This window comes from Rousettus aegyptiacus, unplaced genomic scaffold (genome assembly GCF_014176215.1).
Source record: "Rousettus aegyptiacus isolate mRouAeg1 unplaced genomic scaffold, mRouAeg1.p scaffold_m13_p_13, whole genome shotgun sequence".
Taxonomy (NCBI): domain Eukaryota; kingdom Metazoa; phylum Chordata; class Mammalia; order Chiroptera; family Pteropodidae; genus Rousettus; species Rousettus aegyptiacus.
The window spans coordinates 65,687,716-65,831,894 of NW_023416288.1; the positions used below are offsets into that span (position 1 = coordinate 65,687,716).

At 32.9% G+C, this 144,179-nt stretch overlaps 1 protein-coding gene and 2 pseudogenes across 22 annotated transcripts; all 3 read left to right on the forward strand.

Annotated features, from left to right (window-relative positions):
- The window catches only part of LOC107500198, an 886-nt pseudogene extending 520 nt beyond the window's left edge, over positions 1-366 (forward strand).
- A 45,727-nt stretch (positions 367-46,093) lies between these two features.
- On the forward strand, positions 46,094-116,807 carry POT1 (protection of telomeres 1). 22 transcript variants are annotated; one of them, XM_036230976.1, is made up of 21 exons: positions 46,095-46,388; positions 47,006-47,138; positions 49,699-49,771; positions 57,813-57,834; positions 59,286-59,364; positions 63,173-63,286; positions 64,015-64,062; positions 65,978-66,092; positions 75,611-75,741; positions 83,359-83,649; positions 88,183-88,338; positions 92,897-93,066; positions 94,190-94,272; positions 98,100-98,156; positions 100,210-100,366; positions 101,898-102,103; positions 105,274-105,409; positions 110,267-110,355; positions 112,626-112,717; positions 114,102-114,207; positions 115,652-116,807. In XM_036230976.1, the coding sequence occupies exons 1-21, from the start codon at positions 46,279-46,281 to the stop codon at positions 115,762-115,764; spliced, it is 2,481 nt and encodes an 826-aa protein (XP_036086869.1). In that variant the 5' UTR covers positions 46,095-46,278; the 3' UTR covers positions 115,765-116,807. The 22 variants fall into 22 exon arrangements, with proteins under 22 accessions (XP_036086855.1, XP_036086869.1, XP_036086849.1 ...); XM_036230966.1 differs by lacking the exons at positions 46,095-46,388; positions 57,813-57,834 and adding exons at positions 48,603-48,785; positions 50,570-50,658 and having other exon boundaries at positions 47,025-47,138; XM_036230962.1 differs by lacking the exons at positions 57,813-57,834; positions 59,286-59,364 and adding an exon at positions 50,570-50,658 and having other exon boundaries at positions 46,094-46,161; positions 46,966-47,138.
- LOC118611077 lies at positions 57,979-58,097 on the forward strand (annotated as a pseudogene).
- Positions 116,808-144,179: the final 27,372 nt, after the last annotated feature.

The following is a 144,179-nucleotide window of genomic DNA, read 5'->3' on the forward strand; positions in this document are numbered from 1 at the left end:
GACGACCTCATTGAGGTATCTATGTGCTAAATTATATTGAGCAGATCTCCCTAATGGAATTGGATATAATCTATAAGGTGCCTCACTATTTACCCATTTCTGTCCGTCACTGCTGGAAATTTGAAGACTAGTTGGAAAAGATCTAGGACTATCTGAAACTAGGGAGGATTTACACCTAATCCACAGGCCGGTTTCCGGATTACACATACCCAATGGTGCTGCCTTATCCTAGGACCATTATAGAAGATTTCTGCATGAAGATTCGCAAAATTCCCTTCAAAAAAATTTTAATATGCTCTGGTCTGGTGTTTCTCTGTGAAACACAATTCTCAAAAAGTGGGAATTTTTCAGATTGTGAAAAAGTGAAACCTTTCCCTTTCCTCATCTGCCAAGACAACCTCAGCAGCTTTTCCTAAGACCAGGCACCCTACGTCAAACCCTTTTTGACTTTGGCAGCCACTGGATCAGAATTCAAGGGAGCGAGATAGAGGCATCCAAACTGGAATTTCACTTGTCATATCTCAGTGTCACCTTGTATACCGAGCTATGTAAAAGACCTGGTAGGAGAAAAAAAAAAACCAGTTACATTAGGTAAAGATTTCACAAATATCCATTTGGAAACTTATAATTAAGGTGGTCATAGGATCATAAACATTTTCAAAATCTTGTTTAGGGCATGTGTATGCAAATCTGCAAATATGTAAACAAGGACACCTTTACCTAAGGTGATGCTAATGAATGTTTAATGAATTCTTGAGTGACATAACTTTTCAGTGATGGTGTTCTCTCTGATTTTAATGCTTGCATATAGGACACACATTAATTAATTATTTAAATTTTTATATTTCATCTATTAATAGAGAAAAAAGACAAATCTGAATATATTCCATTACTGAAGAAAATGACAAAATATTATAACTACCAAAGTGAAAAATATTTGCAAAAGCTCATATAAGGCCAACTTCGTTGACTTCTAAAATACCTATATTTACAAAAATATATTAAATATAAGCTTGATGGCAACCCAAATATTCATGTTTGATTTATGAATACGATGGATAGGAACTGCTACAAAATAGAAGAAAAGAACATCCTTAAAATAGTCAAGTCTGACTTGTGTCCATGACCTTTTGTGCCCTGTGCCACACAATGAGTTATTCATAGAACATTGATAACAATGTGATATACAGTCTATACATAGTGGATCAAATTGTTGAGCTGGATAATGAAAGATTGTAATTCTCATTTGGCTCTGTGACCCTGTCCAATTCATTCATTCACTCAACAGAATTTTAAGAAACTTCTGCCATGTGCTACGTGTTCTATCAAGCAACGGGATATAGCAATTAAAATGTCCCCGACCACATAAAGCTTAAAGTCCAGTCATTTCATTTCTATTTAAGTCATTTACTTTCTAGTCAAGATACAGCATATTTTTAGTCTCAAGTTTTCTCATTTATGAAATGTAAGAATTGGATATTTAAAACATCCTATCTAAGACTCTTGAGTCTTCATCAATAAAATATGCTTTCACTCATGTTTTCTGATTATAGGTTGTTCTGAGTTATACATACCATGTTACATGTTGTGACCACTAGCATCAATTCGTTGAGCCAACTGGCATTGTTGCCATATGGTATGTCAACAACTATCACAATACTTACTGAACAATGCAGGTGTCCATCCCATAACCATGACATTTTTAAGTTCTATTCCATATCTCAGAGAATCCCAACCAGTGTGAACGGGCTATGGGGGTATGAGAAGATAGCAATTTTCTTCAGCTTCAGAATGGTCTTATAAGGATATGATAGGCTAGAGTAGCTGGCTTGTGGTCTCCTAAAGCAGGGGTCCCCAACCCCTGGGCCACAGACCAGTGCCAGTCTGTGGTCTATTAGGATCTGGGCCACACAGCAGGAGATCAGCAGCAGGTGAGCAAGCAAAGCTTCATCTGCATTTGCAGCCGCTCCCTAGCACTAGCATCACTGCCTCAGCTCCATCCCAGATCGTCAGGTATTAGATTCTCATAGGAGCATTTTCCCTGGTGCCAAAAATGTTGGGGACCACTGTCCTAAAGCAAGAAGTCTTATCTATTGCCTTTCATAAACTGTGTACATATACCGTTTTCTAGGTATGCCATGATGTAAAAGAAACTAGGAAGTATTATTCTAACCAAACAAATGATAAAATTAAAACTGTATGGTGATGGAAGACAATTTAAATGGATGATGAATACACAATGCAATATACATACAACATTATTGAACTAGATACTTGAAACTTATATAATTTTATTAACCAATATTATCCCCAATAAATTTAATTAATAAATAGATAATTAAAATAAACATAAATGCATGTATTGACACATACATATACAGTTTGAGTAATAAAAGACAAAATCCATAGTATAGAAGTATTGAAACCTTGGCATAGTAAACTCATGAACAGTCCATTAGTTACATTTTTTAAAAACTATAAATATTATAATGTAGGTAAAGAAATAAAGTATATTAAAGATCAGAATAAAATTAGTAAAAGGTTACTGTCAAGTTCTAAAAAATCTTTTAGAGCACCAAATACTATCTATAAAACTGGAAGTAATTTTCAGAAACTATATTACACTGTTTCAGACTACTTCAGAAAGTGTAAAACCATATGAATATGATTTTTCCTTCACTTTGAATCTAAAGTGAAGGAATAAATAGGCATCTTTTGTCAAAAGTCTCAATGAAAAGTATAAATTCATCATTTCAGTTTATGAGACAGTATCTCCTTCCCCTTTATTTAATATGTTTATAAATATTATTCACTAAAGGTGCCATAAATGGTCTCCATTTATGTAAAGTTAATATATATTGCCAGATCTAAATTCCACTGATTACGTCCATAGAATTATAAGGGATAATTATTTTTAAAGATTTCTTTTCTTCAATATATGGAAATAAGTTAGATCAAAGCCTTGATTTATATAAGAAGTCCTGTTGATCCTACCAACCTTCAAGGTACTCAGATCTGTCCACCTCCTTATTAATGCTACAACTGCCTTAAGAATAGCTTTCAGTCTGTCACCCAGTCCACTTCCCTATTATTTGCAGAATGCTCCTCTGTGCTGTGCAAGATATTTTAAAGAGTCTGCTTTGTCTATATGAACAATTCCTACAGAAAAAAGAATGCACAAACTACTATAATCTCAAATTGTTTTAAGAGGGATTTAAGCATTTTTCTAGTGCATTTTCCTTAAAAATAAGTAACACTGGAGAGTTAAATAAAGTCAAATTTCTTTAATATGACACACAAGGTCCTTTTTGATATGGACTCAATATTTCTCTTTAGTCTCATCTCTTACCACCCCTCTTTCAAATAATTCTAAATTGTTTACAGTACCCCCACCAAATACTGGTACATCAAATATTGGTACATTTAAATATGCCTTTCTTTTGCCTATAATGTACTCCATTTCCACTTGTCACATCCTTCAATTTCACTTCTCTGATCTTCACAGATAAAATTAGCTATTCTCTCCATGTTTTATATCTGCTGCACTCACAACACAGTTAAAAGTATGCTTATGTTTATCTTATCTACTAAACAGGAACTTTGGTTAAGATATTGTGGGTTATATCTTATTCAACTAGAATAAGGCCCAGAATATATTAGGTACACAATAAATATTTACTAAATTAAAGGACAGTTTTTCCTATAAAGGCTTTCATAATATCCTTTGAAGTTTTAGAAGTAAATTATATAAGGAATCTTATAAGATAATATGTTAACCATGAAAAAATATTTTTATTTATTTATTTATTTATTTTTAGCCTAGGTGGTCTCCCATCCAAGTACTAACCAGGCTTGACCCTGCTTAGCTTCTGAGAGCAAATGAAATCCAATGTGTTCAGGGTGGCATGGCCATAGGCTAAAAAAGTATTTTGAACTCCTTGTAATATTAATAGCATTTTAGTTCCATGTAGTGAAGGATTTGAAGTTACAATGCCTATATGCAAAATTTCTTTTTTATTTTAGCAATAATTATGAAACAGACAGTATGCTAGGATTGAAAGTACTGAGAATTGAAAAATAAATAAGAAAGGGTCAGTAGAAACTTCAATTTCAAATGTAAATGGTTACGTATATTCATAAAGCCTACCCAAACTTCACTCAAATACTCATGAAAATAAAGGGGAAAATAATGTTTTGGATATCATCAATTGCTAAGACTAATATAAATCAATACCAGTATCTGGAAGGAAGTGAATGTGAACTGGTAAATTTCCAAGATTTTAGTTAATGATGTAGTTTGCCTTTGTTTCACAAAATAAAAGCCTGCAATGACATAGTATATGGTAAGAAAAATTATTTTAGACCTAAATTTTATACCTAGCTATAATAGGGAAGCCATTTCCAAAGGAAGATCCTGGCAATGCTAGCTTGTATCATCTTTTAAAAAAGAAAATGAGGTGGGGGATAGAGGAGGTAGATGAGGTAAAGGTGGTCAAATACGTGGTGAAAGAAAGAAATCTAATTATGGGAGGTGAACACAGTATAAATATATATATATATATATATATATATATATATGCCTTGCTGTTTAAAGTGTACAGTTGAAACTTATTGGATTTCGTTAACCAATGCCACCGTAGAAAAATAAATAAATAAAACGGTTTAAAAATAATAAATAAATAAATAAATAAATAAATAGATAGAAAACAATATAAAGAGAGCTTCTCATTCTCAATATTTCCGGGAAAAACAAGTGTCTGTATTGCTTCTGATTACACTAGCATGGGTTATCATGCCAATTTCTGAATAAAAATGACCAAGAGAGTTAAGTGTTTTAATTGACCTGATTTAGGTTATATCAATATGCCTGGAGAGAAAGCAGTAGGGCAAGAGGTCATCCTCACCTGAGCCACATGGACTGAGAGTTTTCTTCCATGTATAATCAAATCACAGGTATAAGAAGAATAAGAAAAAGATGCTGAAGATCAAAACAGCACATTGTAGGGTTACAAGGAAGAAAATCTCCAAATCATTATTAGTCTATGCTTTCCCTTCAGCATTATTCTTCACTAAGAATATGAAGACTTGTGTACCAGGTACTGTAAACGAGGCAGATAATGTCTTACAATTATGAAAACAGGTTTGACTTCACAGACTCCATGATAAGGCCTTGGAAGCCCCTAGGAGTCCATGAACCATATTCGAAAGCCTCTGCTATAAATTATACTTGTCAAATTTTTATGTCTATGTTAATCACTTTGGGATGTTGATAAAATGTAGGTTGTGAAGAGGAAGAGGAACTGAAAGTCTTCATTTTTACCAAGCTTCCAGGCAACACTAACACAGCTGGTCCATGGGTCACTCTCGGAGTTTCAAAACTTAAAAGAGTAAGGACAAATCGATTCACATAATGGAAATCCAGAGGCACACCTCCATGAATTTTTGATTCTGAGGGAGAAAGGGAAATGAAAAAGGTAAAGGTCAGTGGTTTATACCAGCTATACTTATACCTGTATAAAAAAAAAAAATGTTTAGTACTTTTAAAGAAGTGATACCTGGCCAATTTGCCTAGAGATTGGTAAGGAAAGCAGGAGACGGGAGCTAAATGTAGGTAGGGGCAATGATGTGTTCTTCTGCCTGATATCTGAATTGTCTCTGAGAGAGAAATATATAAATTTTTTACACAGTTTACAAAGAATAATAACAGATAAAATATTTTTTACTATAAATGTCAAATAGCCAATTTTTTCTCACAGAACAAATTTGTTGATTTTTGCTGAATTCTTATGTCCATAGCTGGTCTATGTTTGCATTTAACGAACAAGCATAACTTCGACATTAATGTTGATTGATATTTTCATTTCCATTAATAAGTAAGATGAAAGTAAAACAATAAAGATATATCTCTGAATCTTACTTTTTGGTCAGTAACATAAGGGGTTTTTTGTTGAATCACATAATAGTTTTCCAAACCTAGAAGAACATTTATTTAATTTGCCATGATACTTACAATGTAACGACTACATACATGATACTTTTCAAGTTTAATCTGTATTATTAACATTTTCTCTATCATTTTCTTAAGTTTGTATAGTCACCAAAACAGTCAAGTTCTGATTAATCTTGATTTCTAGCATTTGCCAATTTCTGTAATGTAATACTCCCACCATGGCAAATGTGACATTGCTAAACACTGGGTTGAGAAGAGCTACACAGTAACACTTCATTACATGTTCTTTCAATGATGCAAACACAATAGGTGTAAGATAAGAGTAAACCTCAAGATACTAGTAAAATAATTAGGGAGTGACAAGTTTTATATATTTATTACCTTTGTTTCAAATCTAATGTATTTAATCTTAAATTTATATAATAATGTCTGTAAGTTTTAAAATAATGTTTGGATTTAACAACCAGCACACAAAATTCCTGAAGGTTTAGCTCTTACAAGCTGGTATAACCCAACTCCTTCACACCATTACGTAGAAGCCATATGATACAGTGCCTCACAGGCCATGTTAACAATGTTTGATATCAAACCAAGTGCAAAGGGAAACCATCATGTGTTTTAAACATTTAAAAGTGAGGTAGTGGGAGCTATTAGACCCACAGAAATACAACTAGTTTATTCAATAAAGTCTTGTTGGTTGCTTGGTACCTCAACAAAATAAGGGAATTTAAAACCATGGTTCGATGGCAGTTGGGAAGAGTTTCATTGAAATATGCCACAACTGATTGGAACTAAATGATTTTTAAAATTTTTTCCAGCTTAGTTTTTCTGTGGTTCTCCATGACTACACCAGCTGTTGAGAATATAAAATATAGGGCCCACAGCTGACACTCTATAAGAGACGTCTTGGATAACTGATGCTTCATGCCCAGTATGTTTCAGTAGAAAGCATGCTAATCTCAATTCTGGTAAGTTGTTTTGTAAGATTCGAAATCTTCTGATAAATCTAGAACAATTATAAAATGAGTAATGCTAAAAATAACATGGCACCCTGGGGTTCCAGTACTAAACTAGAAATATATGGGTGGCACGTATAATGGAAGGTGAAATGGGATTTAGTTTTATTGTTATAAAGCTAATGAAAAAGTAGTTTAGAGAAGAAAATGAGGTCATCATAATATATGCTATATATGCTAATACTTGCCATCCCTAAAAAGAAAATGTTTAAAAGAAGTGATGAAATCACTCCACAATCCAAAGGTAGCCTGAACAAACCTGAAACTTTGATAAATCTTTAGGAAAACCAAAATTAAACTGCAGAATTAAAAGATGTGATTTCTACACATGTGATTCTAGCAAACTGGACGTTTTCAATGTAGCTCTAAAAAGTAGTTTGATGGGAGCCAAAGTGTCTTTTGGCTCATGACCCTAAATGATGAACTGCCCAGCCAGCATGTTTTCCCTCTCCAAGCCCACAGAAGCTTTCCATTTTGTTGTCAGTGACAGTTGGTTAATACGACTAGATAATCAAACTAAAAACTACTCATTAAAAGTTTAGAGCTTTATCGAAATTCTTGAGATAACTTGAAAAAATATACTTTGCAGTGAAATATTATACACCGCAAAATGTTACTGTGGGTCCAAGACCTAAAAAATGTTTTAATTAGAGAAGTGTGATGATTAACATTGAAATCTCAAGAGAATTGATTGAAAACTTATTTTGCTCTCTTTCAAATTATTGTAAAAAGTGATCATTTCTTTTGCAATTGTGAATAAATGATACTCTTGAGAATATAGTTAACTTACCTAGTTTTCATAATTTTATTTGAAAATAACTCTATATATTTAAGAATATTATTTATTGACTCTATTTTACATTCTTTATCAATTCATGTATAGGAAGGACAGCATACTTAAGTTATGCTTATTAAAACATTATTATTGCTTTAAGAAAACCATTAATAAGTATTATTCATTGACAAGCATAGATATGTAACACACTAACACAAAGGAATAAAAGACCTAACTAGAAGCATAAAAATTAAAATAGAATGAATTGATTTGCACAAAATGATTTAATATTGAAACACCATATTTCCAGAATTCCTTCTCTGTCTAATCTTGTATCACTAGTTAAAAAGAATTATAACTAATGTTACGTAATTCATTACAAAAAAGTTTGTTTTTACATAGTCTTAAAGATTTGATGTACTACATATATCACCCACATATAACAATATATAGCATAACTAGTTTTCACTATAAGAACTTCTTTACCATCTCCAAATTCCCTTCTATATAGTAATCTTTTATTTGGTGGAAGAATTAATTCTCATCAATTTTCTTCGGAAATCAGTTTTGTTTTTCAAGTGTCTGATTTGGAGAAAGAATGGCTTCATGCACAGTTTCTTAATGAGTACATGGCTATGAATTATCCATCTGGCTTAGTGATAATAGCCAGAGAGGATGGTAGTGATAAGAATGGTAGTAATTACTTGTATTCACAGTTTGACTTGAAAGAAGGTTCTTGTCATAGGTTCATGAGTAACTTGGTAGGGCAGTCTTCTGGTTCAAGGCACAGAGAATATTAATGGCATTAAGTTATGGCTTTCAAAATCAGCTCTCATAAAAGATGAGGACATGTACTGCTCACATGATTAAATACATAAAAAATATAAAGAAATATTAAAATCTTACTTACAGTCCTCCAAATCAGTAAGTTATGCATAATAATAGTAAACACTAAGGCTTCTGCTGTACCAAATAAATTTTTTTTTTAATGCATGTAATGTGAGCTATGCTGAACCAGTAGTAAATGTTCAAGAATGAGAACTCTGATGAGAAGGTGGGTCATGAAGTCATCTCAAATGTCTTACCATACTGAAGTCTTTAAAAGTATCTCTTAGGAATATATTGTATACCTCTTGACCCAGCAATTTCCACTTTCAGAAGTTTTTCCTAAAAAACATAATTAGAAAAAAAGTGTACATATATATGTTAAGATTTACATGTAATGATTTTTATAAAAGTTAATTAGAATAAGATAGTGTTAGCAACCTAAGTCTTAAACAGAAAAGTTATGATTAAATCAATCGTGATTCGTCAATAAAATAAGATACCATACAACTATTATAAACGATGTTATAGAATAGTTTTGAACAGCAGGGTAAATTTTTCATAGTATATTGTCAAATGGTAAAATTTGAACATCTGAGATGATTTAGCTATGTTTTGAATACATATAAATAATGCATACTTGATATTATTTATATTTCAAAATTTGCGTGTGAATTATATACACGTATACACATAATGGAAAACTATGTAAATCTAAAATGAACAACTGTATCTGGGTTGTGATTATTTGTATCTTTTGTTCTTTTATTTCCATTTTTTTCTTTTCTGCATATTTCCAGTTTTCTATGTGACCATGCTTTATTTTCATAATGTTAACAGTGATTGAATGATCTACTAAAGGAATTTTTCTAGACACTAATAAGACTAGGAAAGGCATTTAGCAATTACATTGATTTAATTTGATTAGAAATTTGAGGTTTTAAAGAATCTTTGAATTGTAAATCAGAATAATAGCCAATGCTGGGATGAATGCTGAAATGAATGACTAGGAATCTACAGAGTCGATTTTAAGTATCTTCATAAGCCACAATCTAATAATAACCCACAGAGTCTTCACAAAGTTTTGGACCCTAGTTCACTAAATCAAGCAGGTACTTCTTTGACAGGTTCATATTAAGATGATCTCAGTGATTGCTAATGCCTTAAAATCTGTATTTAAAGAATGTGGCCCTCTCTCCACGTCCTGAAAAACTGAAGAGAAAGCTAATGCAAAGAAGTGGGGGAATGGGATGAGAATTCAAGAGGCAGATGGCTCTGGTGGTCTTCGGCAGGTGCTCATTTACATATTTTAGCCATAACTTCCCTTGCATTTTGCCTAGCATGCCAATATGCTCTGGCTTGAATACACATTTTGACCAAAAGCTTTATGATCTAGCAAAAAATGTACTGAATGTAGAGTCCTAGGTTTGATTTATGATCCAAGCTTTTATGCACATGCACGGCGCGTGCACAGTCCTAAACATGCCCCTTAAATTTCATGGATTTTCCTTATCTCAACCACATGTCCTGGTCATAATACTCACATGGAGGTTAAAGAGAACTAATGGAAAATTGTATTGGAGAGGACTTGCATTTTACCATAAGTTACCAATATTTTAAGGGCCCAAAGTTTGGGAAGAAATAGAATGTGTAGGGGGTAAAGCCACAAAAATTAGAGATCGAGAGATTATGATCCTCTCCCTGTTAATAGTCATAATGCTAACTTCAATACATACATAATTTCATCCATCCTCAATTTACCTATGTGCAAAATGCAGGTAAAAGAAAAAGAAGATAGGAGTTAAGCTGAACTGTGTTTAAGATCTTATTAAAGTATATAGTGCTTTAATTATGTTATATGAAGTGAGTTATCTGATAGAATTCTTTCAGAAAAGTATATTTATTCTGAAATTTTAAGTGACTATCATACATTAATGGGAATATATAATAGAACATCAGTGAAATAAAAGTCACGTAAAAAAGAATATCACTGAAACAAAAGGGTACGTAATAGGATAAAATATTGAACAAATACTTTGCCAACACATTTATTTATGAATATGAAATAATTAATATATCCTTTAGGAGTATATTTTTCTCTTTTATAGTAGCTAAATATGGGCTCTTTCTTACATATAATATCATTAATGTCAGAAACTTCTATCATTATGATTCTTTCAGATAGCAGAAATATTGCCTAATGTAGTCTTTAGAGTACCAGTGATTTTTTTAAATAGTAAATTAAATAAAATTAAAATTGTAAAGAAACTGTTCAAACTAGTTTTAAACATGTTTGGTGGAACATGACTAGTTTTTTTTTTTTTTTTTTTTTTAATATTCACTGCTATTTATTTAACACATTTTAAGTATGGTCTCTTCATAATCTGTGTCTCCTAAAATCAAATTGATTATGGAAAAATTCTCAGCAAATCATCTGGACAGTTGATGATGTAATAAAATGTGTTAATGTTACATTAGATCAACTAAAGTTAAAAAAATTAAAAGTAAAATTTTATTCAAAGTTTATTCATTTGTTAAACAAGCTTTAATTTACTGTCTGATATGTATACAGCACTACTGTAGGCATTAAGGTCTTTAAATAACATTAGGTGAATATATGACAGGAAAGTCATTGTAATCTCAGTTTCTTTGTAATGTGCTTTAGTCTTTATGACATGCTGATCTTTCTACTTATAATGGCTTCTTTTTATCTCATGAGAACTTTCAGGTATTTGGAGCTTTAAAAAAATATAAATAGAAAAACTTTGTATCTAAAGATCAACTTGAATAGCATTAGAGATCACAAAGAATTCCACGAACCTAATTACTTTTATTCTAGGATACAGAAAAATGAGAGGGCTTCAAACACAATACAGGTATATAATTTTGAGAATGAATTATGTCATCTCCTAAAAGGATAATATCTCTTGTGTTGAATTTTCATAGGGTTTAGAGAGATGACAATGAATCATACTCAAAGGTGTCAAACTTCTTACCATAGATTTTTTGCTGATAGAAATGCATTTCCATCCCTGAGGGAAAATAGTGATGAAATTCTGAAATCTGAACACATTATCAAGTTTTCAAACAAGTATAATACAATAAAATAAAAATACTTCTGGGAAAAGAAGTGCTCAAAAAATCTTGTGAACAATCCATTTCCTTTGTGATAGTTGCTTCAACTCCAAAGAAAATCAAGAGCTTCCTTGTTACTGAGCATTAAATATTTTTTGCAATGGACTCTCCAAATAGCGATTGAGTTGGTTTTTAAGTTTTCTAACACTGACAGTGGGAAAGATAGGCCAAATCTGTCAGAAGTGGAATCATTTTTTAATAGTGATGTAGAAATCAATCACATTACTTCAGATAAGTGAACTCAATAAGTTTATGCGTAAATGTAATGAGAAAGAAGTAATTTGATTATACAGAAAAGTAAAGTGTTTGCCATTAGTTCTATTAAAAAGCTAGAATGAAATTAATGCGTAAATAATTACATTAAAGATTGTGAATCAATTTCCAGTGGTCACCCACCATTCAGTTAAACTAAATGATCACTTTTGACAACCTTTTACTCTTGTGACATTTTATGTGTTCTTGTTTATTTCTTTCTTACTAGTTATTAAATCAATCCTGACAGGTAACCAGTTTTAAAATACTTCTTTCTCTAATGGAAAAACTTGCAAAAAATTATTTAAAATAATAATAGTTAAGAATAAAAATTTGTATAGAATTATGTAACCGAAAAATAATTTTACATTGATCATTTTACTATCAAATATCCCTTTAAAGTCCTTATCAATATATCATAACCTATTTTGTTTCTTAACGCTAGGTTGATATGCATGTAGAATAGAACTTAAGCAAAATTGTTTCTATGATAGTAAGACTTGAGATATATTTAGTTTATTGGTGAATCTGCCATTTTTCATGCATATTCAAGGAGTGAAATAAGCCTTTTATCAATAAAATTCAGATTAATATGTTTATATATACATATGTCCCCAAATTGGATATTTCATGAAAGTAAGAATTTTTTTAATCATTCTCAAAAATAAGAGAGAGAGAGAGAAAGCAATTTTCTTTAGTTAGAAATCGGTTAGATTTCATGTTGTCCCAAAGGAACAAAAATACAGTATGGGACACTTGACTTTGACAGAGCTAATATCTTAAAAACAAAGGCAAAGTGTGACAAGTATTTTAACAAGTGTGAACAAGAACTCTGTTTAATTTGGAGCTGCACAATGACTCATGTGCAAGAACTTAAAACTGAAGGAAAGAACAGATAGGCTGTTTTCTCAATAAATATCTACCCAATAACTTTTAGAAATAATGCTCTTTTCTATAAACTTTATCTTGTACATCAGCATCATATTCTTAATGACGAATGGCAAATTCCACAAGGAAAGTTTAGGAGCTGAACAAGAGAATACAGATAAAAGTGAAGTAAAATCCTCTAAAGTTTTATTGCAAAGCTATGGGAAACAAACAAGAAATAGATGCCAAACTTTAAACTTTCTCTTTATTGCTTAATCCATTAGATATGTCACCTTTCAGAATGTGTTGAGTTGAGCAATTCTTACTCTCAACACTAGAAACAAATGGAAAAACACTGATTCAGTTTCAAGCCTGAATGGGTGTGAACCGACAGTTAGTTTGATTCAGGTAGTCATATGATGATTCTTTATAAGAAAATGCTTGACAAGCTGTCAAAACTCTTTTGGAGAAAAAAATAGTGAATAGAGTTGCTCTAAGGAATACATGTCAATTCAGTTATCTTATTCCTACATCATATTTTGATAGTAGATGAGTTATTTCTGTGGATCTCATGCTAAAAATCAGGTTAAAGTGACTCAGGTTGATTTTAAAGCATTCAGTTGATGTTATTAGAACAGTAAAGACAATCATGCCAAAATTTTACCACTAACTTGTCTTGTTTTTACCAAAATTTAAAATAAATATTGACAATACTCAAATACAAGTTTATGGCTTAATCAAATAATCAGAACAAATACTGGAGTTCAGAGATTCATGTAACAAATGTCAAAAATTAGAATCTGAAGAGAAAAGCTATGAGTGAATAGGGAAAGAAGGGTAATTTTCTGGAAGCTGACTGAAGCCTGCAAGGTATCATCAGGATAATGAAATCAAAAAACAGTTGTAGAGCAGACATGTTGAGTAGAACATGATTTTTTTTAAAAAACCATCTATCACACACGTAACATTTTTTTTTTATGACTTTGTGTTTCTTAAGGAATATCATCCAACTACTTTAACTTTGGCATTCTAGACTGTCTGTGCTTTAAATATCATGTGTCTCTCCAGCCTTGTCTCCTTGTTCCCTATATCCCAGCCACACCAGACCACTTACCTGTTCACATTAACTGTCTGCAAGTTTTCACTGCTACTCTCTTTTCCTGAATTCCTTGCTCTCTCCTTCTACCTACTGAAACCTTATCTAACGCTTAAGCTAAGATTAATTACTCAAATTCCATATACCTTTCAGGAAAACCTCTAGTGACAATTTTCTAGTGACAATTATACTTTCTTGTGTACATATAGATCTTGATTCAACTCTGTATTTGACTCAACACATTCTGCTATAAATTATAGTTGATTTAACACATCTGTCTCATATATATGTGGTCCTATATTACAGAAATTATATTAGTTATTTTGTATCCCATTTATACTTGACAGATTTATGAAATTTAACTAGATAAATTAGGAAGCAGAGTAGGAAATCATGGAGAATGTTATGTTTAAATATCCTTTATGAAAAACAAACAAAACCTTAGAAGGTCTTTGCAGAACTTGATATTCCATTTTATAAAAATGGAGAAAATATACTCTGGGGTTTTCTGCCACATGTTTACTTTGCCATTTGACCACCCAAGTATTATTCTAGTGCAGTAACATATGTCTAAAAAATTCATCTTAGACTTACTCTCTCTTTGTTTTTCTCCTGGTATTTAATGATATCATCATGTACAATAAACCCCATTATAACCCTGGAATACATTTCATTTTGTTTGTTTGTTTATTTATTTATTTATTTATAAATTAATTTATTTATTTAATTGAAGAAATTATTTAGACTTTTCTCCATCTACCTCCCCACTTTGCCTTATGAGGGATACATTTTAAAACCCCCAGTGGATGCCTGAAATTGTTGATAGTACCTGACCCTACATATACTATGTTTTTTTTCCTGTACGTATATACCCATAGTAAAGTTTAATGTATAAAAAAGGCACAGTTAGAGATTATCAACAATAATTAATAATAAAATAGAAGAATTATAATGATATACTGTAATAAAAGTTATGTAAATGTGGTCTCTCTTTCTCTCTCAAAAAATCTTATTGTACTGTTACTCATCTTTCCTGTGATGATGTGAGATGATAAAATGCCTTACTAAGTCAAGAACTTCCACATTTTCTCTTAAAGGAAGCAATTTATGCCTTCTCTTTGGCATATCCAGTATTACTACTCTTGTATTTTGGGGCTATTATTAAGTAAAATAACAAACATTTAATACAAACATTGTGGTACCACAACAATGGATCTACTAACTAAGATAGCTGCTAGGTGACTAATAGACAAGGAGCATAGACAGCATCAAGATGCTGAACAAAGGGATGATTCACATCCCAGGTAGGACCATACTGGATGGCTTAAGATTTCATCACATTACTCGGGTCACATGCAATTTAAAATTGTTTATTTCTGGAATTTTCCATTCAATATTTGTTGACCGTGGGTAACTGAAACTGCAGATAAGGAGAGAAAACTACTGTATTTAAGCCCAAAAGCACTACACATTTTCTTCTCATTTGGGAGTACAATAGCCTCTTGGCAAAACATCACACTAACTGTGCTCTGAATGCTGAAAATTAAAGTTAGAGGCATGAGATATTGACAATAACTGTTATACACTTTTGCATATACATGGAGTTTCAGATGCTAGACTAAAACGAGAAGTATTTCTTTACTGTGCAGTAACTGCAGGGTGTGCCACAATAACATTCTAAATTTTCCTACATAGTGAAAAAGAAAAGTGTCTTTCTGTTTACTGATTTAAAAGAAAAGAATCATGTTGGAGTTATAGTCCAACATGAACTCAGATCTCACCAGAGGCTCTCAGCAGTTAACATTTTCTAACCAAGCCATATAATGTTAATATTTTATGAAGAGACTAGCTTAAATGATCAGTGTAAGAACTACCTCTGCCAGAAAATTGTGTCTGCACCCTGCTCTGGCAAGTTAACAGTAGTCAGCTATTTGTTTTTGAGATTCTAATACCTGTAGGCATCCAGGCAAGAGTTGCTCAGGACTGAACTTATCTGTGTGAGAGAAAAATAAAGGAATCTGCCTGGGGCGTGGGGCAACAAACAGCTTCAGCCTCAGGATTTTTCCTTTTCTCTTCTACTCTGGCTCTGCATCACTGTTCTCAAGTTACATTGCCTTTTCTCTTCTGATTGATGAAGATTTTTGATTCGTCAGTGTTTTAACCAATCCATCTCCTAATGCTGCTTCCACTTTTTCAGATCACCTTGTTGTTGATTACTTAAAAGAGCCCGAATTCCTACCCTGCTCTGCCTCTTTTATCTGCTTACCCAGCATTGGATACTTCTCTAACCCAGACATCCCGCCCCTATCTGTGTTTTGCCTCCCTCATTATAGTTCTTTAAGAGGCTTCTCTATCCACTACCTGAAGAAGCAATTACAAATAATAGTATTTCCCCTCTCAACTTTTCCCAAATATCAATTGTCACTCCGATTATTAAAAGCATCATATTTAAAAATTTTGCTGTGAAAAAATGGATAAGGAATCAAAATGGTATATTAGTTCTCCAGGGCTTCGTAACAAGTTACCACAAACTGCAACAAACCTATATACAAATAAAGTCACATTCTAAATTACTGGGGATTAGAATGTCAACGTATCTTTGGAGAATACAATTAAAGCTATAACAAATAGTTGTATGTTAGCCAAAATTAAGGACTATTCAAAATTATTAGAATTTTTGACTTCATATAAACACACCCCTCTTTTGCAGATATGGTTATGGTGGCTTTCTCTGCCTTTGTTTCTCATCGAAGAAAATTTCTCAAAGTCTTAGGTCTTCTGTATATTAACAGAATTTAGTTGTTTTGTTTGTTCGTTTGCCATAACCGCCAATAGTTTCACATTTGTTCCATAAACAGCTTTACATTTTATTTGATAAATATTTACATTTCTTTTAATTATAAGATTCTGTTTCAGGAGCAACAGGGGTTTATAAAAATATACAAGAGCAGCTCATTCTTTCAGGAAACTTTTAATTTAGAAGAAGACTAAATTGTAAGGTGCTGCCAAACTAAATTACTTAGAAAAAAAAAGGTACAGATGAAGCATTAAAGATTCTGAAAGAGATGAAAATGACATCAGCTGAAGAAATGAAGAAAGGCCTCCCAGAAAAATATAGTTTTAAGTTTAAACCTTAAAAAAAATACGTAGAAAAGCAATGAACACTGGATTAGGCAGAAGGTTGTAATCTTGTCTCCCTCCCTCAAATTCTAAAATTCTACAATTTCATCTTCTCAAAATATAAAAAATAGATAATAGGCAACATTCCGGGCAGAAGAAAATTAACTTATAGGTAATTAAAGGAGAGCAAGGAGAGTGTATCTTGATACAGTTGGATTAAGGCTTAGAGAACCAGTTGGAGCTGAGATCGAAAAAGTGGCACAGTGTTTGGTCCAGGTTAGCGCCCAACAGCCTCAGCCAACCTCCTGCTCTCAGGACCAGTCCTGATGAGAAAAAAATAGACATATAAACAATTCCCACCCAATAGTCTTGGGTTGAGTTTCAAGTCACCTTTACTGCAAGTTTTATCTGGTCCCCAAGGCCCCATCATGTCATTTGTGTCTGAGTCTATAAAAATCTAAAATAGAGCTGTGGGGCATGGGTAGTCCTATGCATTACTAGTAGACATTGAATTATAACATTTCTAATTGTAACATTTGCAGAGCAATCTTACAACATCTATTAGAAACGAAAATATATAAATTACCTACTCTGGAATTCACCTCTGAAAATCTATCCTAAAAGGTATAAAAGCTAGTAGAAAAGAATCTAGGTACAAGGATAATTATGGTAGCACTGTTTATGATGGCAAAAAAGGAAAAAAAGAAAGAAAAATGTTGGTGAATAACAACCACCAATAGAGGATAATTAAGTGAAACAAAATTCATTCATGTAGTAAGCTGCTATTTAATTCATTCACGTTGATCTGATTTTATTTGTTCCATTTCTAGAGGATAAGTCTATCACTATAAACAATATTGTTCTTTCTTAATTTTCCTTTATAAAATAGTGAAGTACATATATTTAATCATTACTTTTAAGTATCTTGACTAAAATCATGAAAACCATTCTTTTCCTTCTTAAAAAATTCATATATTATAGAAGAAATATGTATTATAAAAAATATAAAAAATTATATAAGTAAAATTAAAAAATGACTCATGAATGAATACTATACACTTTTCAGTATATGTTGTCCTAGTATTTTTTCCTGTTAAAAATATTGTTCACCAAAATAGTATCATATTGAATGAAATGAGATGTCAGGTGGTGAATTCATTTCCTATTGCTGCTGTAACAAGTTGTCACAAACTTAATGCTTAAAACGTGACAAATTTATAATTTCACAGCTCTGGGAGTCAAAAGACTCAAATAGATTTTCCTGGGTTGATGCCAGAGCCATGCTCCCTCTAGAGGCTCTCGGGAAGAATCCATTTCCTCGCCTTTTCCGGCTTTCAGAGGCAGTCTGATTTCTTTGGCTTGTTGTACCTTCCTCTGTCTTCGAAGCCAGCAGATAAGCATTTACAAATCTCTCTGACTTTGACCTCTGATTTTTGTTTTGTTTTGTTTTTGTCTTACCTCCTCCTCTGATTCTGATACTCCTCCTTCCTTTTAATAAGGGCCCTTGTGATTAAATTGGGCCCACTGAATTATCTTCTCAAGATCTTTAACTTAACCACATCTGCAAAGTCCCTTTTGCCATGTAAGGTAACATAGTCACAGGTTTCTGAGATTGTAACATGGACATCTCTGTGGTGTGTGTGTGTGTATGTGGAGGGGTTGGGGCAGGTATTCTACCACAGATGGATTCTCAAGAAGCAGATATTGAGATGGAGTTGGATACAAGATGCTTTTCAGAATATAACCTATGAAAGGGAAGGGGAAAACAATTTTGGGTAGAAGAAGTTCAAACTTTGCCAGATCTGACAAAGCCTCAGCCAATGAATGCAAGGAGAATCTCTAGGACAAGTATTAACCTTTCATTCTGTTTTATGTCAGATCCCTTATAACCTGACCTGCATCAATCACTATGGGCTGCCCTAGGAAGGGAGTGAGGCCAGGCAAAACAGCTCTTTGAAGCTGGGGCTGACCGTAAAGGAAGTTACAGCTGGAGGCTGTCTGCTAACCATACTCCTTGTGGCTGAGCAATAAATCTATCCTCGGAGGAGGAATCTACATAGCACATCTCCATGTCACCTACTTAATGTATTTAAGACAAATCTATGTATTACTCTTTTATAACTTGATTTTTTTCACATAATATATTATGAACATTTTCTAAAGAATTACATATTTCTTAATTCTAACTAATACCCTTGGTATCTGTTAACAGATTCTTTGTAGCTGAACATTTGAGTTATTTCCATTTTTTATGTTCTTATGAACAATTAGGCCATAAACTATGAACATTGGAAATATTGAATAATATTCACCTTAGATTTGCTCTTTCCTACCGGCCCAAGGTGGTAATGACACTTTTTCCCCATCCTCAGTAACAATCAGATCATATTGTAATAAAATGTGATAAACCATTCAAACCTGAAACTCTGCAATTTATCTTTCAAAAGTTATATTTTAGGACGACATGTACTTTTTCTGGCATTAATATTGAAGATTTTCCTTATAAATATACTTTTACCCTATTGTATGCTGAGATATAGTAAATCTTGCCAAAATTTGTAAAAGTTAAACGTTAATTCTAAAAATAAAAATCCATAGTAAATCTGAAGTTTTTCATTCATGGCCAAACTGCCTCCCCATTTTAGGTGCCCTTAATGCTCCTCACCTCTCACCAACTTTATCCTGTCAATCTTGTTAACATGATTTTTTCCTTTATTCCCGTGAGACACAAAGGACGGCTCTCTCAGTCCTTGAGATTTAACCCTAGACCAGAGGTAATATCCTAAAACCATGCAGACCAGAGAGACTTCTACATCCCGCTTACATTAGGCCAGTCCTGAGTGCACATTTATATTAGCCAAGGAGAGCCAAGAATTCTACAAACACGAAGATTGGTTGGAAAATTAATAAACATCGTTCCTCTCTGGACCAAAAAATTAGTCACTTTAGGAGTCTTGTCTGTTTATCTTCTTGGCAAATGTCTTTATCTGGATGCATTGAGAGAATTAGGACACATTTGGGAACAAATTCATACTAGAAAGAGAAAATTTAGATAATACTTTAAATGTGAATTTCTTTTTACATAGACAGATAACATTAATAATCCTGCCAGTGCTTGGAAGTAAAATTGCATTCACAAAAATAACTCTCTGCCTCTCTGCATTCTTAAAAACATCCCACACATAATTGCTCAGTGCCGAACGCGCCTCCCATGCTTGTTTCTTTTACTCGTAGAAGAACACCAATTTTCAAAATTCAATTGGCTACTAAATTGTCATGTCACAGATTATATAGCCACCTTTAATTTTTAAATATCATATAAAGAATAGTTAGAATTAATATTTATAACATTAAATGCTCAGTGAAAATGTATTTAAAATAATTTTATGTTTGTATTGAAATAAAATCCCGTGTACCGATACTGTCTTCCTTCATTTAGAAAGTCAAATGAAATATCCTTGAAGACATATAAAAAGTCGTATAATAAAAACTTGTTTATGAAATAATTCATTAGTAAAAAAGGTGCAATTTTGGGGATAGAATTTATTGGCAAATTGGTATTTACATGTCTTTTATGCGTAGAGTTTTTTCTCTTTTTATCTTCCAAGGTAAGGAATACTACACCTGAATACAGAGCAGTCATGATAACAAATTATTAATGAAAACAAACCATAAGCTGTTGTTCACTTTTATGGAAAGGTGTTGGGTAGAGATGAAATTAATTGAATTAAATATAATCTGACAGTAGTATGATAGTACTGAACTAATTAGTGTAACACTAAATGAAAGGAAGGGATAATTGGATGCAAAACGAAGCTAAACACATTTTAAACAGACTCTACTGCTCCCTTTTAAAGTTTGTGAAGAAAAACGACAATCTCCAAATTTATTTCTTACCTACACCGTAAATTAAGACACTAACAGTAAAGAGGGTAAAAAAGCATCAGTGAGATTGTGGACCATTTAGCATTTCTACTTAAATAGCCATTTTTTCTCTCATTGTAAGGCCATTTTTTTAAATAACGGTTAAGATAGCAATACCTGGAAACACGATAATTCTTGTTACAACCTACCAACTCTTTTGTCAAAGCATCTATCAATGGAAATTGCTTAATATAGGGTCAAGGTAGAGGCCCACACAGGGTACAGGTGAAAGATGATCATTCTTGGTTCTAAAGCAGATATTTATGGCAGCAGGAAGATAAAACCTTATATATTGTGTACGCTAACTCCCCATTTTCAGTTGTTGAGACATAAATGTTGGGTGGACTTCACAGAGGGCTGGGCTTAACAAGAAAGAATGGAGAAAGCACAGATCTACAGTAATGGAGCCTTCTTGTGGTAAAGACTGCGTAGGGTCATTATCTCTACAATCTTTGTAGGACCAGGAGCTATGCTTCAAGTTTATAGCTATATCAGTTAGTGACAAAGTTTTGCTGGGTTTCTATCCACCCTGGACCTTTGTCTGAGGCTGACACACTTCCATATTTGCATGCAATGAGGGTGAGCTTTGGTTGTTTCATCCCTGTTTTGGGTAAGATATTTGGACCATCTTTTCTTGCTCTGATTTTTTTTTCATCTTCTTTTCTTTCTTCTTCTTCTTCTTGCTCCCCTCTTCCTCCTCTTCCTCTTCCCTCTGACATAACCTCACCTCTCTGTAGAAATCTTCTTTACTTTATTTTGCTTTTCTAGCTCCTACATGTGTTACCCTAAAAGTTATAGAAGGTCTTGCTTTCTGGTTTGTTATTCATCACTTACTCTCTGACTCCCTTTACTTTAGGCCACACCAGGAAAAGAACAGAAATCAGAATCAAGGAAAAAGTGCTGGCAGGAAAATAGTGTTAAATAACAAGTCTGACAAAGCAATAAATAAACAGGGAAAAGGATGTGAAGTCAAAAGGGTGAAAGATTAGAAAAAAGTTAGAATGTGGTGGATGTAATGTTAAAGTTTACTCTTTAAGACGGTTACCAAAAAAAAATGCAGAGAAGTTGGTGACCACTAATGTGATGTGCCAACTATGTGTTGTAGAAGGGAGCTAGACAACTTAAATGGAACATCCTTGTCCACTGCCACCCCATCTGCTTGAACAATTTCTCTTTGCTACTCTACTCTCTCAAATTGTCTCTCTTATATGATCTGCTTATTTCTTTGATAACATTTGCCACCATCTGTAATTAGCATATTTTATTTATTTATGAAGATGTTTATCGTCTGTCTTTCCTAGTAGAGTATATACTACATGAAGTTAGGGGCCTCTTTTTCCTTTTTACAATTTTAAGTCAGCACTCAGCACAATGCCTGCCAAAAATTATTGCTTAATAATTTTGATAAATGCATGCATAAATGAATGAATTTAAAATCTAACTTCTGACTTATTTCTTGTTATAATGATGGAATTTTCTATACACGATTGCATTGTATTCCATTTTAATTAATTAATTCATTTACTTGTGAATTCTAACGGAATGTGAATCCCTTAAAGATTAGGAATCTCTTTAGAACTCCAGACCACTTAGTATGTAGTTTTGTGAATAGATAAACATTTTTTGAGAAAATATTATCAGGTTCTCAGAACTATTTTGACCACAGGAAAAAATTTACATGTTATAAATCATCAAATATGAAAAATAGACACCTTTATAATTCAGGTAACAGAAATTTATGTTATTCACTTATAGAAATATATCTTATTTTAACCACATATTTTCTCTTTACCTGTAAATTCCACAGTATATTTAAATTATTTCCTTTGCTAAAAAATTAGCTGTTCAATATAAGCAAATTCAAAGCTATGACACATTTTTGAGATATCCTTTTTTATTAAATATTCTTTTTTAAATATTCTTTTAAAGAATTAGTGACTGGTTTCATAACTCTTTCAAGTTCTTCAACTTATCAGATGTTGTAATGCCTGAAAACAATTGTGCATTTTTCTAGGATGCTTAATCAAAAGTTCAGAAATACCAGAGACTTCTCAATGACAGATATTATTAATTTAAGGGAAAAGTTATCTTGCAAATTTTTTCACTTCATATGATGCTCTATATTCAATCAAATTAGAAAGACATTTAGGCTACAAAAGTGTAGACATTTTATTTTTTTAACAATAGAGAACTCTAAGGAAAATAAATACTTTTTCCATTATGTATATTAACTTTTGATCTTTTGCCTAAAACTTTGCTTTGATAACATAGTCAATAAAAGGTGTAAGATATATGTGCTTTGGATTTCTTAACAGGAGAGCGGTATTATTGGGCAACGAACTATTCCAGTTTGCCTGGGAGTGAAGTGCTTCCTGGGATACAGGACTATTAGTGCTAAAAATCAAGCAAACCAGGATGATTGTTCACTCTAAACTGACACAGCATTATTTTTTTCTTTTTAACTTAAATAATTTACTTGAAAGAGTTTCTAGAATTTTACAAGAATGCATCTCTAAGGTATAGTTAAAGAGAGGAAGGTAACTCATTTTTGTTTGAAAGGTTGACACTTTTATGTTTTATTTTTATCCCAAGATGACTATTATTATTTATTTATTATAGTTGTAAGGATACATGGCACTTACAAACACATAAAAGACAAAGTTCCTGTGAGGTTTCCTATCAAACTCAATATACAATACACCTTATAAGAGCAAAAAAGGAGGTAGAAAAGGGTTGGAAAAAATCAATACTGTAAGGCTTGGCGAAAGAAAAGTTTCCTAAACTTTCAAGGAAATGTCAAGGAATTAAAGAAAAAAAAAAGTTTGCTAAGGTAGGACTAAGCTAGTTTTAACCTTTAGAGAATTATACATGCATAAATGCTAGGAAAATGGATTTCTGTATCTTTTTAGTATATCTTCCTAATGGTTACTTTTTTTTATCATAACCCTCTTTAAACTTAATGTTTTCTGCCTTAAACTGTTTTCTCTGAGAGTGATGAAGCTACACCAGCTTATTTTGATTAATATATGTCAGATGTCATTTTTCTTCCGTCTTCAAATTTACCATATCATTATGTTTTAGATGTGTCTTTTAAAATAGTTTATAGCTAGAGATTTATAACCCACTCATAGAATTTCCTTCTTTTCTTTAAAAAAAAATTATTATTAGTTTCAAGTATACCTTCTTCTAATGGTCATTTATTATCTTTCCCCTTCCTGTGTTTCTTAGGATTTTATTTCTGCCACTTTACTTTGTGCTTTTGTGTTCTTTTTCCTTCTTTATTGTCTTAAATTGGATTGAACAGTGTCTTTATTCTATTTTTCCACTCTAAATTATTGGAAGTTGTAGATTATTTTTCTGTTATTTTAGTGGTTTCCCTTAAATCTTTAATACATATAACCTAACTAGACAATGTCTAATATTAATCGGTATTTTTATACTCCCCATTGCTCATTGAATTGTCTTGACACCTATGATGGTTAATTTTATGTGTAGACTTGACTGGGCCATAGTGCCCAGATATTTGGTCAAACATTATTCTGGACTTTTCTTTGAAGCAGTTTTTTGGATAAAAATTAATCTTGAAATCAGTGGACTTTGAGTAAAGCAGATGACTCTCCATAATGTGAGTTGACCTTATTGAATTAGTTTAAGGTTTGAATAGGACAAAAACGATCTGCTCCCTAGCAAGAAAGCATTCTGCTGCCAAACTGTCATTGGACTAGAACTGCAACTTTTCCCTGGTTCTTCAGCATGCAGGCATGCTTTGAAGATTTTGGACTTGCCAAGCTTCCACAATTGTTTGAATGAATTTCTTAAAATTTCTCTCTCTCTCTCTCTCTCTCTCTCTCTCTCTCTCTCTCTCTCTCTCTCTTTTCTCTCCCTCTCTCTCTCTCTCTCTCTCTCTCTCTCTCTCTCTCTCTCTCTCTCTCTCTCCCCCTCTCTCTCTGCATATATAAATATATGTATATATAAATATATGTATTTTTTCTCTCTCTCCTTATGATTGTGTATATACACACACATACACATACACACATATCTTATTAATTCTTCTCTGGAGAACCCTAATACAGCACTATTGTCAAAAATTAATTGGCTTTAATTGTAAGGGTTTATTTCTGGACTTTTGATTCTATTCCTTTTATTTCATTTATCTACTTGTCTAGCCTTATAACACAAGTATCAATATTGATACTTATGTTTCTATTTCAAAATTCACACATATAAACAAGTAGCTTAGGATCAGGCTTCAAATCCATGTATGAGATATATTTGTTTTTAAATTCTCGTGAAACATTTCTATTTCCTACCCAGAAAACTGAGAAGACACATGACAACTTGATTCATTTGAAGTCACTGGAAGCATTTTTTAACCCCCTTTTCCCCAAAGATGAAAAATCAGAGGACCCCAGATTTGTGCAGGTACCTTAGTTCCAACCCATGTCTTATTTACCCCCCAAAGCCCTCACCTTCTGTCTGTGCATGGACATTGAAACTTGAGTCCTTGGATAGTTAGCCCATCTCTGAATTTGATGATCACTTCCTACATATACAGCATCATCTTGTGTTCTTAAATGATCTTTCTCTTTATTTTTGATGCTTTTAAGATTTTCTTTTGTTCATTTAAAACATATCTCTCTATATAGAGAAATATATAGGTATGTTTACATATGTATTAATTTGAGTTACAACGTATCCATCTTTTCTAAGTATTTATGAGGATGGATATATTTTGGCCACAATTTTTGCTAGAAGCGAAATTCAAATATATTGATTTCATTTGACACTTTCAAAGGTCTGGATTAAAAATTAAAATGCAGTTAAAAAAATTCAAATGTGCAATATATTCTTCTCTTCTAGAAACAGGAACATAAGTGTTCTAAATTCTATTAATGTGAATACACTAAACTTTTATATTATTTTATATCTGTATATTAAATGTACAAAGCTATTACCAGAAATAAATGAGAATGTCCAAATATATTAATAATTAGAATAAGTTAATAGCTACTTAATAATTGAAATTATTATATTGATTTTGTTATTATTCATTTATACATTGGATTATATGTGTATATGATCTACCTTGGAAGTTATATAATACTCACCATAGTATATCTTTCTCATAAGAAAAAATACTTCGTGACTAATTTGTAAATAACTAATTTACAAATAGATTTTGAAATTTTAAAAAATTGTGTCATCATTAAATATAACATTCTATTTACTTGAAGGCAAAACCATTCACTCAAATATAAAGGCAGGATATGTTGTAATGAAGAATCCAATTTCTAAATGCTTTCCCTCACTGCCATGAAACATTCATGCAGATACATGATTTGAATAAATGACTTTTTAGGGTCTCAGAAAAAAGCTTCCAGAAAAAATGTTAACTATTTTACTGCAAAAAAAACTAGCTATAGGGAATGTCCCAAATTCAATTATTAATTCATAGATATGATGCAATAAACCACAACAATCTTGAGAATAATTATCTCTTAATTCTTGCGTTGGATCATCCATCTTTCATTTTCTAATGAAGAGGCAATAAACATTTAATTTTAATATTTTTATTTTAAAACATTTAAAATTGATTTTATTCAGAGTGATGATTTTGTCATTTTAAAAGTTCAGCTATGAAATATGTTTTTAAATAAAAATTTTAAAGATTAAAATTTTACTTGTCAAAATGTCTGTTTCTGAAAAACTTTTTCTGTGTTGTATGTTGTTCAATATATTTTTTAAGCATAATAGCTTTATTGAAATATAATTATATACCATAAAATTCACTTATTTAAATAGTACGCAATGCGATGGTGTCTAATAGATTCACAGAGTTGTACAATCATCCCCACAGTTTAATTTTGGAATATTTTTATCACCCCTAAAAGAAACCCCATAGCCATTAACAATCATTCCCTATTCTCCTTCCATAAAACTCCAACTATCTCTAATTAACTTTCTGTCTCTATGAATTTGCCTATGCTGGACATTTCATATAAACTGAGCAGGTCCTCTTTCTAAAGTGTTTTAAGCAGTAAGGGGGGAGGTCGTAGTTTCCTTCTCAGTCTTTTGTTTCTTAAAAATAACAGTTTAAAATATTATCGCAAAGAGGCATATTTTGGGTGGCGAACTATTCCCTTTCAGCATAATTCTATAGGTTTGATATTACAGAGTGAACCTTTAAACAGATGGTTTCTCAACAAGATCACCAGCTGATGTAGTCTGCCTTAGCTGTGCGAGCTTAATTCATAAAGAATTGTTTTGCTCCATTGCAGTCCTATATTGATGTCAGACTTATTTTCTCATAATTTAACCTTTTAAGATCTTTAGAAGTGATGTTTTATTATTACAGTAATTAACCTCTAAAGAACATTTTTTTCCTTTAGAAATAATCCACTCATTTTCACAGTGAGGTTGAAAGTGTAAGATTTTTATTTTTAGAATATCTGTTTCTGTAGCTCATTTGCTTCTATATCATTCATTATTTAAAAATTTCCTTTGAGTTATTTGATATCAAATAACAATGATGCCATTAAATAACTATAAGGGATTTCATTAAAGATATATAACATACAATAGTATCTTAATTAGTTATAATAAATAAAAAATGTTATTCTCCCCAAAATAATAGGCCAAACCTCAGAACTTTATCTGTTAATGTAAAGGAAAAGGTATGACTGCCTGTATTTCTCGTATTTGAGGTAGAATTCAAAGTTAATATTCTAGCCTATCCCAATAGAAATTTTGAAAGTGAATGCAATTTCCTAGACATCAAGAATGCAAATTAGTCCTAAAATAACCCTTCAATATTTTTGAATAAATTAGTAGAACTACAATAATAATGTAAAGTATGAATGCAATGTATGAGTTTTTGTCACTTGTTATATTTGAATTTTCTGTACAGATTCTCTTTGGTATTGTAGTTTACCTAGCAGCTTTCCTAAAATATGTGCATTCACAGAAAAAAATTGAAGATCAATATGAGGTAATGGTTGAACATAAGGATCGAGAATAAATAGGACTATTTTCATTTTAAAACATCTTCAATTTTTTAGCTGATTTACTTTAAATTTCATATGAACTCTGTTATGAACAAGAGATTGTGAGCATATAGTCTTCTCACTATAGATTTTGCTATGTTTTCACAATCCAAGATTCCAGTTAGCAACTAATAAAACAGCTAGCCTCTCTGGTTGCAGAGATAGCCTTCATGCTATAAATAAATGCACTAGCTTCTTGTAAACTGCTTTGAATCCAGACAGCCTGGAATAATTTAACACCAAGAGAGGTGTGAATTTCTTCCATTTATCTTAATAAAGTGTTAACTTCAAAATATTTAAGTGCTTCCAGTTCTATTTCAAAATTCCAGTTATAGAAACTTAAATAACTTTTCATTTCTCAGTGTTTTAGGTTCTGTCTGATATTTAACTACTATATTTTTTTTTTGAAAAAAAAAGGTTCTCTAGAATTAATTAAAATAATTAGTAAAATAAATATCTGTGTATAAACTCAAAAATCATTTTACTATGCTGAAAAAAATTTCAGCGATAACAATAACATTGAATTTGTCTATTATTTAATAAAACTGCAATTTACTACAGAGTTATACATTGGCATAGAACAGGATTGGGCTCAGTTATAAAGCTCTGAGTCTGGAGTGAGATTTTCTGACTTGAGGTATTGTCTCTACTATTTACTACCTAAGACAGTCTTTGGGTAACCATGCTGTACCTTACTTACTTACTTACCGGTAAATGGAGTGATAATGGTACCACTTCATAGAGCTGCAATAAGGCTAACTGCATTGATATTTCTATTTAAAATAGTGCCCGGCACATATAAATACTTATTAAAAGATAAACTGAGACATATTAACATTTTAAGAGTTTATTTGAGCAAAAATCAATTCTAATTAGTTGGCACCCCATCTAGCAGATACAAAGGAGCTCTGAGGAACTGTACAAAATGAAACATTTTTATAAGCAGAAGGGAAAAGAAACAAGGAAGTTATACTAGCGGGGGAAAAAAGTGACTTGGTTATTGCAGTTACTTTCCTTTAGGGGACAGCAGAGGTCCGTCAGGCCTATTACCTAAGTACAGCTGATCAGGTGATTCCTGACAGACTGAGTGAAGAATCCACTGCTGAAAGAGTTGAAACCATAATTAAGTCTGGGTTTGGTGATGTGGGACTTAGCATAAGCAACTCCATTTTTGGCCCATTGTCTTGTTTTTAATGTATACTATATACCAGTTCAAGAAAATACTTGATCTAATAATGTATTATTATATCATGTGTTGCATGAAAACCATTTTTCAATTGTGTGATTTCTACTATACTTTTCAAAATTGGATTGTTCTAGAGAATAACACAAGTCAATCTCTCACTCAAAGGAAAAATAAAAGACATTTATCAAATTTGTTAATAACCTAGCAATGAGAGCATAACAAATGCTTTGAATATCTACATCTTTGTAAAGAACTGCTAGGAAAAAAAATGAGCTGATTCTGTTACTGAACTTGAAAAACTTGCATCTCAATGTTATAGAAATGAACCTTGAACTCAGAATAAATTTGAGCTAATAAAGTTTTTGAGAGAGAGTGTCTCGTGCACAAGAAAACATAAGGAAAAAACCATGTTCCCTGAAGGCTTTTTTGCGACAATACTGTATAGGCCATCAAAACATGGGAAGGAATTCAGGAATGAGAATGTGGTTCCTGGTCTTATGATGCCTGCCACACAGTCTTCGGTTTCATGGTAGACCCCCGTAGGATGTTTTTTACAGGATTAATGGTCCCCTGCCAAGGTCCTGCAAAGCAAAGGCTTACTCAAACATGTTGGTTAGCCTTTGTGTTTTTAAATGACCAATCCTAAATTGCAAATTAAGACACTATCATTTTTTTTCCTGAGAAGTTATGGGCACTGAGTTATACCTGAATTGGAATATCAAGAAAGAGAGAAGGGGTCAGACCAGTTAAAAATAAGGTCTCAGTATTAGATAAGATGGAGTCTCCCTTCTTCTAGCTATTTCATCTAGCTCAATTCTAACCCAGATTAAAATGAATCAGGAAAAATAAAGTTCTACGTTTAGATTTTTTAAATCAAAATGCTAAGTCTAACATGGGGTGTCAGTGCTGAGCTGATGGAGAAGGGAAAATTTCTGTGGTGAGATGCCAAGTTGGAAGAACGTATGAGGGGCCGACATGAGAATGAAAAGGCAGGGACCAATTTGATTGTGGGAAGTACAATTCTATTGCGGGGAGTGCAGTTCTTTGCGGGGAGCATGCTTCTACTTCTGCTCTTCTCCTGCGCCTCTTTCTTGTGCTCCCCTTCTGCTCCCAGGCCACCACATGGCTCCACACATATTGAAGTACAATAGTGGCATTCGGCCACACATGGGTGATACAATAAGCTGAAGTATGTTTACATATTCTAGGCGCAGGCTCCCTACTACACTAATGTAACATTCTAAATCCGGGGTCCTGTTCCTAGCCACAAACCTGGATCACAGCCAGACCTGGGACCCACCAGGCCTGGGACCCACATGGAGAAATTTGGTTTACCAGATGTTCTAGGTGCTAGTGTTAAAGAGTGAAGTTCAGCTGAGTAAATTTGAAGGACTAATTGGCTTTATTAACCAATTTATGAGTCAGATGGCATCCCTAGGAGGACTCTGAAGGGCTGTACCAAAAGGAAAGTTTTTATAGGAAGAAGGGTGTGGCAGGGGAGCTATTAACAAAAGAAAAAGATTTATTTTTAGGCCAGAACAGTTGTCTTTCGTGGGGAAACAGCAAAGGTTTTTATCATGCAGATTGCCTCTTCTTTCTCTGGGGGTGAGGGATGGAGGAGGCCAGGTGACAAATCACTCACTCTACTGTTGCTTGACCACAAAACTTCAGACTGGTTGACTAAAATTATGTTTCTGGAAGAGGTCCAAACACTCATTAGTTCAGATTTTACACCTAAGTTTGTTATCATGGGCTTTAGCACACGTGATAGCATTTTGGACTCTGGTTTTCTTTTTAATACCAGTAAATAGCAGGTTTAAAATTAACCAACCGTGTTAGAGTCGCCCAAAATAACTATTAAATTTTAGACTTAATAATATATAGTGTCCATCATAAAAAAGGGAAATGTTACACTGTAATCTAGACAGGTCTAAGTATATTTATTACAATCTGGTAACCCAAAGGTGGGCATTAACTAGCCAAAGTATGTTTGGAAGAAGTAAGGACAATTAGAGAATGGAAGCCTCAGTAAAGATGGAACAATTGAAATAAATAAGGTGGTTTAATCTAAAAAGGAGAATACAAAAGTACATCGCAGCTGTCTTTAATATCTTAAGCTCTATAAAATTCTTATAATTAGACCTCAATTTTGTTGCTCTTTAAAACAGAAATTGTTTCAAAAGGCTTAACCACCTACTGTTTTAACAAAGTTTTTCTCTACTTGAATTTTGTCGCCTGTGAAGTAAAACAGAATTTGTCATCTCAAAACAAGGATTATCTGGAACTGATTATCTTTAAGAAACAGCAGACACAAGAGAAGCTCTGTAAACCCAAGGAGAAGTTACCTTTTATAAGAGAAATTTAAATTTAAATTTATAATAAAAATTTTCCTCTGTAAGGGTATCTCCCTCTCTGTACCAGGAAGAGGTGGATGACTCTAAATCTCTAGAAAGAAACTCTTACAATGAAAAAGGCAGTGACCTAAATCTGCACAATAACCATGCCCCCTTTTATTGTGCCTCTCCTAGCTACCTCCCATAATTGGCCTTCCTTTGCAAACCAATACAGCTTGTGTCTTCAGCTGGAGATGGCATTTAAGGTGATAGCTTCAGAGGCGGTTCAGAGAGTTATTCAAGCTGTCCTGGCCTTTCCCATGTATACAGGAGATATACATGTTATTAAACTTTTGTTTGTTTTTTTTTTCCCCCTGTTAATCTGTCTTTTATTACAAAGGGTGTCTCAGCCAAGAAACTAGAAGGGTAGAAGGGAAATTCTTTTTTCCCCTATACTTGTCATATCCAGTGACAGATTTCTCAATTTTTATTCCCATCCTTATATCACTTAAACTCCTGTTTTAAGGCCCTCTCTTGCCTTTTTCCCACTACCCTGCACCTTCATGTTTTCTTCTTTCATTTTCCAGATTAGGAGTCCAGAAGATTCTGTTTTCTCTCTATGGTACTCTCTCAACCATAGCTACGCTCTCTCTACGTGTGTAAATATACAACTGGAACTGTACTTTAGTTTCTCCCACTCATTCTCGAGCATCATCTGTCAATTCTTTTTGAACAATTACCCCATTTATTTTCTTCACTCCTGTCTATAGGTGTAACCTGGTTATCCAAAGTTTCTGGCATAACCTAAGTCATCTAGGAACACCATTTCAGGTAAAGGTAATAATGAGATCACAAAAAACAAAATCTCCTCCCAACCCACAAAACCTTTCCACAAAGGTAGAGGAGAAAGAAAACAGTTTTATTACTGAATAAACATTATCAGAGTGTGACGTGCATCACAAGCATTCCACTGAGAGATTGCAAAGACAGAAAGGAATCTCACCATTTTTACACACATACAGAAACAATCCATTACATACATGTTCTCGAGATAAACAATAATTAGTCCCAAGAAAAGGAACTTAGTACCAATTATCACGCAGTTCATTCTAAATTTACCTGATAATTGTCATGACTGTCTGTAGTTGGCTATATCCAAAGGAAAAACAAACTTCTCATATATTTTGCAACTTAAAGGGAGGCATCCACCCAAGTAAATCTTCACCCACCCACAGAGACGGAGAGATAGGGATGCTACCTTCCGTGGTGATTAGAATAGGAAAGAGGCATAAAAATTGCACAAACCAATAAATATTAAACCAAATGGAATTCAGAATCTACTAGATACTGTTAGACTCCAACCTGGATAATCAGACATATGGTCAGATCACAGGAAACCTATAGAACAAAGGAAGATTCTTTCTGAGATTACTAACAACTGCTTACCTATGCCTATAATGCTCATACCATGAAAGAAAAGCAGGAAAATGAAGAATTTAAGCTGTACCCTGCACAGGTTGATGATAATTAAAGATACATTCAACCACTCATTCCATTCTTTACTCCCTCTAATCAATAATTTTTAATAGAAACTTAAAAAACATACATAAACTCAGCTCTTTAGACACTCGGGATCTCATTTCTGACTTTGAGAGGAGACCGTGCTCTGTGGAGTGTTATTTCTTTCCTAATAAACTTTGTCTCTAACTCTGGCTCCCACTGGAATTCTTTTCTCCAGGAAGCAAAGAACACTCTCTGGGGGTGGAAGAGAGGGGCCCATCAGGCTCGAGTCCCCACTGAGGGTAGGGATTCACCCAGTCCTGCGTTTATTACATCTAAAAGTGTCAATGTAAGAAATGGCCAAACCTGAAGAGAATTTTAATGATTTATTTGAGCCAAACTGACAACAAATACCTGAAAGCAAAATCTGAAGAGATTAAGAAATGCTCCGGAGAAAGGTAGTTTGCTGCTTATTTTATACATTAGAGTCAAAGGAAGAGATGTAAGGAGGGTTCACTGGTGGTAGATTAAGGGAGAGGGAGAAAGTAAAGTGGGGAAATCTCTGGGATTGTATAAAAAGTAAAATGGAGGGACAAATACTTATTTCACATTGGTGGGTAGAGGAGAGTTAATAATTAACATTTATAGCACATAGAGATCACATGGAGGGGACCAAGTAACCACAAGGGTTTTGTCTCATGCTTCTGTGCAGTGGGTTATGCCCCGAGTGGTCTGGTAAGAGGGGATTACTCTGACATTCCAAGGGTATGTTATCTTAGATGCGAAAAGACAAAAAATAGGCTTACTTAAGGTAAAGATGATGACCTTTATCAAGAAAGCTACAGGCCCAGGACAGGACTACCAGCTGTGACCGGCTTTTAGTCAGAAATTTTTATGTTTAGACCATCCTAAGAGGTTATTTTCCATCTCTGAGTTTGTAGGGTCTGCCATGCTGGCCACTCTTGAGCTTGTCAGGGTAAGTGTGTGGCCTTTAGTTTGTCCACAAAAGAGATGGCTCCCAGGTCCTTGAGAGAGACATACTTATGTCATAAAGCTTATTTAACTTCTAAAAAGATGTACGTTCTTTTCAAAGAGACAGAGGAAGAACTTACAAGTTTTCTAAAGTAAATTCTCTAAGAAAAGGAGTGAAGGGGAATGTTTTCATTTATTTTCAATTTGGAGAATTAAGTCTCTTATTTTTAATTTATATTTGCCCTTATAATAGAAGAAGGAATTTATAAATGAAAAGTGGAAAAGCAAAGAGAGAGGTCTCATATACTATCAAACTTAATATGCAGAAAATACAAGTGGCTAAAGAGAGAAATCAAGGATATTTGTTTTTTAATTACAAGCATACCTTGTTTTACTGCATTTTGCAGATTTTTTTTTTTTTTACAAGTTGAGGGCAAGACCTTCTACAAACAAAAAGATCACCACTCTCTGAAGGCTTGGATAACAGCATTTTTTTTTTTTAGCAGTAAAGTATTTTTAAATTAAGATACATACATTGGTTTTTTTTGGACATAATGATATTGCATACTTAGTAGACTATGGCATAGTATAAACATAACTTTAAAATGCACTGGAAACCCCCCAAAAAACTGTATGACTTGCTTTATTGTGATACTTGTTTTACTGAGGTGATCTGGAACTGAACCCATAATATTTCCAAGCTATGCCTATACTTATAAATAAGTGGTATCAAGGCAGTTTTAATTCAAAAGGAAAATATATATCATAATGTAATTTACAATTATAAGAAATATTTACCATTTACATTTAATGTAAATTTGGCCCAATAAAATTGTGTTTACAAACATGAAAAAAAGAAAACTTTAATTATGTCCAGGCTCTATCATTTACTCTTCCACAAAGGTAACTGTCAAGCTACAAGAATTATTCTGGGAAGATTTACACAACATTTGCTCAAACTCTGGAATGTGCTCTGAGAAAAGAAAAATGCATCTTAGAATAAGTTTAAGAATCAGTTCATTTGCCTTCCAGGGTTGGAGGTTTACAAAACACATTTTTGTATTAAAGCCTCTGTGAAGTCTGGGTTTTAAGAAGTTCTCTTAAGTTTTGTGGAAATAATACAGACTGTCCAAAGGAGAACAAACACTGTCTATTTTTCAGAGCTGCTTATAGCAAGGAAGTCAGCAACTATCACCTATCTGTTATCTTTATATTAAAAGAGATTTAGAACAGTTTGAACTATTTGAGTCACATTTTCTCTACTTGAGAGCTTCCTAGAATTTCTTTACCTCCTTCTCTCACTGAAAATGCTGTAAATAATATTAAAACCAGTCTGACAATGCCTCTTAAAATGAGTAGATCTTTTATTTTATCTAGTTTTGGTGCCTTGCACGCCACTGAAATCCTTTAGTTTTAGAGTCCAACACCTGTACTAGTTGGCTGTCACAGCCACTCTTCCTTTAGTTATAAGTCCAGGAAATTTATGTGCAAATGTCACAGTATTAATAAGTCTGAGCCAAGTTTAATTGAATCCAAGTTCACTTTCATCTCATTGAATAAAGGGGTTCTTTTTTTTCATTTCATAGATTTTTTTCTTGATGTATATCTTTAAGTTTCTTTTCTGTTCTAATTGTTCTATTCTCCTTTATGTGGCCCCCAAATATATGTACAATGGATCAGTTTGGCAAACTTCTACATCTCTCTCTTTCTTAAATGATTTTTTCTTTTCTATTACACTTAATTCAACATGCTAAAATTTGTCCTTCATATAGGTAGATTTGTCTTCCGTGACGTAGGTGCTTCAATTGTTGCATCACTTATGTGGTTTTATTTTTGTTCTCACTTCTTTTGCTGTATTATTAGTTCTTCTCTGAGTTCCTATATCTCTGTCTTGAATTTTCATGTGATTTTTTTTATCAAGCTATATGATTCCATAGAGAAATACTTCACCAGTTTTTATCTACTCCATGTTAAAATATTTTGTTGGCTATCTTTGCTTTTAGCTTTTTATATTTTTTATGACTTTTTTTCTTTCATGTTTCTTTTACATTGCCTTTGAATGTGAGGAGTTCTTCCTGGCCCCAATTATTTACAGATTTTAATGTGGGAAGAGACCAGAAGAGCACTTTAGGCTAACATGAAGAAGAATATGGTAAACTGCTTTGTTACAAAAATGAACTATATGTAGGTTTGTTTTTTTTTTTTTCCCTTCAACTCCAACTCCCTTGCCACCATTCCATGAGGACAAAGAAGGATCAGGAAAGCCTCTGCATCCTGCGCACTTGATCCTAATGTCTGACTCAGAGTTTATTTTCAATTGGATGGTACCAGTGACTTTGGAAACCTGCTACTTTGACAGATTTGCTCATGATCTGAAGTGGTTGGTGATCTCTCTCAGCTTTCTCTCTTAGAATGGTCCAATGTTTAATGTATTTAGTATCCTTTATCAATATGTTTTGAAGTTTGTGATTATTGATGTAAACATCTAAGATAAAATTTCTACCTACCATTTTCTTCATTAGAAGAGATTTTGTTCCTCCTCCAGCTTAAGAGTCAATGTCTCCCTTGTGTATTCTTTGAGTAGATCTTTTACATTTTACCTATAATTACTTATTATTTCATAGTTTCTATTGCTCTAGAGCCAATTTGGGTAATTTATATTTTCCTAGGAAAGTATTCATTTCATTTAGCCTTTAAATGTTATTGTAAATTTTTGAACCAATTGTTTTATACTCCTTTAACATCTTCACATCTATATCTTATTTAATAGTCTAAAATAGGCCCCTTTATTATTTCTGATATTTTTGTAAGATCTTGAGTCACTCTGAAGATGTTAATGTCTTATACTTATTTTCTAAAATCTCGAGATTAATTTCTTAAATTGGATTTACTGACCTATGTTAAAAAAGCACATTTTCTTCAAAATTTTGGGGATGTTTTGCTAGCTACTCATGTTTTTGTTTGATGATTTGCCTTTGCCTGGCTGTGGAAATACATTCTAACATCAGAGATGGCCTCAGGAGATTGTGGGAGCAAAATGCTGGTAGACTACGCCAGAAATTTCTGTCTGATTATGTCTGGCTTCAATGATGTGGGTACTCACTCTTGCCACTTCGCTCTGAGAGAACAAATGCAGCTGATGGCTAGGGAAAAAGAGGACTTTTCCCAGTTATTCCAAATGCACTGACCCAAATAATCCCTTCCCTGGGGCCTCTCCAACTGTTTGAATGCGTTGCTTGAGCTTGAAAATCTTTTGATGCCATTCACATCTGCCACTCAATCCTCTTCTGCATGCCTTTTGGGCTGTGGTTTACATGAGCCTCTTTTCCCTGTTCTCCGTGTTTAATAAATCCTTCAAACAAAACGGCTAACTGACAAAAGGTATTCTGGTTTTCCGTCACCATTTTAGGTTTATTATTTGGTAAAATATGGTCATTTAGAGGTGATTTAGATTGGAGGGGGTGCCTATGTTTTGTCAGCCATCTTCAAGTCCTTTTTCAGCACTTCCTATGACTATTGATTTGAAATGTTTTCTTTTGTTGTTTGTTTGTTTTTTCTTTTTCTGACCTACGTTAAAATTTCTAAGAAAGCAATATAGTATCTGTGTGGATTTATCTCCTCTAGAAATTTGGGGGTTTGTTTATTTTAGTGATATTTTTGTGAGAGAATTTGTTAAAGAATTTTTTCTGTATGTATGTAAGGGAAGAAGCAACTTATAAAGGCCATAATGGGAGAAGAGTGATTGGATGATACTTTACTCCTTAAAATACAATTACTGGTGGTGCAAAGATCTGAAGAATATCATTAAATAATTTACTAATAATCCTAACCGAAAGAGGCCTTTTTAAACTTGTGAGTTAGCTTATGTTGAGAGTTTCAGATATTTAGTAGTGCCCCTGTTTTTTATCTTTGTGGTAGTCATCAACATTTGATGTAAGTATCAAATGTAAGAAAAGAGGGGGGAAAAACAGCTCAGACATAGCCCAGATGAATCTCTGCAAAAACCTGGATATTTGCGCTCCCACATAAATGGCTGTTGTTCTCATGTTTGCTTTCATTTAAAAATCAAAGATATGTCAAAGATGATTTGAAAAGTCTTTTAAAACTTGAAGCTATCTAAATGTAATCAAACCAGGCAATTAGAATTAGAATATGCTTAAACCATAATCTACAAATATGACTCTAACTGTAGTGTGTATTTTATTATTTCATTCTGGGGAAAGCTGGCAAAATATGAAGTTTACATAGGCCTATAGAAATTATATTATATGAAATTTCTGGGATGAGCCTTATAATTTTAAGATTTCATATTTACGCTAATATTTTACGACTTTTTTCTTACAGGCCTCCAGGATTTATAGTAGTGCTAAACTAGGGTAATAGATAATTGTATTTACCACAGGGCCTCTAAGAAAGTGGAATTAGATTAACAATTTACAACAGATTTCAGTATGTCCTGTAAAGTGTCTTTGTTACTGTTTTCTCTCAGATTGCTTTATTTATCCTCAAAGACCAATAGTTTGAATAAGGTTTGCTTTGCCTTGAGGCACACCCTGTCTGAGCTTTTTTTCCCCCCCCCTCTTTTCTTTTTTATTCAATAATCTCTAAGGGTCAAGTTCTTTACTCCCTAATTAAATAGATAATTATAAATTAGTCTTCGAAAAGTGGAATAAAGATTTCTAGTATATGCCAGATGTCCTGTCTTTGTTCTCCCACACCCTCTCGCCATTCTTCTTTGCTCTGCTCTCTGCCAGAGCAGGCTGACACGTACAGTCCACATCATTGCAACACCATACACTTGGGCTTCTGGTTGGCTTTGGCTAATGAAGAACGCTGGCTGTAGTACTTAGGGAGTAAGGATTTGTGGGGTGGGGCTTGAGGGCCACTGCATCACTACACCGAAGGTAACAACTCTGCACAACACAGTCTTCTCTGTACGACTTTCTCCATCTCAGATCCAGGTACTACTCCCCCTCCTTGCTATTGATGTATATAAGTGGTCTCTCTAGCCTTGCTAAGTCATGTTGACACAGATGGTCCCAAGTCTCCCAAAAGAAAGTAATGGTGCTAGCAAATGGTGCTAGCTAGTAATGGTGCTGACAATAGTTTTAAAAGTGAGGTTCTAATCCTGTAGTCAAACTCGGTTTTTGGTTCAGGGAGAGTGAGATCTTGTATTATTTTGTTGCAAATGAAAGAAGCCCATTGTTAAACGCATCATAAGGATAAATGTATTAGCTATTATAACTGAAAAATCTAAAAACAGATAATCAGATATCAACATATTTGAAGCTCAAAAATTGTCATTTGGACTGGTAATATATAGTCACCTACTTGCTTTAAAACAAATATGAGATGGTGAAAGAGTAATGAGTAAATGGTTAAGAAAGCACTCTGACAAGATGACTTTTCAGAAGACTTGAAGAGAGTGAGTTTCATGGATATTCGAAAAAGAGAATTTCAAGTAGTATGTTTAGGATGTTTTAAAAACAGCAAGATGGTTAGTATTGTTTTGCAGAGGGACTGAGGGGGCATATTTGAATATAAAGATGGTGCTAGTGAGACTCCAGATTTTGTGTGTGTGTGCGTGTGTGTGTGTGTGTGTGTGTGTGTGTGTTTGAGTGTGATGAAAAACCATTGGAAGATACTACATGAAGGAATGTTATTTCCTGATTATATTTTAAGATAATTACTCTGGGTCCTAAGTGGAAAATAAGGTGTAAGAGGATGAGAATGGAAGTTGTGAAACCATTTTAGGAGACCGGTGCTTTGAAACAATGAGAGTTCTCTTTTGGGCTTGTTATGGTTTGCAAGTTGGAGATGCCTTCTAGATATCCAAGTGGAGATACATAATATGCAGTTGAAAATAGAAGTCTGCAATTCATGGGACATACAAATTTTGGACATAAATGTCTAGAGCTGAAGATATAAATTGAAGAGTCAAGACCATAACTGCACTGAGAAGGGCGTGGGAGTGATCAGTGAATAGGATGTCAAGCTATCATAGGATGGTGAATGAACACGAAGGTAAAATCAGAATTTTTACAGGCTATTTTCTTTTATTCTCTCATCTAGTATCAGAATTTGTTAAGTGAAGATTATTAGTGATATTAGATGAATTCCCTGGTTTTTGCCTAAAAAAAAAAAAGCTTGTTTTTGACAGCCAGTAACAGAAAACTGAAAACTCAGAATGACTTAAACAATAAGAAAATTTGCAGGCTCATATAACTGGAAATTCAGAGATGTGACATTTCAGAGTTAGTTGATTCAAGGTCTCACAATTAAGATTGCAGGATTTTTTTATTTTATTTTTTTAATTTTGACATTCTGCTCAGTTGCCACAGACTGGCTTCATCTTAAATCTGGTTCTTTTTTGGGTATGAAATGGCTGCCAAGAGTAATTGGTCTACTTTTTATTTCTTTTTTATTTTTTTAATTGCTTTTAGGAAAAAGGGAGGCTGATTTGTCACGTTATCTCTACGAGAGAGAAAAAACATCTCTCTTCAAAATCCCAGCAAATATCTCTTATGTCTCCTTGGCTTGCATTTGGTTACATGTTCATTCCTCAATCTGTAACTGTGGCAAAGAAGATAGGGATTTTCTGGGAGAAATAGATGGTTTGATATAAAGGATATTGGGGGAAATGAAAAGAGGCATTTGTAATATAAGGAAAAATTAGGGAGGATATTGATCAAGGTTAATAATATTAGTATTTATAAGTCTAATATGAGTAAAATTAGCATATTACTTGGAGTACATAAAAAAGAAAACTCTGGATGGTCAGATATAAATGACAGGACAAAAAGAATAAATTTCCTTTTCACCACTTCTTTTCATTCTAATAGACATAATTACAAAATTGTTAAATAAATATGCCTTTAGACTTTGGATTTGTTCACACTATCTTAATATGAAAATAAACAGAAATGGCAAAGTATTTGTTTTCTCCATCTGTTCTATTCTGTTGACTGTGCTAGACTCTGACACTGCACTGTGGGTTGAATATACCCTAATTAAAAGGAAGTTTTTCAAATGTGATTATATGGTAATCATTTCTATTCTACTCTAATCACAGGATAGATATTTTGGACTAATTTTTTTTTTTTTTTACTACTGAAAACTAGATAAAAGTAGGGCCAATGCAAATGATATTTTATTCTCTAATTAATACAGTGCTATAATGCTATCATTCTAACAATGCGGAATCTTTGATGGGCAATTTGTGGGGAGAAAAGACAAAACTGTCATTTAGACATAGAGAATGTCATTCATTGTACACAAGTGAAAGATGAATAAATCCCTTAATTTCCTGTGATGTTGACTTTTCCATTTCCTGAAAAAAATATATGTACATAATAAGTGCAGATTCTATTGAAACTAACAGAAAAAAGATCCAACAAAGTTACAAAATACCTTTCTGTGTTAAAAATGCATTTTGAACCTAAAGTAAGTGGTCTCAATTATTTCAAATAATGATGATGAATTTTTTTAAAAATACAACCTCCTAATCGATTTCCTGTTATTTATTTATTGTAAAAGTTTTAAAGTGCTCCTATTTTGGATCTCTCAAAAAAAAAAAAAAAAGGAAAGAAAGAAAAATATCGGACTAATAAATTGCTACTTGCTACTGTGCCCTCCATCTTTTAGAGTTGGACCATTATTTTTTCAAGACAAACCATCAACATAATTTTTTAGTCTAAGATTTCATAGAAATAAAGTTCTCTATGTGAGTGCTAGTGCAGGATTTGTCAAGACCTATCCTCATTGTATAAAATCTAGAGCATGTAGAAAAGAGAGACTCTAAACTCAACATAAACCCCTACTTCTACAGTGTTAAAAAGTTAAAAGATCCTCTTTGATTAATCTATTCTTCATGTCTATTAATTTCCAGGAAGTCTTTTTCTCTTGGTTTTTTTTTTTTCCATCTCCCTTCTGTGTGTGCTGCCTGAATTATACTTGTATCACTCTACAAGTTCCTTACTTTCTTACCGTGAGGTCGATAACTTTATTTCCTTAAAGATTTTTTTTTTTTTGAATGAGTGAATGAGGGACAGCACAGGCATCAAAGAGTGACATATTCTTTTGAGAATCATACCTACTTTCTGGCTTTTTGATGGTTCCTCCTCAATTTTTCTCTCTTCCCCACCTCTACAGAGAAACCAGAAGAATCAATCATTTTCTTAGGCAACGTGGTTCTTACCACACATAGGCACCTTGAGGTCTTGATGTTTTTCTATAAGCTTGTCAGAGAAACTTTTTCTGAATTAACACTCACGTTAGTGTTTGTGAATGAAGTTTTTTTTTCCATCTTAACATAGATCTTTTATGCAACTTAATCAAAAGTTATCTCTGTTGAGACATCTTACCTCAACCCTGTGACTTTTACACTATGAGCTACTCAGGTGCCACATGGCGTGTCCAAAATAGAATGATCCATTCCTTTTCATGATGAAATCTTGGCACTTCTTGCTTAGTCCGTGACTTTCTTCACACGTTTGAATTCTCTGTAATGCTAACTTGCTTTTATACTTTTATTTTGTTTCCAGCCATTGACTTTTCCCTCAGTGTATGGTTTGTCCTCTAGTATTCCTCTGAGACAGGACTTTTCATTGCATTTGAAATAAACTGGAATTTGTGTACCTTTAGTGCTCAATTAGTGAGAATCTTATTTTAACTTTTCTTAAAATTGAACATTCTTATGTTATAGATTTTATATCAAAACTTTTTTCTTTGCACCTTTAAAATTACAACTTGTAATAGTTATTATATTGTTAGTCTCAGACAGCTTTTATGTTGCCTCAATAGACACAGAAAAACAGTAATGGATTGTTTTGGCATATGTGACTTCAGAGCCTTATCTAGTTGATTTAATCTTTTTTCTCCTCTCGTGTTATTTTAAATTGTAGTCATGCTAGAATTTACCGTATATTTTTAATTCGTAGGACAAATTAATTACTAATGTGAGAGAAAGCAGTACACGCTCTGAAGCCATACGCATTCCTGGATCTACCAGTAATTAGGAGATTGTGAAGGAGAAACAAGATTGAAGTGAACTTAGATGTGCAGGAAATGTATAGGTCCCAGGGAAATTAGAGCAATCACAATAAAAGCAGTTATAGACACTTCTGTTAGATGTTTTCATGACACTAGAATATGGACATTTAAAGGCTAAATAGAGGAAAGGAAAAAAAACTTTAAAAGATTCAGTTGATAGAAGATAAGAGGAAAACTAAGAACATGTGGTAGTGAAATGAAATGCTTTAAAAAAAAAGATGAGTAAGAAAGGCTAAAAAGTGTCCTTTTGGCTTGGCAACAAAGAAACCTTCAGTATAATAAGGTGGGTGTGTGGTAAAATGGAGAGACAGGAAGCCACAGATGAGAAAAGAGAAACACTTTCTCCTGAACATGTTCATTGAACAATTATTTAGCCCCCACAATGTACCAGGCACAGCAGAGGCTCTATTCAAATAATAATAACCAATTTGTTATCGGGACAACAAAGGGGTCAGGCTGCCTGTGTGTATCTAAGCCAAAGAAGAGATATGTGCAGGTTTTATAGTAAACAAAGTAAGGTTTATTAGCGAGTTGCAAGTCCTAGAGACACAGGCAAGCTATTGCTCAAAGGCTTGGCTCCCAAGATGTCTTGAGACTACAGATTATATAGGGAAAAATCAGTAGTCGTGAAAACTAAGGGAGTTCGGGTCATGGGGCTACTGATTGTATAGTTGGAGGGAAATAAGGTAATCGATCATTATGTCTGGTTATGGAATCAGCCATGGCGCCATCCTGTTTGATCCCTTGGCCTGGTCTGCTGAGTGATGGGGTTTGCAGTTCTGTCTCAATGGATCTGGGACAGAACACATCTAAAACCAAGATGTAATCCATAGTCTAAAGACCAATGGAAATCTAGTGTCTTCATGATTATAAACATGAGGTTGGGGGCCCTAAGGATTAATAATTAAAGGAGCAGGCATAAGAGGATAAAGGTGGGGGGGGGGGAGTGAGTCACAATGCCATTATCTTGGCAAAATCAGCTTGACTCAGAGGGGGAAAAAAAACCATATTAAAGAAATGGAGTTTCTGCTTTTAATAAGCTTAGGCTGTGAAAGAATGTGTTTATATGCTGATGGCAAAGATAGGATGGGACCGTTGAAAATATGTTGAGAAGATCTAATTGATGATGGAGGTGAAATGAAATGGGCCAGATCCAAGGTGGAGGACTTCACTTAGGAAGAAGTGATGCAGTACAGCGCACATTTTCTCAAGTAACAGGGAGACCAACCTCTGTAGCGAGAGAAGAAGAGGGTCCTTTGGCAGAGAGTGAGGAAAAAGTTCAACACACATGTCAAAGTTAGAGTCAAAGGAAAGTTTACTGGAGAAGGGGTAACACTCCACAGAGAAAGCATGGTCTCCTCTCAGAGACAGAGAGCTAGAGGGAACAAGGGTGGCTTGGAAAGATAGTGAGTAGGGGATGGTGTATTCAGGGAAATCATTTTATATATCATTCTTTGGTTTCTGTGTGTTACTGTTTAAAAGACGTTGTTAACCAATTTTCTTTGATATGGACATACAGTGAGAAACGGAAAAGTAGCATGACAAGGTAAGAATATGCAGAATGAAAGGCCTGCTGGCAGTTCCTAGCCTTTAATCCATAGGTTCCCTAAGGTTTTAGCCATAGAAAATGAATCTTGCTTCCTGTTTCCCCTTCTCAGGTGTAGAGTGGGTTGTTAGTAATCCAGCAGAAATCTTGCTTGGTTTTGAAGGTGTCCTCCTGGCCTGGCTGCAGGGCTGATCAGCACACTGTAGTCTCTGAATGTGGCTTGGCTAACATTTTTAATTCTTTTTCTTCCTCACTACATTAGGAGGAACAGTTATTTCTGAGCTGAGTGAGGCCAGTGTAGGAAAGAGGCTATCTAAACCTTACTTTGCATAGTTTTTCTCAAAAAACTCGCCACTGCTGGTTTATACATGGTATATGAATACGAAGGTTGGAGGGAAGATGGGCTAACACTGAATGCTTCCTGCTGAAAAAGTTAACATTAAAAATGGTTAGCTATTTTTTTTCCCTGCAAATATGTATCTACGACAGATACTTTAGTTCAAATTAGCCTTGGAAATATTTATGTAATTCTTTATTATTTTGCACTGAGATGATTTCACTTAAATGATCGGAGGCTTGAATCAGAAATCAGCAGAGAGGCTTCACATTTATCAATATCTTGTCAAAATTTATGACAGAGACCTTAACCAAGACAGAAACATAGAAGGCCTGTAGGAAGACTTCTCACATCACGCGTTACTTGTGAAAGTCCTATAGGAAGAACTCTATGGTTATAATAGAATTCTAAGTTTGTATCCCCCGCCCCTCAACTTCATCTTCCTGTTTCCAAAAGAGCTTCCTATTGTTTAGCTCTCTTTTTGCAAGTGGCTAGTCTTGGCTGCAGGTAATCGATTGCACTTCTCCCCTCAACCCTGCTTATGCCACACCCGCGGCCCACCCCCTTGCAATAAATTCTCTATCCTGAAGAATACCTGGCCCACTGTGGTGGACAATGACTTATTACTACAAAATCATAATTCTATAAACCAATAAAGAGGTTGATCAAATCTTCTTGAAAATAGCATTACTCATCGTTGGAACTATTTCTTTGTAGAAAGTACATTTGGGCGATTGCTGGAGGCGGGAGGAGCGGGGGTGGTTGGCAGAAGAACTGCAGATTAAAAGAAGTGCCCTGCCCACAGGAGCTTCTACTCTACCAAATGGAATCGCAAATCTCGCCCTGGTTTTGGAATAGTTTTTAATTGGTTATAGAATTTAGAGAGCAGGCCCCGCCTCCGTCGCGGCTGCCTCTGGCCCTGACGGCCAGAAATCAATCGGGGGCGGAGCTAAGGGGAGAGGCGGCATCCCTGGGCTGAGACAGTACGGCGGTCCCACGATTCCCCTGGCGCCGCGCCCTCACGTATTTCGTATTGCGTGGAAACTTCCACGGCTTCTTAGACGTAGGTAACCATCACGCTGTTTGTCCTCAGGGGGTGCGAAAGCGAGCGACAGTTTAGCCCAAGTGCTAGTGTACGCATGCGTGGGAACTGCGCCGCCGGCGTACGTGTGACGTCATAGGCGCGCCCGTCTAAACTTAGTTTTGGTCTGGAGCGCGGTGAGCGAATTGGTAATTTTGCAGTTCGTTGCGTGGGTACAAGATCGATTGGGGCCTAAACTGATATTATGAAGGGGTCGACTTAGTTTAGAACAATATTTGCTGTAGTTATTGCAGAGAAACTTTATTATGTGTCTTTGTCGTAAGCCTGTTGTGTTCAGCCTCTTGCCTGACATTTTGGGAGCAGTCTTCTTTAGTCCAGGTCCCAGTCCTCACGGAGCTCTACTGATTTGGGGAAGGTTGGTGCGTACACATCAAAATTAAATACTGATACTAGTGCATGTTCCAGTTAAGAGATTTGAGACATAAAATTGAACCTACAATGCACAGGTTAACATCAATTAAATAGTCGTTTCTTTTGATTGTGTTGGGGCTGGGGGGAGGAGGCAACTGATAATTTTGGAGTAATTTGCTTTGGGTGTACAATTTGCGTACTATTATTTAAAATTGTTAAAGGGATTAAAAACGAAACCTAAACTTTTGAATCCCACTCCCTCCCCTAGTAGCTTGTACCTTTTAAAGCACAGTGGTAAGGCAATCGTTAGCACAGTTTTCACAGATCCTAAAACTGGCTTTTAGAGATGCTTACTGAAATACAAAACTAAAAAAAAAAAAAAAAAAAAGAGAGAGAGAGATAAGTTTCAATGCCTTTGGGGAAAGCATAGTTGATCCTTGTAAAAAAAATATATATATATAGAATAATCCATTCCCCTAACAATAACTAAATTAAAGGGAAAACAAAACTAAGTCAAAGAAGCGTAAAGCAAATAATTGACTGCGTTTTGGATAAAACATTGATCTTTGTGTTTTCAGCAGCAAGGTAATCAACTTTCTTTTTTTGGACATTGCTGTGCAGCAGATCTGATATGCCACTTGAATTAATAAAAGAAGTCAATGGTGTACCTGAGTTTGAGCCATTAAGTAAATTTCACAAAGTAGATTTCAGATCCCTACAGCCAGGCTGTGATTATAGCAAGAAATATATCCAGGTAAGACTTTTTGTAACTCAGAATAATTACCTTGTTTTTAGCAGTTAGAGTGACATGTGCCTAGGTGTGGTTTTTCTTTGAATTTCTCCTGCTTGTTGGTAACTGAGTTTCTTGGATCTGTTGCTGGGGCGGGGGAGAGGGGAACAGGTGTAACTAATACCAGGTTCCTGGGTCCCATTTTTATAGAAATGATCACTATATGCAGTAGGAGGTTCAGCAAGCAAAGCTTTATTGAGAGGTAGTGCATCAGGGAACCAGCAAGAAGAAAGGAGCTGGCTGGTTTCCCAGTAGGATTGTGAGAGAGGCTGTAGGCTATTGGAGGCAGAAGGGGTTAAGGAGGGGAAGCTGGTGGACTGTTCTGCTATTGTTTAGCAAATGATGTCTCTATTTCATAGTCAGCAAATGACTGCTTAACCTTGTCTCATGACAGGGTTTTATTTCAGGTTCTGTAAAGACAAACTTACATTTTACAATCTGGATTTTCTTGCAAACAGTGATTATCTTCATTCAACTAGGACATGTTGGTTATTTTTATAAGGTCTGCTGTTTACATTGCATTCTCCCTTTTTAGTTATGTATATTTAAAATGTGGGCAGCAGGCAGTTGATCGGTGTGTCTCGGGTTTTCCCTATGCATTCCTGACCTAATAGGATGGAGTCTGGTTTTAAGAGTCCCTCGTGTTATCCCTATGCTAGCTTACATATATGCAGCTTCATGCGTCGCATGTCTCATTAGCATCTTAAATAGTGTGGAAAAGTTAACTTCAGGACAGCTCTTTTAGCTAATGTGCACGTGCAACTTTAGAAACTGCCTTGGCCCGTTTATCTCTCCTGGGATTATGGTTTGTATATTGTTTCTAATTAGCCAGGGGATGTTGCTCAGGTGGTTTTCCTCAGCCGCAGATTCCAGCTATGTGATCCATAAGTTTGTGTTTTTCATCAAATTAGGGAAATTATTGGGTAGTGCTTCTTGGAATTTTTTTTCCCTCCCACATTACTACTCTTTTCTTCTTCCGGATATGAGTTACATGTATGTTTGTGTTAGGCTGTTAGCTGTTGTCCTATAGGTCTCTGAGGATCCTGTTCCTTTTTCTTAAATATTGTTTTCTTTTTTTGGTAGAGAGGAATTTTAAGAATGAGTCATTTTTATTGATCTTTCTTCAGGTTCACTGAACCTTTTTTCTATTGTATTCAATATTCTGTTATGCATATTTAGTGAATTTTACATTTTTCTTGTACATTTAAGTTAGGCTAAGGAGAAAATGACGAGAGGAGGTGAAAGGTTTATTAATAAAATGGGTCTGGTAGTAAAAGAAAGAAAACGCATTTTGGTTTTACCCTTCTAATCAATTTCCATATACACATTTGTTTATCTTTTATTCTTCTATTTATTTTCGAATTTCCTGGTATTTTATTTCAGATGAAATAGTTTTACTTTTAGTTTTTTTCTATTTTCTCCTTCCAGCTGCAGTGATTTTTCACCAAAGCTTTAAAATTCATTGGTTTGTTGCCCTTCATCCAGCAATTTAAGGACTTGTTTCTGAAAGAAAGATAGGAAAGGAAGATCCAGGCAGGGGTTCCTGCCTTTCCCGCTGTCAAGGGGTAAGGTGAAATCTAGCTTCATCCCAGCAGCATCAGGAAGGAGGAGGTGAAATCTAGCTTCATCCCAGCAGCATCAGGAAGGAGGAGGTGAATAGTGGACGGTGATGTTGTGTGTCATTGACAGAACTATTTACCTTTACTTTTGAATGAATCATTATGCACTACTGATAGTCATATTTTAATTTTTCTGATTCCTGTCTTTTAAGTAAAATTGATATATGCACAAAACTGTTATTTTTTTGTTGGCTATATCAAAGTCTGGAATACTAGTGTGGGAGATCTATTTTTGAACTTTATTGAATAAGTTATAGATCTATGTGGAAGTTTTCAAAGAGCCCTATTTGTTCAAAGAATCATTAAATTTTAAAGCCAGAAGAACTTATAAAAACTATCCATATTAAAAGCTTTATTTTACATGAAATTCTGATTAAATAACTTTTAGGCTGACAGAATTGGTTAGTTACAGAAGCAGAACAAAGACTAAACTGTATTTTTGCCTTAGTCCTTCGATTTGTCCACACAGTCCTTATTTATGAGATTATCACTTTGTACTTTTGAATTTTTTCTTAAGTTAATTTCTTTTTAGTAGCAAACTCATATTTTTTTTTTTTTTAGTGGAGAGCAGTATTACAGGTTAAAAAGAAGCTGAAGTTGAGCTCGTCCATCTTTTCATGTAAAATGAGGAATTGATAATATTTAAGTTGAGCTCGTTCATCTTCATGCAAAGTGAGGAATTGATAATATTTAATAAGGTTGTTTAAAAAATTATGAACCTAAAGTATTTTTAGGCCTTCTGATTTTTCTCTAGAAAAAAATCATTTTTATGTCTTAAAAATAATGAGTTTGATTTCTGGAAAAATAAGAGTCAATTGCTTTAAAAAATTATTCCAATTGTTACTTATGGTGTTATAATAAGCTTTTTGTGGCCTTTCCTTGTAATTCTTTTTCTCTCATTTCAGGGAAAACTTTCATGTGTCTCTTCTTTAACGTATGGTGGAAACAGAACACCTATTTTGAAGATTGGACTACAAGGTATATAATATAAGACCATTTTTATGTAAATGTTTGCCTGTAATCTACAAATGGGTAACTTTGCATATATATACACACACATACATAAATATACACAGAAGGACAATTTTAAGTATAAGATGATGTAATTGACTCTTCACATTTGGCCCTGCTGCAGTAATTATAAGAAGTGACTTCCAGAGAATGAATATTTTTCAAGCCTAGAAGATCTGAACGAAGTTACTTATAGAGTATTCATTTCTTATTCCCAAGTAATTTTTCATTTTCAAATTCACAGATAGCTTGGTCTTTTAACTACACACACTGCGTTTTTACTCTTCAATATATAGGTAGTAGAGGAGAAGACTGTACTTGTCTAGATTAAAACTTACTACACCGATAACTATAGATTACTAGAATTGCAATGAAATATTTCGCGGTGATATATGTTATATGTCATATAGTATGAAATTGAATAATTAGTACCTTGTAAAAAATTTTTTATTGTAAACATGGGAAAATAAATAGAAAGTGGTTATTATGTGATGTTAATTTGGTATCTGCAGAAATTTATAAAATGTATTCTAGTTGAAACTTGTTATAATTTCAGTTTAATGCCTAGTAGCATTCTGTACATTCTTTTTGCAATTAAGGTATTATAGTAAACTAAAAGTAAATTATATACATTTAATCATTCTTCTTCATAATTACATTTGAAGTGACTATTGTTTTTAGAATGTAGTTGTCATCAATTTTCTTGTGTGTATAAAACTGCCATATCAAATAAGTTTTTCTGTATGTGTGTGTTTTTCTCTGTAGAACAAGAAAATTCAAATTCTGAGATCACCATCAATGTGTTATTTTTTGGAAAATTAGCAAAGGACTGTGCAAAAGTTTTCTATGAAGGGGTAAAATATTTTCATATTTATTTTAGCAGTAGATTTAGAATTACTGATGATGCTCTATTCATCCTATAGACCCTTTTTTAGAGATTTATTATATATTTGCAGGTACATAAAAAGTGGTACTTACAAAATTGGAATATTTATAAGTCAATGAAACTTATCATTGATGTAAAAAGGGACAATTTTTTCTCTCACTTCATTTAATTTTTAGTATTTAATAGAGTCTCTAAAAGTATGCACATTTCGCCTCAAAAAAATCCTTACTAAGAAGTTATATGCTAAATCTTAATATTTTACATTTTACATCTCTTTGTATGTTTGTAATATTTTCTAATAGTTGTTTTAAAAATACATGCCTGCTAAATTCTCAGCAAAATGTTGTCAAGCCGAACCAGCAGCATGTTAAATAGATTAGACACAATGACCAAGTGAAATTTATCCCAGGAGTGCAGTTTGATTCTAGATAAGAAAATCATTCATTGTAATTCATCACATTATTAGAGCAAAGGGAAAAAAAGAACTAATCTTTTAATTGATGCAGTAAAAGCATTTGATAAAATTCCACACCCATTCTATACCCATTCATAATCAAAACACTCAGAAGACTTGGAATAGAAGGGACCTTACTCAACATGATAAAGGGCAATTATGAAAAATTAACAACTAACATCATACTCAGTGGTGAAAGACTGAAAGCTTTTCCTCTAAGATTAGGAACAACACAAGGATGCTCACTTTCACCACCGCTATTCAACATTGTACTGTAAGTTCTAACTAGAGTAATTAAAAAAGAAAGAAAAGACATCTAAATTGTATTGGAAGAAGTAAATCCCTATATTTGAAAATCCCAAAGAATCCAAAAGAAAGCTACTGAAACTAATAAGCAGTGTTGCAGGTTATAAGATCACACAAAAATCAGTAGTATTTCTATACACCTACAGTGAACAATCTGGAAAGGAAATTATGAAAATTTCATATATGATAGCCTCTAAAAGAAAAATAAACCTAGGAATAGATTTAACCAATGTGGTAGAAAACTTGTATACTGAATGTTAAAAAACATTGCTAAAAGAAAATAAGACCTAAATAAATGGAAAGACCTGCACTTTCCTGGATAGAAAGACTTAATATTAAGCTATGAGTACTACCCAAAATGATCTATAGATGCAGTGCCATTTCCTATAAAAATTTCAGCAATCCTTTTTGCAGAAATGGAAAAGTTAATTTTCAAATCCATAAGGAGTTTCAGGGGGTCCTGGGTACCAAAACAGTATAGAAAAACAATAACAAAGAGCACGCACGCTTCGTGATTTTAAAACTTACTACAAAGATGCTGTAATCAACAGTGTAGAAATGGCATAGGGATAAACGTATACCAATGAAATAGAATTAAGGGTCAAGAAATAAACCCATGTATCTTTTCACAAAGATGCTAAGTCCACTCAATGTAAACTTATACAGCCGCTGTGGGAAACAGTTTGGTGATTCTTCAAAAAGCTAAATAATTATGCTGTGACTTAGCAACCCACAACTAGGCATACACACAGAAGAATTGAAAACAGGGACTCAGATATCTGTACACTAATGTTAATTGTAGCATCATTCACAGTACCCCAAAGTGTAAACAACCCAAGTGTTTATCAGTGAATGAGTAGATAAACAATGTAGTATATACATACAATGGAATTTTATTCAGCCGTCAAAAGGAATGAAATTCTGATACCTACTACATCATGGATGAACCTTGAAAACATGCCAAGTGAAATAAGCCAGACACAAAAGCACAACTTTTTTATGATTCTACTTATATGAATATGTAGAATAGGCAAATTCACAGACACAGAATAGAGGTTACCAAGAGTAGGGGTGGTAGAAGGAGTGGGGAATTATTGCTTAATGGTTAAAGAGTTTCTATTTGGGGTGATGAAAAGTTTTGAAAACAGGTAGTTGTGATGGTTGCAAAACATTGTGCTTATAATTAATCCCACTGAATTGTACACTCAGAAATGGTTGAAATGGCAAGTTTTACTATTTTGCCTCAATAAAAATAAATACATGCCCACTATGCAATATTTAGGCAATACAGATACTTAATAGAAAATGAGAGCTCCTTCTGATCTAAATCCTCTAGAGTAGCAATGTCCAGTAGAACTGTTTGCATGATCCAAATGTTCTATATCTGCACTGATTGGTGTATAATGTTACAAATTTTTTCTGCATGTGTATTAACATTATTTAAAATTAAGTTTCTTAATTTAAGAGTCATGTGCCATCTTTGATGTTAATTGCAGATCCCCCAGTATTTGGAAAACCAGATTTGGCACTTAACTAAAATTGAAGCATGTAGCTATTAAATACTTTTTTGTGCCCACAAGGAGTCTCCAGATAAGTTGTTTATAGAGTTAGTACTTCTAAAATAATGTTGCAGAAATACTAGGTTTTAATCCTTTTTGCTTTATGGTTATTACTAATAAGTAAATGACATGGAAAAAACTGGTTTCTGCAAAACCACAGTCAAACAAGACTGTGCTTTTTTTTTTTTGTTTTTTTAACTTATGTTCATTTAAGTTCAGTGAACATTTATTAAGGGCTGCTGACTTTTTGCTATTGTGTTAGGCTCTGGTGAAACCAAAATGAATAAGACAGTGCTTGACTTTAAGGAGCCCACTATATCTAGTCTAATGGAATTCATTTAATGGTGATAACTGTGATAAAGTTGTACTAGCAGCCCAGTCAACAGAATCTGCCTGGATGATTTGGAAAAAAAAACTTCAAATTAATAGGCAACTTTGTTTTTTTAGTGGAACATTTTATTTATTGTTAAACTTTTTATTATGGAAAATTTCAAGCATAGGTATAAGTGGTGAGAATTATATAATGAATGTTCATGTACTCATCATCTGGCTTCAACAGTTATCACTGTGCAGGCTATTTCATTTAATCTGTTCCATCATATATTCATTTTACTGCCACAGGTTATTTTAAGACAAATTTCAGGAATTATACAATTTAAACCATAAAAATTTTAGTATATAAATGAGAAAGTCTCCAAAATCATATATGAATGTGTATATATAGAAATGAGTGTGTACCACAGCTGTATTATTATACTATTGAAATATTAACATCAACTTTTTAAAATCATGACATCAATGTATTCATATATATACACACACACACATCTATGTATGTCTTCCTATCTATTTCTATATGCACATAAGTACATACTTTTATTATTATACCTAAAATCATTTAACAGTAATTTATATAATCAAATATCAAGTCTGTTTTAGTTTCCCTGATTTTCTCATAAATTGTTTTTCTGGGTTTTTTTTCTATCAAAAGGAAATTGAAGTAGGGAAATTAGTGTGGCATCTTTACAGTAATTTAAAAGCTATCCTTAATGTGTAAAGATCAAAGCTAAAACATTGGTGGAATTGTCATAGAATTCATTAGTCGTGTGTGCATGTGTATGTGGGGGCGGGAGGGGGGAGGTTTGAGAAAAGTAGTTTCAGTCTTTGAGACACTTATTATGTAAATCTGTGAGAACATTTGATCCTTAAGTTCCGAGATTAAATTTTTAAAAATCCTAAGTATTAATTTCTCCCACTTTTTTCTACATTAAGCAAATATTTGAATAAAAACAGCTGTCTTTGGTTATTACGTGTTCCATATAAATATTGTTAATCAAGCATAGCATACGTTTTCAATATTCATTTGATACTATGCTTAGGAAATTAAACTGTCACTTTTGGGAGGAAATTTTTATCGTTATATTCTGAAATATATTCTTATCCCTTAAGATTATTTTTAAAGCATTTAAATTCTATACTTTAAATCATTTAGGGAAATATTGTGGCAGGTTGCTGACATGGCAAAAAATACAAGTTGTAGTGAAATGGTTGTTTCCAGATGTCAGCTTTAATCACAAAATTCTTTTTTTTTGTTACTGGTGTGGTCGAATGAGCACATAAATATGTGGATTGTGTGGAAATTTATGGTAATAGTTGGGACTTTCTGGTTTTCTCACATCCAAATATTTGTAGTTCTTTTAAAAAGGCTAGCTTGAACACCATCATTTCCCTTTAAATTTTTTTCCTCTTTATTTATCAGCCGTTAGGATTCCAGAGGTCAGTATAGTATCTACTAATTGATGATGATTGTATTATTTGTCCAGTTAGGCGAATTACCTAAATAAATGTAATAGTGCTGGGTATGAGGAGTATGTGCAGGACATTACAATGGTTGATGTTCAACCATTACGAACAGGTATATGGCTGTACTGGTTAAAATATTCAAATAATTCTGTAAAGAATGGCGAATAGCTGCTGTTTGGAGCTTTCCAAGACCTTGCCATTCCAGCCAGGGAGCCCTGGTGTGAAGAAGCACTGTACTTCCCCTGATGCCTTTGCTGTATGCCCTACCTCTCATTCCCAAACCTCTCATGATGGTTGGTTGGGGAAGACCTTGCCTCTGACTGGTAGTCCTAGCATTCTGGTGGGTAAATACCTGTGCCTTTCTGGTCCTCTGAAGCTTTGGCCATCTGTTGGCTTTGTAGGTACTGGAACCTCTGCTGTTTACCCTACTAGTCTTTTATATTTTAAATGTTACTCCTGAGTACATCTATGTTGTCTAGAAATGTAGAGAATCAGTGTGCATGCAGTCATTTATGCATTTATGCAACAGTTTATTCAACACCTAGTATGAGCTAGACACTGGTGACCCAAATAGACTAAGTTCTTGTCCTTGTACAGCTTACACTCTAGTGGAGAAAGGTAATGAATAGATACTATAGAATATTTCAAGTACCAAACAATTCTGTGAAGAAAATAAAGCAGTGAAAGAGTAGTGAGGATGAGAAGGGAGGAGAAGATATTTTTTTATCTGGAGGTGAAGGATAGACCAATAACGTGACATTTTGAACAGACTTGAAAGAAGTGATCCTTCAGATATTTGGAGTAAAAGTGTTACTAGATTAGGAATATGCAACCACAAAAGGTTGAGTGCATAGTTCAGACACACAGCAGGGGGTCAGAGTGTCTAAATCTCAACAAGCATGACATGGGGCAAAACCATTAACTTCCATTAAACCCTTTCTAAAAAAAGATTAAAATTTAAAAATTAATTTTTTATAAAAAATCTTAAAATGAGGATAGTAATACCTTTTTGGGTTGTTGTCAGTACTAGAGGTTTATCTACTACTGATATTTAGTAGGAACTCAGTACGTGGCAACTACTACTATTAGTTATTACAGTTACTGTCTTACTGTAATTAGATATAGTTCCAATGATGAAGAGTGGAGTAGAAGAAAGGGACGTCTGGACCTGAGCCCAGGAGGTTGGCTTCTGGTCTCTGCTTTCTTCCGGTTAATTATTGGATTTTGAGTAACCATTGAATATCTCCAGAAATGAATTTAATCAAATATAAAGTGAGGGTGTTAGATTAATTGACAATTCTGAATTTTTCTGGGAAAATCTGTCCTGAAGTCTAGAATAAAGATCCATTTTTTCTGCAAAATCGATCTTGAAGTCTAGAATAAAGATCCATTTCCAGGAAACTGACAGAACATCTACTTTTGTGTATTCTTTTACAAGAATTTTGGGACTAGATTTCCAAACTCAAGGTTTGTCTTTTTTCTAAAACTTCTGTGACGGCTTGGTAAATTAAATTTTTTTGCAATTATTAATTTGAACAAAGAAAAGGAGAATCAATATAGTAATTTTTTTCCCCTGTGAAAAGCTATTATTAGGTCAGTGGCATATCTTAAAATCTTTAGAATTTGAAGAAATAAGATAGCTGCCATCCAGTTCATGTCCAAAAACTCCTAGAGCAGTTCATCAAGACTCTTTCTCTCAGGATAACAACTAGAGTAATTTTAGATAACAGATTAAAAAATTTGATTGAGTTATAGTTTCAGTTGATAGGGCACAGCTAAGTTCTAGAAGCAAATAATACTTTAAAAATTAAAGTGTTACCTGCTTCAGGTCATTTAGGTAGGACAATAGTCATTAGCGCTGTATTATTATTTTAATGAGGCACTTTTGTGGGTGGCTCCAGTAAAGGCATGTTGTCATTACTGCTGTTACTCTGTTATAATTCTTCTCCTTGAAGGTCTGACTTTATTTCAGCTTAGTTAAAATAATTAATATTCATGATAATAATTTCCAATTATTGAGAGTTCAGTGTTTAAAAAACCCTGAAATTATGTCATTTTTTAAGGAAGATATTCTTCGAAAGTGATAAGATAGAAAAGGAGAGGTAGGAAGAGAATACGAGTGAAAGAATATTACGTAGGTGTTTTACAAGGGAAGGTGCACTTAGATAACTTGCATTTTTTTCTTCGAACTAAAAAACTTTAATACTTTGTTGTGATAAGGGAAAGTGAAAAACAGTTTATTGACTAATTTGCATGTGAATACTAAGCTATAACATATTTTCTCTTGATCCCCCATCCTCCAAAAAAACAAGTAAACGCCGTTAACATCTTCATTCTTCGTGCTGCTAGGTATGCATAGGCAGGTTTTGCCCTAACCATTGAATTGGTAATGTTTAGTTTTCACGGATTATAGACTATGTGAAATACACGTGAAAAGTTGTATTATGTTCTTAATTTAGATGAAGGTGCAGGGATCTCCAGTGAACTCCCAGCAGTGCTTAGAACTGCAAAAAAAGGTTCTAGAATCAATTAAAAGTGTATGTAAATGTATTTTTTTTTGTCATTTTTGTAGTTTTATCTGAGGAGGTCATCTATAACTCTTATCTTGTTCTCAGAGATATGAACCTAGGATCAAGAATGGCTTTTTAAAGGCAGATTCTATCCTGGTATTGTTAATATTGAGCTACAGGAATAAATAGCTCTGTGCCCACATTATACAGAAATAAAAATGATTTGATAATAAAAATTGGTAACATAAAGAATTTTTTGCATTATTTTTAGAAGATTTAATGTTCATGTAAGTTAAATACTAAGGAATATAGCACTTTAAGGTCTTAAAGAATTTTTTGAAACTTCTTTTAAAAAACAGTACAACAGTATATCTTTGAGGGAAATACTCCAGGTAGAATTGGTATTAGAGAGGTGTATGTGTGTTATATTTATTATATATATATCTTTAAATTTGTTTAACCTAAGACTATGAATCTTTTTATCTTACAGTTCCTTCCTCATTACTCTGGGTGTGAGTATGCGTGTGTATGCTCTTGCATGTGCATGCTCTCACGTGCGTGCGTGTGTACATGCGTGTGTGTGTTTATTATAGAAGTTTCATAACATACAGTTTTTGGCTAACATGTTTGGAAGTTTTAAAGTGGAACGATATAAAGTCTATGGCCATGCTACCTTGAACAAGCCCAATTCCATCTGATATCAGAAGCTAAGCAGGGTCAGGCCTGGTTAGTACTTGGATGGGAGACCACCTAGGAAGACCAGGTGCTGTTGGTGTAAAAAATAAAATATAAGGGATCATAAGCTGACAAGGTCCTTGCATTGCAATCTGTGAGGTCAACCAAGGTTCGCCTTGCCTAAAAAAAAAAAAAAAAAAAAAAATGCTAAAAAAAAAAATACCATGGTGAGAAGACCGAGGTCACAATTTACTTTAAATTTTTCTGGATTTAAAATCCACAAATGCTGATTATTTGACTATTTACTTTAGAGTTTATAGTATTAAGGTTATAGATTGTTGCACATCAAAAGTTTTTGCAGAAGAGAGTAAATATTCTTTTCCAATTCCTACACCTTTGTTTGCCATTTACTTGTTCCCTAAGGTTAGCTCTGTATTTGAATCCAGCAAAAATCCTAAAACATTAAAAATGAATTTTAATTTTAACAAAACTCTAATTTTTGCTTTGCTGGACTAATGATACATTTTGCTAGAATACATGTTCTAATTGAGCCTTCCTCCAGATGAAGCTTTTTTTTTTTTTCAGTTTTAACTTTCATTTAAAGTAGGTTTTAACATTTAGTATGTGGATATAAATATGAGGAAAGACTTTTCGAAAGTATTTTGAAAGTTTAAAAAATATTTTATCAAAAAATTGTCAGGTCTTTGGCCATGCTACCATGAACAAGCCCGATCCCATCTGATCTTAGAAGCTAAGCAGGATCGGGCCTGGTTAGTTAGTACTTAGATGTGGCATCACCTAGGAAAACCAAGTGCTGTAGGCATAAAAAATAAAAAAATAAGGGATTTTAAATTGACAAGGCCCTTGCAATCTGTGAGGTCAACCAAGGGTTGCCTCGCCTAAAAAATATTTAAAAAAAAAAAAAAACCTCAAAATTATTAGCATTTATTAATACATTTGTCCCATTTCCATAAGTTTTAGTTCTGAAAAAGGATGTAGAGTAATGCCTTTCTTGGAAGTTGGGAGATCTAGATTCCCAACTTGATCTAAAATTAGCTATATATGACCTTAGGCTATTTATCCTCTCTAAAAAATGAAGGTGTTTGGTTACATGATCTCTAAGGTTTTTTCAGTTTTTAAAATGCTAAGATTCTATGAAGTAAAGTTTTGTAGTAGTTGTACAACTTATTTTATTTAAGATTTAGTGAAGGTATTTATATATTCATACCCTTATTTGGTTATTCATTTGGTTGTCTAAGCACTTGTTGAATGTCTCTGTCTTTGCTAGATGTCACAGACAACTGAATAATAAGAGTTATGGACCTTGCCATTATGGAACAGTGTTCAGTGGAGAAGAATGGAATTATGTAACTATTATGAAATTAATTATTTTTTCCACGTGTAATATATAACTAAGATTGAGTAGCAGAATGAGAAAGCAGAAAGAATGAGCACAGGGGTACTGGGAGTGTGGATCAGTAAGAAAGAACAGCATATTCAAAGACCCTGAGTGAGGATCCTGAATGCTGAAGAATTATGAGGAGGAGGAGGAATTCCAGAGTGAGTCACCCGATATGTAGCTAATGAGATGGGTGGACATCAGATTATATAGTGATTTTTTAGATTTAAAGATTTTGATTTTTATGCTTAATGTTACATATATTATTACTTACTATTATGTCCTTGCTGTTACATGATCCAAAAAATGCTAATACCATGAAATACATTTTTTATCTTAGAGATAAAAAATTATGTATTTTCTGTCAGTCACTACACTATTGGTGACATCAGATCCCTGGCTTCTCCCTGTACCCTTTCACTCTTTAACAGTGTTTTAAAATATGGTAACCTGTCTTTCCTTTTGGATTAGCAGTTGTTTTACATTTTCTATGCCTTTTTCGTGCTCATTAAATGTAGCAACTTAAGAATTTTTAATATATTGTCTATTAAAAATTAGCAAATTAGTACACTAGTCTAGTGGTTTACATTTTTTGTTATTCACCTATTTGCTTTTTATTTCCACCACTGATTGTGTTCTTCGTAATGACATTATTAGCATGTGAAAGCTGTATTTGTTAATGTATAGATAAGTTATCTGATTTTTTGCCTTTTAATTATTGATTTTTTAAAGAATACTGATGTATGTTAAAAAGACTATTACTTTCATCACTTTTCTTTGAAATTGGTTTGTTGTAGAAATACTCATGCTAGCTAAACCAAACAGGAACTTGTTTAATGACAAGGGCTTACTCTTTTAAGGCACTGTGACAGGGTAGTATAGACACAAATGGGAAATGACGCATTTTTTGATAATCTGAGTATCCTGAGTTAGTTCAGATATTTCAGTTAGACCAAATGTGCTTTCACTTTTATAACATTCATACACAAATATTGATAAAGCCTTATAACTTTCAGTAGCATAGTATTCTCAGGCTGGTTCCCTAATACATTCTTAGTGGATTGAGATAAACACCTATTCTGATATAGCAGAATATACTCTTAGCACTGAATGTGTAGTTCACTGTCTTCTTTGAGTAGCTTCAGTATGCTCTTCTAGAAGCTTACAACTTAGAACAATGCATTTTTTCCCTCCTCCCCCCCCCCAGCTTTATTGAAATGTAATAGACAATTAGTTTCTTGTATTTGCATTATACAACTCAATGAGTTTTTTCCAATTATAATTAGCATACATGAACAATACATATTAAATCTCATTTTCAACTCAGTAATGAATGTTTATACAAACTAATACTGCCTATTATATATTTATCTTTCTTATTCTCTGTATATGTGAAATAATTTAAAAGCCATTATGATTTTTAAATCCATGGGAACTGAATCTTAAGAGCCACTTTTTTTTTCTCGTTTGTGTTTAGATCTAGCTGTACTTCAGTTTTTAGCAGTATTACTTAATTTATTCAACAGATACTCCTTGAACACTGACTGTGAATAGAAGCTTTTGCCAGACATTTGTATGGGATATACAGATGGTGAATGCATTATTCTTAGTTCCAAGGATCTTACAGTTTTAAGGGCATTTAAAAACATTAAGAAAGGTTTATAAATAACACAAAAAGTGAAAAATATTAAAATGCTGCATTGGAGAGTTCAGAGGAAGGAAGAATTAGTTTCCTGGGAGAAACAAAAATCTAAGATAAACCTCACAAAGAAGAAGCCTTTACAGCCCAGACTTTAATATATAGGGTTAAATATGTGCAAAAGAGAAAAATGCTATTTATTATGCATGGGGCCTTAGAATAAGCACAGAGTATGTGTGGAAAAGCAGTAGGTATATGAGAGAATCTGATGTGTATGGTATCGAATGGAAGTATATGGAAATAAATCAGGCAGGGTCAGTTGGGAGGACATCACTGAGGGCCTTCACTGCACTTTGTGTATGTATATTCAAATAGAAGTTCATGCTTATAAATAAATGTTATTTTTCTTTTGTTAAATATTTTTGATTTACATGTTGAATGTATGGTAGAGAGTTATAACTTTACTGAATTTTGTTGATGCTAATTAAACTCGAATAGACTTTTGAAAAATTTTTCTTATGCTAATATTCAGCTTTTATTAATTTATTCCCTTTATTTAAAATGTCTTCTCCATCATAATAGAAATACTCATTCTAAAAAAGTTAAGATTATACAGAAAAATAAAAGTGCATCTGTAGCCCTATCACTTGCACTTAGTATATTTCTTTCCATATAATATTTATATATAAGACATTTTAAAGTAAAATAGACAATAACATGAGATAGGGTTATTCTTTATGTGTATGCGTGCTTGTAAGAAAATTTAGAACTGATAAACATGACTCATTTATTGTTCGATTAAATAACTTTAAATCTTTGACTAAAATCTTAATTTTTAATTTGACTCAAAATGTATTGGTCTGAGGTAAAACGAAAGCATTGCATGTATTTCAGTTTGTAAAAGTAATTTTTCCAGAAGCAGTCTTACTGTTTATTCCCCTTTAACATTGCCTAAAACATGGCAGAAACAGAAAATAGTCAGTAGAAAGGAAAATTTTCTCCCATCTAACAATGAAGCGTTGCGGTTATTTAGCATTATCAGCACAGACACATTTGTGTTGGCAGTCTCACGTGAGGAAGAAGAAAATGCAGAAATTTGCAGAGCTAAAATATCTGGTAGGGCCAGCGATTTTAGAAAGACAATATAAGATCCTTCCATTGATTCATAGACTGTCTGCGGAAGTCCTCCTACTTTCTGCCAAACCCTATAAATACAAAGCAGACCCCTGTCTTCAGGGTGCTCATAGCTTACTTAATGGATCTAAATAGAGAATCCTGGGGGTTGACACTAGACCCTTGTATGCGCAAAGCAAAAATGAGTAATGCAGAAGATTTCCACTTGGTAGAGATTAAGATTAGTCGAGGAAGTTGCCTAAAGCACAGGAATTTCTATGTATTTTAAGATCTTGGTGGTAAAATTAGAGGAGTAAGATTATATAATGCAGGAGTAAGAATATATATTATATGTTGTATTATATAATTTCATATATTATACATACATAATGCAGCAAGATAATACTTCTTGAGTGTATATGCTCCAGTATTTGAAAAATAAGGGAGATTTAACTAAAAAATGAGAGAGGCAGGAATAAATAGAGAATGGCTTCTTATTGCTATTACAAACCTTAAGTAGAAAGAAAAATCTCTATTCTTATTAGTCTATAAATAGAAATTTCGTCTTAATATCTCATACCCTTTATAGGCATATGTATTAGATTTGTAACAATGTGGAGTTTTTGTACTGACATTTCTCAATGTAGTCTCTCAAATCTGAGATTATTTCATTTGAATGCTTTTTCAATACTGCTGGATCATCTGTTTTCTCTTCATTGTATTTATTTGTGCAAACTTATTGACATAAATTGAGATAAACATTTTTTTTTTGAAGTTCCACTAAATAAATAAAATTTTCTAAGTGATTTTGTTAGTGTTTTTCTGGTCCATGCGGTGGAGCATTATACCTACCTATTTTGGGTATAATATTGATACTCTTTTAAAGCTCAATCATATATTTGGAAAGCATGTTCAGGCTAACCAGTTTTCCATAGAAATGATTTCCATGTTTAATAAAAATAAGGATTAAATGGTATTCAGAATTATAGATATTTTGATAATTAAAACCATTTTTTCTATGCAGGACACCATTGCAGTGGCTGGATTTATTGTTTTGTCATCATCATCATCTGCAAGCAGAGATGGTGAACATTGCTTATTTTTGAAAGCATTTGAGGACTTCAAATCAACTGTTTATGTAAGCATGTATCTTTTAGTTTCTTCATATTATGGTTTTAATGACCTAGGTGATGGAATCGAAGTAGTATTTCTATAAATCTGCAGATAAACTATTTAGTCTGACTGAATTATTTTAGTATTTTAAGTTTAAAAAATAGAAATTCTTTTCTTGGCTTTGTGTTTAGAATAACTCCAGGTAGAAAAGAGTTATTTATTGATGAAAATTTAAAACTTCACAGACACTCTAGACCTGATGTTATTCTTTGTACTTATACCATCAGCCTCTTTTGATAATCTACTTGATTTCACTTTAAATTGATCAAGGCCCCTTCGATCAATTTAAATTGCTCATCCTGTCTCTCTTCACCTCCTCCATCCTCCTTCCCCACCCCCTACCCTCAACACACACATTTGGAGATAACCTGCTTGGTGAAGGCTAGTAGGCAGAGATGTAGAGTTGTGTCAAGCCATGTGCTCGCAGGCCAACAACTGGCCGACTTTTTCTAGCATGCACAAGGGTGTTATATGGGCTAGGGGTAGTCCTGTGATATTAAAATTTGTGTTTTAGGCTGCAGCTTAGCTTAGACAACTTTACACACGTCACTCTTAACTTGTAAGCTATAACTTTATGCCATTCTGGTGAGTTTGAATATTATATAGTTAAGTGTGTAGTTTTACTACAGTTAAAGATCTGTAATCACATTGGAAGTCATTTGTAAACAAATAAGCCCTTCTCTTTTTTTTCAGGTTTATGTTAAATCCGTAATAGATTTTTCTACACAATCAATGTCTTTGGTAAGATATTTAGTTTAATTTAGAATATGAATATACATCTCCATACATTGATACACATATAAACATTACATATATATATTTGATCCACTTTATAATCTGATTTAAAACTAGTATCAAATATAATGGAAAAACATAATCTACACTTTGTTGATATCTGGTGTTACATTTGAGCAACATTTACCAAGTAATTAATATCTGGTTTGGTTGTTCTGTTGTCTAGAATATCTGCCGATATTTTGCATAAACTACATACATAAAACTAAATTGGAAAAAATGTTTATTGTGTGAAGGCGCTGGAATTTTTACTACTTTTAAAACTTAGGGAAATGTATTTCTTTTGTTTTTAATAAACTTCTCTTTAAACAGATTATTATGTGCTGAATTATATAAGTTTAAGTAAAGAAGTTTATTATACTTATACATTTTGTTTTTTTATCTTTTTGGTATTTTATAAAATTTTAGCAATAGGAAGGTTCTTATTTTTAAGGTGAGCTACTTGTAGCTGAGTGAAACTAGAAAGAAGCTAATATATTATAGAGTTTATGTTCTTAAGCCATTTAGTTTCTAATGAACAAAGTCCAGGGCTTGTTTCTAGTTGACAATGACTATGAAATATGGCTCTTAAATTCTGAATAATACTGTAATAGTATAATTTGAGTTTGTGATTTAGGGAAATTTATTCAATAAAAGGATTGATGCACTTTTTATATAAATGTGAATTAGGCTTCAGTATTAGTATTTCTCAAAATTATTATAAATAGGTTAGCTTCAAATATTTATTACATCCATAAACTCATAAATAAGGCAGAAGTGAATGAAAGAGCCTCTGAATTTGGCAAAAATGGTCTTTCAGAAAGCCCAGCTATTCTAAACTATTAGATTATAACTTAGCTGCTGTGCACACATATACTGGCTTATTTACATGGAAAGCCAAATTAATAGTTAAGAAGTTGTTTGTTGGTCGTGAATTAGCAAGTACATTACTTGGATGACCGTAATGGTTATGGTCATTGATCTATGCTGGCCTTCCTCATTCATCTTTATATTACGGAGATACTTCTTAAGATAATATATTGGGTCCAGTTATTTTGTCATCTGGGTATATATCTTCTCTTTCTGTCTCATATGGTGACCATTCTTTTGTCATTGATGAGCTATACCATTTTTTTATTTCAAGGTTTGATGAGATTTCTAAGCCTTGCCCTTTTTGTATTTGACTTGAGGGATTAACTTCCTTGAAAGAGCCAATTAATTTATTTTAATTTCATTTAAAAAATTTTAACTCTTAGTACTATAGGTAACCTTATTTCTAATTGGGGGTGGGATGGGCAGGCAATGGGACCAGATGTCTGAACTCTTATGGATTGATTAATATTCTTATAAATCACTTTCCCTTTTATTTCCAAACAATGTACAGTTATGGCAGAAATTTTTTCTTTTATTACCATTTTTAATGTCTTTAAATCATTTATATTTAAAACCTGGCTTTATTTTGGTCTAAGTAAAATCTTTATAGCAGTATAGGAAAAAAAAAAAATATATATATATATAGATAGAGAGAGAGAGAGAGAGAGACAGACAGACAGACAGACAGAGAGACATTACAAATTTTGAAGTGATATTAGTTAAGGTTTAAAACCAGAACCAAAATCTCTTAAGCTGCATTTCTTAGAATTGTGTACAAATCACACCACTTAAAATCAAAGTTATTTCTAAGAAAAACTAGTATTAGTAGTTTATATAGTAACTTTTTAAGCTGTGCATTTCCCTTTTTTCAGGCTACAGTCTCTTTTTAGACACTTAAAAGGAAAAAAATGCAGTTAAATGGCTCTTACAATTTACAAATTCGATCATAACATGACTCGAAAATATACATGCTTAATATTGATATATTCATTGTCTTCTCTCCCTTTAGGTTCCAGCGACACGTTATGTATATACACCCCTGAATGAACTTAAGAGTGGTATGATTGTCAATGTCTATGGTGTTGTGAAGTTCTTTAAGCCTCCATATCTAAGCAAAGGAACTGGTAGGTATTAAAATTGGTCGAGATTTTAATGGACTGGAACTACTTTATTGGTTGCAGGAACACGGCTTCTTTAGTACCCTGTCTTAGAAGCTTAATTCTGATTTATAATTGCCAAACAACACTCATACATGTTTTGGCTATTTTTATTTATAAAGTTAGTATGCACTATAGATTCTAAAGAGTAAATGAAGAAAAGGATGCTAAACAGCAATGTGACAGCATATGAAAGTATAAAATAGGCTAGAAAACGTAATGTAGGCAAAGAATACTTTAATACTGTGTCAGTGATCTGTAAATCACTTTTAATTCTTGTATAGAGGTTAGACATAAGAATACAAAATAAATTATGTATAAACAAATTAATGGATATACATTACTTTCAAATTACAAATTTTCATCTTAGAAAAGGATGCTAGTATGTAGGACTCTAGGCTCTGTATTTTCAAGATCTACTTTAGTATACTGCTCCCAGCCCAGCCCCACTTTATTTAAGAAAATCATTATTTAAGAAAATCAAAATATATTCTCTTCTTTATTTTTTAGTTTAGTTGTCTATCTTTTTTTTCAGTGATCTCTGGATACTTCTTATATATTAATGGTATTAGTCTCTTGTCATATATGTTACAGGTGCTTATCCCAGCTTTTTAATTTTAGTGCTGGTAGTTTTAAAATACAAATGGTTAAAATACCTTTGAAGTCATAATTTTTTTGTTGTTATTTGTTTGGGAAGCTTACCCATTAAAAGATCTGAAAAAATAATAACCTATATTTCCTTAAAATTTTTATATATTCTAAAACATTGCATATACTGCCTGGAATTTTGTTATGTATGTAATGTACAGGGATCATACTTTTTGTTGGTAACTGATTTGTTTCAAAATAATTTGTTAAATTGTGTCATGTATAAATCTTATGTAATATATATACATGTATATAGCTGTATATACACCCGTGTACAGCAATCTATGGGGCAACACCTAACAGCACCTCAGATGAATTTTCTTCTCCCAATATGCGACCTGTGATAGCTGTCAGTTAAAAGGACTATTCAGACGTTGCTGAATTTTTAATCCTTAGGTAGAGCATTTGCTATAATCTCTATGAATTTTGGGGAGATGTTTGAATTGGTAGGATTCTTTATCTCAATTATGATTTTCTGCATAATACAGTCTGATTGTTAATCTCAGTTTTTTGGTTTTGTAATTTTAGTATATTTTTTAACTTTTCAAAGAAAGCAGTATTCTTATATTCTCTCATTATTATTCTTTTTTCTTAAGTTCATTGGGGTAACATCGGTTAATACAATTATATAATTTTCAGGTGTACATTATCATTTGACATCTGTATATTCTATTATGTGTTTCCACCGAAAGTCAAGTTTTCTTCAGCAGCCATATATTTGATCCCCTGTACCCACTTCACCTTCCCACTGCTCCCCTATATTTGACCCCCTTTACGCCATCTACCCCTGCCTTCCTCCCCCACCCCCAACCCTCTGGTAACCACTAGTCCATTGTCCATGACCATGAGTCTCTGTTTGTTTGTCCTGTTCCTTTGTTGCTTTTAGGCTTATATCCCACATATAAGTGGTATGTGATTTTCAACTTTTTCTCTCTGACTTATTTTGCTGAGCATGATTATCTCGAGGTCCATTCATGTTGTCGCAAAGGGCAGTATTTCATCTCTTATGGCTGAGTAATATTCCTTTTTATATATGTGCCACAGCTTCTTTAGCCAATCATCTGTCGTGAGACACTTCGGTTGTTTCCATGTGCTGGCCACCATGAATAATGGTGTTATGAACATTGGTGTGCAAATATATCAATCATAGTCTTTTTATTTCTGGAAGTTTCATTTTTCTTTTGGGAATTTAGTAGGATGTATATTTGAGATAGCTTAAACTTCCCTTTAAATGAAGCTAAAGTTTAGTAAACTTAGATAAAGTGAAATTTTAAAGTTTTGGTAAATTTTGGGGTCAAAATGACTCAACTGGTGGGCATTATATGGCCTTTAAGATACCCAAATTACAGAGAATTTGATGACAGTATGGTTCATAATACTACTCTGTAGAGAGCAGCCTACCCCACAGGCTAAAGAAAAATTTTAAACTTTATTCAACAATATATCAAACTAAATCAGGGAAATTCAGATCTACTTAATTAATAACCCACAGCTTTTCAAGTTTTTCGAAAATACGAGAATGTAATAGAAATATATTTAGGTATATTACCAACCCACTGATAGGAAAAAAAGTTTAAAAAGTGTCCTTTTTTTAAATCCAGTATTACATAGCCAGTAAACAAAACTCTTAAATATCAATGGAATATTACAGAATCTATCATTCACTTTATGTGAAGCTGTGTCATGAGAGTCCACCCCGTACATGCCAATTTTTTAGAGGGAAGGAGAGAGAGACTATATTCAGAAGATAACTATTTCTGTCTTTTCTATAGGCTATACATTTAGAAAAAACAATTTCTAGATTTTTTTTAATGTCTTGCTTTTTGCCCTCTGCAATAGTCCTAGTGAAATAGTTGCCCATGCATAGTTTGCTGACCTCTGACCTCATACGTGGTTATGGTTTGCATCAAATTTTTAGAAGTATTTGGCCAGAAGAGTACATATGATTATATTTGTTCCCTCCAAAGTTACAAATAACAGTTTAAAAAAGGTATAATTTTAATGTCAAACAGAATGAAAAAGGAGATGATAGTTAACAATAGGTTCCAACAAAACTTAAGTGCTGACATTTGGATGGTCGATGCTGTGTAACCAAGAAGAGTGAATTTTATTTTTATGGATGGGGAAGGTGTGAACAAGCAACACTATACCAAAAAGTCTCCATTCTGTTTGCAGTCAGTCAGTCCTATTCCCATTCCTAGTTCTAGGCAACCACTGGTTTGCTTTCTGTCTCTATACTTTTCTGGATACTTTACATAGAAGACTCAGAACATGTTTTATTTGCTTCTGGCTTCTTTCACTTAGCATAATGATTTTGAGGTACACCCATGCTGTAGCAGGTATCAGTAGTTCTTTTTATTACTGAATATCAATATACTTTTATAAGTATTTAAAAATATTATTTGGTCTCCTTTATTTTAAATACAAACTCTGTGAAGATAGAAACCATTGGTAGTCTTTGTAATTCCAGAATAACATATATGAATTCATGAAATACCTATCTATGTACCTACCTACATATTTATTTAATCTGTCTCTGTCTATCATAATATTTATACTTTCCTCTCTTTCTTGCCTCCTGCGGTCTTTTGAAATATAATAAAAACATGAGGGGAAATTATGTAACTTTAAACCAGCATAATAGAGGTAGTGCAGTTATATGTGTGTTGTATAATAATTTTCCTTTTAAAGTAGATAAGATTGTAGCATATATGGGCTTGATTCAGTGATTTGTCTTCATAGCTTTTACTTGAATGTTTCAGTAATTAACTTTTATAGAAATGGAAAACTTTAGTTGAAATGCTGATTGATTTAAAAACAGTGCATAGTAGATAAAAGAGGTGAAGCAACTTTCGTGAAGGTATTTTTTGTGGGTTATATAATTTATGCATGGATGCTGCTTTGATTAAGTACCTCGCTTAGATGAACTACCAGCTTTTTCTTATAATAAAACTCCAAGGCAATTTACTCTTAATCATACCAAGGAAATTAGGTGAATTGCTCAAGATTACAGATTACAGGGCTTAATTTATCATTTGTTATTGTATATCATTACATGAAGTATTACCTAAGTGTTAAGTAAATACTTTGTCATCAGTTTAAATCTGAAGTCTTACTAAAAGATTAAAGTCAATACTTTTTTATTAAAGGTCTTTCTTAACTGTCCCTACCTTCCCTGCTGTTGGCTATCAAGAAAGTAGACTATTAACTTACCTTTTAGATTTGCAACTTTGTTATTAAAATAAGTTGTAAATTGTCTCTTCACAAGTTTACTTTTTCTTTGGGAATAAGTAAAAATGAATCATGGGGAAATATTTTTTTTTATTTAATCATTATTGAAGGATTATATATATGTGCATATGTATATATGTATTTCGTAGAACACTTCTTGGAGCAGTTAACTCAAACTTATTTTCATTATTATTTAAATGGGTAGCTTGTTTTTCAGTCATGTTCTGGACCTAATGCTATTTGAGGGAAACTGAAAGCTATTTAATATTTCATTTAGATTGTTACTTCTCTTTATTGTTTTTGAGAGCAAATTATTGGACAGATTTTTTTAAAGCCACATTTCTTAAATCTGAATTTTTGTTTCCTTCTATAAATACATATTTAAATACAAAAACAAAGTGTATAAAATGATATTTTATTTTGAAACTCCTCAGTATTTTATAAATAACTTAAGGAGATTCTAAGAACATCATTATATTTAGTGTATATCATTCTAGAGAGCTTGCTTTGCAGCAAGTAGATAATATTTTGAAGAATAATACTATTGTAAGTTTATCTGGTCCTGCAGCGCAGTAATTGAATAAAATTGCTTGTGTGTGCATGTGTACATTCTTGCAAAGAAAATACTTGTAAAGGTAGATTTAATATACTAACAAACTTCAAATGAGATATTTTTAAATGTTATTTTTATAGTTCAATGTTAAGGAAGTAGTCCTTTGATAATTCCGTAATTAACTGTATACACATCTGTGCAAGTGTATATGTTTACATATTTGTATTTAAATGTCCATAGATAATGTAGTAGCACTAGACGTTCCTTGGTAAGAGTGGCGACATGATAGAATTGTTTATAATTTGGCATGGAGAGAGAAAAAACTGAAGGTAGGAAAAATAATTCCAGATTATAAAAGTAGTGCAAAATTAGAGCTGTAGAAATGGAGAAATAAAGTAACATTCAGAAATAATATACAGGGGAATTTTATAATTTTTCAGTTTACCTTTTCATTGTGCAGTATTTCTTTTTGAGTGCAATTTGTGTTCTCCTACCCTTCGTCACCCTTCCAGATACTTATAGTATACATTGCTTTAATTAGTTGAATAAGACAAAATAGTTTAATTCATTGTCCTAAGCTTGGCAGTCAATATTTTTGAAGTGCTTGTTGGAAGTTTTACATAACACAAAATTACAATGGATATGTTTATATTAATGTTACCATTTGAATTTATAGTATGAGTTATTCAAGGGCAAAATTATTTTAAAACAATAGAAATTCTACTGGAATTCTACTTAAATGACTCAAAAGGAGATTGTCTTTCAACTTTCTTCAAAACCTTTTTAACTTTGTGAGAGTTGTATCATAATCCCGACTCCCTCATTGCCCTTTTACCTAAATTGAAAACACAAATAAATTATTTTGGGTTAAAAAAAAAGAAAAAGATAAAAACAAACAAAAAATGTTGGAGTTTGGAATAGAAAAACCAGTTAAAATTAATTTGTGTTAGAATATTTCTTATAATTGTGTTATGCTTTAATTCTTTACCTTTAGGAATTTGAAATAATTTGCTTTATTTGGAAAACAGTGTAAAAACTTCATAGGATTATGGATATGCTTGGATGTTATCCAATTGAAAGATGATATTTGATTTTTTTTAGAGTAGAATGATAGACCAAATATATATTCTCTGCTTTGCAGAAGCATCATAATAAAAAGTCTCCTATTTTAGGCCAAATATTTGAAAGACCTGTCATCATTTGTAGGTGTTATATAAATTAGGCTTAAGCAAAAGATTATTGGGAGCATGTGCCAGCAACAGAATAAGAACTTCAAAGTTCAAGTGAGGGGTGGTTAGCATGTCTGCTTTACAAGCAGTAGGTCCCGCATTCACACCCCAGATGGAGCCACAGACCATGCCCAGGTATGCCAGGCCATGGGGGTGCACCCCGAGCCTGTGGGAGGAGATGCCCCACCTTCAGAAAGCCAGTTCTTAAAAAAAGGGAGATGACAACATCCATAGGTCAGGGGTGAAAGTGGGGGAGGGTGGAAAATAAAAAAAAAAAATTCAAACGAATTTCTGTCAACATTAGAAATAGTTTTGATAATTTAATAATAAACAGAATGTGTACACATCCAATCTCCATCAACACCTGAAGAGCTGTCCTTCAATGTTTAGCATATTCCTCAGGCTTCTAATAACTCCTTTCGGTTTCCCAGTACGTATGATAGTTGTAAAAGGCTGGTGCCATCACGTACAATTACCTTCTATAACGAAAAGTAAGATTCATGTAGAGTTATAGTTAGAATACCCCAAATTAAAAAAAGAACCAAGATCAAATTTTATTCTTATCCTTCATAATATAATTCTTCATTATACTATAAAACTATTTCCTTGCTCTTTTTGAGATAAGTTTATTAAAACTTTTAAATTCTGATGTGATTAATTCAGAATTTTTTGAGAATTTAACAGGTCAAAAGGTAATATAAAGCTGTTTTAGTTACAAAACTACTGTTAACACTATTATTTAATTTAAAAATAGCCTGATTTGTTTTTCTCAGCATTTTATTATAAAAATATTAAAATATAGAGAATATTTGAAGGAATTATACAATGAATACTCATATAACAACCATCATTAGTTGATCCATTAATTTATTTTTTTGATTCACTTAAGAGTAAGTTGAAGATATCAGTACATATCTTCCCTAAATATTTCAGCATGTATCTATCAATAACTATCAATTTACGTATAGCTTCTTAAGGAAAATATTACATAGAATGAAATATATGGGCACTTTGTGTTCATTTAAATGCACATTTGGTAAAAGTTTAGGAATATTTTTTTTCTATCTATAATGATGTATAATTAAATATTAGAATACTTTTGGATTGTCTTAAAAAATGAGAAGCATTAATTATTATTTTATTGCCTAAGAATACCAATTCGTATAGTAAATTATAAATACAAGTCTATAAGCTTTACTATAAAGATGGAGACCACATTAGTCTTTTCTCATTGCCTTTGGGCTTTTGCTATAAAGGTTACCAGTTACTTGCATTATTAAAGACATTATAATTGACCTAGATTTTCTCACCCAGTTGCTTCAAAGTTTATTTGGGTATTTGGTTTTATAGTTTATGTAAATTGAGAAAGATCATTCAAGGTGACATTTGCTCTCATTCATTTTCTGGGCAAGTAAAGATGCCATCCCTCTTCTCATCACCTGCAGGAGGGGTGGAGAAGTCAAGTTAGCAGCTGGTTTGACTTCAGGAGGTATTAAAATGGGAATTTATTCTTGAATTTTTTTTTTTTTGGTTGCATTCAGAGGGAGATAAAAAGGCAAACAGGAAACAGAAGTTTTGAACAGTAGATTGTCAAAAGGTAGAGTAGGTAATGGAGAGGCGAGACTTACTGAAGAGAATGTCCTAAGACAACGGTGAACTTTAGTGTTGTTGAATAGCTGAGGCTTTAAGCTATTCAACTTTTTCAGTAATGCTGCTTTTAAAATTGCTTGCAGATCTCATCTGCATAAGCTTTTAACAAAGCATTTTTAATGGGAGAAACACCAGTTCAGTGAAACTTTCTGTGAAAAAGTGGGAAATTCTGCATACTGTATTGGGTCTTGAGAATCACGAGGGGTACAAATATACACATTGTCACCTCTGAAAAGTTTTACTAAAGGAACCTGATTAACTTTATTAAGATGTTTTTACTTGAAATTATTTGAACATGAAACCCTTTTTAATGTATTTTGATTCTTATTTGCTGAAACTTGTTCCATGGAATCAGATTTAGGGATTGTAGATCTATTAAGGTTGATAGGACTTCACTTTCAAACAATTCATTATCCATATTTGTGTTTTTTTATACTCATTTGTTTGTTATTAAGTTTTTATATGTTCTCTAAATTGTTTTCCCATCATCAAGAATCAGCTTTCTCTTTTTCCTTCCTCCCTTTTTACCTCCCTTCCCTTTCTTTCTCTCATCTCTTTTCCCTTTCCCTTACTCTTGTTCTCTTCTAATCACCTCTTTGTCACCTCCCCACACCCAGTATCCATCCTTCCTTCCTTCCTTCCTTCCTTCCTTCCTTCCTTCCTTCCTTCCTTCCTTCCTTCCTTCCTTCCTTCCTTCCTTCCTCCTCCCCTCCTCTTCCCTCCCCTCCCTTCCTCTTCCCTTCCCTTCCTTCCTCTCTGCCTCCCTCCCTCCCTTCCATTTTTGTTCTCTGTCTGGCAGTTCTTGTCTTTACATTTAAAAATGTAGGTATAGTTTATTTTTGGTTGTAGACATTTGTCTGCTTTATCTATAAGTTTATTTTTCCAACTTGATTTCTTCCTCGAATAGGAGATCTGATAGAGAATTAGTACTTGCATAGGCTCTGTTCGTTGAAAGTATCAGTCTAGAGTGGGTGAGAAGAGAGCTATCAGGCTGTGGGCCCCCTAATGTGCTAATGAGGGAGGGATTTATTCTGTCGCTAAAATTAGGAGACTTACCATTTTCAGTTAATCAGTGAAACTTTATTAGAAAACAGCCTATACTTCAGGAGGTGATGGGGTTAAAGACTAAGATGCATGAAATTATTTACACAAGGAGTATAGGTCAGGATGGATGGACATTGAAACACTTGTCCTATGTGTAAACTTTTAACTTTGATTTTGGCTCTAATTTTAACTCCTGCCCTTAATCCCAGTGGCTCCCATCTTTGATGTAGCCATTTAATAGTATCTTCTGGTTTGCAGTCTCCACTGTTCATCTTTATCCCTCAACCTTTTACTTTCCCATCTTCCTGAAATATGTTGGTATCATCTCCCCTTCTCCTTTACTCTTTCATCTTCTTTCTCCTCTCCTTTCAGTATTCTGGATTTATTCTTTTCTATATCCATATCATAATTACTGTGGTACTGAGAAGGACAGGAAGTCAACGCATTTTTTCAGCATAGAATTTTCTGAAACATGTATATTAAAAGGCAACATCTATTACAGTTTTTACTGCCACCAGTATTCGAAGTTTTTGTTTTCATGACAACTCAACTATTATTAAATTTGTTACCTGATTAAGTACTATAAAATACTTCTTTTATTCTAGTGTGTAACTAGCAAATCATCATTTCTCCTTTCACATTGGTTATTATATAGTTTTCTATGAATTGTTCATTTGAATCACATGAATTACTATGAAATCCTAGGTTTCATAACCCATGTTCATAGGATCTCTATGCAATATATTGATTCATTATCACATTTGTTGCAAATATCTTTTAATCTTTATTTTACACTCTAAATTTATTTTACAAACTGTATTTTTAATATATTTGATTCGTGATTTTTAAACTTTGAAGTAATAGAAAATTATTACCACTCTAAATAATTTATATTAAGTAGAATTTTAATTTTCGTTTTATTAAAATTAGTTTTTATGGAACATTTTGGCAAAATAATTTGGTAGCACATCTTGAGAGCCAAGAAAATGTCTCTATGTTTCGATCCTATTTTTAGAAGACTTAATTAAAGGGAAGAATAAAGTCTGTTAGGTGCTTTGAACTCAGCATATTCTTGTTTTGTCAAATCTTTTGAATACTAAAAGTCAGGAAAATATTTTTATGTTTTTCAGATTATTGTTCGGTTGTAACAATTGTGGACCAGACAAATGCAAAGTTAACCTGCCTGCTCTTTAGTGGAAATTATGAAGCCCTTCCAATGATTTATAAAAATGGAGATATTGTTCGCTTTCACAGGCTGAAGGTATAATTCATACTGTCTAGAACTTTTTATTTTTTTTGAAGAGAACTCTGTATTGTTCACTAAAACTAGTTAGCACTAATTATGTGGTTGCTTTGTTATAACATGACATCAAGCATTTGAAGAGATAAGAAGAAATGTAAATAGTATCACACTTCAAATAATGTATGTTAGGAAACCTTCATTTGAACAAATTATTGGTCTCATTCCACAGAAATGTGTTCGTTGCTGTAATTCTGACTAGTTGTGCCCTGTTTTCTTGCTTCTAAATATAGACGGATGTTTTAAAAGTTTTCCATGTAGAACTTGGATAATGAACATTTGTCTTAAAAACAAGACTTAGGTCAATAACTACAAAAGTGTAGAAAAATTGGGACATTATGTTATTCTTTCCATTGTATTAGTTCAGGTACAATGAAAGCATTGAGATATTAAGTGTTAAATAAAATAAGTTGATCTTCATTTATGAGGAATGTGTTAAAACATGAGCAGAGTTACTTTAGGTACTTTTAAAATTATACTAGCAGTTAAATGTAAGAAAACCTTTGATATAAAAATAAAGCTATTAAATAGTATGATTTTTTTTTTAATCAACTTTTAAATACTTTAATATTTTTAGTCCTTTAGGTTTTAAACATTTCAGTCCCTTCATTTCTTCTTATTACATGGGTTTCCATGCAACTCCTTCCTTATCTTGGTTGTCTTTTTCTTCTAATGCTCCAGCTTATCTGTGTTCCTCATGGTCAACACAGTGCTCTTAATGAGCACAATATCCCAGGTGTGTTCTCTTAGCTACAGTTGGAATTGCCTGTCTTGATCTATCAGTGCCTTTTCTCTGAGAATAGATGAATAGTAGAAGATATTTTCATGAAGATAAAAGTGGAAATACCATTGTGGCACTGTTATGAACTTATTTAAACTTAACAGAATAGCTTATTTCTCACAAACTGTTGTGTCTTATAATATTTGTATTCGTACAATGCACCCTCCCCTCCTAATGTTTTTAGTTATTCTTCCCATTGTTTAACTGAAGTAGAATATACATCTCTCCATTTATAGTATAAAAATACTCATATCGCTAGCAGTCTAGCAACTCCCCCCATCCCCGGGAGTAAATAGTCTTATAACTTCTAACATCTTCTGTATTCTACATATAAAGGGAATAGACTATAGTTTTTGTTTTTCCTTTTTTTAAAAATTTTCTGCCTATGCTTGTGTGATTCAACCATATAGCTGCATATTGTTTTACTTTGTTCATTTTGTTTGCTCAACGGTATTCCATTGTGTGAATATATCAGCATTTATGTATTTTCTGTTGGAAATTTAGGTAGTTTTCAGTTTGAGGATATTATGCTGCTATAGTCCAGTACATATCTTTTAGTGACTATACATTATAATTATATGTACATTTGTGTGTATAATTTACATATAATCATACCTTTATATATAATTATGTATTATATGTGTAATTATATACATTTATATATTATATATTGTATAGTATGTAGTATATAATCTATAATGTATATGTTTTAGCAGTCCGGTCCTAGGTTCTAGGATATGCTTATGTTCGCCTTTAGTTTTTCTAAGTGTTTTTTTTTTCTTCACCAGTTTACATTCCCATTAGTTCCACATTTTCACTAACTTTCACCAACTTGTTATTTTTCATTGTAACTATTCAATTGAATGTATATTAGTATCTCATCATGGTTTTAACTTGAATTTCCCTGAAATTTATGAAATCGAGAACCCATTAAAATTCAAATTTCTTTTGAAGTACAAAATATCAGTCTGAGTCTTTTGCTCATTTTTTATAGGATTTTATCTTCCTTTATTAATGACTTGTTTAAGTTCTTCATATATTTAGGCTACATATCTTTTGTCAAGTATATGGATTGTGAATATCTTTTCCCATTCTATGATTTTTTTTTTATTCTCTTAATAATGTCTTTTGATGAACCAATCTTCTTAATGTTAATATAGTCTACTTAAATAACTTTTGTTTTATGATCACTACTTTTTATGTCCTGATTAAGAACTCTGTGTCTTCTCTACCTTATTAAGATGGTTCCTAAGTTTTCCTTTAAGTTAATATATTATTTTTCTGTTTTATATTTAGATCTGCAATTTTCTTTTCCCATAATTTCGTTGTTAATTATAGCTACGCTGCCTCTTGAAAATAGGAAGCACACCCTCTTTTTCGATTCAAAAAGAATTTGTGCTAGAGTACTGTTTTTTTCTTCCTTAAATGTTTGGAACAATGCACTGGTGTTACTATCTGAGTCTGGTGATTTCTTTATTGATAGGTTTTTATTAACCAGTTACTCATATGATTTGATAAATTTAATTTTTAGAAAAGTCAACCTGTTTCACCCAGATTGTCAAATTTATTGATATAAAGTTGCACATAATGTCATTTATATTTTAGATGTTTGTAATGATAAATACTGTTTTGTAGTCTTGATTAAATAATTTGTTTCTTCTGTTTTTTTTCCAGATTAGTCTTTCTTGGTTTATCATTTTTGTTAATCTCTTGAAAGAACCAGTTTTTCACTTTGATTTCCTTGATTGCATGTTTCTATTTCTTTTACCTTGATTATCTTTTCCTTCTATTTTTTTGGGATTTCAAGTATATATTTGTGTATCTTCTTGAGATGGAAGCCTAGATCCGATTTAACCTTTCTTTTGCAAAATATTCACTCATGACTATACATTTTTGTCTATGTACTACGTTAGTTTTATCCAACAACTAACGTGTCAAAAGTTTATTATCCTTCAATTCACTATATATTCAAATTTTCAATTGATCTCTCCTGTGAAATTAACTTCACCGTTGTAGAGGATTTATCTATTTCTGTCAATTTTTGCTTCATTATTTGAAGCAATATTAATTTAGTTTCGACTTTTTTAAATTTATGTTGTGTATATTTTGAGGTTACTGTATAGATTTAGATTAAGATGTTTTCTGATGATATTATTAAATGTTCCTATTTAGCTCTTGTAGTGTGTCTTACACCTTTTTTTTAATTGATAGCTTAGCTAGTTTCGAATAGCCCTGAAAGTTTTCTTTAGCTGGAAAAAAACATTAAAAGTACAGACATCTCTCTTAGATATCAAGGTTCGTTAATATTTTTTCATGTTTTTCTTTTGCTCTTTGCAATTTGGAGATCATAGGTCATAGCAAATATATATATAAAACAAGAGTCAAATTCTTTTTGTTCATTTTTTCAACAGATATGTGTTGGGTACCTATTTTGTACATGTTTGTGTTTTAATGCAGAGAGCCAGACAATATAAAAGTAAACATATAAGACACGGTAAATTCAGGTAGCGATAGCTGCTATGAAGAAAAAACAGAATCAGGAAAGGCCTTTCTAATTAGGAGGCATAAGACTTGGAGCCTAAATGATGAGGAAAAGTTCTCTTGAGATATGAGGGAAAATGTTTTCCATGAAGATAAAATTACAAATACTGAGACTCCGAGATAGTTAATGAGTGTGGTATTGGGAATAAAACAAAACAAAACAAAAAAAAAAAACAGAAAGAAGGCCATTATGGATCTTAGTCAACTATTCAGAGGGTAGTATAAGATGAAACTGGAGAAGAAGGTAGAGACTAGTTTATATATTGCCTTATGGTAAGTAAGTTATTTAGATTTTATTCTATTCAATGGGGGTCATTAGAGGGTTTTAAATAGAATGATTTGATTTATATTTTGAGAAAAGCACTCTGATAGTTACTTGGGCAATGACTTAACTGTTAAGGGGCAAGCATGAAAGAAGATCAGTTGTTTCAGTTTTACAGTCTTGAGATGGGGTTGGCTTAGACTAGGGTGGTTGTGGAAATACAAGTAGATAAATTAAGGTATGTTTTGAATGTGAAGCAAAGTGTATTTGCTGATAAGTTCAACACGAAAACAAGTTACCAACACACCTAAGCTGGAAGATTGTTCTGGTCTCCCCTGATAGTCAGCAGAGGCCGACTTTGGTAAACAGTATAGCCTAGTGAACATGGAATTGGCGCTACAAAGAAAGATGAGCGTAGAACTAAGAATCATCAGACTTAAGCCTAAATCAAAAAAGAAAAACGGCATATGCAATAAACAGAACTCATTTAAGCATGTGTAAAACAAGTTAATTGATTAGTTATGGGACAAGTATAATTAGTATCTGCAGAGTGAACTTCTTTCTATGTGAAATTAACTGGTACTAGACCAGACCTACTGCTATAAAGACTCATAAAAATGGACAACATGTATGAGACAACTATTTTCAGAGATTGGACAGCAGGCACCTGTGATCAGAGAAAGAAGAGAAACTGATCAAATGAGCCAAATGGTCACTCAAACTCTGCTTAGGGGCAGTTTTTCAACCACTGCAAGCATGCTGAAGTACGAGCAGAAAATAGTGGTCCTGCTAAGCTGAGGCAGCTAAGATTAGGGTTCAAAGCAGCTGAAAGAGCTGGAATCAAGACAGTTCACCAGAGAGGACAGAGTTGTACAGAAAAAGAAGTCCAGAAGTCTACTTGGGGTAGGGTTGTTGCCCATGGATACTTGGGTAAGCTGGGCTGCGCATGGATAGGGCAAGACTACTTAAGGATTACAAGGGCTGCTGTGTGGTTGTGCATTTTAGAGGTGTTGCAATTGGGATGCTTGTAGTCTAAGCTAGTCAGAGATAAATAACCTTATTAATATCTCTTTAATATGTTGGCTATTCAGCTGAGATAACACAAAGGCCTCACCTCACAAAGGACCAACTCCCAGAGTAAAGCCTGCTCTAGAAGTGTTTTTTCAAAGCCTGAAACAAGGTCTACAGGGAAGACAGTATTGCAGGATGAGTCCCACCGAGGCAGAAAGACTTTGGCAAACATGAGCTTTCCACAGAGTCATTCTAACAAAGCATACGCCAGGCCTTTATAAGTTTAAGGCAATCATCCAGCAACTAAACTGCTAACAAGAACAAGAATCAGTGTTGGTCAGAAGTAAGGTAACATAATTCAGAGTCTTTACAGTATATCATCTATAATGTCTAGTAAAGATGAAAAAATACTAGTCATGAAAAAATTAGGAAAATATTACCCATAGTTAAGAAAAAAAAATCATAGATACTCTAAACCAACTTTACAGTGGCCTGGGTGTAAGATTTTAAGACAAAAACTTTAAAGCAGTTATTATTTTTAAAGACTTAAGTATGTTCAGCAAATTGAGAGAATATGTGGTTAAATTAATCCAACATAAAAAATGTCTGTAGAAATGTGGAAATTATAAAAAAGAACCTAATAGAAATTGAGTAACTGAAAAAAGCAGCAAATGAAATAAAATGAAAAACTTACAGATTAGATATATGACATTTACTTAAGAGGATAGGTTAATAGAAGTTATGTAATCTGAAGAACAAGGATTAAAGAAATCTTGACAGAGCCTTAGGGACCTGTGGAATAATATCATATGGTAAAACATGTCATTTGAGATACAGGAGAAGAGAATGGAATGGGAAAAAATATTTATAGAAATAAGTAGCAGAATTTTTTCCAAGTTTGATGGAAAATACTGATTTTCAGATCCAAGAAACTTACTACACTGTGTTTGGTACCACAAAGAAAAATGCATCTAAACAAATCACAGTGAAACCATTAAAAAAAGATAAGTTAGCTGGTGGAGAAATGACACATTTCATATGGGAAACATTGGTACCAGTCATCTTTGATTACTTACCAGAGATAACAATACCCAAAGAACAAAGTAATGATAAATTTTCAGTGGCGATAAAAAATTTATTTACCCAGAAATTTGTATCCAGAGAAAATACCCTTCACAAGTGAGGGTAAAATAAAGACATTTTTATATAAAAAGAAATGAGAGACTCCATAGCCAAAATATCTTCACTACAAGAAAATGCTGAAGAATAGTGTTCAGGGAGTTCTACAAACCAGAAAATTATTAGGAAATAACAAAACAAACAAACAAATAGTAAATTAATGAGTAAATAAATCTGAAAGACAATGCTTTGTATTCCTATAATTTCACTAAAAGATAAATGGCTATTTAAAAGAAAAGCAATATTGTAACGTGGAGTTTATAAAATAGGTAGAAAAAATATGACAATAGAACAAAGGGGTGGGTGGAATGGTTAAATGGAATTATACTACTTAAAAGTTATTACCTTCAGAGGTTGTTATACTTTAGAAAGTGGGAAATGCGGAATGGACAGTAAAAAGTAAGTAGTAGAACAATATTGATTCTAAATCAACTTTGAGACTTTAAGAATTCATTCATAGCTCAGAGGAAATAAGTGGAACACTAATAAGTTCAAAATAAGACAAGAAAGGAACAATAGGAAAACAATTTTTAAAAAGGAAAACAAGATAATAGACTTAAATATAACCAATCAATAATTACATTTTTGTAAATAGACTCAACACTTCTTTTGCAAGGAAAAAATAGAGAAAAAAAAGCAAGAACCAAATACACACACACACACACACACACGTATACACATATGTGTGTGTGTGTGTGTATCTACAAGAAATAAAGACACAAGTTGGAAGTAAAGCTGTAGAAAATATATACCAAGCAAACAGCATTAGGAAGATAAAGTAACTATATTACTATCAGAGTATTACAAGAAATTAAAAGGGGGGAGCATTTTACAAAGACCAAATAGTTGCTTTATGAAGTCGTAACGACCGTAGGTGTGTGTCTAAGTGTGTGTCTAATAACTGAGCTTCAGAATCCAGTAAGCCAAAGTATGGCATATCTTGGCTGTCAGTCAGACCTGAGGCTGAAACCTTAGCCTCAGCTGCGTTATTCACTTCAAACGCTTATATTTTAAATATCTAGTTTTCCCTTTTACATTCACGAGTAACTGACACTTGTTACTCTTTTTCCTTTTGTAAATTATATCTTAATACACAGTGCAATACACTTATGACATTATTGAATCGTATATTCAAAACCTATATAATTGATCAGTCACCTCAATAAATTTAATCTGCCACTTGTGACAACACGGATGGATCTTGAGATAATCATGCTAAGCGAAATAAGCCAGACAGAAAAAGTTGAAAACCATATGATGTCACTTATATGTGGGATATAAATCTAAAAACAATGAACAAACCGGACAAACAAACAGAGACTCATGGACATGAACAGTAGACTAGTGGTTCCCAGAGGGTGTGGGTGGGAGATAGATGGAGTAAAAGGGGTCAGATATGTGGTAATAGAACTCAACTATGGTCAGTGAAAATACAATGCAATATAAATACGACTTACAGTTGATTTGTACGCCTGAGACATTGGATTTTGTTAACCAATGTCAATAATAATTAATAAAATAACTAATAAATGTAAAAATACTAGCTTAATAGGATTAGAAGCCTACCATCTAGCTCTTTAGAAATAACTGCATAGTGTTTTACAGTTTACATGGTACTCGTGGATCTTGATCGAGCCCAGTTGATTTTATATTTTCGTATGCTAGTTAAATGAAATATTAAAGAGTTACGTCCTCTCTTAACTATCCTGGTAAAATTTTATAAACTCTCAAGTTTCTATGTTCTACATCAGTAAGCCGTTTTGTTTGTTTCTGTTTTGTTTTCTACATTGTCCCACTTTCTTAGATCCAAGTATATAAAAACGGGACTCAAGGTATCAACAGCACTGGCTTTGCATCTTTGACATTTGAGGGAACTTTGGGAGCTCCTGTTATACCTCGTACTTCAAACAAGTGTTTCAACTTCACAACTGAGGACCACAAAATGGTAGAAACCTTACGTGCTTGGGCATCTACTAATATTTCACCTTCTTCGACATTAGTAAAATTGTGTGATGTTCAGCCAATGCAGTATTTTGACCTGACTTGTCAGCTCTTGGGCAAAGCCGAAGTGGATGGAGCATCATTTCTTCTAAAGGTGGAAATTTTTAAATAACTTTCAGTGTTAACTTAGCATCACCTACATATCTATAAAAGAGCTTATATTTTAGCATTCTGATGTAATAACTTTGCTTGCTGTGTGTTATGTTAAGAACTTAAAATCTAACTTAACCATTTTCGATGAGCCTGGATAGCCAGGCTCTTGAACTCTTTATCCTATACTTCCAGAGAAAAAAGTGTCATCAGATCTGTATTTTAAATATAGTATGGTTCATGTTATATTTCTGTATTTTGTACTCTTGAACTTCTTTATCCTATACTTCCAGAGAAAAAAAGTGTCATCAGATCTATATTTTAAATATAGTATGGTTCATGTTATATTTATGTATTTTGTATTTTAGTACTAATAAAATATATGTATTATTTTAGTACTAAAAATTACTATATTTTAGTTGCAGCTACATATGCATATTTCTTCTTCCCTGTCAGAGTGGCCTTTCTTCTTACTCATTCACTTTCTTGGCCCTTTGATGTTGAGTTCTCTTCCCATGTCATTTCACTGCCTGCTTCATGGGTAGATCATAGACTGCTTTGAAATGTTGATTGTTCTTGCTATGTTTTGTTTTGTTTTTAAATCAGGATAAAAAAAGTAACATAAGACCCATCTAATCTTTGTTTGCAGTTTTCCAATTTACTCATGAATAACTTTTGGAGACGGCAGTTATCTGATTGATAGTAGTATCCTCACCCACCCATCCTAGGCAAAATGCATTTAAATAAATACTGCTTCTGCCCTGTTCCTGTGGTTACTTAGCTTCTGACTCTTTGGAACAATAGAACAGGAACTGGGGTACAGTAACACTTTGATAGATATTAGGGTTTATCATTATTATCATTTATACATTGCCCATATTAAGGAATGGTGAAGATAGAAATAATTGAATAAAATGTGAAGTTTTCCAGGTTGAAAATAGTAGTTATATACACGAAATACTGTGAAAATGTAAATGCATACTGTATAAGTTAAGTATGACAAAGCTGAAGCTAAAGCAACATAAAATATCCTAACAAAATTAAAAAGGAACCTTAGGTCAGCCAGTCGTGACTCTTGTGACATCCTTAACAAATGAGCATTTGCTAATCACCAAGTACTCCCAATGACCAGGAATCTACTGTATAGAGAGCTGTGTTGTTAGAAAATGCTTAAATTCTGAGATAAGATCTGCCACCTTTTAGCTGACCTGACTAAATCTTCATTTTTCTCTCTAAAGCAACAAAACATGCCTGCATCCATTTTTATAGATAGCCTTTTCAGATGAGTGAAAACAGCTTTCATGTAGATGTTATTTGTTTTTATTACTTAATTCTATCATAGAGATTTTTTTACATCACCACCTAAAAAGTTCCTTGTATTAGTTTCCTATGGCTGCATACGAATTACCACAAACTGGATGGCTTTACATAACATAAATGTATTATCTCAGAGTTCTGGAAGCCTGAAGACCAAAATCAAGATGTCGGCAGGGCCATGCTACTTCCGAAGCTTCTGGGGAAGGATCCTTCCTTGTTTCTTCCTAGCTTCCGGTAGTTGCTGGTATCTTTGGATTGCCAGGTGCACCACTCCAATCTCTGTCTCCATTTTCAAAAAAGTGGCCTTCTTTCCTTTGTGTGTCATAGGGACACCAGTCATATTGGATTTAGGGACCACTCTAATGCAGTATGATTTCATCTTAACTAATTACAGCTGCGGAGACATTGTTTTCAAGGATTTGGTGATGGAACACTACTCAAATGCTTTGTTTTTTATTGTACAGAAGCATAGCACTGTTTTAACTTGCATCCTACTGATGCATTCAGAAGATTGACTTAAACATTTGTTATTTCACATGTGTGCTCATAGAGCTGTGAAGATAAATCGCTAGAAATAGAATTGCTGATTCAGCAAGTTTGTACATTTGAAATTTTGATGGCTCTTGCTAATTTACCCTTCATGTATGAAAGTACCTATTTCCTAACAGTAAGTATCTGTTTCCTAACAGTAAGATATGTAGGAAGTGTTATATGTAGTTAATATTTTTTTAAAGAATATGGAAAAAGATAAAATTGATAAATAAGTTCAAAAGTTTAAAAACAAAATTAGGCTATTCTAATTTTTAAAAACAAAGGGAGAATTTTCTAAATTAGAAATGATACAAGAGATATATTTACATATGTAGGGCTATTTAAACACCATAAAATGTTATATTCAACTCTTATTCTAGTAAATATGAATCTAGATTAAATCTTTTATTTTTTTTGTTTTTAAAATTTAAATTTAATTTAGATTTTTTAAATTGTTGAATTAACTACTAATGATTGTGCCAAGATGGTGAACTTCTTCAAACTGAACTAGACCAAAAAGAGACCAATATTGCACAAAAACAAGGACATGCATCCTGGTTTTATTTAGAAATATAGAAACCAAAATATTAATTTTTAGAAATCAGAAATGGTTTAATTTCAGTAAAATTACTGTCATCTCCATGAATGTTAGAAATTATATCATTTTAATGAATGTTAAAAATGTTTATGAAAATGTTTAGTGAAATAGAAAAGTATGCCTCCTTAACTTGACAAATAATTTTATCATAAGGTAAACAAACAGTATTTAGTGTTGGAATTCTGGAGTCAGTAATGCCAGAAACAGGACAAAACACACTCAGTTTTTCTGTTATGTAATGTTGTTCCGGAAGTCTTGGAAGATTTAACTATTTTAAAAGAAAATGGTCAGTACTTACAAGATATAAAATCCTAACAATTAACTTAAAAGATATTTTGATTAATAGAATTATTCAGTTAGCAAACTTATTTAAAACATTAGTAAAATATAGCTTTCCTAGACATCAGTAATAAATAGAACATGTAATTGAACAAAAAATCTTTCAGAGTCTCAGCAACTGTAAAACAGTTTATACAAGAAATACCTGACCTGTAAAGAAAACTATGAAACTACTGAGGAGCTTAAAAGAAAAACTATTAAAAGATTTTTGATTTTTTTCTAAAGTTTTTTAAAGAAAATGCAATTTTAATTGAAACCACAATGTTTTTTTAATTGACTGTAACTCTAAAGTTTATTAGTAGAAACATTAAGTGATCAAGAATAAAACAAAAAATGCTTGCCAAAGAAAACTAAGTGGGAGCTCGGAGCTCCATATCAAATATTAAAACATATTATGAAATTATAATAATTAAAGCTATAGTAAGACCGATCAATGGAAAAGATTTAGTAACCTCAGAAATAATCTTATACCTATAGTAATTCAATACATGATAAAAAGAACATTAAATAACATTCATATTGATAGAGAACAGAAGCATAAAAGTTGATAGCAACACTCTACCCTCTCAAACCCTCCCACGAGAGATTTGTGGATTGGTCTGTAAAGCTATTTTAAAGTCACAAAAACAGTGTACACTAAATGAAAGAAGAAATTCCAGGTGGAGAAAAATGTGAAATGTGATGTTACTTCTCCCAAAAGCAGTTGTCCTGGTTCTTTGAATAATTTAGGGAACAGAGTGAGTAACAACAAACTCATGATTTTTTTTTTTTTGAAACTTAGCACTATCATCATTATTCAATACTTCCTCTGTAATCCGACATTGGCAGACACTTTCTCTATAGAAATGTACTGTTTTTTATTCAAATAGCCTATTTACTTGTGTCCAGCCAAACTTCTGACATGCAGAGGCATTCCCACCTCACATCAATGTCTTGTTATACCCTTTATAGCATAACATGGCCTAGCTCATCTCGTAAAATTCCAGGACAGCGGAATCTTGCTCATATCTAAGGTTGGGGTAGTACATATTCATCCTCTACCCATGTTTCCATCCTTATCTCAATGCGCCTTACACAGCAATCCAACATTCCTTTTTCTTTTCCAGCATCCATGATGTTTATTCGTTTGTATTCATAGCATCTAACATAAGCAAAATATTCATATATGTACTTTTGAAGGCCTTTTCCAAATCAGAACAAAGTGAAAAAGTGGGCAAAGGTCAGAATACATTCCTCAAAGCTAGGAATTTATACTTAAGGAAATTAGAGATACTCGTATGTAAAGGTTTATATACAGGATGGTAGTTACTAAATTATTTAAAATAGCAAAAAGTTTGAAGCAACTCAATAAAAAATGTGAAGCCATTTTAGAAGAATATTTAAATCTCCTGATAAATTTCTCCACAATAATCTAAGAAACAAAAAGAATATGATGCTAGTTTGCTTTAAAAAAAAAAAAAAAAAAAAGGCATACACACACATGCAGAAACAAAAAAAAGTTCAACAACATGTTAATAGCTTTTCTAGGGTCATAGCAGTTTGAGCTTTTTACTTTACATTTTCCACGTTGCCTATACACATGTAGTCCTTTTAGAATCAGAAAAGAATACACTCATGTCATTTAAAGTATAGCAGATATTTGGTAGAATACATTTAATTACTTTAAAGTTATAGTGTCAGCAAATATAACTCTTTTCGCCTCCATAGTTTTATAAAAAGATCATTAAAATTTGCTCTACTCTTTTATGGCAGGTATGGGATGGCACCAGGACCCCGTACCCATCTTGGAGAGTCTTAATACAAGACTTTGCTTTTCATGGTGATTTAAGTCACATCCATCGGCTGCAGAATCTGACAATAGACATTTTAGTCTATGATAACCATGTTCAAGTGGCAAAATCTCTGAAGGTGATGTTGAGTAGCAAGCACGTTGCTATTTTTATTTTTATAAACTTGGTGGTAAATCACATTTATAAATGATAAAATCTAGGAATTAACTCCAAATTTATTTTTTCTTTAATTTTAAGTTTGTAAAATGTGTGTTAAAAATAACTTACTGATAGATATATTAGAATATAATGGCTTGAACAGCTTTTTAAAATAAAAGAATGTTTCCTGAATATCTTAGCACAGTTTTGCTATGAAAATAGTGAAGAAAAATTTCGTGCAAGATAATTCTGCTTTAAAAGGACAGAGGATGTGTGCGTGTGTAAAAATTTGTAAATTTAAACATTAAGCTTTGTTAATTGATTTGATAAAATCTGGCCTGTATTTTATACTCATTAGATTAAGTAATTATTAATCCACCTCTAATATATATTACAAATTGTGTATCTGTTTGTGTACTGTACGATCTATTAGAATTTGCTGTTTTTGAGATTGTTTTTTAGGTAAAAGTGCATTGTTTAGATATGGCACTTCTTGCTTAGTAATATATTTTAAGGAATATTTTTCTTCATTTTTATCATACGTTATTTGCAAGTGTCCTTTCTAGCAAAGAATGGCATCAATAATAATAATAATTGTAACATTTGTTATGCACTTCAGATGTACTTGGTACCATCCTGTGTAGTATGTATTATCATCACTCTCATTTGTAAGATACATTTAGAGGTTAAGCTCAAGTTCACAGCTACTTCAGTGAAGCCAGTATTTGAACCTACAGACTTTCCAGAGCCAGTACTTTTTAACCAGTCTAAAGAAATTATTTTCTTTATTACAAATAGCTCCCATCTTACCTTTAAGGAGTTTTATAGCCTACTTATAGGAAGAAAACTGTAAAAGCGAATTGCAGGTTTTTAGAACTGAATTTTAGTGCCCAGTTTTTCTTTGTAAATTACATATACTTGGAGGAGGAAATATTTCCATTTGCACATTGTGTTACAAATAAGTCCACCCAACTCAAATCAGTGAATTAGTTAAAAGTCATGGTCCCAGAGGGTGATAACTGCACTTTCTTGTCCTTTGGGTGTGTGTCAGTGCACATGTTCATACCTGGCATATTAGAGAAAATTGACTGTTGAAAATGTATTTCAGTGGTTTCCCCTGATTTTATCCACATTGATTATTTTATTTAAAAAAAATATATAATGATAAAGCCAGTCCTGAAGTCTTTTAAAAATGGAGTTCTTTAATAAGTGAAAAAGATTTACATTTTAGATCTACTTTCACCATTTCATTTCCTTTCTTTCCAGTGCTGCTTCTATAGGTATTTCCGTTCCCCTCACTTGTCTTAATTTCTATGTCCAAGTCCTGCACAGCACCCCGCAGAGTGCTTTCCATATAGTAAAGATGAAATAAATAATATCTGTTGGCGAATGAATGAATAAATGAGTACTGTGAATTTTTTTCAGATTTTTTCCATTTCTCTTTTTTGTCTGCTTCATATCACCCACTAGAGGGTGCCGTGAGCCCATGTAATTAAAATATTGAACAATATTTTTCTAAAGATACCATGACATTATATTATTTACCTGCAATATAATAGAGAAATGAAAAGGATTTTCTCCATGTATAAGTAATTTAACTGTAGGTTTTCATTATTATACATCAACATCACATTTTGAGACAGCCTCTGTATCAACCATTTTATATAAATTAAAGAAATTCCCAGAGGCAGGTGACATCAATACAAATGAATTCTTATCAGCACTTGAAGACAGCTGTTTAAAACTACATTTTTATACTGAAATACATGGAACACATACTTTTGTTTATAGGAATGGGAGAAAATATTTTTAAATAAAGAGGACAGTTAAGGCAATTATGAAGTATAATATAATTGACTTCTCTATATAATACATTTTACAGCCTAAGTTGCCCTTAATATTTTTCCTAAGTCTTGCTTTTTAAGTAAGTTATCACATTCCCCTAACATTTTATAGAAACACACAGACATTTCAAACCTTTTGTCTAGAAATTAAAGCAGTATATTTGCAATCCCTAGTCTTATCCTCATATAATTTAAAAATAATTATAGAACATACATAGTCTAATTATATTTGGCCTTCAGTGACTCAAGAGCTATAATTTGGTTATTTTCAGACATGTACAAGTCATTGAACATATTGAACTTCAAGTCAAATTCATGACAGTTTATAAGGAATATTTAAGTTATTTTAAAAGGGATAGTGATTTCTTAATACCCATATTTGCTTTGCTTTAACTTTAATGTTTCTATGATGAAACGAGCTTTTATAATAATTCCTTAAAGTAGTTTTTATATTTTTTTGCATTGATTCCCTCACTTGCATTTTTGAAATTTTATCACATTATTGACAAGACTAAGCAGGATTTGTCAATTATAATAGAGCATCTAGTGTATTTCCTAGTGTATTTAGCAAGTTTAAAACAATACAATACTGCCTCCAGAAGGAATTTCTGAAAATAACAATTTGTCATCTTTATAGCCTATTTATAGAAATGAGCTCTCAGTCTTTAAGTTTTGTTTTATTATGAAATAGTACAGGAGATAGTATAGTAAACATCCATGTGCTTATCATTGAAATTTAATATTTCTAAATGTTTTGCCACATTTATTTTAGGTACTTTTAATTTTTAAGAAATGTCTACCTATTCAAACTTCTTTGTACTTCTGCCTAGTCTCATTTTTTTTGCTCCCTAATATCCTCTTTCTATATATCCTAACATATAGATATGTACATTTATGTTTATTATGCTTTTGTATACTTTTATCTGAAAAATGTATATTGTATATATATATCATTCTGTAATTTGCTTTTTTCTTTGACATATTTTCAGGATTTGGCCATATTTATATATGTGTCTGTATTAATACCAGACTGTCTTAATTAGTATATCTTTATTTTTAAATTATTTCCCATAAGTCAAGCCCCGACTCCCAGTTTAGTTTTCAAAATTGACTTATTTATTTATTTACTCATATATATCTTTAGAGCAGCTTTTTAAATTCTACTAAAGACACTGGGAATTTTTATCAAAATTCTATTTCTTTTTAAGGCGTAATTAGAATTTATCTTTATAATGTTTTTTCTGTGAGTACGATATCTTTCTCTTTGTGTTTGACCTTTAAATCCTTTGTGGGGCTTACATATACTGTACTAGTATATTACGTATATAAAAAAAAATCACCATTTATAATGAACATTCAAAAAAGTCAGATAAAAGTAAATAGAAATAGACTGTTTTATATTTTCTTTAGAGACCATGAGGATAATCACTTTTGGGTTTTTTTAATTTCTTTTTGTGTTTTCCTTCTCTAACTACCCTGTTCCCCTGCCACGATGTAGTTGTTGGAGAAGTTAGAGAAGAAAAGACTAAAAGCCTCACCTCCTTCTCACAAAATCTGTGATTGGATAGGGGAAAGACTCTTGGGAATGAAGGAGTGGGTCTGAGAGTATGGATTATTCCCTTTTATTTTTTTCTCTCATTTCTCCCCCGCATCAAATGCAGAGGGTGATGAAGAGAAATACAATGAACTGAAACAGCAGTAGGCAAGATGGGAGGCTGGTTTACTGTTCATCTCTGTTATATTCTCCCTTATATAGCTTTTCTGTTGCTTAGATTCTCACCACTGTTATTCAGTCCTGACTATGAAGGGTAAAAAGAGAAAGGTAGTCCACAGTCATCAGCAGTCAGGGACGCTGTCCTATGTAAATGAGATTTCCTACTTGGTAACTCATTTTGTCAATAACTCTTTCTTCATAAAAGTAAATGTGATTTAGGTTATATAGCTTCTTTTGGGTAGGTATCAATTTCTTTGATAATCATTCTGCCACATTTTAAGTCTTCTACATTAAAAGCATATCAAAAACTCTATAATTAAAGATATTTTTAAGATTCTGTTTAGTAAAACTATAGAAATTAACTATAGAACATTTAGTTCAAAACTATAATGAGTCGAACTATATTTGAACTCATGAATGTGTTTCACGTTATGCTGTACAGGCACAAATTGTTCATTTCAGAAGTTTTCTTTTTATAGAACTTGTGGAATAGGGGATGTATTATTTTGATATAGTAGCATACTTTAAAATATTCTCTAGTATTCCTATAATGAGAGTGTTTCAGTGATCATATTTTATTAAATCTTAAATTAGTTAAAAGAAGTTGTTTACAGAAACCTTCATAAAATAGGTTTATTAATTAAATAAGGACTTGGACTTGATTTAGGTCATGTGTTTCTTAACTATTGTATTTTATCAATGCTGAGACTCAATCTTATTTCATACTTCACTATCTGAAATGTAAATATGTCTTACATTTTAAAATATATTGTATGCATACATACACTTACACACACAGTTTTGGTTTGATACAGTGTTCTTGGGGCTGATATTCAGTACACACTGATATTACCTACCGGTATCCTCTGATTGGTCAGTGCCCCTGGTTGTTGGTCTGTGCCTCATGTGGTTAAATATTTTAGGTATCAGAAATTGTTCAATTTTTCTCCATTTTCTAAAAAACAAAAATTTATTTTTAGGTTGGAAGCTTTCTTAGAATTTATAGCCTTCACACCAAACTTCAATCAGTGAATTCAGAGCATCAGGCAACATCGCTAGCTCTAGAATTTCATCTCCATGGAGGTACCAGTTATGGTCGGGGAATCAGAGTCTTGCCAGAAAGTAACTCTGATGTGGAGGAACTGAAAAAGTAAGCATTTTACATACTTATTCTGAAATTGTAAATAAGGTATTAATTAAGCTGATTTTCAAGATAATGTTGTTCTGGGATGGAGAGAGGGAATCTAATAGGTTCCTAGTAGTTGATTCTCAGAACCTTCTGTGCCGTTATTCATTTTTTTAAAAAACAGATGAACTTAATGAAACAAATAGAGCGATTATAGGTTCAAACAGCTAACTAGTAGCAGAGCTAAGGTTACAGTCTAAGGTTTCCAGTAGTTACTTGTGCACTAACGTCTACTCTTTGCACTTAGATCATCCTCTACCAAGCAACAAGCAGTGGAAACTGGAGTTTAGCTAAAGTTTCGAGAACTTGATTTCTATCTGGCTTTCTAAACATATTTGATCCTATCATGAAAAAAATAATTGCCTTTCTAAAGTGGCTATAACTGGTAAAATAGGTAACAGAAATGTTTTAGGTTATCATAGTTTTCAAACTTTTAGATGTTTCAAGAAAGTAAATAGTACCTTAAAATAGTACCGTAAATGCTGCTATACACACAGTTTGGTTTTTTGTTGTTGTTGTTGTTGTTTTTTGATGTGCTTCTAGTAGTATGTATATAGAAACTTTTTTACCAGTGTTCTAGAGAATTAAAAATAAATCTTTGGCATATCTTCAAAGAGATATGGAAAATATCCTGCTCAGTATATTGAAATGTCATAGATATTTTCTAAGTTTTAATATATTTAAATCAGTACAACTTTAAAACCAATTAAATCAGTTATTTTAATAATCATATCAATTTCACTACTTTATTTCTTATATTGCAATATACAGCAGTGTGTTTTACTTCTTGAATCTAGAGAGAGATTGTTCTGATTCAGAATGTTATCCATTAAATTCATTTGTTTGCAGTATTTCATTATCCCACTGTTACACTTGTATCTTTCTAGACTCAGATTTTTTTTTTTAATTTTGAGGACCCTTAGAACCCCAGGTAATCTCATAAAAGCTATGACCTTCTGAAGAATTTATACATCCACACAAAATTTTTTATACAGTTTTAATTAGTTCTTGGTGTCTATGGGTAGAGCTAGACTGACCATACTGACTTTGTTTTATGCAATTTGAACTTACATTCTTTCAATTATAGGGTTTTAGAAAATGCAAATTTGACAGCCAATCAGTGTCCAGATGGCATACGTCAATCAGAACATGAGGACAGCTTTCCAACAAGTAAGGACAATTTTTAACATTGGCAGTTCAGTTTCTATGAGTAAAATAAATGCCTTTATCAACATTAATCCTCCCTTTTACTATCTTCCTACCTCTGTCTTTTAAAAAAAAAAAAAATTAATTATTTTTATGGTGGCATTGGTTAATGAAATCCAATAAGTTTTAGCTGTACATTTTAACACTAAAGCATATATATATATATATATATATATATATATATATTTTCACCTCCTATAGTTAGATTTCTTCTCTCTTTTTTTTTAAATCCACATTTATAGTAAAGGAGCATGCTAAATCTTTGTGTTTATGCAGAAGTAAACATTGTTCTTCCCTTAATTGTATAATTACATTTGCAAATTGGGGTGATGGGGATTACTTGATTTGTAATATATGTAGTATTTCTTCCATAATAGGTTTATGTATTTATTCATCTATTTATATATTTATTCATCTATTTCTTCATCTATTAAATATCTGTATTAATTTCTTAAGTAACTTTTGCATGTCACTATCTAAAAGGAACAAAAATTGTTTTTGCTGCTTTATTTCAAACAGCCTAAGTATTTTTTGATTATACATATCTTAGATGTATACATGATTCCCAGGCTTTCTTGAGTTAATGAAATACCTAATTACAAGATATCAACAAACACTCAGTTGTATATTTATATTATTATCTACCTGAATAAGTAACTATTCAAATCTCTAAATTTTAGAACTCTCAATCTGTAAGAATTTTTTCTTTTACCACTTTGTCTTAATATCTACTTGTACATCCTGGGATGTAGAATGTATGTCATATTTCTTATATATATTTTTTATAATCTAACTCCTTTTCTACTATGATCCAAAGAATCATTTTGTAAGTATTTACTCTCTATGTCAGTAATGATAAGCATTAGAATTAACATTAGAATTCACTAAGTGCCTACATGCATTATTATTTAGTACTGACAGCACTCTTATTAGGCTGATATTTTCTCTTTTTTATAGAAAGGAAACTGAGGCTTTGAATTGTGGTGGTCATATAATTTGCCAGGGTTACTTAGCTTTTAACCGATGGCAAAACCAGTCAGATTCCAATGCAAGTTACTTGATTTTTTTTTTTTTTGGTACATATTTTAAATTTATTTCTTCTTTCTCTCTGCCTTAGAACTCTCCACATTTCCCAGCACTTTGGTGATGGCATTTTAGCCTGAGCTATGATTATTTGAATGACCATTAGAAGACCAATTTAGTTCAGTCAACAATCATTTAGAGACAGTATAATTTCTGATTACATTTTTTGAAATCTCTTTTCTCCTTTTAAAAGGATTTTTAAATTATTTTTAATTATAAAGTAATACAAGACCTAATATCAAGTTACATAGGTTTCCCATACCTTTAAGCCCACTTCCTGAGGTAATATTAACAGTTTAGTCTGATTTCTTCAAAACCTTCATGTTTATATAAATATATATACCGATACATAAACATATATGACTTTTCCCTCTGTTTAAAGTTTTTACAAAAATGGGACCATACTGTACCAGCTGTTTCATCATGTACCAATTTTTGGGATAATTCATATAGCTCAAACTTAGTCTTTTAATAGTTGCATTATGTTTGATAGTATATATCTAACATTATTATTTCAGCCATTTCCATTTGAGGTTATTTTCAGTTTTTTGCTCTTACAAATAATGCTTTAATAAACATCCTTGTACAGTTGTACTTTCATGCTTTTACTTTTCTAAAAGAAACTCTTAAAAGTGGGGTCAAAGGATAAAAGGGTAAGCACATTTCTTATTTTTATGGATGATGCCAGATTCTGTGCCAAAATGTCAAGATTCGTATGCAAATAGCAGTGTAGGAGAATGACCTTTCCTGACATTCTGTGTGTAGTAGAGGTTAATATATGTAATTTTTGACAATTTGGCAGGTATAAAGTGATATCTTATTTAATTTCTTTTAGAACTTAGAAACTTAAAAATCTTATATATTAATCAGCAATTTTTACTCCATCTTTGAATTATCTGCTCTTAGCCTTTATCTGATTTTCTGTCGAATTCTTTATCTTTTTTCTTGTCAGTTTATGGAGAACCATGTGTATATTTTACACATATTTTATCATTTGACTACTTTTAAGGTTTTTGCCATTGTTTTCACTTCATGCAAAATGGCAGATATTAAGTAATAGGATTCAGTGAAATTGTACTTTGTCAGCTTAACATGTCCATTCAAATTCTCTTGCCATGGATTCTTATGCCATTTATTAGTCATACTGAGGAATAAGGACAAGTAATATATATGATTGTATATGATGACCCATAAATTATAAAAAAACATAACATACTATTATATATAATAGATTGTAAGCTAAAGTAATTACAAAATATGGATATTTTTTCAGGTCTTAAATTCTTCAGTTTAGAAAGCATTATTAAAACTTACTGCTTGCTATGTTCACTACTTTTGCTTTCTTGTTAAAGTAACATTTTATGGTGATCAAGTCATCCTGCTAAATTTAGTAAGTTTATTATTTTATTCATCTCTCCCTTTATTTCCTTCACAATTTATTTTTCTAAAATAATAAAATTTTTCAAACATGCAGAAAACTTGAAACAATTGTATAGTGAACACTTACGTACCCACCACCTGTTTCTTCAGTTAGCATTTTACTTTATGTGCTTTGTCATTTATTTCTCTCTGAATCTATCAATCCATCATATTTTTTGATGAATTTCAAGTAAGTTGGAGACATAAGTATACCTCCCAAACTTTTTAGAATGAATATTATTAACTAGAGTTCAATATTTGTTTTGGATTCTTTTTTATTTTTGAGGTAAAATTATAAACAATGAAATGGAACTCTTGAGTATACGATTTCATGAGTTTTGACTAATACACAAGGCTATTTAATCTAAATCCCTCTTAAAATCTAGAACATTACCCTTGTCACAGAAATCTCTCTGATGCTCCTTCCTAGTCAATCATGATCACCACCCCTACCCCAGAAGTTCTGATTTTTTGTCAGTGTATATTAACTGTGCTCTTGTATATACTGTATGTTTTTGATGTTCATCCATATTCTTGTATATATCAGTAGGGTTTTTTTTTTTTTTGATACTAGTAGTATGGTATGAGGTAGACTTTTTTAAATATGAATTTCTAGTTGTTGTAGTACCGTTTTTCTGTAAGATGGATTTGGTATTTTTGTTGAAAATAAAATGCGTATAAATGTGAATTCGTTTTTGGGCTTTCCAGTCATCACTTAGTCATATTACGAAGTTAGCATTTTTTTTTTCTGATATTAATTTCCAGTTGTTGCAGCACCATTGTTGAAAGAGTCTTGCTTTCTCCTTGGATTGGTTTGTTGCCTTTATCAAAAATCAGATGATAATGTAACTGTGGGTTTATTTCTGGGCTTCCTCTTTAATTTTATTGACATGTTGGTTAGTCTTTATGTCAGCGCCATATCGTCTTGATTACTATAGCTTGAGAATAAGTCTTTAAGTCATGTAATATAAGTCGCCCAATTTTGTTCTTTTTCAAGATTATATTCTGTATTCTAGGTTCTTTGCATTTCTACCTAAGTGATAGAATCTGTTTGTCTCTTTCTACAGTTAAGTCTCTGCAATTTTGCTTGGATTGCATTGAATCTACAGATCAATTTGGGGAAAATTGGTATCTTAACAATACCGAGACTTCCAAACCATAAACATGACATATTTTACTATTCAAATCTTTTTTAGTTTTCTCAGCCGTGTTTTATAGTTTTCAATGCCCCATTGAATTTTTAATGGATTTTAAAACTAAATAATTCCTTTTCCTTCTCCTTCCGATAGGCTCTGGATCAGTATCACTATATGAAGTAGAAAGATGTCAACAACTGTCGGCTACAAGTAAGACCATGTTTTGTTTTTGAAATAGAGGCATAATAGCGAGCATAATAAAGCCTGTCCTTAGACTCATCAACAAATTCATTTCTATCTAATATTGAGAGCAGATATCCATGAGGGTAAAAATACATCTATATTTTTCTTTTATTCCTCTATCTCATTCTAGCTGGAATCCAGAAAGATATATGTTTTTACATTAAGTATGTATTTTAAGTCATGTATCTGTAGGGTTTATAGAATGTACATGATTTAGCAGTGCAGTGAGGCTTATTTGCAGGTCAAGAATATAAAATATCTTATACGACATTAATTTTAATCAGTTCACATTATACATTTAAGTGTCCATAAAAGAGCTCCTTACAATGAGCCCTAAAACTGTAATGTTAGCAGTGATTGTAAATCTGTCACATGCCCTTCTGTTACTTCAGCTAAGATAAAAAAATAATAATAATTAAAAAAATATTTTTAAGCACAAATCTATTAAATAATGTTCTGTTTATATAGTATCATAAAATGTAAGTTTCTCTTCAGAAACAGGACATGAAATGAGGTAGGGCTAAACGAAAGATGAGTATGCTATTGTACTGGAATTGGAGGTGTCAGTATGTACTCATGGTTTTATAGATAGATATGGAAATGAATACAGGTGTGTATTTGTATATATGTATTTACTCATATGCATATTCATGCATATATTTGTAGGTGCATTTGTATAAGTATAGGTCCGAACGTGTGGATATATGCCCTAGCTCTATCAATGAAAGGGCATAGAAACAATAGTACCTTGTAGCAATGAGCACAGTTAGTGCACAGATGTTGGTGTATAAATAATATTCCTCCTTAAAAGGAATCAGGGCTCTTTGGAAAAATAGCAGATTCCAGGGTTGGAACAGGAGAATTCCAAAATGAGTCCAGAATATCTTGTGCCAGAAAGCAAAGAAATTCTCACTTAATGATGGAAAATGTCAAATCTCATACAATTTGAGCATCAAAATAAAAAATATTGATGATGGAATAGAACTTACTGAATAAAGTTGAAATTCATTATTCCATGTGGATAGTAGATTATAAAATAACAAATAAATGAGGTCTAATGGAAAGCTGTTGTTAAAATTTAATGGCAACTAATAAATGTAAAAGGAATGATGAATTTAGGAAAGGACACAATTTTGCAACCATGATAGTCATAATTGATTTAGTTGTGAATCACCAATATTTCCTAAACTAGCGGGATCCTAAATGTCTAGTGTAAGACTGGGATATTTATGTTTTCCCAAGTACTTTTTTATTAGTTAAAAGGGGGAAAATAAATTCATAGTGGAGAAACCTGTTGAACACCAGCTTAACTAACTGGGTAAAGTTAACATCCCCAGAAATGAAAACACTGATATATGCTCTTAATGTGAGGCACTAAGAAGGCACAGTATTACTTATATAATAGTATTCCTGCCCAAAATGCATAATTTGTATCTGGTTATGAGAAAAAAATAGACACATCCAAATAAATTGCTTCTTCTCAAATTTATTAGTGTCATGAAAGACAAAGAAAAGCTGAGGAACCTTCCACATTAAAACAGTTCAAAGAGACAGGAAAAGTAAATGCATTGCATGGTTCAGGATTGGCTTGTCAACCCAAAAATAAAATGCTAAATAAGAACATTATGGGGACAGTTGGAGAAAGTTGAGTAATATCTGTCGATTCAGTGAAATTTTGCATCAGCGTTATATTTTCTGATACTGAAAATTGCACTGTATTTTATCAATGAAATTTTTTTGTGAAAAACTGAAATATTTAAGGATGAAGGGGTGTGAAGTCTGGAAATTATTCTCAAATTACATATATATGCATATATACACACACACAACCATATATATATATATATGTGAATTTTGTATCTATAAGGTTCCTTTATATGTGGAGAGAGTGTCAAAATGTTAATAAGGTAGAAAATACAATTAGATTTTATTGTACATATTTGGTTCAGGGGGATTCATGTCATGAATATACTTATTATTATTGTAGATTATTCTACCTTAATCTAAAAATTCTCTATAGTACTTACAGATCATCAGTATTTGGAGAACACCCCACTATGTGCTATTTTGAAACAAAAAGCTCCTCAACGATACCGTATCCGAGCAAAATTGAGGTCATATAAGCCCAAGAGACTCTTCCAGTCCGTTAAACTTCATTGTCCTAAATGTAATTCACTGTAAGTATTTTCCACAATAAAACAAGTTCTCACTTCGTAATAAATGTGTAGATATTTTTTCACATTTATCAGTTTAAGTCCTGGCAGTGAGTAAATTGTGATCTTAACGTATTTTGAGAGAATGGTAACATTTTTAAGAAAAAATACTAAATTCTTAGAAAGTAAATCCTTCTGGTATTTCTTAGTAATAATAAATAAAAGTAGGTGCTATTTTCAGATCTGAAATTCAATTAAGTAGTACTGATAAATGCAAATAAATAATAAACTACAAAATTATTTGGGGAGACTTTCTCATTTGTCACAAAAAGTATTCTTAAAAATAAAACATTATTAACTAAAATTCTCAAATTGGAAAGATTTCTGTATAGTTGAAATTTTTAATTAAGTGATATAGAAAGCATTGTTGGAAATATTTCTGTCCTACTTAATAACTACAATATAGTAAATATACTTTAAGTTTTTGTTTGTAATTGAGAATTTTTCAGTACTTCAAAGTTTTTATTTTAAACAGCAACTATTTTATAGATATATAAAGACAGAATGAACGTGTACTTACTATCTCAAGACATATACCATATTTTGAAAATTATTTTTGTCCCTTCTCTTTTTTATGTAATCTATCTTTCCTCTAAATACATAATATGTGTGTATATCTATTACATTTGTGTGTTTATATATTGTTTGTGTTTATGCTTCTATGTATACTAATACACACATATTCTCCTCCAAAATAATATATTCTTTGTGGAGATTTTTAATCATTAGATCTCCTTAAAATGGGGGACTGTCTTCTACACATCTGAGCTTGAAATGGTAGTCGGAATTAAAATATAAATACACATTTTAGATAATTCTTAAAGTATTATCAAATTACATTTTGACAGATTCTGTAAAATTATATAACTTTGTGAAACAAAACCATTGATCTACGATCATTTTTTAAACGAGGAAATTACTTCAGAAAGGTTAAGAGGTATCACCTGTAGTTACACAAGTTGATGACAGAACCAGGACAAGGACATAAACCTTTTGATTCCAGATCATGCCATTTCTACTCTATCATACTTTACCATATGACTTTTTAAAATGATGCTAGATTAAAAGGAATCAAAAGGAATATTGGTTTGTAAAGTAAGTGAAAATGAGATTACTTAAGCGGTAAATGGATATTTAACTGTAGTAAGAATTGGGGACAGCTGCATTGTCTTTTCCCAGTGAGAAGTTTAGCATACTTTACAGAGGAGAACAAATTGGTCCTAGAAATAATTATAAGTAACCTTGGCATCACAAAACCAGGCAAGAAAATTGCTGGTGGTTAATGTAATTATGATATGGATCTACTTAGCCATGAAATATCAAATATCTCTCTATTGAATGAGTCATTTAATCTGCAAAGTGAATTATCTTTATATTTTAAAATAAATAGCTGGCTCATCAGCATAATAACTTTTTTTAATTGGATAATTTGTAAAATTTGAATTTCGAAGCTTATGGTCATTGTTTTGTGTTATTTTGTTGTCAATGATTTTAGGCAAGAAGTTCCACATGAGGGTGATTTGGATATAATTTTGCAAGAGGGTGCAACTAAAATCCCAGATACCAAACTACAAAATACACCATTATATGATTCAAAAGTCTGGACCACTAAAGATCAAGGAGGACGAAAAGTAGCTGTTCATTTTGTGAAAAATAGTGGTATTCTCCCACTTTCAAATGACTGTCTAATTTTGATAGAAGGTAAGATATTTAAGTTACTATTTTATTAGATTATAGCTTTTGCTATGTCTTTCTCTGAGTATTGTTAAATATATTTTAGGAGCAACCTAGGACATATAAAAATCACAATATTGTTCATTTAAATTTCATAAAATGGAATATGTTATTAATAAAAATTAGATTCAAACATATACACACATGCATATATAAATTTATCTGAATGACATTTGAAATTATACATTAAACTCAAGTGTTTGCATTTGTTCATTTTGTTGGATTTCTACATATAATTATAATCAAATCCAAGCTGATTACTGAGCTGAGTAATAATTAAGAGGCTGCTTGTTATGTGTAATTGCTGTTATCTTGGCCTCTGGATGTCACTGTTGTTTTATGAAAGTAGAATGAAGTCATCTGTTGCTATGTAAATCAAAGAAGGGACCCCTGAAAGAAGTAAAAATAACTTGACATGTTTTAAAAATTGAAATTTCGAGTCATATTTATTTTTTTGTATTGCTCTTCCATTTTGGTCTTATTTTTATCTAGTACTTGTCTAATATATATACCACGTATTTTCCCATGCCAAATTTAATGTTTCATTATTTTCCTGGAGACTTTTCTTCCTTAACATTCCATAATAAAAGGAAGACATCTTTAATTTGCATTATAGAAATCTTTAGTTTCATTTTATAAATGTTATCTTTATTACAATAGATTATGATCATTTTCATTGCTGAAGTTTTTCTACTTGTGAAAGTAATATGTAATCCCTTTAGAAAATATGTAAAAATATACATGTATATAAATATTAGTATTGTTTTTATGAACATCTCATTTTAATCTTTATAGTGTATCAGAAATTATTTTAACTAATTTCTGCATATTAATTCCTCTAATCATCAAGACAGTCCTATGTAATTGGTACTATTGTAAGCTGTTTTTATATATGAGAAAACTGAACCACAGAGAAGTTAAATGTTCTTGTTTTTTGAGATAGTAACTTTTCGATGAACTTTATCTCCCTCCTTGTTGGATTGTAATTATGGGGCACAAATAATTAAGTAAATGTTGCCCAATTTGTAGTAAAGTTATCCTAGTATGCATATGCTTTAGCAGCATTTGAGATTATCTGTTCCCTTACCCTCGTCATCATATACTAGCATTGTAAAAAACATGGCTGCTTTGATGAATAAGATATGATATCTTATTCCATTAGCAATATTTTAATCTGTACCAGGAGTTAGATGTAAAAAAAAAAAAAAACACACAGACACAGATACATACATAGAAAAAAAATGGAGCAAAAGTATTTGTAGAGTGTAAAAATATAATAAAGCCGTAGTCCTATGAGGTTCTTTAAGAACTGTCCTTGTAGGCCACCTAAGAGGATGGCATGCAGGCCTTAGGATCCTCTTATCTTATTCTGCCTCTCACAGAATTCTGTGGTGAAGCTGAGTTGGCCTTGAGGGTCCAAAGAAAGCTTGAATAAAGAAGTCCCTTTAATCTCCCAATCCTATCTTTAATTACCACTCATCGCACCAACTTTCAGTCTCATCTGTGGTGCCTCAATTCCCATCCTGCTCTCCACCATATTGAACTGATGGCAATTTCTAAACCCAGTATATTTCTCTATGCTTTTTTGCCATGCCATTGCTACTCTAGCACATCTTCAGAAATAAACTCAGTAATTCGGTAATTCATGTGGGATAGTTAATGAACACCTACATGTACTAAGCACTTTTTCCGATTCACTGGGAAGATTTGAATGGTTCTTGTTGCATATTGTGTGTACTTCCCATGGAGCACTTTTTTTCTTGTATCGTATTTGTGTTATATCTGTCTGTTTACAAATTTGTTTCCTGACTAGAATATAAGCTCCCTAAGGACAGGATACACGTTCATTTTAATCTATGTTTCTTCGCCTATAGTAGTACACCTAGCATATAACTGGCTCTTAGTAAATATTATTGAATAAATTAGTACATCTGAACAGTTTACCTTACAGAGCTTTTTAATGAAAGTCAAAAATGAAAGTGTATGCAAAAGCACTTTAAAATTTAAAAGGATTTTATAAAATGTAATATTTTATTTTATATTTCTTAATATTATAACTCTAACCAGAGGCTAGGGCCTAACTTCAATATGACATAGCAGAACTATGGTTTCTAGCTATCAAAGAGCTGCAGAGGAGGATAAAAGCCGAGTAACTTAAAACACCGCCATGCTTGCTTTTCTTACCAAATTTTTTCCTTTTTTTCGGATCATTGCAAGCCTTTGGTTAATTTCTAGAGTTCTGAAAAAGTTGAATTTGATGGTTTTTGCTAATGTTCTTTTTTGCTTTTATGGAGAAGTGTATTTTTGGACATCCTTAATCTGCTGTGCCAGCAGTACTTTCCTTCACAATTGAATTTTAGCATTACAAGTTTTATGCAAATTTTAGGAAATACACAGAAGTATTTTTATAAATCACATTCTCTTTCCCTGGAGAGGAAGAATTATCAATTAAGCAAAAAGTACACCAGAAAATTTACCAGTAGGTTTGAGTTATCATAGATAATGCTGTCTTTTAATAACGGTGCAACACTGGACATGCTGTTTCTTCTTAAACCAACATGATGGTTTTAATGCCCACCCTGTCATAGAATTGGGGTAACGGTTTTCCTAGGGGAAAATTAACAAACACTATACACGAATTTATATTAACATGAACTGTTTGCATCTGTATTTAAATTTAATGTTGATCTGAAAGTTTAAAAGATTTATTTCAAATTCAGAAGTAAACTTGCCTAGACATTAGTATTATATAGCAGATTTAATAGTGATAATCCTGTCATACTTTAGCCCTCAACTTTATTACCTTTTGATTCTTTGAACCAAAGTGAACCTGGCATAAAGAGCAATTTATAAATTTAAGAAAATGATTTAAATTTCACAAGCCTAATATTTTATTCATCTCAGCATTTTTGTGCAGCAGTTTATTTAATCACTGTGTAAGATCTTAAGTTTACAAACCATTATTTTTCACAGTAAACGTATAAATGTATTAAATCTCTAAATTCATTGTTTTCATTTTCTTTTCCTGTCAATCCCTTTAGTCTTTTACTATATCTCATGTGTTACCTAATAGGTACTTCATTCTGCCTACCTTATATTTATACTATTTGAAAGTTTTATTTATTTTCTTTTAATAGGAGGTACACTCAGTGAAATCTATAATCTTGCAAACAAGTTTCACAGTGTAATTCCTGTGAGATCTGGCCATAACGACCTAGAACTTCTTGACCTTTCAGCACCGTTTCTTATACAAGGCAAAATACATCACTATGGGTATGTTTTCATTTCTGGGAGTTTGGGTAATTAAAAATTGTTTAAGAATAATTTATACTTTTATTATTTTATCCCAATTACTTATTGAGTACAAGTTTATATGAACTAGGTTTTTCATATATATTTATTCTTTTGAAAGCATGTCTATTGAGTGCTTACCCTGTGCTAGGTATAAGACTACCCCAGAGGCTAATTATCGTTTATTTTCTTTCACAAGGATTTAGATACTAGTTACAGAGAAAGGTTCAGATCTGCATCCTAATAAAAGTTAAGTGATTGAATTCCAGAATTCCTGTGCCACAAAGTTACAGATCAGTTCCTCCTGAGAAACTGGAAGACATGAGTACATTAGGAGCTAGAAACAGATTTTTAGGTTTGGAAGGAGGCGGTGGGGATAAATCTCCTTTGCCTCTGCTTGATGAAACCGTCACCTTGGAAATGTTTCGCTTGGAGACACCTAGATTATTGAATACATCTTGTCATACCATTCCTCTCCCTTTTTTGCTCCTCACTTTGTAGCAATTGTTGCTCATTGTTATAATGTATAGATCTTCATTTCATTTGAAAATTATGTACTGCAATCATAGTATCTCTGTGATTGTGACCACTGAAGTCATTGGTAGGTATGTATATGGGGTCTGTTCCATATACAAAACATCACAGAACCTCAGCTATAAGTTAGGACTAAACTCCTGGGTTATAGCTACTTTTACTCTGATGTGCCATGTCTTAATTATCTCTCATTGGACTCATGAACTCAGAGTCAACTTCATTAAGGTTTATGCAACAATTATTAGTTCAAAAATAAGAGTCTATCTAATTACGTTTGTTTCTCTTTAATAAGTTACTAACATGGGCCTTTTCTTTTTCACATGCCCGTCCGTCTTCACTCACTTGCTGTCTTTCCTCTTTCTCTCTTCTATCTTGCCTTCCTAGTATTAGTCACCTTGACCGGTCTAGAACCAGGAAAGCAAATATTAGCTATAAGCTTTAGGAATATCCTTCACTTACTAAAAGTCTAAAATAAAAATGTTTTGTTAAAGACTCTCAGCTTTTCTCCCATTTCAGCATAAACCAAGAAATTCTGTTCACATTCCAGATCTTAAGATGTTTTTAGAATTCCCATTACTTTAACTGTCATTAGTAATAGCCAACATATCATCTTATTGACTTTTCTTTTTAATTATGAAAAATAATTTTTAACTATAGAAAAATATCAAAAATTACATCAGAAACATATATACTCCACTTTAGATTCAACCACTGTTAACATCTTAACATATTTTTCAAGACTTTGTTTTTTAAAAATAAAATTATGCAGAGTAGAAGAAAAACGCTATAGCAGTCCCCTTCTTCCCTTCCTTCTTAGAAGTAACTACTTCCCCAAACTTGGAGTCAGTTCTTCTCATCAGTGTTTTTATGCTCTTAGTATATAACATATGTGTGAACTTTTAAGGAGTATAGCATATTATTTTGTATTTTTAAAATTCATCGAAACTTGTACTATGCCTGTCCTCTTACAACTTACTTTTTCCAATTCAGTATTATTTTCAAGATATATCATATTGATGGATGTACATTAATTATTTTAATATCTATGGAGTATTTTATATCATGAAATTTACTATGGTTTATTAACCCATTTTTCTATTTATGGATATCTATTATTTTTATTTATTGCATTTATAGACAGTGCTAAATGAAGTCCTTTTATATATGTTCTTGCATATTTTCTTTGTCATAATATCAGTTCACTGTATCATGCTCAGCATTTTTTTAATGATACTATGTGTGATGGTATGTTGTAGTATGGTATAAAATGGAATGAATCAGAATGGATGACAGAGACCTTTTCACTAAGGGTCAATATTATTTCCTATACTTTTGTTTCAATTGTGTTTGCGTGTTGTAGTCTGGGTCATGATGTAAAATAAATTTCTTATAGTGAGTTCTTACCTGTAAATTTGAAAGTTACTACTGTAAGGTGTTTATAATTAGTGGAATGCATAGTTTCTGCTTTATTGGAAAATGCCAAATTGTTCTTCCAATGATTGTAACCTTTTATGGTCACATCAAACAGTGTATAAAATTTCACTTTCCCTCAGGTTTTCTCTAAAATTTAGTGTTAGTCTAACTTGCAACTTTGTTAAACTGATGAGCATCAGATGGTATCCATGGTGTTTTTATTAACATTTCCTAGATATTTAGTGAGTTTAAACAACCCTCGTGTTTACTGGCTATTCAGGTTTTCTATTATATAGATTTGATATTCACATCTCCTACTTGTTTTTCTAGTGGGTTTCTAGTCTCCGTTTTGGTTGTGTGTATAACCAATTGCAAGAATTATTTCTATCTGAGACATACTAATCTTTTTTGAGATGCATTTTAAGAAACTTTCAGTCTGTTTTGTACCATTTTAATCTATGGTTTCTTTGGTTTTACAGATTTTTAAAATAGCCATATAGTCATGTTTGCCAAAATGTTTGTCAGAACCTTAAAGGTTTTATAAAACTTTACCTAGATTTCTGGATCTTTTTAAAATAATTTAATACTTGAATTTCTTTTATAGTTATGCATCTTTTAAGGATTTCTATTTCTTATTTAATCATTTCATTAATAAAAATTTCTAGAGAAGTATTCATTTCATTTATTTTTTTAAATTTAAATGTATTGGCAAATAATTGTTCTTAGTACTTTTCTGATGATTTTTAAATCTCTACTTTGTTCTTGAATCCACAAAATATTATTTGCACTTTTTTTTCTTTGGGGTTTTTTGTCAAAGCAACAAACTTATTTTTGTTGATGTTCTCTATTATTATTTTTCTTACCTTTATTTTCTTCTTTTTACATTTTAATGTTTCCTTGGTTTTTCTTTTTTGAATGTGTTTAATTGACTGCTTACCTCACGTCATTAATTTTTAATGTTTTTTAAGATTTATATTCAAATATATAGTTTTCTCCTTGAAAAAATAGCCATGGCTTTAATCCAAGATTAATATGTAGTGTTTTTCTTGTCACTTCTAAATGTTTCATAATTCCATTATGGTATCTTTGGCCCATGAATTATCTAAAAATTTGTATGCACCCATTTTAGGTGCATTTTGTTTGTAGTTGGTTGAATGACTTTTTAACCAGATAGTATAATGAGATTTTGTAATGGTTTTTTGAGATTTGTTTAGCTTTACTTTATCCTAGAATATGTCCATTCAGATTTTGAATATATTGCATAGTTTTTAAAAGAATGTGTATTTTTTAATTATTGTGTTTAGTGTTTAATAGCGTTTAGTTATGTCCCTTACACAAGCTTGTTAATCATGTTCAATACTTCTTTTCCTTTGTAATGTTATCTGTTTATTCACTTCTTAGAGTGCCGACTGTCTTCTGTGATTGTGGGTTTGTGACCTTTTAGTCGGTCGATCTGTGCTTTATACATTATGAGGCTCTTTGCTGGTTCATTCAGGCTCAGTATTTAATCTCCCTCATGAATTAGTTGTTTGGCATATCCTTTTGTAATGACTTCTTCTCTAATCATGATTTTTTTGCCCAAAGGTTTATTTTTTTCCTCATATTGTTACTACTCCATGAGGGGTTTTTTTGGTTCGTAATTGCTTGGTATGTTATTTTCATCTTTTTCCTTCTATGTTCCTTTGTTGTTATATTTTAGTAGGTCTCAAATAAATACTTATTACTAGATTTTAGTTTTTAAATAGATTAGTTTAAAATATGTTAATTACTGATATGGTTAGGTTTTATTTCCACCTTTTATATTGTTTTTCATTTATAATACTGTTACTGTTTACCTTTCCCTCAACTTTTATTATTTTGCTTCTTTTTTCTTCAGTCTTCTATTGAAACTGATTTATAAAAATGTTCTTAATGTGTTCCTGTTTCCTCTTTTACTAATTTGGAAGTAATGAATTCTCTAATTTCTATTTGTTACCTTTAATTTTTAATTTGGATACTTAATTTTTAATTTGTGTATTTTATCATATCTAAATTAATACTGCCTTTTTTCAGACAATAAAACTTCTTTTAGTTACCTTTTTCTGTTATGGAAAAAACTAATGTGTGCTTGAAGGGTGGCAAGGGATAACATTTAATATAATTACCCTCTATCTTTCCCGAGATTGCAAATGAAAAGGAGTCTGCATGAATCTTTTGAATATAGATTTTTATACTTTTGTTTAACTATATACTTTTTATCATCTCTTAGGTAATATGATATTGTATAATAAAAAATTACTTGTACATAAAATGTTTGTGTATAAAAAAAGCAAAAAATCCTATACTAAATAATGTTCAATTTTAGTATATTTATAGTTTTAAATTGATCTATATTAACAAAGAATAGCTATAATATTAGGTATCATAAATTCTAAACCTCTAAATATGTGCTTATTGAACATATTACTCCAAAAGTTGCTAGTAGTAATGTCTTTAGTCAGAATAATTTTCTTATATTGGCTCTACTTAATTAAGACCTTAATTATTATATATTGTTCACAGAGCCATAAAATAAAAGTCCTTAGAGATTATCTGTTTAAACTTTTTCATTTGCCAGATAAGGAAATTAGCCAAATTAGTTAATAATCTGGACCTGGAACCTATCTCTTATTCTCAGTTTAATGTTTATTCTGAACCATACTATCTTTTTGATTTGCTTCTATTGTAAAAATCTTTTTTTAATAATTGCGTTTATAATATGCACAGTATGATATAGGAGGTACAGTACTCTTGTAATAATTTACTTGTTAAACCACATATTTGGACAGGAAAAGTAAGTTATATTAAGTGATTTATGATAATTAATAATAAATTATTTTTAAACATTTGTTTTTTTTCTTTTATTAATTTTAGATGTAAACAGTGTTCTAGTTTGAGACCAATACAAAATCTAAATTCCCTGGTTGATAAAACATCATGGATTCCTTCTTCTGTGGCAGAAGGTTAGCTAAATTTTATGTCCTGTAATTTTAACTGTCTTTGTGTAAGATAATCTCACTGATTACAATCTAGTATTTGTGGATATTGTAAAACCAGAGCAAAGGCTGAGCTAGTTTAATTTTCCCTACACAACACCATTCATAGCTATTGTAATTAAAGTATGAAGTAAATATTTAGAATATTGGGAAACTTACTTTCAAGCATCTGCCAGTATCTTAATCATTACTCACATTTTAATATTTGATAATTTGTTTTAGTATTAATCATTAATGGTATGAGGTGGTAATGCTGGTGATGGGGAGCGGCTGCAAATACAGCTTCCGAAAAATCTCTTAATTCATATTACCTTTGGATTTAAAAGCATTTTAGAGATAGCTATTACACCTTTTTACCCAACACAAGTCTTTAGCTGGAACAACAAGAATTTTTATATCACATTCTTGACTGTGGTCATCTAGCCTTGGCTTAAAACTCTTCCAGGAGACTCGTTACACTTTCTTAATGGTGAGGCAAAATAGTTTTAACATGGGCCATATTTTATCTACTAAAATTAGATGAGCGGTCCCCATCCTTTTTGGCACCAGGAACCAGTGCTTCTATGAGAATCTAATGCCTGATGGTATGAGGTGGAACAGAGGTTGTAATGCTGGTGCTGGGGAACGATGCAAATGCAGATGAAGCCTCGCTGGCTGGCCCGCTGCTCACCTTGTGTAGCGTGGCCCAGTTCCTGACAGGCCATGGACCAGTACCAGCCCATGGCCCAGGGATTGGGGACCCCGGAATTAGAGTAATATTTGTTCCCTCTTCGATAAGATTAACAGGCTTTGTATACTCGACGATATCTGTCAAGTTTTCATTGAGTCTGTTTCTCTAAGCAGGTATCTCTTGTCCTTTGGTACTTTTCCACATTCTTTACTATTTTAATTCTCCTCCTCAGTAAACATTTCACTTTACCAGTACTCTTCTCAAGGTTTGGCATTCGAAATTGGAAATAGGGCTGCAGATGTTGGCCAATTCAGAATATGAAGAAAACCTTTATTTCCCTAAAATTGAACACTCTGTTTCTGTTAGCCTGAAATTTTTGATGTACAGTGAGTCCTTGGATAACATTGTTTCATTCAGCAATATTTCATTGTAACATTGATGAGATGCCTTAGGAACTTAACTCTTGTTTGTATTAATTAGTTTATGGTAATATTGGTTTTGTTATATGTTGTTTTACAACCATTTCAAGAACCTGTCAGCAACGTTAACTAAGGACTTACTCTGTAGATATTTATTTCTGTACTTGATTTTGTTTTCCTTCTCTTGTAACCCAGCTATATGATACTGCTACCTCATATTTTGTTTGTGGCTCAATGAAATTCTAAGTTACTTTCACATGAGCTTCTTGCTATCCAGCTTGGTCTCCCCATCCTATTCTTAATCCATTTCTCTGTTAGTTTGTTTGATCTCTCAGAGTAGATTTTATGTTCATACTTCTTGGTTTTAGCTTAGTTTTAACCTGAGACTTCTTGAATCCTATATATCAGTTCCTCTGTATAAATAATTTCTATCATGTCTGTATGCCCTAATTTATTCTTCTTTCTTGTCCCCTTAATTAGTTCTATTTAAATAATAAGTCCACAAATAGAAGACATATTCCATTCTATAAACATATTGAATATCTTCTATTTACAAATGTTTAATATGTTTATTTTAACCTATAAATTTTCATATGATTTAGTGTCTCATTAATTTCTTCCGTTTTCCTCATTTTACCAAATTATGAAATCTCGGATTCTGACTTTCTTTATCTATTTAACCAGATGATAGCTCTTAAAAAATGTGATTCCTGCACTTATAATACAAAGGGGAGCAACATATTACATAGTCATAAATATTGAACTGTATACTATTTTTTAGAACATTCTGGTATATTAATTTTGTCTTTCATAAAGCTAATATACGATGAATTGCATTTCATGAATTAGATTTTATGTTTCTATCAAACTCAACTAATTTTAAAGATGTATTACTATTTAATCGAAAAAGATAATGTTATTCATAAGTCATTGCTTCTGTCTAGGGCAGAATAGTGTTCCAAAATGTACCTGCTAAAAGGAGCTTAATATATTGGTATTAAAGAACAAAAAGGCCTAAGTTGTTTTTTTTTTTCCTTGAATTATTTTAGTAAACAAAATTAAGAAGTACATATTATCCCAAAACAATTTTTACTTTGATTATAAGGAATATCAGATTCATATGGTTTGATCTTTTTTTCCTTTGCTAGTCCTGGGTATTGTACCCCTTCAACATGTGTTTGTAATGACATTTACTCTTGACGATGGAACAGGAGTATTGGAAGCTTACCTCATGGATTTTGTAAGTAACAGATAGTGAAGATATTTCTGATTAAAAATAATATTTTTTGAATTTTAATATATTTATGTCTTATTACTGAGATTTAAGGTAACTTACAATAAATCTTAAATCATTTAAATAATTTTCATTTGTGTTGACACTAAATCTTAATATATGAATAATAAAAATTTGGAAGAGAGAGTAATTCTCTTTATCATGCAGACGTTCTCTTCCAGGACCCAAAGGCAGAGGTATGATCACACCCTCTAGACATTAATTGTCAACATTTCACTAGGCTTGTTAAGCCTCCAATTTCATACTAGAAGGAACAAAATTACTTTGATAGGGAGTTTACATTGGGTCATGCTAGGAAGCTGTCCACAAGCTCATCTTCATTTCTGACATCACTTCCACAGAATTTACTGAAAGCGGTTATACTCATCGTACAGTTTATTACAGGTAAAGGATACAGATTAAAATCATCCAAGGGAAGAGGTATATAGTCCAAGAAACTTTTAAACGTAGAACTTTCATTTGGAGTAGAAAACAATGTTACTTTCCTGGCAACAAGGTGTAACAGTACACTTGGAGTATTGCCAGCCAGGGAAGCTCAACTGAACCTCGTGTCCAGAGTTTTTACTGGAGCTCCATCACATAGTCATGATTGACAGTTCATCTGACTGATCTCAGTCTTCAGCCCCTCCAGAGGTCAAACGATGCAAATTCCTCACCCTAAATCGCATTGTTAGACTATCCATTGTAACCCCATGTTGTCAGGCAAACAAAACATATGGACACTCTTATCAGGTACAATATTCCTAGGGCTTAGAGATTACCCCCTAGAAGCCAAGGGGAAAGCCTGGTAAATTTAAACTTTTTACTACACACGATGGGAAATGATCTGAGGTAAAGTTGAGAGAAGAGTTTTTCTCCTGCCTAAACAGTTTATCCATTTATTAAGTGAATATTTAGTGAGCTCCTTCTATGTGTCAGGTATTGTTCTTTGTGATAGAACTATAGCAGAGAGCAAAGCAAGAAAAATCCCTTCTTGAAGCTTGTAATGTAGTAGGGAAGGAAAAGCAAATAAATCTATATTATACTCTATATTAATATGTTACAGTCTTAACACATAGGCACTCAATTATGTTATTAAGGTAATAATAAGCCTCTCTTTTCTGATCATCATTTTTATCATTAAGTCAAAGCAATTTAACTTGATTTTTTATATATCTCAAAGCTGTTTTAAAGTAGTAAATCAGATTTTAGAGTTCAGTCTAGCATTCTAGATTATGAATTCTATAATCTTGATAGATTGACATAGTCTAGATTATTTTAGATAAATAACTTTTAATTTTAACTTTAATAAAAGATTAAAACAGTTTTTTTCTTTTATAATTTTTTTAAGGACAAATTCTTCAATATTCCAGCATCAGAAATCCTAACCAATGATGACCTTCAGCATAGTATGGATATGATCATGGATATGTTTTGTCCTCCAAGAATAAAAATCGGTAGGCAATATTTTAGCAACCCCATTCATTCTTTTTCTTAAAATAAGACCTATCATATATCTGACCTATGGACTTTGAGAGGTGTGAAAACTTTGAAATGTGAATTCAAGTACATTACTACATAGTGATTTCTTACTCTGTGATCTACCTTTCAGTGAAGACAGTGGCAGGAATAAAATGGATATGAATCATCATTCCTGAAATGAAAAGATTTTTAAAATATTTAGAAATATAATAGAGGCAGTTTTGATCACAAGTACATTTGATACTATGTTTATGCATATAAACATTTTAGAAGAAATTATATTAATGGGTGAAATTTTGACAAGAAACATTTTCTATAAGCAAACTTCATTTAGCCAGCTTAATTCATTGATGAATTTTCTATTCAGTATTAACTAGTTTCAGATTTTATAAGTTTTTATTCACATTTTTATTTTACTAATTAGTTTTATCAGCTTTGGTTGTTTTCTATGTAACATTTGATTCATCAACCAGATCTTCAGTTCAGATTGTATTGATTACACCTATTGCCACTGAGTTTTCTTTTCGTGGCCATTATTTCTGTGTATGTTGAAACTTGCAGATCTAAATCACATTAAGACAATTTTACTCTTCTAACAGTTTTTCATCAGTAACAGATTTTGCCAGCTGCAGATTTAACTGTTATCAGTTTAACTTTTATAGGTTGTTTTTAATTGGACTTTTTTCCCTCAGGTAATTTTTGCGTTTTAAAAAATTCCAAAATGGTAGTTTTTCCTCATCTGTAACAATGTTTAACTTATATACTTTTATTTGATGTCAGTTTTAATTTTTGTTGGCTGTTCAGATTCTTTTGGATAGATTCATGAAAATAAAACTACCATATCAAAAAGCACATATATGGTAGACTTTTGATACATACTACAAAATTGCTTTTTAAGAATATGTTACCTGTTTATAGTTTTACCAGCAGTGTAGGAGAACACCTGTCTTGCTTGACCCTGGCCAACACTGAGGACTATGTTAAGTGTCTTTCAAACTCAGATTTGAAGAAACATTAAGAAAATGGCATCTGTGTCCACTAACTTTGCCTTAACTCAGTACGCAGTACCCGATGGTAGTTTCAGCTTGACAAATGTAAGGGCTTTAGCTGATTTGAAATTCAGGATTAGTTTCTTTGTTTTCTGCCTTCACTATCAAATCTTTTGAAAAACCCCACATTTAATTACGTTTTCCTGTTGTTAGGAAAAAATTTAAATTAGTCAGAATTGCTCCAAAACAATAACATGAATTCCGTATGTAATTTGGAAGGTAAATAATATTAAATTTGGTAAGTATATTTATTTACTGTTCAAGCTAAATTATATCCTGTTTTTCTAGCTAAGCATTATGCTTAGATACATATTTCAGTGTTATTTGTTTAGGTTTAATTATTAAATAACATTTTCTTTTGGGTTTGTAGATGCATATCCGTGGTTGGAATGCTTCATCAAGTCGTATAATGTCACAAGTGGAGCGGAGCAGCAAATTTGCTATCAGATTTTTGACACCGTTGTTGCAGATGATCTTATGTAATAGTGACATTCAATCTTGCATATGTAAAACATTACTATTTTCTATGAGATTGCTATAAAATATGGAGCGATTTAGCTCAATAGTTTATTTTCCATTTTAACTGTCTTTTTTTTTTTTTCACAAATAGACATTGTGTTATCTTAACGCCTTGTGAGTAAGTTAAGAATGTTTTTGTTGCTCAGAGTACCCAGTATTATAGCTGCTAGGGATATAAAAGAAAGAGAGACATTGAATAAATAAGGACTGTTTTCATTTACCCTTGTGGTCCCTTCAGAGAAGCTGTTTTGTTCCCCTATACTAGAAATCGCTTTCCCTACTGGTTTCCTCCCATGCATCAGCCACTGATTTCTCTGCTGTCCACCATCCCTGGTGGAGCTTCTTTACCTGCCCAGATTTTTATATCCGCAGTGTTGATGCTTTTAGCGTGAGTATGAGATTAGAAGATGTCCGTACCTTAAATCTCTCAGTTTTGACTGAATGCAAGGTACATAGCAGCTGGTGGTTTTGTGTTATTTTTGTACAAAGGAATCTACTTAAGCAAGTACTCCTCAATGAAAAACTTGTTCAAGTGAGCTACAGTATACTTAAAAGCATGGTTTACTTTAGATGGAAGTGGCAGAATTGCTTTATTGGGGTGCTGATATAGACCAATTTAAGATAAATCCATTTTTTCAGACCAGAATTATATACTTTGATTGCTTATTTCTCTAAATGGTATTAGAAGTTATTCCATTTCACCTCAACTTAATTAAGTGATCAGATTTACAGTGTTAGCTACTTAACTTATATAGTACCCTTTTTAAAATAGTCATTTGTAAAATATACTTCAGGCTGAATATTGAATGAGATGTTAACTCAGTATATGGTCCACTTTTTAACCTGACAATATGTTAAATTTAAAATGATGAATATTCAGTTTGATACAAATAATTCTATGTATCTGTATATATGTGTAGATTTATGTATGTTATTTGCTAAAGATTGAGGAATACAAACCGGCTTAGTTCAATATTGAATAAATAAATGCACACAATTCAACTGTTTCATTTGTTTGCCCTCTTTGAGCTGTGGCATGACTTGAAGCAAAGAGTCAAAGCAGATATGTCACTATAGCAGATGTATAGGACTGTCTGCATATCAGGTACTGTGCTAAGTGCTTAACATTTATTTGAATTTCACAACCCATTTTCCTGCTAAGAAAACTGAGGCTTGATTAATGAGCTGTCTTGACTCAGTTCTCACAGTTACTAAATGCTAGTTAGTGCTTGAATATAGGTAATTTGTGTTCAGAAGCTGCATTGTTAACCATTCCAGATTCTGGAGCTAAAGCTAGCATGGGATTTTCTGAAAATGAGTCCTGCCTTAAATATCTGAAGAACATTGGAAATAAGAGGAATCATGATGTGTTTTCTTACACTAAAAAGGCTATTAAGACCTTATTGGTAGGAAGGATTGAATATCTGCTCATAATAACTCTAAATTCTGGTTCCTGAGTATATTAGCACATCTCTAAACCTAACTACCCATCTCCCTTATCACCGAATTCTCAGCTTGTTTGAGACAATGAAAAAGACTGATGCTGCTGTTTGGGAGACTTAAACTCTTGTTTCAAAACATATTCAAGGAAAAAGTTTAAGAACCCTAAAATCGAACAGATATGTTTGCATACCAATGGTATGGTTGGGATACAAAGGTGAGAAAGACATTTTTTTCCTTCTAGAAGCACTCAGTCTAGGAAAGTAAGGACCAAAATGTTGCCTCAGGCTAGTTCTCTTTTTATTTTTATTTTTTCTATAAATCCCCACATTGTCCTTATTGTTGTTTTTTAACTTTTCAATTTTGAGCAAAAAGAGTTCCATCAAAACCTAGTATGTTTATCCACTGGTGTTGTATGTGCCTCACACTAATTAGGAATCTGGATTGTTAGGAGAATTTTGTTTCTGGAACGACAACTACATGGTAGTGTATGGTGTCCAGATTTGAGTGCTCTCTCCATTACTGTCCATGCAAATACTGAGAGAGTCTTCCTCTCAGATTTAAAATTACATAAATTTAAGAAAGCTTGTGTATAGCCTCTTCCTCAGTTTCCAATCTCTGCAGCTTCCATCGTTTTAGACAATACTGCATTGTTTTCATGGCCTCTGCACTGCTTTGTATGAGGAAAAGAATGCATGTCTTAGAAAATCTGAGGCAGTGGATTGTTCTCTATCTAGATATGATCATGAAAAATGCACTGCGTGCAGGTTCTTTCTGCAGCCACCCTCATTATAATGCTTTATTTGAGGGAACTATACATACCAATCTGCAATGCATCGTTCTTTTTTTCTTTCTTTCTTTCTTTTTTTTTTTTTTTTTTTTTTTTTTTTTTTACCTCCGGTCATGTTGAACATTGGGGGTTGTTTCTAAATGAATATGGAAAGACTGCTGTTGGTGGATATGAAGAAGTTGAATCCATCCCTGTCTATCTGAGATAACGGTCTCCAGTGGGGCACCTGCTGCCTAGTTTACTAATCAGTGTAGACCTGTGCTAGAACTATTTGCAGGTCACAGGAATGGGCCAAAATCTTCCTGTTCACTTCCCAGCAGACTGTGCTATTTTGTTTCCAAAGTCAAAGCATGAAATTGTCACTAATTATGACTCTCAATCCAGCCAATTCTCTTCTACACTTTCTGGAACCTTTCACTGGTATCTGGCATAAATCTAGATTCTTCTGATTATTTCAGTGTTTTGAATTTGACCATACATTTCATCAAGTTTTGTTTTTATCCAGAATATTTTTTAAGTAACATGTATTTATAAGTGTTTGGAACAACATAAAGTTTGTAAAGTTGAATTAATTCCTGTTCTAACTAGTACCCCAGAGGAAACCACTTTTTAAAAATTTGATGTGTAATTTTCCAGACTGTTCATACATACATGTAAATCTGTGTGTGTGTATGTTTCTGTGTGCGTATACACATTTAAAAAAATAGTATGGTATAAATATGTTTCTGCAACTCACTTTTGATACTTTATAGAGTGGACATTTTTAAATGTCAGTACATATAGAGAGAAAACTAGTATGTAACTACTCAGCATAAGAACATTTTAGTGGGGAAATCTTTGATTATTTTAGTTTCTATTTTTGTAGCAGCTTTTGGTCTATTTAAATGTTCTCTATTATTGTGTCAATTTTGGAATTTTACGTTTTTGTAAGAATGCGTGTTATCTCTTTTGTTGACCTTATTACCCTATAATTGTATTATATTATCATTATTTTAGTATGTATTTTACCTGGTGTTATTTTCTTTTTAAATAAATCTGGAGCCTCCGGGACCTTTTTTTTACAATATGTCCTGATGGTTTTCAGCTGATAAGAATTTTGAAAGCCTGTCCAGACTTCCTACAGATAAGGATTCTGCCATGACATAGTTATCTCGAAATATCCTTTCATACTTTAAAGTACTCATTGTGAAAAAAACTATGTTAATGTAAGACATGAAAATGCCTCATGTAAAACTTTTCATTATGAAATTGCCTGTGAAGGCAATGACATCACACTAAAGTTTTAGAACATTATTTTAGGAGAAATAAAAATATCTATTCTTATGCAGACCCCTCAGGATCTCTGAGTAGTGTCAAAGCCTCCTACCCACTCCAGGAAAAAGGAGAACTGGTCATCTGGTAAAATCTGAGCAGTGATCTTTCTTCTCTTCCCTTTAATACTTGGAAGTAATAGCAGAATTCACTGAGCAGGAACTCACCAGTGTATCTCAGGTATGTGAGATTATATCTTCTTTCGTCAGTCAGAAAATGAATCAGTAGCACTATGTATTATTTTTCCCTGCAGTATTGTCATTTAAGCTGTTAGGAAATTCAAGATCACTTAAGGTTTCAGAGTGATGTTCATCTTACATGAAGATTAATGTCCCTTACACTCAGGACTCCATTTGATAGGTTGAGAAGTGTTAGGCATCAATTACACTATAAGACTAATGCATCAGTATGGGAGCTCTCCCTCAGATGTGCCAATTGCTAAAACATGGATAAATCAGAGACTTCTCTGCTATTTTTAGATGATAGCAATATTTTAATGAATTTCCATCCCCCCCCCCCTTACTTAAAATCTAGGTCACAGAGTCACATTAGTGTGTGTGTGTGTGTGTGTGTGTGTGTGTGTGTGTGTGTGTGTTGCTTGCTTTTATTCTCTGCTTTGAGTTCACTTTGCAGGGTATCATATTGTAATTTACTTAACAAACTAGTCCTCAATAGCCAAAGAAAGGCATTTTCAACTTGTGTGAAAAGTTTCTTTTTTTTTTTCATCTATTCACAGTATTTTGAAGATTCGGAGCGTATATTTGTTGAAAATCTTAATCTACTTTGACCTACCTATCATCTATACATAAACTGTTCTATCAAATATTATTGCTGTTTCTAAACAAGTCCTTTTCTGTATACAATCGTGAAGCTTTGGTATATACCTTCTTTTTGTTCTACACCTTTGGAATGATTTTTCCCTTTGAAATATGAACTCCCAGATAAAAGCCAATTTGTCATTATGTAACTCAATTCCTCAGCAGATTTTTGTCCTTCATCAGAGGGCAAAGTCTTCCTAGAATTTAAAATCTCTTGCCTAGTTAAATAACTTCCTAAAGGACTTTCTGTCCCAAGCTTCTGTAACAGTTAATAGAAAAGGTAAAACATTTTAAAAAATCAAAATTATTAACTCGAGGAGTCAGATGAAAACAGAGCTTGCAGTAGATAGCCATGGTTACGGTTTTATTTGACAGGAGAAGAAATTCTACTTGCTTATTCCCCATTAGATAAGGCTCTAGAATAATAAACTTGTTTTTAAATTTTGGAATCATTGACAAATATTTCCATACAATGATCAAAGCTTAAATAGAGGTTAAGATAAAGACTACAGAGTACAAAATAGATATTTAAAAGGCTGCTCATACATTTGCATTTATTATTCATACAGTGTCTGTCCAAAAGGATTTGATGTGGTTTACAATAAAAGACATGAGACACAACCTTTAGAAAAAGGGCAAGGACACAGGAGCTAAATAAAGAAAAGAGTCTTAAAGCAATTCAAAATTCCTAACCTTCGCGATGTCATAGGTGTTGAACAAAACTTATTATGTGTGAAAATGGAACAGGTTACATTCCTGTTATTAGATAATGAAAGTTATTGTATCATTATTAGGAGACATCAACCTTTTATTAATATTAGGAGTAACCAGGTAAATTTTTGTATTAAACACACCAAACAACAATGATTTTCGTGAATACTAGTAGTTATTTTAAAATGCAGAAACGATCCAACATGGTAGGTAAGATCTGAAGATGGAAGAAATAGAGCAGGGAATTTTCCATAGACTGTCTGTCTACCTTTGGCTCTTATTTGAGGTACTTGTTGTTTTGACTTTATTATTAATGATCAAAGCATTTCAAACATCTCTTCATATTCAAGAATTATTAGAAGCCTTAATGAATTACCACAGGAGAAAATTAAAAACTTAATTCTCTTCTGATACAAATATCACTGAAAAATTTGCTCTTCTTACCACTTCCTTTTCTAATACAGGTAATGAAATAAAAGAAATGTCTTGTACACAGAGTTTCATGTCAGAAAGGATGTGGGTTTTAATGAATCACAGTCATTTAGAAGATATGTGCTCCAGTATTCGCCTTCAGAGCTCCAGGGAAGGTATTGCTTTGTCATAAGTAAAACTAGCTTCATACCAGTGCCCAACCGGGAATTTGCTGGGAGAATATTTTACCTACGCCAGATTTTCTAAACTCTAAATGCCTGTTAGATTTTATCATCTTTGATTCATTTCATTCATTCACAGCCCACTTGAGGATCATCATGACTTGCTCTTTAAATACATTCAGAGTTTGTCTACTTCTTAATCACTCCCTCTGCCACTGCGCTGCCCGTGCTGCCTTCTCTTGCCTGCTTTGACTTTTTGCTTTCTTATGCTCAGCCGTGGCATCCCAACTGGCCTTCCTGCTTCCACAGTGTCCCACGCAATGTCTCTATGGAACAGCCAGGCTGCTCCATTAAAACATAAGGCAGATACTGTCATTTTCAACGTCACAATGAAATTCCCATGGCCTTCACCACCCACTGTGATCCATCTCCTTACTGCCTCTCTGACATCTGTGACTATCTCTTTTCTCCTCTCACTCCTCTCCAAGCACTGGTCTCCTTGTTTTTTCAGCAAGCCAGGCAAAATGCTCCCTTCCAGGATTTTGTACTTGATGTTGTTACTTTAGTCTGAACATTGTTGAGCTGTTCCAGGTTCCATGGCTCACTCCTTCACATCTTCTGTACCAAAGTGACCTTATTAGAAGGGCCACTCCTGACCACATCAAAGACCAGTCTACCCCATCATGCTTCATCCCCGCTGCTGACATATTTTTCTCCCTTGTACTTATCCATCAGACATATTTATTTGTTCATGCTGTTTTCCTCTAACAGAGCATGAGCTCCTTAGAGGCAGGGAGTTTGATTTGTTCATTGCTATTTACCCAGTGCCCAGAAGTTCCTGGCATATAGTAGGTGTTCAGTAATATTCCTGGAATGAATGTCCAGACTCAAAATCTGAGAATACTAGGACTTATTAGCTCCTGAAGTGATTTTTTTTTAGAGCATCATAGGCAAAATGAATTTTAGACCCAGAAATTTGCATTTAAAAATAAACCCTAGGTAATTTTGATGCAAACTGAGCAAAGATCCTGAGGGGCTAAGGCTCAGTAACTTGCATTTTTAATATCTCTCCAGGTGGTGCCTTTCAGGTAGAAGATTCAGATCCATTATTTTAGAAATTGGTCAGAGTATGGAGTCTGTCTGCTTGCTTCATTAATTTTACCAGCCTGGCCCTAAAAGCATTTGAGTTGAAGCAGTTTGACCTAAGATCTGAACCAGTCAGTGACTCTTAACCCTGACTTCATATTATAATCACTGTGGAAGGGAGTTTTAAAAGCATCAGATCCTGGGACATCACTCTGGATCTTGCTAAGGCTGCAAGCTGTTTGGTGTCGGGCAAGTTGGTTAGCTTGTGTTGAAAACTGAGAATATTAATAATAGTGCCCACCTCAGAGAACCATGGAAGGGCAGGAGAATGGATTAGGTAAAATGTATGTAAAACACTTAGAATCTGGCACATAAGAAACCCTCATAAAGAATTAGATACTATTATGCTTCGGTGACATAAAGTAATCTTTATTGCTATTCTCTTTAAAAAAAATCTTTGAAATTTATTTATCCTTCCGCTCCACCAATTCTTGTACATCCAAGCAAGCCCTGCTGCAGTGGCGACAGAAACAGCCACACACTTCAGGTCATTTCAGACCCAAGCTAGTGGAGCTATTACAAAAAAGTAAATATCATTGGACCAATTGACCAAAGAATCCTCTCTTAAGATGGTTGTGAGGATAGTTTCATTATTTCAAATCCCATTTTTTTAATATTTCACTGTGATAAATATAGAAAAAGAAACGAGATTAACAGCAATCATATACCAGTTGGGCTGATATTTATTTTAAAATAGGTAATAGCTAGAGTGAGTGACAGGGAGGAATCTGAAAATAGCACAGTATGCAAACAAGCACTGAGAAAGAAAATATGTTGATTAAAAAACAACTCTAGAAAAATGGAAAAAAGGAAGAAATCATGTAAATTTGATGAGGAAATTTTTTTTTATGGAGTAGCCTATGGAAGTCTCTTCAGTTAAGTAAAGTAATTCAAGTAAAGCTATGAATTTCCCAATGCTTTTATTACTCGAGTGATTATATTTAATAAGTTATTCACTAGCCATTAGTTGTTTTTCGGAGAGTTAAAAAGAAAGTTTCTCAGTATTCAGTAGGATCTAATTTTGAAATAGACTTATATGACTCCATGTACCTGTCTCTTCTTCTTATAATAGAGATTTAAACAAAGAATAATGATGTAATACATGACTAGTGTTGAGTCCCTGTGGTTTTAGTTAAATCTAAATGCAAATCAAAATGCATTTTTTATGCCAGGATATTTGGTGAGATATTTTAATGCTCATTTTATGGATCCACAGACCATAACTGACACCTCTTTGAAAGCATAGAATTTCCAATATTGAATGTGTAAAATTACTTTCTACTCTAAGATCACAAAAAGACACATAATTTATCTGCCTCAGAAAATAAGATTTGGTTCTTACAGAGATGACGCATATTAGGTACTTAAACTTCATGAAACCTGGCTTCCATGTATTCCTATCTTTATGACACAACACTTGCTTATCCTAAGACAATGAGTGATTAAACAAACCTTTCAGAACCAGGCCACACCTGAAGGATCATGCCAGAGGAGGTTATGTCACATGACACCATTCAGTTATTTTCTTTATAGTAAAGCCAGCTCTGTCAGCATTCGTAGCATGATTTCCCCAAATCCACTCTAAATCATTGTTCTTTTGGAAAGTTAAAATCCATTTCATACCTGCCTTAATCATCAGCTCTCTGCCAGAAACTCCTCTCTGCCAGAAGAACACCTAGGGAGAGGTTGAACATCTTGGCCTTCATATAATACAAGTAAGTCTGGGGGGGGGCGAAAAGCTATACTTTATGTTGTTATGACTATTTAAAAGTAGTAAAAAATCCTAACGGACATGTTACTGGAAATAGAGGACTGTTCAGGGTTTCCGAGTATGAGTTAGGAGGGCTGAACTGCACAAGTCCAGGAATCGCCCCTCACACAGACTGCAGTGGAGCAGCCCAGCCTCAAAGGAGTTTGGAGGTGGAGGCAGAACTAGAAGGCGAGGTTGCTTACCCCACCTCTCACCTGCTGGGAGTCAGCAAATGAGATCCAGTCCCAGCCTTCAGACAGTTTGACCCCACGTAGTATGTGCGTCTATGCATTTATTCCAGAAGCAAATTTCATGAGCACTGTGATGAGAACTGGGAGTGGAGCAGTAAACAAGACAGTCCCTTCCCACAAAGTGCTATGCATATCAAAAATTAGAGGGAGGACCAGTTCTAATGCTAACAGTTTGAGATTTTTTTGAACCTGTCTGTGCTTTTCAGAATCTTGTGAGGATCATGCATCAACTCAAATTCAGACTAAAACATAAACACATTTTTATTAACTTGACTCACTTTACACTGCATAGATTAGAAATCCTAGCAAAATAAAAGTGGTTTTCTTATGCAGCTTGAGAAAAGTAATCTTATGCATCATAGCATTTTTGGTAATCTTCCTATGGATAGATTACTCTCCTGGATAAGGGGGAAAACTAATTAAAAGAACACACAATTTTCTGGTATTTCCATTGTGCAATGAGAAGTTATTCTTTAAAAATGTAGTCAAATGTCTACATTTGGTATGAAATTTCTAAATTGGTATGAAAATGAAGGAACCCTACTGTAGAAATGCTTTGACTAGTCAAAATGTGCATAAAATCAATTTAACATCTTTTCAATAAAATAGAACATGTTATGACCTGTCATTCTTAATTATGCTGAAAAATCTCATTTAAAGATGTCATCAAATAGTTTAAGTAACAGTTTGTAACTATCATTGGAAAAACTTGATTCCAGTAGACATCTAGATATAATGCATAGGTCTAGAAAAACATTTTCTGTAATACTCAATTTTCAATTTGACTCACTTGGAGCAGATGTGGTTTGTGTACTTTAGGTTTGTCTGTTCTTCCATCAGAAATTCATTTGAAATTACTTTCCAAAAGGAAAAGGGAATGACTTTGTGAATGCTAAAGAAACTTATTGCACGTATTACAAAAATGTGCTTTAGACTAACAGCGTAAAATGTTGACTTTGTATCATGCGAAACATTTGAGTCTTGAGTATGATGGAGAATGTCAGAATATTTAACTAGTTTTTGTATGTAGCCACTGTCCATTTCTTTTTAAAGGGCAACTCCTTTAAATCTGGGTGCAAGTATCAGAAGTAAAGTTCTATCAGAACAATCTTTCATTAAATACAAACCAAATTGTCCTTGTTCTTGTCCTGTCTTGTCCTGATATAACAAATAGGCTACCAAAAAAAAAAAAAAAATCTGTCTATTGGGATGCCAATATTTGTCTAAAAGTTAAAAACCATGAATGAACTTGGATCAGTTTGAGAACCTTTAATACCATAGTTTGTCTCTTTGTGTAAGTTTTGTTAGGTGATGAATTTTACTGAATGGTTTACATGGTTCATTTAGAAGAGTCTTTTGTTCATTCATGTAACATATGTGTATGAATATCTGCTATGTAACATTAAAAATTCATAATCCACTATAATTATCAAGAACAAATGGACAACTCTATGTGTGAAATTCTGAATAAGGATGGAAATACCCACTAGGCCAAGAATGTTATAACTGAGAAGTCAGCTAGACTCAATGTCTTACTGGTTCTAGCATTAATTTATCCCATGATCTACCACAAATGACTGCTTTCTTGGGCTGCATTCTTCAAGTTCAGGTATAAATATGTTTGCCATCTTTCGAAGCACTATTAACTACCTATAGTGAACTTTTATAAGCATTAAAGAAGAAACTTATAAAGTGAGTCAAGGCATATGCTTGTTACAAATTGAATGCGAAGCATTTTCATTAAGGCCAACAGAAAACTCTTCTCATGATTTTAGAAATCTTCATTTTCTGATCCCAACTACAAATACATTTGGCCTTTAAATTTCCTCCACAGTTTATATAACCAGGATTATTTACAATTTTGCCCTAAATATCAGATTTTGCTTTTCTTCTGAAATATTTTGCTATTTTCACAAATAGCGAAATAAGTATTGTATAGCTGTGTGCCTTTATATAAGAAAAAAGTTATATTAAGAAGTTGATTTGTTTAATACAGATTTTATTTCAAATAAGCAGAGGCAGAGACAGTCTAACCTGATAGTTACCTATTGGCTTTTCACTCAATTTTTAAATCCAACTTTTTAAAGATATAATTGATATATAACATTGTGTAAGTTTAAGGTATATAGTGTTAATTTGATACATTTATGTATTGCAAAATGGTTACCATAGCTCTAACTAACAGCGCCATCACGTCAAATAATTACTCTATATATTTCTCCTCATGCATAACAATTGATGAGCCATCACTCCCTTAATGCATTTATTTTAAAACTTTGGCTCTCTCCAGTATGCCAGTCTCTTCTTTCATGACCTTTTCTTAGAAATGAAAGATTATTTGATTAAAATGAATCAGTTTAAGTTTCAGTTTAAGAACTTGCATTGTTTAATTATTTCTAATACTTATTCATTGTTTAGCTGTAGAATTCTTCAGGCCTTTGTTTTTTAAATAGGTGTTTGTAACAGAAGGAAACTTTAATAAAGAAATCCATTGAGAACATGCAATTTTTTGTCTTGTTTTTTCAGAATTATTATAAAGGAGAGAAAGATGTATGCATGTGGTATAAGAGAGAGGTCTCCACTTATTGTTTCATAAATAGAAAAGAAAATGTCACTAATACTCTATGGGCAACAGGGAGATTAAAATTTATAACTGTCTTCAGGTGCCAGAATGATATTGCAATGTCAGCATACTAGGAGTATATTTTCCTCGTTCTCCCTCTTCTTTAGGTATGTATATGGGGGTAGAGGAACAGATTATAGAGAAAAGGAGAGAGAAGTATAAGTATCAGAGTATTTTTTTTTAATGATTAGTTTTTACTGTTAAAAAGCAGTGAAGAGTTTCAGTAAGAGTGTAAAGGTTAAGGCCTCTCTAAATGTCTGGATGTTCTTTTTATTGTTATTCTTTATGGCAGACACTCTTGGTTGGCTGACCCAATACCCATTTACCAGGTCCTTCCCTCTAGCAACATTTCAGCTAGTGGTGACTGTGTAATACATTTTTTGGCCAGAGCTATATAAGTAGAAATTTGCTGTCTCAGAGGTTTGCATTTCTGATGAAAAGAGAGAAACTGGGCTGGCACCCCATTGTAAACTTTATGCCTTCTATCTTTCCCCTTTCCTCTGCATGGAATACAGATGTCATACCCAGAGATAAAATGTCACTTCACAATCATGAGGTGATGAGTACAGAAACTTGCAGATCATGGAGTACAGAATTAAAAAGAGCTCGAGTCCATGATAGCATCTAACTTCCCACCTCTGGACATATTGTTCTGTATGAAAAACAAACCCCTGTTTGCTTAAACTATTTTTGTTTTCTGTTATTTGTAGCTGCATCCATTCCTAATCAGTTTATAATGTTAAAACTCTCAGTTATCTGCCATTAATTACTTACGATGTCCCCAGCACCATGCTAAATATTTTAACCCACGTGACAGCCATGAGGAAAGCAACACTTTCTTACAGATGAACTGGCATTCAGGGTGGATGGATCTCTTTGTGACTGGAATGATGTATGAAATGAAGAAACAAGTACAGAAGTGTTAAGTCACTTTGCATAGTAGTAAGTGGCAATAGTTGGATTCAAACAGTGTCAGTCATATTACAGAATCTCATTATTTTATCGTTTTCTTGACGAACTCATTTTTACTTGCTTTGTGATGAAGCTGAAATTTTTTTCAAATGCATTTTGCTCGTTTTTTATCAGGATATTTTTGTGGATTAAAAATGGTGCTGAGCTACAGCCATTCTTTCCTATTTGTCATTTTTACTTTGCTTAGGGGTTTTATTTTGTCATGAAAAATAATTTTCTTATGAAGTTAAATTTATCAATCTCATACTTCTGGTTATTATTATCATACTTAAAATTTCTTAGGCCATGTTTCTCCCAGGATTCAAATACTTCTCTAGTATAAATCTTTCTTTTTAAATCTTTGATCTACATAGAATTTATTTTGGTGTACGACATGAGGTAAACTACAACTTTCCCAGCTTATTAGAATGCCACTTCTCTCATGTGCAAAATGACATGAGGGACTTCATAACCTACTTATAACCCTTTTCTTCTTTGCTACTCACTTTTGCCTTCTCACATTCACCCTGCACTGCACTAGAATTCTCATTTTATCAAATGCAACGTGCAAAGTCACAGCGTCCTAGTCCATTAGCGTGCTGTGCCCTCTGCCTGTCATGTCCACTCCAGTCATCTCTTTGGCGAATGATCACTCACCTTTCAAGGATTATTTCAAATGTCACCTCCTTTCTGTCATTTTCTATGATCAAATCTCCATGAAGGCAGACTCAATAGCTCTGTCTCTCATAGCACTTTGTTCATGCAATCTAGTAAACTGAATTAAGGTGACATGATGAGTCTGTATCTCCTACTTAGATTCTTTTAATAGTGGAACCTACACGATAGCCCTTTTCTATGTTTTAATCTCTGGCTGTTATCACAGTGGTAATATAGAATGGATGCTGGTTCCATATTTGTTCAACTGGATGGAGCTGTCAGGGAGAGCACTGTGGACATGGAAGTCAGGAATTTTCATAATGTTAACACTAGAGGGGAGGGAAGAACTGAGTCGCTAGAGTGATGGAGTGTGGGCAAACATGGAGCACATCTGAACCAACAGTGGTCACGGGGAGTGAGTGCTGTAAAACATTAGATAATTAAGGGATGAGTTCAACTAGGGGTCTTCATTTTATCTCTTTGCAAATGCAATTATAGAGGAACAAATTTTATGATTGGCAATACTGTATTTCAGATTATTAGCTTTCTACAGTTTGTACTTTTTGTAATATAAATACTCTTAGAATAAGATGTTTGTAAGTTAAACACTAGATTACAGAATGACTTTTAACTATTTGTTATAAATAATACTCGAAGATTTTTTTATTATCTATTTTTACTTTATGGTAAAGATTTTGATGATTTATTTTTTCAGTAATGCTCACATATGAAGGGAGAAAAGGAATAGATCTACTCTTTATTCTGTTTTTTTTTTTCATAGAACTTGTCACTTCATGACATCACTTTCTGTATTTATATGATTCTGTCTTTTTATTTTATCATTATTTCAGCTCTCTGAAAACTGGGAATTATCTGTTTTGTTCAGATACCTAAGCACTTAGGCACCTAGGATGTGCTGAACAAATAAATATTTGTTTAATGAATGAAAAAGAGGAGGCTTTATTTAAAAACCAACCACTCAACTGACCAAACAAACAAGTGTTCTGGTTCTGATAATGGTGAGGTAAGTTGTATTAAATGACGTTCTTCCCTACCCACCATAGGTAACAGTTATAAAATCTTTTTTTCCCAGTTTTTTTTGAGATATAATTGACATATAACATTATATAAATTTAAGGTGTACAACATAATTGTATGTATACATTGTGAAATGATTGCCACAGTAAGTTTAGTTAATATTCATCACCTCACAGTTACAAATTATAAAATCTTAAAGAAAAATAAGGAAGGCACTGGAGAATGACCAAAAGTGGAATTAAATTCTTGACATAGGGGAACTGCTTTTGTCCTTTTCCACCCTGCTTTGTGTGCTTTGGAGCCGCAAGAACTCGAGCAGAGACCTGTAGTGTTTTTTGGCTTGAGTTGTCAAGAGACAAAATGTGGGGTAAATGGCTCAGAGTTTTCTCCCACTAAGAAGGAACAGGAGGGAGCAAGCACCACAATGTGTACAAACTTTCCACAAATCTTTAGTGACTGCGCAAGTGTAAGGGAGAGTCCAAGGATGTCAGCGAAAAGCAATATCTTCAAACTTTTAAAGCCTCAGCAGAGATATTAGCTGCTGCCCACTACACTGAAGACAAACATTTGGAGTGTGAATTATGACAACTTAGAAGGACTTGACATATACCTCGGGTATTCCATTGAAACATTATGCTTTCAGACTACAAACTTTATTAAGAATTTCCCCTATGAGATTTGCGCTGAAATATGAACAAAATTAGGCCTGATTTAACAGTGTGTAAAAGCAAGCCTTCACAAGTTCAAGGTGAGCAGCCAATAATGTAATAACCTGCTCAGCAAAAAAAATCAGGAGTAGGGACCATATAGAATCATACATCTCTCCAATGTATTATCTCCAATGCCTAGAATGTAACAAACGACTAAATATGCAAAATAAAATGACACTGGATCAAGAGGAAATGAAAGCAGTCAATAGAAACAGTCCAACCGACTGAGAGGTGGGTAAGATGTGGGGGTTATCAGACAACACCTCGAAAACCACCTTTATAAATATGCTCAAAGACCAAAAGAAAAGATAGCCACATTTGGTGAACTTGAGAATTTCAGCATTCTCTGCAAATTATAAAACTGAAAATTATAAAACAACATAATGCAAATTCTAGCGCTGAAAATTATCAAATCAGAAATAAAAATGTCACATGACAGGCTTAATAGTAGATTGGAGATGGCAGAAGAAATGGCTGAAGACAGAGCAATGGAAATAACCCAATTTAAAAACCAAGGAGAAAAAGTTCTAAAGACAAGAAATAGATATTCAGAGATATTTGAGATCATATCAAGTTGTCTAATGTGTGTGTGTGTGTGTATATATATATATCCCAGCTCATGAGAAAAGAGAGAATGGGAAAGAATACATGTTAAAAATATAATATCTGAAATTTCTCAAACTTGATGAATAACATAAATTTCAGGTTTAAAAATTTTAGAGAATCTTTAGTAGGATTAATACATAGAAAACCATAGGTGTACACAGCATAATCAGACTGCTGATAACCAAAAATGTTGAGAAAATCTTGGATGCAGCCAGAAGTATGTGCGTGTAGAGTAGAATATTGATTCAAAGATGATTGATTTTTCTCCAAAAGTTGTAGAGGCCAGAAGATAATGGAACAAAATCTTTAAAGTGCTCAAAGAAAACTCTCAACTCAGAATACTACTTCTAGAAAGAATATCTTTTAAAAAGAAAAGCAAAACAAAGACTTTTCAAATAATTAAAACTTAACAATTTGCCATCAGCAGACGTTCAATACAAGAAATGCTAAAGGGTTTTCTTTAGGTTGAAGGAAAATGACTAGGGAACTCAGATCTTCAGGAAGAATTGAAAAGCCAAAGGAAAGAGGAATATGTGGATACATGTAAAGAAATAGCACTTTTTTTTCCTTTTAACTTCTTTAAAAGACCACTGCTTTTTAATGCAAATATTATAAAGTGGTATCGTAGGATTTGTAATGTATGTAGATTTGAAAAATGGGAGTAGACAGGATCGTGCTGTTATTAAGCTCTACATTTTAGGTCAAGTAAAAAATATTAACAAAATAGACTGTGATAATTTAAAAATGTAGATGATATTTATATATAAATTACTTTAAAAAATCAACAGAACTGTAGATAAAAGCCAAAAAGATATAAAATGGAATGTAATAGTTAACTAACCCAAAAGAGGGGAAGAAAGAGATCTGTGCATTTCACTGTACATAAAATTTTACTTTAGTAAAACAAAAGAAACAATACAAACAAAATGAACATAAATAAATCTAGTGGATCAGAATATCGGGAGTAGAATTCAGGGATTTACACTTTGTAATGAACATGAAAATACCAATATAGATAAAACTTTCATGCGAGTATGAAATACAAGGCCACTCACAGGCTGTTCCCTCCACACAGACACATCACTCCGTTGTGGGAGCAGCAGGAAGCTCAGACACGTCAGCTGGCAGTAGCTGGGTAGGGCCTAATGGTCTGCAAGGACTGTGTTATCAAAATGACGGCAGTTATGAAAGCCTTCGTGAATTTTAACAACTTACTCCCTTTTTCTTTTATTCTTGCTAACTTTTATCTTGCCTCAATTTTTCTGCCTTTTATAGGTGTTTGATGGAGAGAGAATTATCATAATCTGACATTTCCATTATTATAGGAAAATGAGACTTGTAGGAGAATATCGATGTTCTCTGTCAGCTCACACATGTATGGCCTGAGGAGGTCTGGCATTGAGGTTTTAAGGAGACGAGTCCATGACATTACAGTGTACATTGTAAAGCCAAAGCTGTGTGGAAGATGGAGAATCTGTCAGAAATCTCTAGGGTCCAATGGGACTGGCAATACATCATTAGGCAAGTCATGAGAGATTTGATGTAAACCTGTTTCTTGTGCCTCTGGTTGTCATCTTCCATCACACTGTGGCAAAAAGTGAAAGGAAATTCTTCAGAAAATATGCTGATTTGAAATCAGAAAAATAATTTATAGTGCTAATGTGCATGTGCTGAGTGTAAAGAGCCCATGTGCAAATCTCAACATGGATTTTTTTTTTAGTGTAGGATTCATGGATTATAAACACTCATTTAATGTAATATAAAATAAAGATGAATTTTGTAATTATTTTAGAACTAATGATACTGATTTTTTTTTTTTTGGCAACTTTGCTGGATAATAGATAGGTTCCGTATTTCCACATATATAATCTCAGGTATATAAACTAGAAATTTTCTAGTTTCTTAATTTAATACCTTAATTTAGGGTTATGTTCACTTAATTTCTCTATTCCTGACTGTGTGACATGGATTTTTTTTCTTCTCTCGTTCAATATTTATTGAGTAGCTAATGTGCTAGACTATGGAGCTTCCATGCCCTCTGTGGGTACATCATTTCTCCCCAAATCTCCACACGTTCACCAGCCCTGAAACCTGTTCTTTTGGGTTTTTTACGAAGGCTTCATTACATAGCCAGGCTTGATTGGTCATTGGTAACCCAACTCCATCTCTAGCCTCCTTCCCCTCTCCAGAGGTCAGGAGGGAAGACTAACAGTTCCAAGCCACTAATCACCAGCCCTCAGTCTTAGCTGGGGTCCAAACGTCACCTCATTAACCTAAGAAAAGATACCTATGTCTGCTCCCTTAGCTTAGGAAATTCTGAGGGATTTAGGAGCTCTATGCCAGAAATGGGACAAAAACCAAATATATATTATAAATCACAGTATCACAATGGGATAGAGAGAGGAGTGCAGATTCCTGAAATATATAAGTAGAATTGAAGGACTTGCAATATAAGAGAAGAGCCACTGGAATCTACTGAGTTATAAAAGATGTGAATATCAGGAGTTCACATAGAGACTTCAAGAGAATTGAGCGCTATGCAGTAAAACAGTGCTTAATGGAAGTAATGGAGTGAGACGGCTGGAAGAGTAAGAATTTGTGCACAGAGTGGGACTTGTGAGTTACGATTTCGGAAGTAGAGAAATGTTAATGAATGAAAAAGTCCAGGATGTGGCTTTGGGAGTGCAGGACTGAAGTCGAATGAGGTGATGCTGTGTACAATTTTTCTTTTCTTTTTTTTTTTTTTATTTTGAAATAAAAGCTGAGGTGAAGGTGGAATCCATGAGTCCAACAAAAAGGCTTCAGTAAATGAGAGGGAGTTTCCAGGAAGTCAGTAGATGACAGAGGTAAGAAACCCTTGATGCTCACTATCTGGGGAGTCTGGGGACCTTAATTTGGTGCTAAAGCCACAGCGAATATGTTGCATCCTCCAGATTTCATGTGTCCTGGTTTATCATGCATATAAAAATAGTGCCCTATAAGTTAACTTCCCATTTCCAATCAAAACAAAGAAAATAATATCTTCAAAGAAATAGAATGCACTCCTTCGCTTCCTCCAGTCTGTTGGATCTCTTAGCTGATCAAGTAAATTTACAACCTAAATGTATTCCTTTCGTCTCCCTCTGCACCCAGAATATTCAGACAGGGAACTATACCAACGGCCAATAGACCCAATTTCAAGTATAGACCTTCCTTTAAAAGATGGAATAAAAAGAAACTAAAAAAGATCATTATCAACTTAGAAAAATACAGTCTAATTCACATCCAAAAAAATACAAATATTTTCTTCCTAAAAAAGAATGCAACAAACAGTAGTAAATTTAGAAAATGTTTTTTCATTTCTTTTCATAAATATGTGCAGTTGTTCCTATTAGAAATAATACGCAGAATATTTCAGTTTAGCAACCAAATGACACCTATTCAAGATCATCTAAAACATCTCTATTAACTCCCTCTCTTCTTATGCTTAAACATATGGCAGCGTTTGGAGTCAAAGGGTGTAGCTTCATACCTTGGCCCTTTAAATTCTATCAGCTGAATTTTCTCTAAAATGTTGGTTAGCACCTTCATCTGTAACGAGAAGGGAAAAGATACTTGTTCTTGGAGCAGTCAATATAAAAATTAAATGGATTGAAACATATAAAAAAATGCCTTTCCCCGGGGGATTCTAAATATGTTTTAATTTCTCTTTATCTCACCCTCTCCTTTCTGTCTTCCTTCTTTCCATCAGCCCTTTCCAATAAACGATTCATTTTTCGTCTCCACTCTGTAACTACATTTCTTTAATATACATTTTGCATTTGTCATTCTGCATTTTCTAATACCCATTCCATTTTTTAAACTCTGCTGTCTCGCAGAAGTCCTATCATTTGTTGTTAAATTGTTCTCTGCTCACATCTTAAATCCACGTATCTTCTTTCTAGTTATTCTCTTTTGACTTCTGTTTCTCACACCAAAAGCTAGTATTTCTCCTTCTCGAACTCTTTATTGGTATTGTAGGTAGTATCCTAGATCTTCTAACTCCAATTTTAGTTCCACACCAAATTCATTAACCAGTAGTGTACCTGGGAGACAGCAAAGAATTGTGGGAGAAAGCAAGTCGTTAAGTCAGTTATTTAATCTGAAATGCACAGTGTGGTGGTTAAGCGCATGGAGTTTGGGGCCAGGTTTTGGTTGAAAACAAAGCTCCACTGCTTCCTGGCAGTGTGAACTTGGTCAAGTTATTTCATTCTGTTGGCCTCGGTTTGCTCAAATTTCCTTAAATTCTCAAGGTGTAAAGAGGATAATTAATGGAATGCAATTAGTACACTGCCTAGTACGTAATAGTAGCTAACATTTATGGAACACTCTGTAAGTGTTAAATCATATTAACTTGAAGATCTTCCAAATGAGTTATGAAAATTAAAGAAAGCACAAATGAATGACATTACAGAAAATTACTTTAATTACTTAGTGTTTATCTTTTAATCTTGTAATTTTTCATGAAAACTCTTGTCTGTTATTCAGAATCTTATATAAAGTTTCTAAGAAAAAGCTTATGTGATCAAGATTCAGAAAGAGTAGTACATTTTTGAATATTTATGAACAGAAAAAAAGAATTCTATCTCAGAATGATTATTTAAATTTACTCACTTTAATTCTGAATACATGTCTAAAAACTCTACTGAAACGTGTATTATAACAACACATTGTAATGGTCATGGCAGGTAAGGTTTTGAGTACAAGAGTGTTTTCTTCTAACCTTTTGAGTATTTCTATTTTATATCACCTGTTATCAACAATGAAAAATCATCTGGCAAACATTAATTAAAACACTCTTGAACTTCCATATATCTACAGGTAAGGCAGATCCTTCTGTGGTTTGTGTCATTTTCATTACAAGGTTAAAGCTTTAAATTTTAATATTTGTCATCTGTACCTCTGTCAAAATTTGTTTTGATTCATTCATGAACATGTAATTTGCATGTTGATTAACTGCCACAATTTCCTCTGTAACAATCTCAGATTGGAAGTGCATATAAATCACAACTGAACAGATTTCTAATTCCAAAACCTCATATGAAATAATTGTTTTTCTGAAAAAAATCTGTAGCCGATGCACAAATTACACATTTTGTTTATATATGCAATCTATAGTTGATGTTTTAGTTTTGCATTTGTTTACATATGAAACTTGAATTTCCAAATCAAGGAATATAAATATAGAAAATTTCTAGCCAAACCAAAGCATAAATTTCATATGACTAAATTAAACTGTTTGGCTTGCAGGAGGCAGTAGATGAACCCAGCCTGCCAATCCTGTGAAATGGCATTACCTTCTGCAAGACAGGTGAGGGAGCTCTTCCCCACAGGATTCTGGCCTAATCCTCCAAGATAAAATGCGGTTGGAGGAGCCAGCCCAGTCAGAGGAAATACCCCACAAGTTCGAGCAGCATCGTAACAATGCCATGTTTGGAGACTCTAAGACATATAATTAGACTTATCACAGCTGAGAGGACCTTTCTCAGTTTGGTTCAGGTTTTCAGAGATTTCACGTCATTTGGGAAGAATACTAAAGTTACAGAGTCCACTCAAAGCTAAAAAAAAATGGAGGCTGTTCACCCAGTGAGCTCATCCGAGTACACCCTCAGCCTACAATCTTGAGTGTGCTGGAGCCAAACTGGTCTTGCTGGGCGAGTGCCTGCTGACCAGCATTCATTCCCTGGATAATCAGGGCTGCGGGTTAGGGCGGCCTTTACTCCTTGGTAAGGTTCTAGAGGTGAAGGATGCCACATGGCTTTGGAATGTAAATTAGATTTTGACTTCGAATTCTGGATTCCTTTCTTCACATATAAGAGTCCTGGAATACAAAATAAAAGTTTATCGTCTTTGGAAGGTTGAAGCTTTGAACTACTACTGCTCATTTTATGATTTTTGTTAGATATTTTGGGAACTCTACTGTTAGAATCTTCCTGCATTCTTTTTGTTCCACTTTCATTTGTACTATGATTGTCACGAACCTCATTTCTTTACTTAAAGCATTATCCATAGTATGGACACATCTATTTTAGTTAACAATAAAAGTGAGGATTGCATATTCCCAGGCCTTAAGACTAAGTGTCTACAGAGTAACTATTTTGATAACATCAAGGTCTATTTTTAAAGGAACTATTTTGTTTAATCCTGTCCTCTGAGTCAGTTTTATGTGTTATGCATTACAGAAGCAGCTTTAAGGTACTCATCATCCCTGTCACTGTCATGAATGTCATTTTAGCAAGTCAATGGACATTTCTTAGTTTCAACAAAGGGCTGAGAATAAAAACAGGGTAGATATTGAATCATGATAGCATGCATTAAATAATTCACATTATATTTGTTCTCAGGGGGAAAAAAAACATCATCTGTAAACAGGTTATCATGCTGAAATGATGTATTTCAGTAGGTTTCTAACATTCAGAAAATAACATAGGAGGGTATGTATGTTTGCAAAGAAAATAAAAGTGGAACCCAAATGGCATTTTATCGGAAAATTGACATCCAGCTATTCTTCAACTAAAATCTTCAGCTAGAGAGACAATATGGACCCTCCCTAGAGGAAAAAGCAGGAAATGAGGATACCTAGGTTGTGGGTCTACCACTAATTAGCTGTTGCAACACAATGTTTATTTCTTACTCTGAGTCTCTGGCTACAGAGTTGTCAAATGTGCAGGATGGGGCATAGCAGATGGAAAAGTCATTTGAAAAGTTAAAATTATTCACACTTATATGGTATGTATTAGAAAAAACGAAAGCGTATATTTTATAAAGAAAGTATAACCTATACGATATGATGTCTATCTATATCGATATCGCCACTCTGTGTCAGTTACGCATTTGTGGAACTGATTTCTTTTTCTCCTCAAACTGCTCACCTGGTATACGTACCATCAGCCGGCCTGCCTTTTCTAATAGTTACATCTGCAAAGGCCACAGGCGTCTTGCTCAGGACCTCAATGCTATTGCTTGTTCATTTGGATGTGTTACAGTAATGCTCAGAGCCCGAGTGTCTTCGTTTCTCAAGTGGGTGTGATAATTTCTACATTGTCACAATAAGCTGGTAATGTGGCAGGAACATGTAAGGTTTCAGTGGTAAATGGTTAAGAAATTTACAGAGGTGGGAAAAATAAACAGCCATTCCATAAATAGGGGTTGTTAACACAGGTTTCAGAGACGGGTATGGCTTCTCATATTCCCCCAGCATTCCAGTTGAATTATGCAGCTTCGACTGGTGCTGCCTGAATGGAATGAGGGATCCACCAGTTGGGAGAATCTTCCTTTGCTATTTCCAAGGGGTGTTTGTTGTTTTGTTTTGTTTTTAATACCCTACTACTGGTATCAGGCAGGCTGTTCCAGAAACTGGCTACGTACTTCCCTCCTCACTAGGTGCAAATAACTAGTGCAAAACAAAATTAGCACCTTCCTGAGTGTTTACTTGGAGGTGGGATGGAGAGTGAGGTTCTGTTATCCACAGTCAGGCTTCGGCAAGCCTGAGCTCCAAGCACCGGGAGGACCCCTCCGGCAAATAACTAGCTCGCAAAAGTTCACCGTGGAAAAGTTTAAAGCACCTGGCCCTCAATCAATTAAAAACCAGAATTCTGTGATATGTGTAATGTTGCCCATAATTCTTTAGGTATATTACTATATTTCTGAATTCATTTGAAAAGATAATATTCTATGAGCTGGCTTTTTGTTACTGCTGAAGTCACCCATAAGTGCAAGTTATTATTATTAGAATGTGTTAATTTGTGTATTATCATTCTGTGTACTATGCTTAGAGTATGTTCAAATTTTTCACATTACCAACCTCTTGTACATTTATCATTTTAAATTCTCTTAAAAAAAACCCCACTATTCACATTCTATTATAACAATGTGTTCCTTTTAAGAGAATTTAGAATATAGTATTCACCTTTGAATGAAAAAAGCAGAAGAGTTAGGAAACCTGGGTTGTGGGTCTACCACTCATTAGCTGTTGCAACGCAATGTATACTGGTATATAATATTATTTTGCTTAGAAACAATAACGTATATGCTTAAAGGTAATTATTCAGATATTTAATTGGTTTTAGTTAGAACAAGCTTTCTCTTGATTCTCTTCATGTTAAAAGAAAATTATATTATTTTGAAATATAAATCATACATTTAAAAAGTTGTTCAGTTATATTATATTACAAATGAAAACATCCAAAACATGAGATTGTGTTTTTACGTATACTGGTTTATATTTTCTTTATATATGATGCTATAATTTTGCTTTCTACAGTCTAAATATAAACCACTTTATATTCAACTCCAATTACTCTTGCCATATGAAGAAACTGTTAACAAGGACAGTTGTCTGTTGATAAAATTAAGAAGTGATCAAATCTAGAGTACAAAAGCAAACCAGGGCGTGCCATACAACTGTGGTAACACAACACCCTCACCACCAGTAGCAGCACACACCATGCATGAACACACACACACACACACACACACACACACACACACACACGCCTGAAATATTCCATCAGCTTTATGTAGCTCTCAAGACAGAGGCAAACCATGCCCATGAGGTCCTTCACGATCTGGCATGCCACGGCACCTCGACGCTCGGCTTTAGCCAGGGACGCCTTTTCAGTCTCAACTGGTCATACCCTCTCCTGCCACCACGCCTTAAAAGGTAGGTGTTCCTTCCTTTATTGAGTAGTTAACTTCCCAGAACGCTTCAGAACTTCATTATAGGATTATCTAATCCTTCTAATCCTTCTGGATTAGATAAAATAATCCCGCCATAGATTCTAAGAATCACATAGCTCACCATTCAATTTGTACCCACTGTATCTCATATTTGCTTGCATGAACACGTGATTACACTGCCTGCTTCCCCATCCCCATCAAACTGTGGGCTTGGTGCAGGAGAGTCCTCATCGGTTTCCGCTCACCGTTACATTGCCCCAGTGCCCGGCACTGTGCCGTGGAGTAGTAGAAGCTTGATAAATATTTATAGAAAGAATGAAAAATGAGTATGAGCTGTGTGTGAGAGCATGTAATGTTGGCCAGATTTCAAGCCCATATATATGTGCAATTAAATATCGGAAGACATAACAGATGCTTTAATTTCTCTGCTTGAAATATTGAAATCAAAAGATTTCAATGGTTGAAGTGCTATTTGTTTCAGCCTTTGCTTTTGATTCCTTAGGGCACCTACGAATTTTCCAAAAGCTTTTGATTAAAATGTTTGCATTTTATTTAATTTTTATTTGTTTTCTTGTTGTCCTCAGGGAGCAGAATGCCTGTCTGACTCACCCTGACAGATCAGCGATGGCAGGTCTGCTGCTATGGAAAATTCGCCATCCCAAAGGCTGTAGCTCGCCTGCAGGAAGGCTCATGAGCAAATGCCGTCATTAACAACCATGCAGCGAAAAAATATGTCAGGCATTGTTTCGGTGAACAGGTTTTCATAGAAAATGATGAAGAATTTTCAGGATATTGAATACAGATCAAAATAATAACCTTTAATTTAAATTCCGTAAGTTTCCTTTATTATGTTTATTTTCTTATTTTTCTTTCCCACACTTTAAAAATGAATGTACTTGCCTTCGTAATTTTCAGAGAAAGATGTTTTCATCAGAGAATTTTTTAGCTATACTAGTGGATTTCACTTCACTTTTTACATTGTCTATTTCATACTTCTTGGTTTAAAATCATCAAAAGAAAACCCTCCCTTAAGTTAGAACAATAGGCTTATCAACCTTCCATACATAAGATCTCTTTTCCTCTTTTTTATGTACAAAACAGCATACTGCACTGTCTTGTGCATAACAGATAGTGAATATTTATTGAATTAATAAGCACTTAAAATAGTTATATTTCTTCGCTCACAAACCATTCTGGAAGATAGTAATACATCATTTAATTTGGTCAAGAGAAAATATTTGTTCTTTTTTTACCTTCAAAACTATAGACTAGAATAATAATTCTGTGTTTTATAAGGGACAACAAAGATTAGTGAATGGACTGATCTGACCAAGAAATGAATGCCCTTAAAAATTGTAGTAATTAGAATAATAGAATTAAAAGCAGATTGTTATTAATGGGTGTTTCTGGGATAATTGTGTTGAGGTTGTTTTCTTTTAGGTGGTTATAGTTCAGGTGTTCCTATGCTCTGTTGATAATTAAAGGATTTGAAAAGGAAGGAAGAATTTGAAGTTCAAGTGTAAAATGGACTAAGTGAGAAAGGATCCACAGAATGATTATTTAACCTATTGGCATCTGAATAAATAGTTATAATAGGAATTCTCTTATCTAATTCAAACAGAATCTGTAGTTAGTTACATCATTGAAAAGCAGGTAATGTGAAGACCCATTAAAAAGTGATCAATGCACACCTTAAGTGTTTCATTTTAACATAAAACACATAAATTTATTGTTTATTCACCAATCTTTTGAGTAGTATCTTCTGATGGAAAGTCCAAATCTTCTTTCTCATAAACCACTCCCACATCATATCATTTACAGTTCCGGTTTAAGTTTCATTAAAGCAGAAAAAGAACTTATCCCTGTAAAACAGTCTGAAAGTATAAGCATTTAAAGTTTTTATCACATTTCACAGTTGTCTCACTACCACCTAATTTAATAGCAATTTAATCATTTTTTATAGAATCTTTAAAGATACAACTCTTTATTTTCATAATCGCCTCATTCATTTTTATATAATGTTAATTTAGATAATTAGAGTGGCAAGTACGACTGGCTTTCAGAGTTAAAGAAACAAACAACTGATTTTGACTTTGGTGAGCAACAGTTCAAGGAGCAGGGAGGGAGCAGAGGTCACCAGGCTTCCAAAGAGAACCATCTATCAGTGATGGGGTGGGCTATGGGCACTCCACATCTCACAGGTGGGATGAAGACCGTTAACCAACCCAACAATCTGGTTAATTCTTACTGAACAATTTTCTTCAATTTTTCCTCATTTTAAGGATGACATGTTTATTGTAGAAATTTGGAATATATATGTCACATATAAAATGCACCACTTGGAAAATCACTATAATCAATTATTTCTTTAATCATTCTTCATTTATAAAGTTATTTTATGAATAGACCACGTACAACACAATAGTTTTAAACACAGTCTATGTTTATAGCTAATAGTACATATATCATATAAAGATTTAACAACATGTACTTATAATGAGCCATTATTGTTATTACAACTTATAAATACTAGCGGTGATGTTGGACTTATCTTAGGGTTTCTAGATTTTCTTCTCTTCCATAAAACTCTTGTACCAAAAAAAAGATTTTTATAAATAATATAAAGGATGTGAATCACTAATATGGACTTTATATGATTATAAAATATTTATAATTTGGGGGAATATTATTTTCTTTAAATAGTGCCTTGAACCATTTACACATGAAGATACATGAGTATAGAAAGGCTAGAGATACTTCCAAGATTACTTTTCCAGGTAGTTAATGAAAAAGTCAGAATTATTAGAACCTAGATCTCTTCTCAATATATAGGTACATGATAAAAGTCTAGTTCTTATGATCTAGGTGAACGGTATGTTGTAATGGTCTGAAGGTATGTTTTCTTCCTAAAAATTATTTTCCTCTATTAAAATGGCAGATTTCTAACACTTTTAAATATATTTCCCATTAATAGTTTAAAACTGTAGCATTTTTATAAGCGATTACAGACCAGCAAAAAAATACCCTTAGAAAACAAAACCAAAAAACCCTCTGAAATACTCTTTCACCATGGTACCCGAAGTTAAAAGAATTTCAGAACCTGTTAGAAATGAAAATGGCCTGTGTGATTGCCTCCAAAGTCCTGTCTATAAGTTTGAAGCCCAGTTTTAAACTGCAAACTACTCAAAATTAAGAACTACATTGGCTCTGCTCACTTTATCAGTGCCAGTTAAAGACAGTGTAAAATAGTACTTGTTTGATTGACTGCTTCCAATCATTTTTCTTTCTTTAATATGGTCTCCACATCATTCATAAATATTATGCTTGTTTCATTTCTCTTCGCCTTGAGCTTGGAGAGGGGAAATGCTTTTTCCACCTACCTCCCATATTCTGTGCTTAGAATCAGGTAACCGGTTCTCCTGAGCTAACAGCATAGGTTACAGATCTCCCTCATTTTTTGTGTCTTTAAGGGAACCCAGGGAAAAACGGGGGCAAATATCAGTCGGCTTTCAATAACAGCTCCACACAGTGCTGTGCTTCAAGCCGATAGCTGATAATTCAGTGGGTAGAGGTGTGAAAGAGATATGACTTTCCCTTCTTTATTCTCCTTCTTCATAGGCCTACAGAGGAAATCTTTCTAGGTATAAAAAACCTCCATGGGTTGTGGACACAACATATTCTTATTTATTGCCTAAAAGTAAGAAAACGGCCTTATACAGATTTAGAAAAACTAATAATTTTGTACAATATTCTACTAGTAAGGTTCTACCTACAGTTATTCTCCTAGGTTTAAAATGTGCATTAAGTCTTTGCAGTGATGATACTTAAGAGTTTTTTTTTTTTTCTTAAAGGTTTGGCGATTTGTATAGATCAAAGGGTAATAAAGTGTCTGAGGATAGAGAATGAGTATTAGCAGTGACTAATTTGATGGCAAGTGATTAAACCACAGTTCACCCTGAGTGAAAAACCGCTGGTGTATCTCATTGACTCCTAGGACAGCTGGATTTCTGGACCAGAACCACAGTCTGGAATTCCGGTGGGCTTCTCTTTCTGTCTCCTTCATTTGTCTTGTTAGCTACAGATTGCTTTTCTCTGTGCTTTTATTCTCACTGGAAATGTGGCTGCTGACAGCTCCCACGTTCTTTCTAAAGTGGAGCTACACTCCACACCCTCTTGCTGTTTCTTTCCCAGCTAGAAAATTCCACACATGGGACTAATTGGCCAAACTTTGGTCTGTTTGACAGAGCTGGTACTAGGACAATAAACCGTGTGGGCATACTTCCCAGA

Coding starts and splice junctions, on each gene's coding strand:
- POT1 (XM_036230976.1), top strand. CDS start 46,279: ATGTGTCTTTGTCGTAAGCCTGTTGTGTTCAGCCTCTTGCCTGACATT. Junction 57,835..59,285: donor CCTTCCTCATTACTCTGGGT/GTGAGTATGCGT, acceptor TGTCTTTGCTAG/ATGTCACAGACAACTGAATA. Junction 112,718..114,101: donor AAGCTTACCTCATGGATTTT/GTAAGTAACAGA, acceptor AATTTTTTTAAG/GACAAATTCTTCAATATTCC.